We start from the raw sequence: 131,176 nt of genomic DNA on the forward strand, positions 1-131,176 counted from the left end.
ACGGCCTTCGTCCGAGAGCTTTTTCTTCTCTACACTTAGAGCAAGATAGCCCGGGCTAGTCGATTTTGCAGAGAGTTGAGTTAGCGCTGCAGCCGCTGGAGACGCACCTATAGTCGTTGGTTTGCCGGTCGATCCACCTGAAGGGGCTAAGACCGTAGTACGCTGGTTAGCCTTGAGAGAAAAGCGTTGATTCTGGCGATTATCAAGGCGCGTAATAATCAGGCAGAAATTCTCATAATCGACATTAGGATCGCTGCTTGGGTCATCTAACTGAGTCTGCAAACGGGGTGGTAAACGTTGGTAAAGATTCTCTTTCCATTCCTCTTTCGCAAGCTCTGCCTCAGAGACAATAAGGGTAAAGGTTGAAATGAACTCTGTAAATCTGTCGCTGACTTTCATAGTTAACTGACGTAGCTTGCTCTGAGCGTTAGTCTTGCGGTATGGGTCTTCGTAGATAGAGCGGAGGTGATCCATAATATCTTCAACGTTCTTGTAAGGGTTCAGCGAGTTCCGACGGGAACGTGCAATAATATGTTCCGCTGCTCGTCCTTCCAGGCGACTTTTCACGTAGGTCATTTCCGCTTTAGTAGTTTCAAAGTGATCAGCGTTCGCGTCTAGTTTATCGTAGATTCGGATCTGCCAATCATCGAAGCGGACCTTTTTGCCGTCATCAAGGAGAGGGGGATCGGGCATCTTTGCCGAACGGCGACTAATACCGCCCGTACCGGAGAGGGGAGTCTCGTCACGCTGGTCCCTAGTGCCTGCGGCTGGCTGGTTGCAATCTCTGGCCTGAGCCCTTTCCATGGCAGCAACCTTTGCGTCAAGTTCGACAATCCGGCTCATGTAGCTCTGTTTTTCCTCCACAAGTTGCTCAATCTCGATATCCTTGGTATTGGCTGCCCAGGCTATCTCAGTAGCAACCTTTTCAGCCTGTTCCTTCTCCCGTATAATTCCCGCGGCTCGAACTTTAAACGGGACAAGCTCTTGAATGAGTATCCAGGTTTCGTCAACTGCTGTTTCCAGATGATTGTAAAACTTGCTGTAAAACATTTTGCGATGTTGCTCAGTAAGTTCGCCTTCGGGCCCAGCCCCTGCGGCGAGCTGTGAGATATCCAAGTTATCATCTATACCCATCGAATTAGCCAGGTCGTTGAGCTCGAGATCTTCTTCGGTCTGACGTTGCTCTTCAAGGCGGCAAGCCCTGCGAGCCTGACGAGCTGCTTCATCTCTGGCAGATTTTGCAGATTCTGATACTACCTCTTCCATTTCCGTTCTCGGGAGGTCAAGATTGTCAGATTCGCGTTCAAACTCGCTATCATCAGGGAAGCGGCCAGGGGCATTCTGTCTTTCTCCGTGATCTTCGTCACTGGGTCCTCTCTGGGCTGCAGTGGCTTTGGTCTTCTTCCGGGGGGTAGCTGGTACCATAATTTGTAATCCGCGATCCGTGATCGTCGTTCTTGTTATCGTGATTCGGTAGGTGGAGCGATTCCGTTGGAAGAATTAAGTGGGTACACACGCTAACGTGTGCCGGCAATTTCTCAATGCAACGTTATCGCTAGGAGTAGAAAGGATGAAATAAAAGACGAGCTTAGTTTGATGTAACGAACGGCTACACTGACGATAGGGAATCGTGAGAATGTAGGGTATGTATTTGACGAGGAAACTAAGCTAAGCTATGAAGCTATTCAGGAGCTGGCTGCGATATGTGTGACAGCTCTGACGCTAGTCCCTATCGGGGAGTTAGGTTATAGGGTATCGCGAGGAAGGTCCTCGGAGGCAGGTCACAGTCCGTGACAGCCGCTCCCATGAATATCTGGGTTTGTGCTGTCTTTCGACGGAGAAAGCCCAGAAAAATGTTTGCCATGTTAATGTAGCGCGATAGTACAGCATTTCCTCCTAGAGAAAAGGTCATGGGTATTAGAAGGAAAAATAGCTTCCTTGATTCATCATTTTTATGATGGTAGTACTGGATTTTTTGGGGAGTGTAGCAGGCAAAAGTGAACTAGGAGTGGAGAAACGAGCAAGAAGGAAATCGCTAGTTAGGGTGCAGTTTAGGTATTGAGGTTACTCACTCAGGGCACTCAGTCTTCCGCTCATCCCGTGCTCAGTGATCGTTTCAGGCTGCTCAGGGCGTGCTCAGGTCTACTCAGTGAGCAAAAAGCGGCGAGGGGTGAGCACTAAAACGGAAAGGGAAGGCTGTCGACCTGGCTAGAAAATCAAGTACATATGCACTCTTGCGTGAGGCTACGGCTCCGGTGTTGTGACCGCCGAGTATCCGCGTACGGGATAAAAGGGATATCTTGGAACCTGACCTGGGAAGACACATCTATCTATCTACAATCTATACTTTCGCTTCAGAAAACAACCTGTTCACTTAACTGTGTACACAGTGCCTAGCTGGTGATACCAACACAAAATAAAAACGCCATTTGATCTTGTCAAACGCAATACCTGCCGCAAAACTCAGCCAAATTGCGGTCACAGACTGCGTAAACATTGCGAAGCCGACGCCGGTGGCTCGAAGCTCTAGTGGGAAGATTTCGGATACGATAACCCACATGATGGAGTTGAAGAAAAAGGCCCAGCAAAAGGAGAATAGAAAGATGAAGGCCACGCCTGCGCGACTGCCCGAGAGGTTATAATCATCTGGAAACTCTCTCGACAGCGGTGTCAGAACGGCGAGGCACATAATCATTGAAGCTTCTCCGCAGAGGCTCAAACGTTTTTTCATCCGGAAGTATCATAGGTCCATGGCCTATGCTAGTAGGACAGGTACGTTCTTCATTGAACATTTTTCGGGAAAGGTTCGTACTTGGGACAAGCCATTGACGTCGAGAATGGGCTACGCCTCAGAATCATCCATGACCGGCGCCCTCTCTGTATTGGTTGTTGGCTGTTTTGAATGTTTCTTGGGCAGTGCTGAGAATAAAAGTTGAGAACGAATCCACCAGACCCTTTATTCCGACTGTCACTGTTATTAAATCCTCCGACTGCCCGATTGTCCGCAGGAAGCGAGAGGCGTTATTCCCGAAACACACTGGTGTCCCAACGAAATGCGGCAAGAAACCAACAGCAAAGGTGGTCTTACCGGGGACTGACAGTGTACACCTATTTCTCATCACATATCACTACTTGTCTCCCCAGTGGTCCATCATAATAAAACAACACAAGAAATGGCCGCCATTCCGCCGACAATGCGTGCCTGGGTGGGCATGCGGCGCGGCCCCGTCCGCAGCTCACTCGAGCTGATCCCCGACTTCCCCACACCCGCAGTCCCGGCGGAATCGTCCTCCGACGTACTGATCCGCGTGTCGCACGTGGCGCTGCAAGTCAATAGCGAGTTGTTCTTTAAGGCGCTGCCCAAGCTGTCTCTGACCGGCCCGTTTATCCCGGAGCTCGAGCTGTCCGGTGAGGTGGTGGCGGCCGGGGAGAACGCGCCCGCCGAGGTACGCGACCCGGGAACGCACGTCGTGGCTTTCGAGGTCGCTCCCCTCAAGGTGATTTTGGGTCGTGGCATGCTGGCTGATTATGTGCGGCTGCCCAGTAGTCAAGTCGTGCGAATTGACCCTGCTGTTGACATGGCGTCGGCTTCGGGTCTCAGCTGCTCCGGGTGCGCCGCGCTCAAGATGATCCGCACGGTGGGGGTGCGCGAGGGTCACACAGTGCTGGTCAACGGGGCCAGTGGCTCCGTCGGCTCGCTCCTCGTGCAGCTCTGCAAGCTGCGCGGCGCCAAAGTGGTGGGTGTGGCCAGTGGTGGCAACGAGGCCATGGTGCGCGGCATGGGCGTAGACGAGGTAGGAGAGAGGCCTGCTTGGTATCTTGCTGCTGGACTAACGCCTGCGCAGTTTGTCGACTACCGACAACACGATCCGCTCCCAGCTTTCTTGGCGAATCAGTATGGCGACAAGCCGTTCGACTTTATCCTCGATTGCGTCGGCACGCAAGCCCTCTTCGTACACTCTCCAGGTTATCTCAAGGCCGATGGCGCCCTGGTCAATATTGGTATGCTCGAAAACATGCTTGCGACGACATTCCACATCCTGCTCAATACCCTGTTACCCACCTGGTTGGGTGGCGTGCCCCGTCGCTATATGATGGTCAGTTCGCCTCCGCTGCGCGACGACGTGGTCTACTTGGCCCACCTAGTCGAGGAGGGACACTTACGGATTCCCGTCGACTCGGTCTTCGCCATGGAGGATGCACTGCTCGGCTATGATCGCATCGCTACCAAACGCTCCAAGGGTAAGGTTGTAGTCAATGTGCGTGGCGACTAGGTGGAGAATCAGAGTTTCTGCCTTGTTTATCAGTCTTGGTCAAGTCTGATCTGTATTCGGTGGATGATTTGGATATGAGACTTAATATATGGAATGATAGTACAGTCAACTTATGGGGTTTGTCGTTCTTTCGTGTCATGGTACTATCATCAGCTTTCAATTAATTTTTGGGTTTTGATTCTAGCCTTACGCCCTGGCCGAATATGCCCTGTCAGGATATTTCACCTGGATGTAATATATAGGCAGCAGAGTAGTACGAGCAATCTTCCTGCACCACAAGCATAGTCTAATTTCCGATTTTTTATCAGTAGGGTGGGAAGGACAATCCAGGCAACAGTGAAATGCTTATTACCATTCTATCCTTAACTAATTACAAGTTGTATACTCGACCTGTCAAATCCGCTCGGCCTCGGAATGACGTCATATTTAATCCTGTCCGACGCGGAATAAAAGCTCCTCTCGGAATGGACATCGGAATAAAGACATAAATTATTAATGGTTGTCATTTGGATCCTTCGCCCCTAGTTCAAAGGTACGCGGTACCTTGCGACCGAGAGTCCAATCAGTAAATGTCTCTGAGATCGAATACAACCTGTATAGTGAAAAACCTATCGTGAATTAATCGGATGATTTCCTCGGAGCATCTATTCAGCTAATACAGTACCCGAACTCAAGACACAATATTTTCGATTATTTCTATTAATTCTATTAATTCTATTAATTCGCATTCTATCTTTCCAGGGTAACTCTCTACACCCCATCCTCGTCTTCTTCCCGCCTCTCCCCACGGTCAAAAAGTCCAACCGCCCAAGCTCCCATTCCCGCAATGCTGAAGAATCCCGCCGAAACGTAAAAGTGCATTCCCAACCCAGCCCCTCCGAGTTTTAATCCCAAATTAAACGCTGCCGCAGTAAGAGGTGACCCAATCAGCGTTCCGGCAATCCGGGCGACCGCTAGAAATGAATAGAACGGTGCAATGTCAACAACTCGCACGAGTGATGTCCCGTAAGACTGTATGGATGGGGTGAATCCGGCGGAAAGGGTGAATATCACGAGGGCTGGGTGGGTCAGCTCTCCTACTTTCGAGCATGGGTTGAATGTGAGGCAAACTTACAGATTGTCACGGTTGCTGTGGAAGGGGACAGCCCCAAGAGGATGGCGCCTAGGACTCCAAATATCGAGCTTACTCGCGATGTCCATAGATCTACATCCTTTGGCGAGAAATGGTGGCGGGATGTCAGGGTGCGCGTGATACTCGGGAGAATGAGCAGGAAGAGAACCAAGTTGGCGATGGCTCGGAAGGAGACAAGGTAATTTGCCTGGGGGCTGAGGGTTAGCCGCTCGCTCTAGTATACAGACACGGTGAACCTGACCTCAGCAAGAGTCCATTCGAATTTCTTCGACGCATACTGGACCAGATAATCCAGCGATTCTCCCGCAAGCATCGACGAAAGAAACGATACCCCGATCAAGATAACCCCCATTTGGTCCTTGATAAACCTGGCTAGTGATTCTATGCGCGTTCCAAGACTCTCCGTTTGAGTGGCTTGTCCGTGTTCCGCCTGGTCATCCTCCTCCCCATCGTTACCCTCTTTTGGACACCGCGTTGAGTTCGGAATTCCCCAGGCGACTGCAATAGAAAGGATCTGTAACGGGAAGCTCAGTAGTAAAGGCATATAGACACTTCTCTTCATCAACGCAGAGCCCAGGAGCGGCGCAACCACCTCGGATGCCAACTGCGTTGACATGAGATAGAAAAATGCTTGAGCTCGTCGGTCCTCCGAAACCACGTCAGCGAGAATGGCGTGCACGATTGCCGACACCACCATCACGCCTCCGCCCAGGGAGCGCAATGCTACAGATATAAAGAGTGATTCGAGTGGTACGCTGTCGTGGAAATAGCACACCAGCACTATGCAGATCTCCGCGAGGGTGTGACCAAGGATGCCGAGGATCAGAACAAGCGTGCGGCCTTTCGTATTGGAGAGCTTTCCGAAAGGAATGGCCAATATGAGAGCTGGGCGTTACTGTCAGCGACTCACTTGAAGTACGCTATAGGTGAGAGCTCTACCGATCAAATTCTCGCCCATTTTTAGCCAGGCCTGCAACGATACTAGAGCTTCTTGGACTTCCGGGACTTTACACATGCGATCGGTGATCTCGACCGCCGGTCCAAGGGGACTCTCCGATTTCAGCTTATAATATCGTTCGCAAAGAATCGATTCGTAGAGTTGTGTCTTTGGCGTTGCGCGCATGGTCTCTGCAAAGTTGAGGAGTAGTGCAGCGACGTAGCATAGGATCGGAATTCGCCATGTCTGCCAGACCAAGACTACACGGTCTCGGTATGTCTGGGCTCTTTGACGGGATGATTGCCGAGAAAGTAGCGGCGTGTTTTCATTCATGATGAAATTCAATGGTCAACAAAACCTGGGGTAGACGAGACTTGGGTCTTATATGCGATACGGCGCGATGTTGTCATGCCGATCGGGATAACTGGGTACTATTCCGTATTCCGTGATAAGCACTAATGGTGTCTAGGCTCAAGACCGCAGACTACGTGGCCGAGGGACTGTCATTAAACGTTATCAGTTCATAGTGATGGGCAAATTAGATTGAACGGTCCACTCGAAAAGGATTCGATGGGCCGTGTCGCCATCCAAACTCCGGGTGTTGATGACGATGGTTGTTGGTGTCTGTTGCCTGGCTCCCATCGTTGCGACCGCGGGCGAAAAGGGGGAAAGGTGATGAAAGGTTGGTGGTGCGGCAATCAAAATGAAGGTGGATGGGGTAAGAGATGTGAATGGCGAAGTGAAAAGATAGTTTGGAGATGGTTCGCAAAAAAACACAAGGTGACGGACGGAAGGAAAAGAAAAACGGCCAAAAAAGAAAGATGGTTCCAGAGGGGGTCGAACCCTCGACTTTGGCGTTATTAGCACCACACTCTAACCGACTGAGTTATGGAACCCGTTCTTATAAACATTGCCCTTATTTTGTGAGCTATATATTGTCTTTTCAGTCTCCATCCCTGCCTTCTCTCTATCTTCCTTCTCAAGTTGAATGGCGGGGGGGAATTGAATTAGATGCTAATGCTGAGCGGGTATATCTATCTATCTGCAGGATAATGTCTCTTGGTCACCGCTCCGTCCTTTTTGCTTCGATGCATTTTTATTTTTTTTGTGGCTCATTGTTCCAATACTATTGGTCTCTCAGCAATATATATTCGGGAGCAGTTTGGTCCACCACTACGGGAAGAGTTGTGACTTGACTCAGGTCTAAGGACACAAGACAAATATCGTAGTATTTACAGTTCATCACATAGGTTCCATAGAAAAGTAATTTCCTGTATGATTCAATAATATAGCAACACCTCGCAAATACTTCCTTCGACACAACACAGACGTCCGTCCGGCGTTGTCCTTGACTCCTCCCCAGTTAAACAAAGAACCTAGCCACGTGTCTGTTGTGAGAGCCTACTGTGGGAGCAAAGACCTGATGCTCCACTTATGATATTGTCATAGTCATTATCAGATACAGGTATTACTGTTGTCTGCTTACCTCAACTCAACCTGGCCCTTTCATCGTACTCTGTTGATTATAGGAAATAGTCTACGTCTCCTTGCCGCAGTTCTTTCTGTTTTGTTGTAGAGCCAGAATATCCAAGCAATCATGTCGTCCTCGATTGCCATCTCGGTACCCTTACAGAACACGCTGGGTGTCTTCTGTTCAACTAACAAGGATTCGCCGGTATCGATGGTAAAGCTGGCTTTCGCAATAGTGCTTGATCAATACTTCGATCTTCCCGAGTTTACCTGCGCCGAAGCTCTTCCAAAAGACCATGATGACCAAACGCACTACCTAATAACCAGGAGCTGGCAGGTACAATACGCTCCAGAGCTCGCCTCTACTATCTCCATCCGTGCAGCCTTCGGTCTCAGAGGACCAGACCTGTCGTCTGACGATAGCTTGGCGCCGCTCCTGGTCAATCATACGGTCACTGCAACGCTGAACGGCGGACGGATCGCCAATAGGCCCACGGTAAGCCTCGTCTTCGTCGAAACAGTTCCCACTCTAACAGAGGCATTATTTTCTAGCCTTGCTGCACAGCACGTAAGCGGCCCTAGAATGTCAAGCTACTCATATACGTTTCGCTGATCAGGTCTTCATAGAACGGCCTTGGCCTTGTCGTCTATTTTGACGAAGCATCACTGTCGGCACATGTGCTTTACAACATCGATCAGAACTCTGAGTTTGTGGCCACAGGCTTTGTGGACGCCTTTGCTACCGCTGTTAAATGCATCTCCTCAATCTCACTTGATACGTTTTAATAACGGGGATTATGTGACAGGTCATTTTGTTGACATCCCTTGCGAAGCCCCCACGTGACGGCGTTGGGGGGCTACCCCTCAGTTGGGTTTCTGACGCGCCAGGGCAACTCACCTCACCTTCTCGCACCCCCCGAAGACGATCAAGATCTATTGATTGTTTTCATCTTTTTCTCGTTGGATCGGGAAACAGAGACAGACATTGATAAGTAACACAGAAGATAGCCCATCCTGCGAACCGACAAGATGATTTAAGGTCTGGACATAATATGAATTGACAACTAGCTACTATGGATAAAACTAACTACAGAGAACAGAAGAACAGAAGATTCAATAATCAATCAAAGAAACTCATAAGTCATCATCGCCTTTACCTGATGGTTCCGACGCTCTCGTTTATCCCGATTCCCTCGCACTACAGCCCCCTTGCCGCAAGTACATTCTTCAACGTCTGTTGGAACTTCGGCACGTTCTCCGGCATGATCATCGTATAATGCGCGCCGTCGACCTCGTGGAATTGGAGATCGTTCCGGACAAAGTCTGCCCAATGGTTCAGCTTGGTGTAACGGTACTCATGTCGCGAGCTGGCGACGTCGCGTAGCGGATCACAGAAGAAGACATCGATGTGGGATACAGTGCCGGAAGGATCATATTCCCAGCCAATCTTCTGCAGGGAAAAAGAGACATTCACCCAGGTATGGAGCGAAGCCTGGGAGAGACCCAGCGCTGCGGTTCGCACAGGATCGGCCTCGGCCAACACGCGGGCGATTTGCTCGGATTTCGGCAAGGGCCGTAGCTCAGAAACCATTTCTCGGGAGCGATCCTCACTGATGATGTCGCAGAAGTGTGAGATCTGCGACAGACCCGCAGACCAATCCAGCTGACGCATGCGCTGCTTGATATGGGGAGGCAGGTTGAAGCTGCCTAGGAACTTCACTTCCTCTCCGTCGGCCTCGAGTTTCTTGGCAATTTCAAAAGCCAACACACTGCCGTAGGAGTACCCCGCCATCGCATAGGGACCCTTGGGCTGCTGCTTCCTCAAAGCAGTATAGTACGTTGTCATAAGGTCGTCCAAGTTCTGGAACGGTTCCTCGCCTGGATTGAACCCACGCGGCCGCATAGCATACACGGGCCGATCAGGGAAATGCTGCGCTAGCGCCAGGAAAACCAAGATTTCACCAATACCCGGATGGAAAAGCCATAGCGGTGTCTTAATGCCGTGAGGCTGCAGGGTGACAACGGCCTGATACTCGCCTACTTGTGCGGAGGTCTTAAAATCCTGGAGCGCGGCTGCCAAGGAGCGAATCGTCGTGTTTGTCATGATGGTCATCATGGGAATTTCTGCAATGCCGAAGTTGGTTTCGGCGGCACGCTTGAGTCGGATCAAGTCGACCGAGCTGATACCCGTGTCGAGGATGGGCATGTCGATGCCCATTTCCATGTCCTCTAGCCCAAGAGTTTCCTTGAATACAGCCATCAGCCTATGCTCCATGTCATCACGCGGCGCCGAGAAATGCGCGTCGCGGTAGGACTGGAGGATGCTTTCGTTGAGCTCCTCCTGATCGGCGTATTTGCCTTGGACCATAGCGTTGTGAATCTTCGAACGCGCCAGTTTACCAAGCGTGGTCTTTTCCAGTCGGCCAGGGGGAAGAGGGAGTACGCGCGGTCGAGCGGAAGTGAACAGCAGCACGGTTCGAATGAGAGCATGGAGCGTGGACATGCGGGCTTCGGTATCGTCCGAAGCATACTCATGCTGATACACGACGTAGACCTGTTCAGCACTACCCTCAGTCGGCCGGTGCGAGAAACAAACCACGAACGACGGCGTAACGCCGGGAATGCGCTCTTGGTTGATGGCCCCCTCGATCTCATGAGGCAAGTACTTGACCGAGTTGATGTTGATTAGTTCCTTGAGTCGCCCGGCAAGCTTCAGGTTGCCCTCTTCGTCGATGGTACCAAGATCTCCAGTCTGGAACCACCCATCTTCGGTGAAAGAACCTCGCGTTGCCTCCTCGTTGTTGAAATAGCGCGAGAACACCACGGGTCCACGCACCTCAAGCATACCTGCGTCACTGGCAGCGCTGTTTGATGGATTTGGAGCGGGTTCGTCTTGAGGTGCGCGCGAGATCCGCATCTCAATGCCGGGGATGCATTTACCCAGGGCACCGGCATCGCGTCGTGCCTGGATATCAACCTCGGGGAAAGCCCGGTTATAAATGGCACCGGCGCAAATCTCAGTCATACCGAAGCCAGGGGTGATTAGGTTCTTGGGTACCACTCCCAACTTGCGCAGATATTCCGTCACTCGGATACCGGTGTTGACATTGTTGGGCTCCCCTCCTGAAACCAGATAGAGCAGGTGACTAAGGTCAATGCCAGCCTTGTCTTCTTCCGAAGCCGAGTCTAAAGCAGCCAACAACTTCTTGAGGAAGAAGTCCGGGGAGAAGGTCATGGATACGGCATGCTGAGACAAAAGACGCAAGAACAGCAATGGGTTACTGAGAACCTCAACCGCTTGAATCTGGATTTGGTCTACACCTGCGTACATGGAGAGCAAGTGAGTCTCCATTAGACTGGCGACGTGATCCAGCCCAATCCAGTTCAGGACTGCACTGCCTTCGGTTACTGGCATGGCTGCCAGCTTGCCTCGGATCGAGGCGAATATCTGCTCATGGGAAAGGCAAACGGCCTTGGAGTTGCCGGAACTGCCGGACGTCAACATGAGAACGGCCACCCCGTCGAGCTTGCTGTTGTGTGCGCCGTTGGAGACAGCACTTCCACCGTTGGCAAGGACTTTGCTATTGGTGTGACCGTGGGTATCGCGATTGCTCTCGCGATTGCCTTGTCCATCAGCATATCCTTTGGCATATCCGCTGGCGTACCCGCTGGCATATCCAGCGGCATACCCATCCACACTCTCATTAGTCACTCCATTCGTGTGACTGTTAACTTTGGAATCAGTGACACCGTTTGAGTGGCCGTTTGAAGAACCATTTGAGTGGCCATTCGAAGAGCCATTGGAATGGCCATTAGCATATCCATTGGTGTGGCTGTTGGTCGACTCGTCACTACCGTTGCTATGATGGCCATTTGCGATACCATTCGGAGTATCCACTGTATCCAAAGCGACGCCATTAGACACTGGCTTCTCGGATTCGTCTATCGTGACCACGCGCAGAAGTTCGTTCTCCCCAAAGTCACTGGTTGCCAGTGTCTGGTGAGTCAGAACGAGTGGATCCTCAAGTAATTGGTGTAAATGTTTGAAATGGGCGCGACGTCCCTCGCTGGTGTTGACGAGAGGCGGCGACAGGGCGGGTACACTCCCTGCCAGAATGCTTGCCCAGAACCAAGTGATATTGTCCAAATGAGTCCGAAAGTGGACCAAAGTGACCGCATTGGGGCGAAAACCATCAACACGACGCAGCCACTCTGCCTTGTGCGAGACCCGGTCACGAAGCTGGGCATAGCTCAGGTACGTGGGGGGACACCGATCGCCCTCAGGATAAGCAACGATGCCAGCCGACGACAAGGCCGACTGGTCTAATAGGGAAGTAATATTTGACTGAGGAATGGGAGCCATGGTGACTGCAAAGACCTATGAAAAAGAAGCCAAAATGGCGGAGAACAAGGAAAAGAAAAAGCAATTAAACTGGAGCTCGGATGAACAGGGAAGTCTGCATGGGACATGCATGGATGGACCGCAGGGAAAGAAGCATGATACATGAAGGCTGTGTATTTATTTGCGGGCAATATTAATGCCTCGGGAAGAAAAGTCTCGATTTCCCCTCCTCGTTGTCACGACGTCTGCAGCAGGTCGAAAATGGACGCTTCATCCACTACGGTCGCTGAAGGATTTCCACTCCGCCGATCACGCTGTTAACCTGCTAAACGCGTGGAGACTCGGTGGTTTTTGGCCCATTGGATCCACCTGCGCCGCTGCGGCCGTGGCGCGATTCTTCGATCGGCCAAGAATTGCAACACCTGAGAAATTATTGATTAATTTTTCAAGTATCTGACGATTGTCATATTCCGCGCTGGGGGCTAAACCGTGCATTGGCCGAATGGGCTTGTCAGATGTATAGATCGTTTGGGATTATGAGGCAAACACGCCACAATCGCAGGGGTGTCGTATTGGGGGCTGTCGGGGCTGGACTGGTTTGGCTCCAGATAGACATGGTTTTAATCCCATGAGTGACCAGCATGCACCTCGCTGTTCTAGTACCTGGACTCTACATGCATCCTTCACCATGGCTTCTCCAGAGCAGATTAACCACCGTGCCGTTGTAGCTTCGGCAGCGACTTGGCCGTTTGCAGGTATCAGTACTGTGTTATTCTTCATGCGCCTGTTTGCCCGATGGCGTTTACCGAAGCAGGCGCGAAACTGGGAAGATTTTGTCCTGACGCTGGCATGGCTGTTTGCGATCGTGCAGGCAGCTATCTTCCAAAAGGCCCTTGACAGCGCACGGGAACTAGATCCAAAGGATCTGCCTGGGACGGTACCTCCTGCTGCCTTTTGGGCGATTATGATGAACAACTGGTCATTCCTGAGCATCGAAATCCCCAAGGTCGCTGTGGCAATCCTGATCACCCACTTGTTCCGGCCGTCGCTCTGGATTCGTGTGGTTATCTGGGGTCTCTGCGTGACGATCAATGTGCTGGCAATCGTCGGGTTCGTCATCACCTTCGTTATGTGCGACCCCGTGCCTGGACAGTGGGACCCTTTTCAGTATCCCGAGACAAAATGCTGGCATCGGTCAGTGCAGATTATGTATGCCTGCGTGCTCTGCGGTATTTCTTCGTTCATCAACATCGCCTTCGCCATTTATCCCGCCGTGGTGGTGTGGCAGTTACAGATGCCGCAGTGGAAAAAGATCAGTACCGTGGGCCTGATGGGTCTCGGATTGGTGTACGTTGCAATGACCGACTTAACTCCATACAATTATCGCTGACGGCTTCTGTTTAGGGCATTCGTTTTCTCCGTTATCAAGCTCTACTACATGACATTCCTGCTGGATGACCCGCCTCCACTTGACCTCGTCTGTGAGTTTTAACCAAACATAATGCAGCCCTTTTTCCTCCTGAAGCTGACCACCAAGACCTCTGCGCGCAACTCGGTATTTGGAATCGAATCGAAAATGACTTTGTCTTGATGGCCGGCCTCCTTCCCTTCGTACCACCGTTCGTCAAAGCATGCTCGCAGTTCATGAAAACACATGCTTCCTCAATCAGCAACCGTTTCAACAGCACCAACCAGCTGTCATCCCTCAAATCCTACAAGCAGGGCCAAGGCGACTATCAGGACATTGAGTTGGTTGCCAAGGAGAATAAACGAGACATGGGGGAGACGGCGTCGGAAACGAGCCTGGGTAAGAACTACCGATACAGCGTAACAAAGCCGTCGAGTGTTTGCTAGGGCTACAATGCATAATTTCTTTTGTGCTCTTGGGTTTTGGAGTCCTAGGCAGCCATTTGGTTCAGCGTGAACGGCATGAATTACAGAATGTCTCTGATTTTTCAAACACCACCCTGGTCCCCGTGTCACGGATTGTATTTCCGCGTCCGCCGGATAGAGGGGGCATTAAGGCTTACCACGATGTAACGCCATGCCGTTTCGGTTCACGATGCACATATTCTATTGGACAATTGGATGACAGCCTAGCCGGCAGGGCGAGGGATTTTCACATGGTTTCATGTCAGCTGCAGCCAAGGGCCAGCCACAGCCATCACGGGCCCTGTTCGCAGCGTCCGAACGGCAGCCGACTGGCATCCGGGTTTACAGCCCCCCCCCTTAGCGCTGCAGCACCAGACAAAAGTCTGACCCAGGCCTAATGCAGCGCCTACTCCGTAAGGAGGGGCTTGCATCATTAACTGGATACCGGCCCCAAACCCAGAACAGGCCATCCATGGCGGGGTGTCCCCGGACGGGCCGCAATTGGCCTGTCGCGCGGTGGAGCAGCTGCTATATTAATTATTAACCTTTGGGACACTGATAAGTGATACTAACTGAAATTGTTTGAGGAACGTGGGCTCCACAGGTGGATCGACACCCGCGGCTCAGTTACTCTCAGCAAATGAAATGATGTACGGAGCACGGAGGGCACAGGTAGGGCCTTAGCTGCGTTAGCGCCTAGGCGCGTTGCCTTTAGTTTGCTGCGTGAGGGACCTTAGGATTGCTACCCCTCGTTGGCTTTCGCTGGGGCCGAGGAATCCATGAAAACGAGCATTTCCTTTGTCTGGTCGATGGAATGTTGAACTGGATCGACTAGGAAGAGACCCCTGGATCCTGCCCCTGAAAGTACGCATTTCACCATCATTCTGGTGGCTTAAAGAAGTTGCTTCTCCCTGCACAATTGCGGACGCAAACTTCGATTGTACGATTACGAACCAACCTTTCCATCCCCGCCAGATCATCCCAAATGGACCGCTCCAACCTCGTCGGTCGTGCTTCCGAGATCGCCGATGTCGCTCGCACCCTGGCGGACGAATTGGCTCGTCGCGAGTTGCCCGAACCCTCGTTTGAACACGGCCTGCCCGCCCCCCTCCAGAGCGATGCGCCCGACTCAGACGCGCAGGCAGCACGCGTAAAGCTCTTGGGCCTGTTGGATGAGTTCAATGACCTCTTGACTGAGCCGGCTTTGCTGGGAAGCCCAGAACTGGTATGTCGACTCACTTTGGCCTTATCAAGAATCGCTCTGAACATGTCCGTAGCGCAATCCGTCCATGAGCATGCAGGCGTTGATCCGCCTGGGCATCGTCGAACATTTTCCCTCGGAGGGAAGTACGGTTGAAGACCTGGCAAAAAAGCTTGATCTGAACGAGAACCTCGTTCGAAGGCTCCTCTCCCACGCTGCTACCTACCATGTTTTCTTCCAAGAAAAACGCGACTTTTTCGTACATACGGCTGCTTCGCGCGTGATCACCGAGAACGCTGGAATGCGTTCTTGGATGCTGATCGGTCTCGGCGAGGTCATGCCTGGTACATTCAAAGTAAGCTCTCTTCGATCCATCTGAGTTGAGTATTGCATTTAAACTGAAACCGCAGATCGCGGACGCGCTCTTTCAACATCCCAACTCGGAGGAACCGCAGCACAGTGTAAGTTCCCCGATAGAATTTGGCTGTCCAGAGCTGACAATTACAGGGTTGGAGCGTCCAAAACAACACGGACCTCCCCATTTTCAGAGCCCTCGCCGATGCGCCTAGCCGCGCTAGCGAGTTCGCCAACGCCATGATATACCACGCCCACCTCCCAGGCTACTCTCCCCAATACCTCACCGAATTCTTCCCGTGGGGAACCGGAGAGCTTACAGTTGTCGACGTCGGCGGCGGGGTTGGCCACATCTCGTCAGCTCTGGTCGCTCATAACCCCGCCGTGCAGTGCATCGTGCAGGATCGCGCCGAGGTCGTCGCACAGGGCGAGGAGACGTTACCGGTTGAGCTCAAGGATCGCATTCGTTTCCAGGCGCACGATTTCTTTCAGGAGCAGCCGGTGCACGGAGCGGACGTGTACCTACTGCGCTTGATTCTGCATGATTGGTCGAATAAATACGCCCGCATGATCCTGCAGGCACTGATCCCCGCGTTGAAGCCTGGCGCGAAGGTCGTGCTAAATGATCGTGTCGTTCCGAGCTATGGGGAGGCCGAACTCCTGGCAGAGCGAGAAGCTCGGTATGTCATCTACTGCCCTCTTTCTTTTTCACGTCACTTTTTGTTGGACATTCACTGACGAAGGATCGATCTTAGGGATTATGACATGTACATGCTCGGTCTCCAGAATGGGCAGGAGCGCACGCGAGATGACTGGAACAAGCTGCTGCGCGACACGGACACGCGATTTAAACTTACGAATGTCTCCAAACCACCCAAGTCGTATCTCGCTGTTGTTGAGGTGACGTGGGAGGGATAGGACAGTTAAACTACATCAACACAGTTCAGCGAGCAGGGATGTACATAGATCTAGACGCCAATATACTTGACCTGTATAATGTATTATTCCCTCGTGGTCCCGTCATTGGTTGCGTATCTTTCCGGCGAAGGGATATCAGGGCAGGGTTGCAGGATAGCAGAGACGCGAAGGATTCGGAAGCGGATCCTGTAGCCCGCATTTCTGCATCCTGCATCCTCCTTGTTTAGCATCTTTCTGTCGCCACTCGCACCACGCTGGACTGGATGGGGCGAAGGATGCTCGTCCTACTGAGTACTGAGCACTGGAATGATTCGTGTTTCTCGCTCAGTATCTGATTGCTTCATCGGGCTTCCGGGAATGAGAAGGCTCTACATCTTATGTTCTAGGTTTCACAATTGTGTGACTTAAACAAGCTGAGAACCCGGGCTGTGGTGATCAAAGTCTTTGGTTTCGAATCTGGAGGATGGAAGGCCAAAGTAGAAGAGGGGCATAGAGTCGGAGCAGATCACCGGGTTACATTCTACGCACGGCCACGGACAAGGTCGACGAAGATGGGCGGACCATTCCACGATCCATGCCTCATTCTGGCAGACACTACTCCGTGGGTCAAACACATATCCCGTCAAATAAACTCCTCTAGCGCCGATGGCCTCGCCAATGATTGTGCCTCATCCATTTGTCGCGAACAATACTCCGTACTAGCTGGGTTGTTAGCTTGATGATTTGAATTGCCGCGCTGAGCGCGACCTGCTTCCTTCGGTATTTTGGTTTACAGTTTTTTTAAGGTTAGAAACTAAGTGGCCTGAGATAGACAATGCCAGTGACTGGATTAGGTCATTCTATGTGTACACTAGCAGGCGATCTTCCAAGACCCTGAAGGTTCGCATGGAGGGGCCGGATGCATTCATCAGCACTGCTGAGTACTCCGTACGTTTGATGCGCCCAAGGCCCCATTTCCGTATTTTCTAAGCTAGCTGAGTGTTGGTAGGTCAATTCCCAGTATGATGCTAATGTTTCTTGGTTGGAAACCCATGCTTGCAAGGTTGCATTTATGGATCTTCTGTAGGGCACGGGTATTTGCGGTTGATGGGCTTTGAATGACGATCCCATGGCCACGTCGCTCACTCAATGCTTTGTCGATTCACTTCTGCTACGCAGAATTATCTCTGTGTTCAAGAAGACCTTTTCGATGACCAGCCCTCCAAGAATCGCCGCATTGGAACCTTGGAGTGGTTGAATTTGGAGAATTAAAGCAAACAAACGCTCAACGAGCAGGAATAGTGGTAACTGGGTGTCAGTATATTTCTTTGGGCTCTCAGGTATTTATTCGTTAATGCTAGTAAATCAACGCTCATGATCTTTACCGGTCTAGTACTCAAGAACTCTAGTTGAATGAATTTGTGATCAGGGATCCTCTTGCAAATGGAATCGTTATCTGGTGAGAGGCTGCCACTCACCGCATCGAATGCTCACATCCTCTTGCAACCCTGAGCACTGATTAGATGTTTGCAGAATGTCGAACCCTGAAGAAAGTCCATCAGCTGGCAACGAGAGTGCTTTGCCCTTGGCTACCAGAGACATGGCAAAAATCTGTTGATCAGCCGTAAGGATCGCACCAGGACAGCACAATGCAGAAACCTTTTAGATAGACGCAAATTTATTCCTCATCGACTTGGACCAGGACTCTGCCAAACTGTCAGATTAAAGTTGAATATAAATTACAAATGATTAGCAGAGTCAAAACGCAGTCGTGGCAACAATCGTAATCATCCTATCGACAAGTCTATGCTCCAGGATGTCCGCTTATTCAGAGCCATCGTTGGGTCTTTCTGGGAATTTTCAAACCAAGAACACTATCAACAAACACAAAGAACTCCCAGGTATCAAGAAGTGTAAGCAACAAGAAAAAAGGTACATATAGTCTGGGGTGAGAACTACAAAAGTGTCTGCTCAAAGCGGCTCAAAGCGGCTCAAAGCGGAAGAAGTGCGTCCTGAGGCATCAGTAAATGGTATACCGTAATTTACACCGACCATCCACCCAGCCCGGCGAACTATGGTATCGGAGGCACGGTACGGTACAGCCCCTGAGGGGCGCCTGGCCTTCCCCTCTTTCTCTTTCTCTTTCTCCTTCTCTTTCTCTTCCTCTCGAGCTCTTTCTTTTTCGCTCGCTTCTTTCATCTCCCTCATCAACTGTTTCTCACAGCCACTCATCTTGAGGAACAGAATTGTCCGCCATGTCGGACCCGGAGCCGGACTTTGTGATGGTCGACGCCATGGATGCCGATCCTTGGGACTCGCCCGGAAATTCCCCGAGGAAGATGGCCGATCTCCGAGGCTGGCTGCAGCCAACGCTGTACCTGAATGACTACCCCGACTTCAAAAAACACCTGAACGCCCACGTCCGCTGCCCGACACCCCCGGATATCAACAATGGCACGATTCGACCACCCAAGGCGCGTTGTGGTTGAAAGCCGTCGCCGAGGCCGGCAAAAGCGTCTTGGCCGCCCATCTTATCTCCGAGCTGCAGGCACAGCAGGACTAAACGCCCGTCCTGTTCTTCTTCTTTCGTCGCATCGTCACGGCCAACCATGGGTGTCAGTCCCTGGTCCGAGACTGGTTGCATCAACTGCTGGATTTCGCACTAGAGCTGCGGAAGGAACTTGAGGTGGTTAAAGAGCAAAATCCCGACGTGGAACATGTCGCCTTTTCCGTGCTGTGGCAGAGTCTCCTGGTCGCCCTTGAGACTGAAAAAGGTTTACCGTACCTTATCACCTGACGAGCGGCTCCACCTGACGACCGAAAACTCGAGCTTGACCGACTTTTTCAACATTTTCAAAGAGCCATATCTCTACCAATATGGCTCCAATTGATGAAGCAATTGCAGAGTTGAAATCCCTGAAGCCTGAAGAACAACCGAATTTTACTTTTATAGCGAAAAAGCACGGTGTTAATCGAACAACTTTAACAAGACGATTTCGCGGCGTCCAACATTCAAAAGATGAGCAATATGAAGACCAACGACTTCTTAATGACCGTCAAGCTAAAGTGCTTATTTCGAATATCAATAGATTAAGCGAAAAAGGCCTTTATATCTCATCTGAAATGCTTCAAAATCTCGCTCGCGAAATAAGCGGAAAGCAACCCGGAAAACTGTGGCCAGGCCGATTTTTAAAGCGACATAATGAGGAGCTTATTTCTTGCTATACTACTGGAATTGATTCATCTCGAAAAAGGGCCGATTCAGCGTGGAAATATGCATTATATTTTGAACTCTTGACTCGCAAGATACAAGAATATGATATTCGGCAGGAAGATATCTACAATATGGATGAGAAAGGCATTATGATCGGAGTGCTTCGCAAGGCAAAGAGGATCTTCTCTAAGCAATCGTTTGAAAAGGGCTTAAAGCAGCGGCTTCAAGACGGGAATCGCGAATGGATTACTACAATCGCCTGCATTTGCGCAGACGGGACCTCACTATCTCCAGGGCTTATATATCAAGCTGTCTCTTCGAAGCTTCAAGATACGTGGCTTCAGGACTTCAATCCTGACCTACATACTTGTTTTTTTGCATCTTCGCCTTCCGGATGGACGAATGACGAGCTAGGATACGCCTGGCTACGAGATGTATTTGATCGTGAGACAAAAGAGAAGGCGAGGAGGCGTTGGAGACTTCTCATCCTTGATAGTCACGGATCTCACGTCAATATGAAGTTTTTCGAATACTGTGAAGCGAATAAGATCCTCTTAATGACCTATCCGCCTCATTCCACGCATTCGCTGCAGCCGCTTGACGTCGGAATCTTTGGACCTCTATCTACAGCGTACAGTACGGAGTTAGAGCGATTTCTTAATCAATCTCAAGGCCTTTGTCATATCACGAAAAGAGACTTTTTTCACCTCTTCTGGCCTTCATGGGAAAGCGCTTTATCACCTCAAAATGTCGAGTCTTCATGGAAAACGGCAGGCGTTTGGCCATTGAATCCTGAAATCGTTCTATCGCGATTCAATCGAAAAGATAATAGTCGACCTTCATCTAGTGGCTCATCTCGCTCAGCGCTAGGTGCAGAGGATTGGAGAAAGATTGAGAGGCTTCTTAAGCACGCTGTCACTGATTTATACGATCAAAAGGCTGAAAAGTTGAATTCTACGATGCACGCTCTCTCTACAGAGAATATTATCTTGAAGCTACGCTGCCAAGGCCTCGAAGCGGCCCTTCTTCAAGAGAAGAAGAAGCGCAAGCGAGGGAAGCCTCTCTTATTCGAATTACAAGCCCCTGAGGATGGTTACGCGGTATTTTACTCTCCTAATAAGATTCAGCAAGCTCGTGATCTTCAAGCAGAAAAGGATGAGGCTATACAGCTTGCTAAAGCTTCAGAAGAGGAAAGGCTTCGTAAGCAGCGAGAGAAACAAGATAAGAGGCTTTTAATTGAAGAACGCAAGCGAATCCGCGCTTCAAATCGTGAAATACGGCTCCGTGAGGCAGGGGTAAAAAAGCAGAAAAAGCAGGATGATCAGCTCGCTAAGCAAGCCGATATACAAATTCAAAATGACTTCAATCTCGCTCAAAAAGGCAAGAATAAGGTCCCGGCAACTCCAAAGGCAAAGAAATCGGACGATAGAGTTGCTATAGACCCTGAGGTCGTTAATGAGGCCCCCCCTGCACTAAATCGTAGAGGCAGGCAGATCCGCCTCCCACAGCGCTTTCGCGATTAAAAAAAGGCCTGTATAGCTTCATTTCAATGTGTATTTTAGTCCGCTCAAAAATTTCTATATAATTTGAATTGTATGTGGTTGTATGGCTTCAATTTCTATATGACTACTGAGGCGGAAAACGCTCGTCAGGTGGGGCCGGTCGTCAGGTGATAAAGTACGGTACTGTGTGGTGGATGCATTAGATGAGCTGATGATTGAGCGCTCTTCTTTGATCCTCGCCATCTGCGGATCCGAACATTCTCTTTCGGAACGTAGCTTTGGGATATTACAGCAATGTCTGGACTTAGCCCTTTCCGTGGGGTGTGATGTGAATGCTCAGGGAAACACGGCAACACTGCCTTGCACTTCTGCACCGAGAGACGCATTCCGGGAGTTGAAAGGCTTCAGCGACATGGAGCAAGGGTAGATACGGGAAATCGTCGAGGAAATCAGCCCTTACATTTGCTTACATTTGTTGGAGCTAAACACTGCCTCGGAAAAACTCTTGAGGCGCTGATTCGATACGGTGCTCGATGAGACGCACTCCGGGAGAGAGATGGGAAGACGGCCCTCCATACTTGCTTGAAAAATTCAAGTGGTAACATTGAATGGATGAAACCATATGTCAAAGACTGGAATGTTCGAGATCTTGATGGGAACACTCCTTTGCATATTGTCAGCGAGCCTGATGAGTCTCTGATCCAACAGTTGGTTGGCATTGGGGCAGACATAAATTCCAGAAATAATAAAGGGGAGACACCATTGCACAAGATAGATATTGACAATTTCGACATCCGCAGTGGAAGGGCCTTGTTAGCTGCAGGCGCTGACATCGAAGCCTGGGATCATAACGGCCGAACATGGTTCCTACGAGCTGCCATGGAGGAGCACTTCTCCATGGAGACCTTGCAGATAATACTTGACCTTGGAGCCGATCGCCACACAGAAGACTATTCAGGGAAAACCGCTTTACATTTAGTCTGCGAACACTCCTGGAAGTCTGATATCCTAATGTTACTTTTGGATGCTGGCCTGGATTCACTGCATCGAAATCACATGGGGACACGCTATATCACGCCTTGGCTAGATATCCTCTTCATACCTCTTTTGAATCAATGGATGAGATCCTCAATGTTCGAGGTACTGCTATTCAGATCCAGGCCAGGAACTACAAATGGGAAACGCTTTTGCATCTGGTGTGTAGTAAGCACTGCAGCCCCGCCATGGCGGAAAGTCTGCCTTCAGTTGATATCGAAGCAATGCTGAAGATGACAGATAATGAAGGGAAGACTCCGCTCCACAATGCGGTAAGTAACTGCGAAGGAATGGCGGAGTGGGCAATAAGCAAGGCGCCTGATTTGACTGCCCGTACCCATCAGGGGCAAAAACTTACTGCACATGGCCGCCGAGGCCAAGAAGAGCAATGTGATTCGTCTCCTGCTGGAAGGCTATTCAGAAGACCAAAGGTACGATGCACTGAATCAGACTGACCGAAATGGACGCACGCCGCTTCATTATGCCTGTCGCTCCGGTCGTCCGGAAAGCGTCCGGCTTCTCTTAGAGGCAGGCGCAGATGTTCGAACAGTGGACAAAGACGGATACACACCTTTACATTCATGCGCACTGTTTGAGCGTTGTTCTAGCATCCCGAATGCCGATATATTCCGCGGTACACATACAGAATCTGATGACAAAACACTGCGTGTCAGCGATATAACCCACCTCCTTTGTCGCTACGGGGCGGACCTACTAGTAGAGACGAGGCTCCGAAGAACACCAATTCAACTCGCTATCGAGAACAACAATAAAGAGATGGTCTGTGAGCTATCTAGAGAGATGGATGAAGGATTTGTCGGATTGCCTTCCCAGGTAGACCTTGACCGGCATTTTCTCGGGCAACTGTATCTGTCAAACCGCCAGATATGCACGGACACTCTTGTAGAATAGCTCACTCGAACAAATTATCCCGAAGGACTTTTTACTCTGCTCATTCGTTCCGCCGCCTACAGGGCACTGGAGGAGCTGGCAGCTCGTGGGACTGTATACACCCTGCAAAACGTTCACTGGAGGAGATTTCTGATACGCTTGGCACGCTTGGGTTATTCTGATCTTCTCGAAAGACTACTGAAGAAAGAGACGAGTATCGATTGGATCAATGAGACCTTATTGTTACCTGAAAGCTGGTCTAAGGCTGAGCATCCATTGCTGTTCTTTGTGGCAGCCCGGGAACTCCCGAGTTTGTCCCTGTTGAGGCTCCTAGTTGAGACCTTCAAGGCAGATGTGAACGTGCGATCATTTGCAGAGGACCGGATTTCTGAGCCGAGTGTCTTACATATACTGGCACGAGGAGAACACTGGTGGCAAACCAAAGCCGTTCGTTATGTCTTCACCCAAGGTGCTGATATGACCATGCAAGACCAGGGTGGATGCACACCCCTCCACATCGCAATGAGTGCCGAGCCTCGACGCATTCATATTGTGAATGCATTGCTACAACATGGTTCCAATCCAAATGTCAAAGACAAACATGGTAATACTCCATTCAATCTCACGACGGGAGATCATAGGTTGTTTCGGCTATTTCTCTAGTATGGCCCAGATGTTACGATGGTGACTGTACCGATGCTATTCAGCGCTATTCAGAATATAGATGTGGCACTGGTTGAGGGAATTCTTGCAGCCGGTGTCAACTGTAATGATCCTTTCAAAAACTCGCCGGCTCATCCCCCCGCCCCCAAAGTGCACAAGAATTACATGGATAAAGAAGCAGTAGAAAAGGACTACAGCCTTTATATTCCTCTAATTGGGGTGGCGGCGAAAATGCAATTTGATAAGCCGGATGAAGCTCCCAAACACATAAAGGTGGTGAGAATCGTGGAGATCTTATTGGAACATGGCGCGAGCCCTTTTGAACCGTTGAACGAGACGACGATTCTGCATGCCTTGATCGACTACGGTGGTACAATAGGTCCTTTGTTAAGCCTTCCCAAGCTGGACCTAGAGCAACGGGACAACAAAGGTGGAACGGTACTGCTGGCAGCCTGTGGAGGTGAAGACCCAAAAGAGGTTCCATTTAATCGATATTTGGGCAGTTATCGAATTGGACTCATCAGCCAGCTATCCGCGATGGGTGCCAATGTTTCTACCACTAACAGCAAGGAACAGAACGTGCTTCATCTATTAATGATAGCCATGAAGAAAGGTGAGGACCAAATTTGAATTGACGGCACTTATCATAAATTTGGCTATTCAGCAGCCAGAGCTTCTTGGGAAATACAATGAGGAAGGATACACTCCGCTCCTCGCTGCCGCCAGAAAACGTGTTCCGACAGCCGTCGCCCTCGCCGAAGCCGGAGCCAACCTCCAAGAACGCGATTCCGATGGTAATACTCTATTGCACCACTTGGCTAGTCATCTTTGCAGGCTGTGGGGCAAAGATGGCCGTTGCGCCTATAGGTTAATGAACCTTGGGCTGGATTTCAACGTTAGGAATCATCACGGTGACACGCCGCTCTCTAAATACATTCTGTCCTTCAATGACCAACCGGTGAAATTTTTCGGTGACCACTATGTTGACCAGCTGAAAAGATTTCAGAAATATAGGGCTGACTTCCAGAACGTAAATGCGGCCGGCGAGACACTCTTGCACCTGGCCGCTAGGATGTCCTGGCATGCAAATGCCGACTGTTATGAGCAGCATTTAGATTTTAGTGTAGAGGCCTTTAAATGCTTGATGGACATGAGATTGGACCCCTTCCAGGAGGACTACCATAAGAGGACGCCTCTGGTGTCTGTTTTGATTGTGTTATATGCCTGTTAGGACATTGTTTACTGACAAGTCTTTTCCAGGATGTGGCTGCCGCCTATGGGAAGGATGAGATCGTTGCACTTTTCCAGAAGAAGTAGAGATAGGCCCTTCTCTTTTGATATAACTCGCTATTTCCGTACATGGGACGAGAATGCCTTATCTTGACACGTTCGCATCTCTGGGGGTCATGTAAATGTTGATACCTTGCACACAAAAGATATACTCCAAGACTCTTAAGCAAGCCTGGTCCACAGTGGATCAGTCAAGCCCCAACCCTCTTTCATACTCTCTCCATCCTTCCCCAATCGGCTGAATGAGCGTATAGCTCGCCGAGGTATTGAACTCCTGCACGCCATTGATCAGATACAACGGGACCATCTCCCCATCTGTGCTAAAATACAGCTTTGGTCGTTCCCTCCGATAATAATCGGTGCTCGCCCCATCCGTAAACTCCACCGTTGTGTTATAAGCCAGAGTGATATTGTTATAGTGCCAGGGCCCTTCCCAGCTCTTTGCAAAGACATGGGCTCCCACGCGAGGCCCCTTCTTCCCCAGTGCGATATCTACCATGTGATGAACGAGGAAGTGCCAGTGACCGCGCTTGTCACGCCAGAGGAAGGGATCCTCGCTACGGAGCGACGGGTCGATTTCGATGTTTCCCGGCTCTACGCGCAGGGTGTAGGGACCGGTGTAATTGGCTGCATGGTATATATTGTTCTTCTCGGTTGCTAGAAGCATCTCTGACGTTTTATTGTCGGGGGTCCAAAGAGACCAGGCGGCTGGGTTCGTGACGTTGATGAGTAGCTCTGTCGGGGTGTCCCAGGTTCGCAGATCTGGGGAGCTGGACACGGATATAGTGTTGTTTCGTTTGATCGAGCGACACGTGTCGGGAGCTTCCCAGTCGTAGCCAATAAAATGCATCAGATACTTCTGGTCTGATGGACTCCAGATCGTTGTTGGGTTATGGTGAAATGTACTGAAGAGTTCCTGGGCCCACGTGTAGGGCCCACGGGGTCCGGTTCGCGACTCTGCTCTGATCACGGTACTAAATGGTCGCCATCCCGAAAGGCCACATCCGTGATCCATTTGCGAAATTACGAGATGGAAGAGTCGCTTATCCTCGTGGTCTTGAATGATGTGACCTCCCCAGGAGGAGTTCCCTGCTCCTTCGCGATAGAAGTCAGGTAGGGTGATGTTGGTATGATTATATCCTGTCCATCGCTCTACTGGCCGAAGATCCAGCTCGCTGCAGTCGGCAGCGCGCCAGCCTGGATCACAGATACAGGTCTTAGTGCCAGAGCAAACGCCATTGAGGCTGCAGTCTTCGGATTTCTCGCATTCCTGTCCATACACCCCAGCAATCGCCGAAAGGAGAGAGAAGGGGAGGATGTGAGATAATAATCGCATGTTGGGCCCCAATGACGACCCTAGTGCTTATGTCAAGAAACGACGATGGATAGCGAAGGTTACTGTTTCTGAGATTCCGGAACGACATCGCAAATGATCGAAGCCAAAGCGGGGTTGTGATCCTGCAGGGTTCGATGGAGCATCAGCCAACGGAGAAATTATGCAACTTGCCCCGTCGGCCACTTTTCTACCGAGACTCAAAGCCCTTGGCGAGGTGCAAGGAGTCATTTAGCTTAAGTCCTGCAGCCGCATTTCTTAGCGAAGTTTATTTATAGGATCAACTGTTCATTCAGCAGTCATCATTCAGTTTCATGTGTACAAAAATGGGCCTCTAGGCCTGTTGAGAAACCGAATCAAGTGAGATAATACGCCATATCGCCTCCTTCTTCGCGCTCCAAGGCCAGTTCTCCATTGGCCAGGTATAGAAACTGGTTCGAGTTGTTGTACCGAATGTCGAAGTGCTCGCCCCGGATGGTCTTCATATACTCTGCAACACGTCATCAGCCGCCTTATCCTATTTTCAGAATTCTCACCATAGGACTTACCTTTGAAGTGGAGGACGCTGCCTGGGTACATCGCCGTGACCGTGTTGGGTCCCTCGGCATTCTTCTTGCTGTACCAGGCATTGCATCCCTTGGACCACACGCACCGCTTCAAGCTTTCTTGCGCGTAGGCGTTATATTCCCGTACGACAGTATCTTTGACCACAATGGATCTAAATTGATCAGCACTTGGGCTGCAGTTCCAGGGAAAGGGGAATGCAAGCTACCTGATGTCTTCCGCCGCCATCTTCTCAATCCAGTTCAACATATAATCTGCAGTCCATGCAAGCATTTGGGGAACAGACCCATGGCCGATCGGGCAGTTTGGACCGCCAAACATGAAGTAATTTGGCACACCACCTGCGCACGTGGAGAAGTAAGCAGAAGGCGTTTCTCTCCACTCGTCTGCCAGGCGCCGGCCATCGCGACCAACGAGATCCCAGGAAGGGACAAAACTAGTATCGAAACCCGTGGCGCAAACAATCAGATCAAACTCTTCTTCGCCTTCTTCGCTCTCAATGCCGGTTGGTGTAATTTTTTTAATGTGACTGAAGGTGAGTCGTGCACTACTAGCTTGGATTGCCTCAAGATACCCATTGCCGGGGCTCAGACGGCGACATCCAAGCTCGTACTTGGGAATGAGCTTCTCGATAAGTTCCGGGTTATTTTTCAGCTTCTCTCGCATCGTTGCATCGACCAAGTCGAAGATCATCTTGTTCTCTGCAGATCCCGAAATCATCAACCGATATACGCTGTTCACACTGCATAACGTATTCAAGTTAGCAAGACTCCAACGTGCAGGCAATGAAGACTGACGATGTCTCAACCACCTTCCGATACTCGAGGAATTTTTCTGGATTCGTTCGGAACTCCTCCTTCTCCTCTTCGGTGTATGCGAAGTTCGTTGAGTTTGCATCCCTGAGCAAGTTGCCACACAAGGGCGTTGAAACCCACGTGGCGTGACGCGCGTAGTTAACTATCTTTGCAGCTTTGCGCTGAAGAGGTGGAACAATCTGCAATCCTGACGACCCGTTTCCAATAACTGCAATTCGCTTGCCTTCCCACTGGTACTCGGTGTCCCTGCGAAGGCGTTAACATCGCGCAACGTCCAGATGTCAAGGGTGAGCTGACCATTTCGCACTATGCACAATCTTTCCTTTGAAATGATCGAGTCCCTTAACATCCGGCCATTTCCACTTGCTATTTTCCGTATTAGTGGGACATTTGATATCACCTCCCCGAATAGGATCTTACTTGACGATGCCACTCCCGTCAATCAAAATGTCCGCCTCATCTTCGATTATGAATTCCCCTCGTTCCAGCTGGAGCTTCCATTTGGCGTGTTCCTCGTCCCATATCGCTCGGACGAGCTTGGTATTAAACGTCACTTTCTCTTTCAGCCCGTACTTTTCTGTCGTCCGCAGTATGTAGTCTTCAATCTCTTTGCCTCCAACGTAGAACTTTGACCAGTCGGGACTCGGCTCGAATGGAAATTGGTAGCTGTCTAGGGGACGTAAACACAGGGGTGACGTTAAAAATTGGATCCTCTACTTACGAACGGGAATATCGCTATGGAGAAGGACCTAGTCAGCTCGAATTTTCCCCTGTCACTTTACGAGAGCATACTCACCAACCTACCCCAGGATAAACATTCTCCCACCAAGCACCCCCTACTTCCGGGTTCTTTTCATAAATTCTAAAGTCCACAAAGCCAAGAGGTCTCTCATGCTTCAATTTGTGTGCTAGGTTGAGACCAGAGAAGCCGGCACCGATGCAGACGACGCGAATCTTCCGGGGAGTGAAGGCAAACCGGGTCTCGTCAATCCGAATATTATTTGCCTCGGAATGGCTGGATACTGCGTATGATTCATTCGACGGCATATTTAGATTACATCAACTCCACGCGTCAAAGAGATGTGAGAGATAAACAGGCAGGGTCAAGGTTAATCAAGAATGATAAAGGTGACGAACCCACCCTCGGAGCATCACCCCCTTTAATGTTGGCCCAGCGAAAGCACCGTCTTCGTGAGTGATTGCCTATCAGGTGGTGGAGTGGTCTAAATTACAAATGTCTTGCCATTAGTAGTTAGTATTCCTGTTATATTAATTCCGGCGGCGGTTCACTCTCCGCGGGGGACTCGGAGGCACACGGTCCAGGAACTATTCCCAGAATGAGAGCAGGCGATACCACGGAAGGATGGCCATGAGGTGTCCAGTCCGTCCGTGACAGGGGATCGCATCCTGCTGCTGCGGTGCCGTGCGCAAGTGGATTTGTGACAGGCGCCGGATCGCCCCACCGTTTCCACTAATCCAAATGAGTTGTGCTCCGAGATAATCTTGTCCTCGGGGCCTACCTGATTGGGTCGGTTACTGATGCCATCCGGTCAGAATCCATGTTAAAAGGATTCTGGCCGGTGCTCTCGCCAGGGGCCCAGCGAACTAGCGGCCGGGGGACTTTGTTAGGGCGGCTGGTCTGAGTGACATTGGCTCCGTGCGCCCTTTGTGGAGACCGTTCACTATCGAAATGAATAAATCTATGAGGCATAAATCGGCCTCCAATCGGAAGGACGACGCATTGACCGTCATCGATCCTTGACCCAGAACTCCAATATAACAGGGATATTGTCTATCACCGTTATGGGTAAACAAAGAATCACAACCTGGCTTGACATGGATCATACGAGGCACCCAGAACCAGGGATTTGGATCAACTGTTGCTTTCCCCTTTAACGGTGATGGAGTTGGTAATAGAACAAAGCAACCCGTAGAAAAGAATAAAACTCCCCCTTTGTCGTAAATGCCTCTTCAACAGACGTGTACTTCCCTGCCGTACCTGAAGCAAACCGAGATGCCGAGTCCCTTTGGCGAACCCCCGATAGGCGTCAATCTGGGCGAGAACCACACCCCTCGAAACAATGCCACTGTGGTCTGTATGTTCGGGCTTGCAGCGGTGGCAGTTGCTCTGCGAGTGATTGCGAGAATCAGGGTTCAGCATTCCCCAACTGCAGCTGACGATTGGTTTATTTTCGCAGCAATGGTACGTTTGTTCCTTGGCTTTGCGTTGGACCGGTCGTTTTGACTGACATAGGAAAAGCTTTCCGTCATGGCAACCCTGACCTGCACCATCCTGGGTGAGTTTTGAATTCGATCGGTGATTGTATTCGCGATTCTGAGACCAAGTAGGGGGCACTTATGGCCTGGGAAAGCATGTCTGGGTCGTTCCTCTTGAAAATGTGATTGTCGTCATGCAGGTCAGTCAAAGCATCTAACTCGTGAAATCATGCTCAATTGTTCCCTACTTACATATATGAGTATAGGCACTCTTCGCATATGTTTTTATCTATCCCTTCACCATTCCCCTGATCAAAATGTCAATCATATTCTTTTGTCAACGCATATTCGGTATGAACGGGACCATATGGTTCTGTACTTTCCTCACTTTGGGCTACTGCGTTGCCTGCACGATCGCATTCCTATCCTGCTGTCGCCCGCTTTCATACTACTGGACCCAATACCGAGACCCGACTGGAGGCAAATGCATCTTCGACCTATATCCCTTTTATATCGGGAACGCGGTGGCCAACGTGGTCACCGACGTCATCATCTTGCTTGTTCCGATTCCGTTGATCTGGAAACTCCAGATGCGGAAGACATTGAAGGTGATGATCTCGTCGATATTCATCCTCGGGGGATTGTAAGTTACTATATGCCTTCCCTTGGTCTTTGGGCGATAGACTGACGGAGCTTAGTGTCTGCATCGTAAGCCTCGTCCGAATCTACTTTATGACGTTCCTCACGTCTTCCGTTGATATCACCTGGATTATGGCCGACGTGTTCATCTGGTCCAGCGTCGAGCCTTGCGTGGGAGTTCTCTGTGCCTGTCTTCCGACCATCAGACCTCTGCTGCGGTCAGCTTTCCGGCGTCTTTTGGGATCACTGAAAGCTGAGCGAACGTTCGGACCAAGCAGCTCCAATGAGGATGTTAATGAGCTACACCGTCGCCAGTATTTTCAACGACCAGTATATATCGGACCCTGTTCCCCTCTAGAGGCTACCGTACGTTCTAAAGATAAGGAGATGGTGCTCCTCAAATCCGTTACTAATGTTAAGATAATCGGGTCATTTCACGATGAGACTTCTCACGAGGATTGCGACCATGATCCGCTTTCTATCAAAGTAAGAAAGGAATTTCAATGGAAGGTGGAGCACCAATGAACCGACCATACAATTTCAATTTCTTTCCAGGGAGGAATAGTGTTTTCGCATAATTTCAGCGCTGGGCCAGGTTATCTGTTTTCTCGTCAGCATCATGGAGGCTTGTTGTTTTATTATATCTTGTGTCTGCAATAGAACGGTTGTATGAGTGTCTGGATGGTAATTTGATTTGATTCGTTTTGTTGGTACAGATAATTATTCCCCAGTTATCCATCGTTATTTCGTTCTGTTGAACAGTCCGACCACATCCATCTCGGCCAGCAGAGCACATGCTGCCACAACCCTAAAGCTGTTCATGTCTCTGTAATAATGACTGCGGCGCGTGATCACGAGCTCCATGCCTTCATGAACGCAAGCCAAGCAAAACTCGAGTCCGTCGGAGACGAAAGATTCTCCGTTTTCATAGCCTAGACCTTGTCGACGCATGTGGTTGGTGACCCATTCGCAGATTCGTGCGTATTCATCATTCAGTTTTATGGATTGATCTCTTTGTCTGCGACTCAACATTCCAGTCCCGCTTACCAGACAACCTGTCACGACTTCCATCTCGGTGATAGGAGTTGTCGGGTGATCGGAATAGCCGTTCATCGCGGCGATAACCGCATCTTCGTACCTGTTCCTCGAAAAATTGGGTAGTTAGCGAACTGGACTCATGCTGGAGAAGAGGACTTACGCTGCTCGGAGACGGCTTGCTTCGCCTGCAAGTTGCTTGCAGCCGCCTCGTCCCACAGAATTGCACCGCGATGTACAGTCCGCAATGAACGCGTTCCAGAATGGACCCTCATCCAGCTTGCATTTCGAGATGATATCTCCGTACCAAATATGTCCTTCGTCCACCGCCCGATATAACCTTCCTAGAATTTTGTCCGATCGGTAATACATTCGACGCTCTTCCATGTCATCATCGTCATTGAACGCCGGATGGGAGACAAGCTCGTCGAAATTGATCCGTGTTCTTCCTTGGAGACTGACTCGAGGACCCGGTGCTAAGCTGTTTCATTCTAGTGTTAGCGAAATCGATTTCCATCAAGCGATAAGGACAAACATACAAATCCGGACGGTAATTGTTCATTCGAGGAATGTCTTTCATATTCACAGGTATTCCCGATTTTGAGAAATCCACGGCGGTAGAGTGCATCTCTGCTAGCTTTCGACAGAGAGCGTCGCTGGTTCCAAGAGGCTGTTGATCGGCCACAACCATGTGCTTCGTGGCGATAACTCCCAGATGGTCGGTCTTCATGAAGTCAATGAAGAAATTGGCCATGTCTCCAACGGTCACAGCTCGCCTAATATCCACCGCTTCCACCCGCGGATAGTCGGCGGGCTTGAAGGACTGAAGCTTAGAAATAAGAGCTTTATCCCAGATGACATGATAGAGATCACCGTCCAGATCACCTCCACTCAACTGGCTAGGCAAGTCTCTCTGTCCCTTTTGGCTGAAAACAACGCAGTTTCTCAGCGCTCGAAGCGGATGGCGTGAGGGTGGAACTGTATTGATACCAAACTGAACGTCTCCGTCGTGGAGCGCAGGTGAGCGCGTCACTAGAACTTTCCCCGGAGGAGGAGGCAAAGCAAGTTTACCTTCCAAAGTATCATATGTCACGTAAACCTCACCCTCCTTCAGGAACCCTGTCTCATCCATGATTCCGTACAATGTCATTCCCTTTGGGACCGGGATACGTGCCTTGTGCTTCAGGACGCGCAGTTCCCGTAGCACGACATGTTCAACCAGAGAGCGGAGAAAGCCGTCCTTTTTGTAATCCAGACTCAGCCAGTAGCATTGTCGAAAAAGGCGATGCAGCTTGATGGTGTCTGCAATACCCTTGTCGCGCAGGAAGGTGGCAGTCTTGTCGGTGCTGGTTGTAACAGAGCGAATCTGATGCAACGCCTCTCCTTGTAGGTCCATAAACCATGCCTCAGGCGCGCCCATATCCTCGAGAATTTTTATCAATTGCCGGTTGAGGACCAGACCGTGTGGCTCTGATGACATCTTGCAGATCTCCAGATTGTCCATGTCTCTGCTATCGAACTTGATCATGGATGGCCGCATCTCGACCACGCAGCCGGGAAGATCGCTGTCCAGGGCAAGCAGGCCTTTGGCTCCACCCATGCGAATCTGAAAACATGTCGGGGTTCCCTTGTTCTCCGGTAATGTTACCCATATCAACTCCATAGCTTCACGGGAGATCCTCCCGACTCCGTCGCTGAACACTCGCGATCCATCTGCTGACTTGACATCAGGAATGTTACGGAGCTGGATGCCATTTTCGGGAAGCGAAATGGCAAACGGGGTCTCGGAGAATGCCTGGCCGATTCTGGCGGCACATTTGGCTGGGGAGGTTATTGCCGAGAAATTTCCGAGGCCATTGATGATGTTGAAGTATGTTTGGAGACGGTCGTTGTGATCGATGAAAGGGGATGCAAACTGTTCGACAATGGTGTTAGCGGTCACAAGCTTAGACTATTGAACACGAAAAAAGGATTTCCACTTACCCAGACGGAATGAGAACGCAACGAAGAGTGCGAGAATCCTAGGAACGTGAACGTGCGCCCAGCTACCTGAATCCCATGGGTGACCACTTCTTTGAATCGTATGAACACATTGTCGTAATTGACATTCGAATTAAAGAATAGATCCTGGCCATTTTCATCGCTGAATTGGACGCGGATAAAATACTCGTGGTGATCAGGGAACCTTCTTAGAATTCTGTTCATCGGCTCGATTTCGGGTCCACTCAGCGTGATACGAGTAGGAGTCACCGTCACTCGATTGATGCGTGCCAGGTTAGGGGTCGGATTGAAGAGTCCGTATCTGTACGACATATTCATTTGAATCTGCATCTGGCTGGTCCTTAGATGTTCTATCAGGGTGCTAACTTCGAAGTTCTTCGGGTTCTCGTGGGGAAAGGGCCAACCGATCATTTCCATGAGCTTCTTCATTGCGTCGACGGACACCGATGCTCTTCCGGTCGTCTTGTCATTCCTAGTCATCGCAATGATTGCTCTGGTGAGCTCAATCACTGTAGCCGGGTGGAGGTAGCCGTTGTACGCTAGCGCTTGAAGCTGGAATAGAATGCCGAAGGGGAGGGAGGCGAATCTTGTATAGTTACCTAGCACTGTTCGCAAAGCCTGAATCTGGCTGGAAAGTTTTGCTTCTTTCTCCGTCGGGACAGGCGCCGTGACAATGCGACTCCGTACCATTGTGATATCCCACTCCTTGAGTTGTTCGGTCTTTTCGTCGAACCCTTCCCGCGAGACATGGAATTGGTACACTAGGCACTGCCCGACGATTTTGGCGTGTTCCTCGCTGAGAGCACAGGCACGAAGTCGTCTTCTCTCATTAACAGGAGGTGGTTGGTCATTTAGGCTCAGCGCAATGAAATCGAAATCATGGACGCCTCTATTCGTTTCGACCTCGAAGAAGAATGGCACATCAGAAAGAGTGATCGTCAACACGCCGTTTTCCGAACACACCATGCCCACCACGGTGATCAACGGCATTCTGATGACTCGCGACTCCGTCTTGACCACAATGTCTCGTTTTCTGAATCGTATGACACCTTCTGTCGTCCAGGACTCTTCGGGGGTGTATACCAGTTCGCGATCGGCAAAATCGCAGCGTCCACAGCTCAACGTCGTCATGTGGAAGGAAATAATTGTCTCCGGCTTTATTCCCAGGCGCTTCCTCCTCTGCTCTGCTTGGTGCTCTAGGGCTCGAATAACCAAAGGGTTTGGATGGCGGTCGCCTAGCTTGCAAAAGATATCCACTCCCATAATCGATAGCCTTGGCCTGACTCGCGGTCGTCCAAGAAGCGGAGTCGGGGTCTCTTCCTGACCGTGTGCCGCAAGGAACCTGTTTCCGTCATCCTCACGAAGAAAGGTTATGAAGCCAAAGTACCTTGCTTTGGGTTTATCGCACATGAAGTCCATAATCTGCAAGCGCTCCATGATCGGATCAAATTCCCGCTTGAATCCATCTCGACTCAGCTGCATAGGGATTCCACGGACAAAAACTTCCATCTTGACGTTGTGAAATTGGCAGGGCCTAACCTGTTGTATAATGTGGAAGAAAAGAGGTCGAATCAAGGGCAGAAGGAAAGAAGACCAACAAATTCAAGAAAGACTATGGAAGAGGGACTTAAATGTAAGGCTCGGTTGCTTCTGTTGGCTCACTAGTCCCAGGGAAGTCCAGGTTTATTGCTGGAATCTTTCACTATCTCGCTTGTATAGACCCGGTTTGCCGGAGATAGTTGTTCCGGTTGTGAGAGGCGTTTGCACGTCCCGGTTCATTCACTATGCGATGCTTCTTCCTAGAGATAATTATGCCTCTAGAGTGATTATTCGCTTTGGACCTTGATTCTACGAGAGCCATTATAGGCATCTGACTTTTAAATAGAATGTTGCCTTTATTGTTGGTAACCCTTGTTCTTGCACTTGGCTTCATCTACAACACTCACGATATATCTTCGTTCAAGGAAATAGCAATACTCTCGCTACTACTGTAAGCACACAAAGGAAAAGAGGAAATAGATTCTCTTGCAAACAGAAGCTGTTATGATTAGTGAACTAGCAACTTCTGTTATTAGTTGCTCGGGAATTCACGGTTTTCTTGCACACTTGCCTTTATCCTCTCCTCCGACGGTCGCCTCCGAGAAAATACCATCCGGATAAGGCACGCATTTTCGGCCTGCCGATCCTCCGCCAGGCACCACTCTTGGCATTCACATGAGGAACTACTCCGTACTCCGTACTCGCCCTGGGGATCCACCCCCGATGCAACCCTGTCGCTGCTATTTTTACAGTTGGAAACTCTGAAACGCACCCAGAGTCAGAATTTGTCACGGGTTCCTGACAGCCGAAGGGTCTGCGATCACATGCAGGGCTGGATATGCCTTTTCGACCGTTCAGTGGCATCGAACTGACTGGTTGCACCCGACATTAATATAGCAAAAGATAAGAAATCTCTTTTTCCGGGACTAGGCCACTATGTTAGTCCTCAGACCCAGTTAAAGCAATTAAATTACTACCCCATGCAGTTCGTCCGCACGATCTACTCCAGCCTTATCTACCTCACGGTAGATCCCTCGATGAATTTACCTAATCGGCTCGTATTCAGGTCTCAGTCTCAAACAACCTCAACTCAACTGCTCGGTTAGCCGATTAGACTTTGCCGGCCTGGTTTCACGGGATAATCGGATGTCAAGAAGACCATCGATAAACTACTGCCAAACAGCGAGAACTCTAGCCAGACACGGGTTTTCCTACACTGGTACGCTAAAAATTCTCTGATCAAACAGAAAGGATCGACCTTCAGAACAGCATCAGGGGGAAATGCATGTGTCAATGAAAAGCCGTGAGATTTGGGACGTGAACCTTGCAGGCCAGGCCGAATGGAGCATATAAAGGGAGCCAGGGGCTCCTTGAACAACATCCTACGAGCAGAGCAATCCATTCACTTTCTTCTTTCAAGCCCTCCTAATATCGAATACCTTTTACAATGCTTGCCGGAAACTATTTGTTCATCGCTGGGCTCTTGGTAAGCCAGGCCGTTGGACATGGCCTGATTACTCGCATCCAGGGCGCGAATGGGGTCGCCATGCCTGGGTTGACTGGTTGGTCATCTTTTTTTAAGCATTTATCTCTGCCATAGAAAGAATACTAACAGAACTCAGTGGTGGATGGAATGCCCCGGGACTGTCCATCCGCCGCATGCGGTGGGCAAAAGGACACTGCTGTCATTCGTGATCAGGAGATGGGGAGTATCAAAGCCTCTGCTCTGGGTAGAACCATGGGAGGAGGTCCAGTCGATGCTGCTCGCGTCATTGATAAGTTTATGGGAACCCCCAAAGGCAGACGTGGCCACCCTACTTCTGCTGACCGACGTCCGTTCCTCCTTTGCCTGTCTCTCCTTAACGAACTAACGCTCTAGAAGGTCGACAATTGATCAACGATGCTGCAAGTGTTGTCACCAATGCTGGGGGTACAATTTTGAATGGTACGTACTGACTTCGTAATTCAATGACATGAGCCATGGACTAAAGTACATCTAGGCGTGCAGGATATCGCAGATAAGACCCCCTTTGGCGGAACGATTAAGAGTAAGATAACTTTCCCTCCGGTGGAGAATGCACATTAAAAAGCCACATCTAGGTGCGCAATCTGCGGTCGACGATGTCCTGAGTATTCTCCCTGGTCTCAAATCGGGCGCAGTCACCGCAACAGGTACGAAAGAGAACGGAATTCAGCTATACAGCGGAAAGGGATCCGCCCATGGTCTTCCGACCGCATCTCAAGATGGCATCGTGACGATGGTCTACCATCAGGTAAGCTCCTATTGCAGCGCAAATTGTCAAAGGAATTTGACACTGACATTTTTCAGGTGAACCAAGACGGGGCGGGCCCTCTAACAGCCGACATTGACCCTTCCAGTGGCGGAACGGACCCGAAGGCGTTTGTCCGAGCCAAGGTCACCCAGAACATACCCGGGGTTGCAGGATTTTCTACATCAAGCACCATGGACTATGAGGTCAAGATCAAGGTCCCGTCAGGTGTCAAGTGCCGAGGAACTGTCGGTTCGGCGAAGAATGTCTGCATTGTGCGGGTTCGCAACACGGCCATCTCAGGCCCATTCGGTGGGTCGGCTGCCTTCACACAATAACAGGAAATGGTCGAAAGGGGAGAATGGTGACGGCGTCTAGATATTTGTTAAATATCTGTCTCACTTTAGAAGTTTCTCATTCTTCACTCGTCGTGTGGTGCAGACGAAGGTCAAATGGTTCGTCGACAGATTGATGGTTAGGTATCATATAATTATTAATTTCGCAATGACAATGTTCAAAACCTGATCTGAACATCCTGGACTTTCCTTCGTGAGTACTGAACAACATGAAAGGTTCTTGGACCGGGGTTTTAAGATACGTAGTAACCCACCAAGGTGGCGGAAAGCGAAGGAAAAAGCATTGGCAATACACCAAATACAGGTCCATCGTGAGTAGGTATTCATCTAGACAGAGGAACCAAGAAATTCCCTCCTCAATATGCGACCGTTACCCAACTCATCGATCATAAGGCCTGTAATAGTAGTCAAACTACAGCAGAGATTCAGCCCGACTTTCACCCTGACGCTGCTTGGCTGCTTCCGCTTGCGCTTTCGAAGCCATGAGCCACGTATGGTCTACCCCTCTCCGAGTTCCAATGGAATATTCGTCACCCCAGACTCTTTTGTACTCCTCCTCTTCGAAGAACAAGGCGTTTCCTTCATGAAACCGTGCCAGGATCACGGAAGGGGGATGTCCTTGGCAGCAAAGACAGCCTTGCATGTTCTCTGGCCGGTGACGAGTGACCATGCCTGCCTTGACGCCATCTCGAAGAGCATCTTCACTGCTACAGTAGAGATCATAGATATTTTGCTCTAGTGACAGGTGCGCAAGCCGAGTGTCGAATGAGGCGTGTTCGGTGGTGCAGCGTTCCGCAGCGGATAGGTAGAAACCCCCAATGGTATCGAGATCGCCCAGACCCTCGTAGTTAGGATGACTGACTAGTCGTCTCCCTTGCGGGGAGATCGAGGTGGTTAGACCAGGCACCAGCTCCACCAGAGCCTGTATGGACGCGTCGAGGTTCATTATGGAGATGTCGTCAATGTGCCGCTGGAGGGCTGTTTCAAAGTGGGGAAAATGCATGCTGATTTTGTCTCCACGTTAGATAATCGATCTGTTAGATCTGGGGATGTGAGGAGATAAAAAAAAAAGAAAAAAAAAAAAAAAAGAGAAAGACTCCCAGGACTACCAGGGATGATAAATACAGTCTGTCATGTTAGGTAGGACCTTGGGCAGCGACTTTACAACCTTAGGCAGCCAACAACAACAGTTCAGCAACTCTAGACCTAATCGGGACTAGGGGCGATGATGGGTATCGTTTTGCCTCCTTCCTTCTTCCTTCAACAATCAACAGGAAGATACCGTCATGTTGAACTACAATCGAGGTGAGTGGGCCCATTCAACAATTATCAGGACTCTATGATAAGGCTCATCTTTAGAAGTGTACACGGGAATGCAATTGCAGTGATCTGTACAGACGTCCGCTAATCATCTCACTCCCTTGCCTCACCTAATTCTTTCGACACATACCATCCCTAGGTCCTTCCGGAGCTCCACATTTACGAGGAAGTGTCGGCGGGGTCCAAAGCACGGACGACCATGCTCAGGGACTTGTAAACACCAGAGATGTCGGCTTTCAGGGAAGCCAGACATTCAGGCAGGGCGACCTTGGCGACGTGGATGAAGAAACTCTGTTTCAAATCGTAATGTTAGTCATGATATATACCACGCCAGGGATTGATTATGGCTGAGTGCGTCAGTGGGCATAACTTACGCCCGTCTCGTCGTTGACCTTGGTGAACGCCTCCTGCAGAGTGTTTCGCTGGTCCTTATTGAAAAGATCCGCGTTGTCGGTGAAAGCGTTGTTCAGCTCGATGCCGTTCAGAGTGAGCTGGATAGTTGTTAGATCGGATCTCGTTGTTCCTGGCCGTATGGGCACCCCCAAGAGAAGCCTACCGTGTGGAAAGTCTCGCAGAGAACAAGCTGGATGGCATCGGGGAAGGCAGCGGTGGGCTGCTTCATATTCAGGTTGTTGTCTTCGGCGTGAGCGGTCTGGTTGTACGTGGAGACGACGTCCTATTGAACAAGTTCGTTAATGATGGTTCTTTTTAAACAAAAATTATTGACACTTACATCGGCAGTGACAGACTCGGTCTTCGCGGCAACGTGACCGATGAGAGTGGTTGTGTACTTGTAGCCGAGGTCGAGCTCATGGAAACGCTGCTGGATCGCAGCGGCGGCAGAGGTGCTGTTGTAAGAGCTGGCAGCGGCCGAAAGCGCCAAAGAAGAAGCGAGAAGGAGGTTCTTGAACAACATTATGAATGGCGTGGTGGTGATACGATCTGCTGGACTGAGGGCTGGTATGTGATGATTCAGTCTGGGAACTTCGTCGAGGGCTAGGAGCCCTTATATAGCGAACCATCTGCCTCCGCCTATTGCCCTCGAACCATGGTTGGGTCAGCAGTTGACGTTGAGTCCCCGTCTAGATCTACATTGGAAACTCTTCTCCTGGCCACAGGGCAAAACCAACCCGAGCATCCCCCGTTCAACAACCAGCGATTGATGTGATGGACCTGCAGATCGAGCGCAATCAAACTACACATCACGGAGTAGATCGAATCAACAATTTGTCAATAACCACGGGCCGATATCATCGAGTCAGTTCAGAGACCGAACAAAGATTGCAATGATGGTCGATCGATGAGGGTTGATCTTGGTAGAATTTGGGATTTTCTATTTCCAGTTAGCAGATCTCGCCCGAATACCGAGCCCACAGACCCTCTGAGTGGTATCGAGAAATTTTTATTGGCCAAGGATCGAAATGGGCATGCTGCAACTGCAGGAACTCCCGACGATCTCCTACATTGGGATCATCGCTGTCTCCACCGTGAAGACTTTCCCGCCAGGTCCACTAGTACCCGGTAGTGCCTTGCTGAAAAACAGGGCAGAAGACCCCTGAGCGTCAAGGGCATAAGTCACTCAAGTCAAGTTCAAGTTCATTGAGATTCCAAATTGTCGTTGTAAATGTGGATATGAGATGTGCCAACCAATGCACCGTGCTGTCGGACCATCGCGGGTTGTGGGTTCCATCTCCCGCGTGAACTACTCAGCTTAGACACGGCCATTGAGGGCTTTTCTGCGTGTGGGTGAGTAGAAACATGCCTCGAGAAGGAAAAAAAATAAAAATAAAAATAAAAAAATAAATTACGACAGACAGATTAATCCAGCCATCAAGTCGGTAGTTACCAAGGCGTGGGAGTTACTCCGTAGTTGAATTGCTCGTCTTTGTGGTCTCGAATTATCCAAGATAGTTTCGTTAATCGACCAAGAATCTTTCCCACGGCCAAGATGAAAGGCCCACTATTTGAATGCGCTGATTTGGCCTTAACTTTGTGGCAGGAAGGAAGACTAACTATTACATTGTGAATGGAATGATTAAACAGGAAAATCCACGGACATCGATTTGATCATGGCTCATGATACATTGCTAACTAGTTTTGCTATTGTCTATAGGTGTTTTGAATCAAAGCTGAAAGGAATTCTCTCGGTCGTAAATGGGCTATTTGTCCAGGAGAATTCTAGCTTAGATGTGAATCGCCGTGCCGTTCTCTTTCCGAACGAAGTCCAGGAAGACGTCCAACTCGGGGCTCTTCGCATGGTTGACAATAAACACCGCGGGCTTTCCATACGGGGCAGCCACTTGGACAGTCTGTCCGGCGCGATACGTCTGGCCCGACCAGACGTGAGTGTAGGTTCGCTTGGGGTCGGTTCCCGGGAGGTACACTTCCACCGACTTGCGTCCGGCATCGAGGACAGGCGCCACGTAGAGGTCCGATCCGAGATAGAAACTCTGGTAGCTGATTTCACGTGCCCGGCGATCGTCCGAGTGGTAAAGCACGGGCATACGCAGCAAAGGCCATCCTCGGACCTTGCTGTCGGTGTCCAACACGCGGCGGCGATAGGGGCCCAGACTACGGAACAAGCGGGCGTTGTACGCATAGTACGAGTAGGTCGTGGAGTTGGTGTAGAACTGAGCGTTCACTTCGGGCACGTTGCCCTCGTGCGAGCGGAAGACAGCGCTAGAAACCGCGGCCAGCTCGCCCCAACGTCCGAGCAGCTCAGCCGAGCGCGCGATGGCCCCGGAGGAGCTGTTGCTGGTCGGCGGCGCAAAGGCAGTGGTGTAGCCGCCAATGTCGGAATGACTGTGAGCGTAACCGGACATTCCCATCTGGCCCATGATGGTGACCGCCGACTTGATGCCGTCGTTGGTCGACCACACGGTGGTCTGATCTCCCACCCAGAAGAGGTTCATGTGTCGGTTTGCTCCGAGGGACGCAGAGCGGTGGAACGTCACCATTTCCGAAGCAAGGGGCATTTTCTGGGCCACCGAGCGCTGGAAGATAGCCCAGTCGCGGGGGTATTGGTTGTGGTAGAAGAAAGCGTCCGACGAAACGTTCTCGAGCTTCGTGTCGGCTGAGATAGGGGTATACTCTCCAAAGTCCCACATGCAACCGGAGACGTTAGCATTCCAGACTTGCGTGCGGAGGACGTCGGCAAACCAAGCGCGAGCGTGCTCGTTTGTGAGATCCAAAATTCCGGCATCGATTCCCTTTCCGCTGGAGATGATCGAGGTGGAGTTGGTGGTGGCATTTTGCACCATGTAGCCGCCTCGAGACGCTTCAAGGAACAGGTTGCGACGATATCCATCACCCTTCAAGCTCACGTTGGCGAGGAAGGGGTTGATATAGTGCAGCGTTCGCACGTTGTGCTCCTCGCGCAGACTCTGGACGAACTCGGTCCAGTTGGGATACAGCGCGGAGTCGGACTCCCAGTTCCACCACAGGCGGGAGATGTTGACCTTGCCATAGGGGGCTTCTTGAAGGTGGGTTCCGGACCTGGCACGGGTTAGCATCTTATCTCAAAGGGCTTCGCAAGGGCGCTTATACCAGTCTTGAAGCCACACTCCAGCCACCGGGCAGTCCTGCTCGAGGCCTTGGTTGACGATCTTCTTGACTTTGTCCTGGCCACCCTGAATACCCAGAATGGCACCGTGATCCACCCACTCGGGCAAGGCAGGCATGCGACCAACGTAGTCCGTCAGCATCGTGATTGCCGCCAGCATGCTCTTGGCTTGCATAAAGTGACCGCTGACCGTCCGGGCGTCGTAGCGAACAGTCACGGCGGCGGGCTTGCGGAAGTCGAAGGTAGCATAGGCCGTGTCCTCCTCTCCCAGGTAGAACACGCGACCAAAAGTACTGATATACTGAGGGATGGCGGTATAGGTCGTGAATTGGTTACCTCCGCTGAAGAAGCTCTGGGCATTCTCAATGGACGTGACGGGCTCGTCACCTCGTCCGACTCCTTGTTCGCGAGAGAAGATAGGGACGGTCTGGTTCTTCATGGAAGCAAAGGAGCCCTGGGCACCGAGACCATAAAAGTCTTCCGATGCATCGGATCCGAGGGTCAGGTAGATTCTTTCGATAGGTGCTGCAGCCTCTCGCTCCGAATCCACGGTCAGGTCAAAGGCAATACGATCCGGAAGATGCCTCGGAACATAAAAGTCGATCGCATAGCTCACGGTTCCGTTACCGCAGTCAAGCAAGAATCCCTTCATCGAGACGGCTTGGCTGTGCAAGCCCTTGTCGTGAGAGACGTGCGAGACCCGGGTCACGTTCTGACCCTGACAGCGGTTGCGGTCCACGTTGGAGATTTTGAAGTTGCCGTTCGCATCGACAATGTTGTCCTTGCCTGCGCTCGCACTGAGGAACGGTTGACCCGGGACGGTGGTCAGAATCGTCTGGTTGTTCCGATCAAAGGCGAGTTGTGACGCGTTGCCCTGCCAGTTGAGCTGGAAGCCATTGCCCAAGGGCCAGCTGGGTTGCGCCTGTCCCAGGGTGGACGTGGCGAGCACACCCAGGGTCGCCAGGTGGGAAGAGGGTCGCATCGTAGCAGAAATCCGGAGAATCGAGGATGATGGACCTTTGCAATGCGGTAGGGAAGAATCCTGCGCTCGCTGGTCTTCTTATACTCGCCTTGTTCGTCGACCCAACCGCGGATCGGTCATAGTCTTTTCTGGCGATGACCTCGTTGTGGAGCGCCTCATGGCCAACTTTTCTTTTTTCCATGGTTGTATATCCACCAGCGAGCACCCCGATTTCTTCGTTTCCTCGTCAACAGTACCGTTCTGAGCACCAATCGTTCGGTAAGCGAGCCATTGACTCGGTCGCTTCGGGTCACTTGCAGTTTGCTGCCCCGGATTCCCATTATTCACGATGACAGCGTCGGGTGGAACCCGTCGGCAACAATCTGGCCATGAATCTGCCCATTCTCGACTCCGACCAGTGCCCTTCTCCACCGAAGGAGGGACGATCCGGAGAGTCGCCGACGGCCGTACGAAGTCTGGAGTGCGCTGTACGTAGGGCGCTGGCAGGTGAACCGATTCAACCATCGTTACGGAAAGTCAATGACACCCTCCTACTCGATCTGATGTCGCTCTCGGACTAAATGTCAACAGAACCTCCACGGACTATGTGCCTCTCTATTTTGACGCCTCGAGGGACTCCGATCGACACAGTCCGGGGGTGGCTCTCATGACGTCATGAACCATCGTGCCGACCGCGTGGAGAGTGAAAATTCTCATTCCCCGACCGAAAGTCCCTCAAATTTCTTTGCTCGGGGCCTGGGGAACCAGTCTTGGTCCATGGTAGGCTCATGATTGGGCTCGTTGCTGATTGCACGCACTAGAAACAAGGTAGTGCAGCGCACTAACCAAGCATTTCCTCCACACTCTTCACCACGATATGCTGCCTCTAGGCGAGCCCCCACATGGTGTCTGCCAAGCGCCATGAATGTCGGAAATATCTTTTAACGGTCTGAATGCTGAACGGTCCATGATGTCAAGGCAGGGCATGTGAAGGTGCAAAGTTTAAAGAGTTGTTAGTGCTAAATGACACGAGTCAGATGTTCTGGAGAGGGCCCTAAGAAGCCAGGAAAATCAACACACGGACTAACTTGGCTCGTCCTCAATATGCAAGCATTCTTTGAAAATGATCTTTTACGTATATGAAACGAATATGAGCCTACCCTCTCGATTGCTTTACTCCCCACGACCGGTATTGTAGGCGTTTGGATGTCTGAGGCAAGAAGCGAAGCATCTCCTCCAAGACCCCTTTTATATAGGCAATCAATCAATTTAGTATTGATCAAGGCATCCGCTCATTGATTTCATCTTTTGACTACTACGGTGCACCTGGTCCCTGTAGAACGCCTACAGAAGCTACATCAGATAAAGATACTGTAACTGCTTCCAAAATGTGGACCATGTTCGACATATTTGTATAAAGTATAGCCAACTGCTCATTATTGAAGGAGAATGTAGTTATAGCAGCAATCCACTGCGCATAAAACCGGAACGAATTTCACAAAGTCCTAGGTGGTTTGATATAAATCATGCCGCAGCCCATGGGGTTTGGCGCTAGCGTTAGAGGTTTTATTATCGGACAGGCTCAGGAGGGATAACTGAGTATTTACCGAGCACCCTCCTTTATTCCAGCTAACTAGTTGGCACTGGAGACCGCTGAGCATTCATCGGCATCGTTACCAAAGGCACCGATATCATCCGACTTGAGTCAGCACCATGGGTCGCCCTTGTTCTATTGCTCAGTGACTGGCTCTGAAGTTTTGGGATCACATTTGCTCCAACATACGCCCTGGACACTGTCCATAAGAGCGCATCCACCGTGTTCCCAATCGCTTGGCTGACACTCAAGTTCGGATGGACAATCACCCACTTCGTTACAAAGGCTCCCGTGTCGCCGGACTTAAGCCAGCACCACGGGTCACCCTCAGACCATTCATCACTCACGGGTTTGGGGTCCCATTTGTTCCAACGGCAGATTGCCTCAGGCATCCAAACGCCAACAACTCTCTGCGAACTCCACTATTAGTGCTTCAGCTGCTCCGTACTTGCTGCAGAATACGAAGCGTGCAACTTGGCGATTATTTGCTACGCACAAACAATTCAACAGGAACCATAAATACTCTGGAAAACACTATTCAAAGGAGTCAAAAGCATTGATTACCATAAAAAGAAAAGACAACAAAAAAAAAATTCAATAAATCCCCGGGTCAAAGCCTGCCATCTCCGAATCCCCCAGCCCTGCCGAGTCCAGGGTTTGCTCATACAAATCTTGTACAGTCAGGGGAGCAAGACCTCCTACCTTGGACGGCAGGCGAACTACATGCACTTGATTCGATGCCCCAGTCTCCCGCCAGCATGAATAGATACACCAGAAGTCTAGTGGCATCACCGTGGGGTAGAAATTGAGGGTCGGCTTAATTTGCGCTCGCTGGATATCAAGCTGTTTCAATGGGACCTCTTGCTTCATCGTGTCAACATACCGAAACGCCTCCTCTGCTACAGATGCGTTGAGCCAGGTCGTCCAGTCCCTAACGGGGCGTAGGGTAGAATGTGCAGGTACGTTTAACTCCAAGTATTTTGAGGCCCGATAGACGCGCTATAGCTCGGAGGGAATCTTCAGGCTTTGTTTTGGTTAGACAAATTAGCACTTTTTGATCTGTGAAAGTTCTGATTCTCTCGGTATATTACTGTAGGCTAACTTGGCTAACCATCTTCTCCCCCATCATAAGATCAATCCCTAGTCTTTCGATTAATGGGAGCTCGGCGGATAAAGCTTCTATCTCTTCGGGTGAGAATAAGCCATCCATTTCAGCACGGCCGAGACGTCTGAAAGTCTCCATGTGACTTGTTGAAAAGCGAAGTTGACGCAGGTGATCCCCTTGATGGCGAACCACAGAGTGCAGGACCTCCTTGGGGATATCACATAACGTGCAGGCTTGCAGCTTGATGAATTCCTGTAGGAATCTATCCAAAATCAAAACCAACCAAGGTTTGATAAGGGTGAGTCCATCGAAAACTCGTATCAGAAGTGATTCTAAGTGCGAGAGACAGCCAGAGGAGAGCGCGTGGATCAACTCAGATAATCGGTCGTGCCGTCCAGGCTTAGATGCCGTAAGTTCCGATGTCGGAGATACTGTGCCCATGCGGCAGCCTGCTTGGAATCAAAATCAAAATTCGTAAAAGCGAGAAATCGAAGAGCAGGTAGCGTGCTGCCGGAGGGTAAAAGAAGAACTGGCATTGGCCGATAGCCTCTAACGTAAGGGTTGGCATGATGCTTGAGTATCAGCCGCTCCAAGTTGGGAAGAGAAAGAATGACTTTTCCCAGTTCTCGGTTCACATCGGTGTGATCAGTTAGTATACACGTATAAGTAATGTCAAGCGATCTGATATAAGGTGCGCCCATTAGTAGGTCATGGCTAACGAGCTTTTCTGGCGCGCCTTCGAAAAAGAAGCGAGCTGGCGGTCTATCATTAAGAATCTTGAATAGCCGCGGAGGGAAAGAGATGCTACGCCATCTAGCCGTATTAACTTTAGGGATTAGCTCGAATGACAATTAATAGAATGTTTCGCACCTGATGATATTGATATTGGGCAAATTCTCCAGCAGCCTGTTGACTAACTCGTCGTAGGCATGCTTGTCGTAGGACGTTCCGTATGAGAGGATAAGGATGCGAACGTAGGGAAATATTCCCACACCTATAGTCCCCTCAAGAAGAGAAGATAGTTTCGTAGTTACCTCCCTGTATCTTCTAAACATCCCTACTAGGTGAGCTATAGGGGTGGGAGGAAAAGGAAGTGAAGTTCTCCATTCCGGACTGCGGTTATCATGAGGGAAGCGGACGTGGATAGTCCTAAATAGGACGGGTGATACGAGATGGTAGAAATCACGGCAGGCCAGATTCAACGACAGCAGGCTGGACCAAGAATCCCAGCGAAGCTTTGAAGTTGATGACATTGAAGGTTAGTACTGACTGCGTGTCGCGATGAACTGGCAAGACTGTGACTCACAAAAGTAAGTGCTAGAGCCCATAACTCGCGAGGAAGAAGTTCGTAAAGGATTTTGTACTTGTCCGGACACATAGCTTGATAGATTGATGTGCAGGAGTGCTGAATTGACGATTTGGAGATAGTCGTAGATTGGAGTTCACTGTTGATGTACTGTGCTGGTGCTAGTAGCAACTTGCCACAACCTGAAGTCGACGCTGGGAAGTCACTCGGGGGGTAAATTACGCCTGCTGGTATCGTATGTAAAGGCTGTAAACTCACGGTATAGCTAGTATCTGGCTAATGTAGCTAGAGGTTAGTGGAATAGAGGACCCTTGACTGACCTGGTAGAGTTACATCGCCGGAGGCTCGATCTAATGCATCAAGTGAACTTGGCTGGGTGGGATACTACGTTTGTGTGGGCCTGTAGTGCGATAGGCGCTTAGATATGATGGACAGACACCTAGGGGCATGGACTAGCCTTGGGAGTTTATTTCCTATGATCACCAGAGATATAGTGTTTATCATAGTTAGAACGATATCACGACAATGTCATTCTGCTCTAGGGCGATTTTTCAAAGCGTCCATACAAGTTGAAAATATGTCAGAGGGTCGAATGTTTTGGCCGAGCCTTCTCGGCCTTTTGCTCAGTGCCCAGATAAAGCACTGGATCATATCGACTCCCTGTTTATTTACATTCTCTTGCCTCTACCAACGATCGCTAACGGCGTATTGCTTGGGGCATGTTCAAATCAACGAGGCGAAGCCAGAAGATTTGAAATGACACATCTGGCTGTTTTCTACTCGCGCAACGCAGTCCAAGGGCATTGAAAACGCGCCCGGTCGAGAAAGCTATCACAGTTGATGATCTACCTCGGGGATCGCCGTTGGGGAGGCTGAGAATTGCGACGAGATGACAGACTGACAGCAGTTACAGCAGTCATCCTCGTATTGATTTTCTGATCCATTGGTTCTCGTTGGCCGCGGAGTGAAAGTGGCGACCGATCGACAGGGACGTCCCCAAAAAGGTGCCCGACGAGGCAGCACAATTCCTGAGTCACCGTGACTCAGGAAGAGTCAGGGCGGTCCCTTGAGGTCCTTCAAAAAGAACGGGCGATCCAGGAGGCAGCAGGGCTGATCCACGTCGCCAAGCGCTCCTCAACGATGTTCGCCGATCTCCCCGTCCGCCTCTCGGTCGTATCTCTGGCTTGGACGGCCGCCCTGTCCGTCCCTCATGTCTTCCAGTTGATCCAGCGATCCTACGCACACCAATATCGTCTACTAGACGATTCTTCTGACGACGATAAAAATCAGGCTTCGGGGAAATCGCCCGAATCCCTCGTCCAACGCGTCGTGCTAGCGGTCGCGGCAGCCGTCGGCGCTCTAGCCGCGTTTCTACCCCTTTGTCGCGATGATGCTACCGGCGCCTCGTCGCGGATCGCGACAATCCTGCAGCTGGCGACCTGGGTAGGGCGACCGATCTACTCTCTATCTATGACGCTAATTGATACGCGCAGATCCTTCTTCTTGGCCAGGAATTGGTCCTCATCACGCGCCCCCGATCTCAAGACCGATACGCGCTCGGCTGCTTCAGTGCCGGGGCATCCCTGGCCTTGGGCGTCACAGTTGGCGGCCTCAAAGCGGTGGCCTGGCATGACACGGAGGTGCGCATGGCCGTGAGTCGCGACGTTGCGACCGTTGCGGTTCAGGTTCTCGCCGCCGCCATCCTCACCATCACAAACCTGTCCATCCCCCGAGGACCCACGACGTATCGCAATGGCAAAGAGGTGGACCGGCGCGACGCTGTTTCGTTTCTCAGCCGGTACAGCTACGACTGGGCGCGCTCGACCCTGGCTGTGGCCGTCAAGAATGGACGCCTCAACGCCGAGGACATGCCCGTCGTGGCCGACTGGGTGCGCGCGCGAACGCTGGCGGAACGGTTTGCCGCCGTCAGCTCCATCGGCACGCTGTGGAAACGATGTCTCGCCATCTACTGGCCCACCTTGATCTTCCAGGTGATTGTCCAGCTTCTCTCCGCGACATGCCGGTTCCTGCCGCAGCTGGCTCTCTTCACGCTCCTGCGGGAATTCGAGAAACGCGACGCCGGGGCCGACAATCAGACGCGGCTATGGCTGACGGCCGCCGGGCTCGGGGGCGTCTTGATGCTGTCCTCTTGGTTTACCTCCCTCATCGACTGGATTGTGGACATGCATCTGGCCGTGCCCATCCGGGAGCAGCTCTTTGCCGTCATTACGAGCAAGGCAATGCGTTTGAAAGATATTGCGGCGTCTGCCAAGGACAAGAAGGACGACTCTCTCGAGGCCGCCGACGACGTCGACGCAAGCGATTCGGAGGACGAGGATGAGGATGCGCCCCCCCGAACCAAGCACTCTATCCTCAACCTCCTGGGAGTCGACGTCGATAACATCTCCGACTTCGCGTCGTACAACCACTTGGCCTTGGACTGTACGCTTGATCTTATCATTTCGCTCATCTTCCTGACGAAGATCATGGGATGGAAGCCCACAGTGTTAGGCTGCGGCATACCCGTCCTGCTGACTCCCGTGTATTACCTTCTCACCAAGCGATACAGTGCCAGTGAAGAGGCGCTAATGGAGCATCGCGATCGCAAGTCGTCGGTCTTGAACGAGGCGGTCCGAGGCATCCGTCAAATCAAGTTCGATGCGCTGGAGAATGACTGGCACGGGAAAATCATGAAATTGCGCCAAAAAGAACTGGACCTTCAACTGTCGGTCTACAGGCTGGATCTCGCCTTGGTAGCCATCTGGTCCTTCGGGCCCATTTGCATGAGTATCATCTCGTTGGCCGTCTTTGTCTATCTAAACAACACTATCTCGGCCTCCATTGCCTTCACGGCCATGGCAATCTTTGAGAGCATGGAGTCTACACTGGCTATTCTGCCCGAGATGGTAACCGATCTCTTGGATGCCAATGTGAGTGCGCGCCGAATCGATCGCTTTTTGAACCTGGAAGAGCGCCAGGATGATCGACAATCTGGAGACAAGATTTGTTTCCGACAGGCTACCGTTACTTGGCCGTCCGACGAATCCCAAGAAGAGCTCACTCGATTCCATTTAACCGATGTCGACTGTGACCTGCCGACTGGAAAGCTCACGGTGATCTCAGGCCGCAGCGGTGCCGGAAAGACACTTTTGTTGCATTCAATCATCGGCGAAGCTGAGGTGGTCACCGGCAGCGTGACCGTCCCCAATATTGACCCTCTCAGCGACCCCGATTCTCCCGAGACGTGGATCACCGAGGGGCGCATGGCCTATGTATCTCAAGATCCCTGGATCGAAAATTCGACGATTCGAGACGCCATCCTCTTCGGCCTCCCGTGGAACGCCAGTCGTTACTACGAGGTGCTCAGCGCGTGCGGGCTCAACCCCGATATCAAGACTTTCGCCGAGGGCGACCGAACGGATATCGGTGCAAACGGTGTTAATCTCAGTGGAGGTCAGAAATGGCGACTGGCTTTTGCCCGAGCCCTTTACAGTCGCGCCCAAATCCTAGTGCTCGATGATATCTTTAGCGCCGTCGACTCGCACGTCGGTCGCCACCTCTATGAGAAGGCACTGACGGGGCCCCTTTGTGACGGCAGAACGAGGATCTTGGCTACTCATCATGACCAACTGTGTCGAGGAGCCACGGCATACTGTATTGTCCTGGGCGATGGGCGAATGTTGAGTGCAGGCACCCCTGAGGATTTGACCGCGGACACTTCGTTCAGCGCCAGTCTGTTAGACCCTGTCTCAGAGCAGTTACACCAAAATGAAAATTCCAACACTTCACACCGAAGGAAATCTATTGAGATTTCTCACGGTAAACGTCGCTTTTCTACCTCGAGTGCCACAGGCCTGACTCGCCGCCTGACTGGCCAGGAGGATCCATCCCATGGGAATGCAGCGCCCGATAAATACTACGAGGAAGAGAAACGCGAGACTGGCGCGGTGAAGTCCCAAGTTTTCAAAACGTATATCCATGCCTGTGGTGGTTACTTCCACTGGGTCCTGATCATCCTTTTCTGTCTTCTAACCTTGGTCGACAACCTAGCCGTTCCTTACTGGATGTCTGTTTGGACCAGGGCCTACGACGATACCCCGGTCTCTCCTGTGCTAACTGTCAATGAGCCATTGAACCGCGTGGCAAGTGCAGACTCTGTGGCGATCTCCGGTTTGCACGTTGACTCCAAATTGGCTTTCTACCTCGGCATCTATGTGGCACTATCGCTTTCATCTTTGTTCCTGGAGATTCTTCGCTCCCTGTTAGTCTTCCAGGGATCCATTCGAGCGTCCAAGGCACTTTTTGAACAGTTCACTAATGCCATTCTCCGGGCGCCCTTACACTTCCTAGACACCACCCCGGTGGGCCGTATTTTGAATCGATTCACCGCCGACTTTGGCGTCGTGGACTCGAGTCTGGCGTCAAATCTGTCATACCTGCTTCATAGCTGTGTCCTGGTACTGGGTGCTATTATCGCCGCCGTCGTGAGCTCCCCGGCAGTTATGGGCGTTGGCGTTCTCTCCCTGCTTGCATCCTGGGGTGTAGCCTACCTTTACATCACTGGTGCTCGGGAATCCAAAAGACTTGAAAGTACCGCACGATCGCCTATATTCGAACAAGTCGGTGCTTTGCTTACGGGACTTGCCACCATTCGGGCATATGGGAGAGAAGCTGACTACGTCGGTCGGATTTATGATCTGATTGATGACCATTGTCAAGCTTTGTGGCACCGGTGGCTTTTCGCGTCGTGGAGATCCTTCTGGCTCAGTATGGTGGGCGCCTGTGTACGTCTTTTCACCCCCCTAATCCTAGACAAATACTAATCTGGCTCTCAGTTCGTTGCCGCGGTCGCCGTCACGTTTGTCGCAATTCGCAATCTGAACGCCCCGATGGCGGGCTTTGCGCTAAGCTTTGCTCTGGAAATGTCACAAAATATCTCGTGGTTGCTGGCGGAGTATGCACAATTGGAGCTCGATTTCAACGCCGCCGAGCGCGTTTTCGAATACACACAACTGGAACAAGAGTCTGCGGACGGAGCTCTGATACCCGCCGCGTGGCCTACCAAAGGCGAAGTCGAAGTTACGGATCTACACGTTAGCTATAGTCCAGATCTTCCGCCAGTTCTCAAAGGACTCAACTTCTCGGTCAACCAAGGCGAGCGCATCGGAATCGTCGGTCGAACGGGGGCTGGCAAATCCTCTTTAGCTTTGGCTCTACTGCGTTTCCTCGAACCCCAGTCCGGTTCAGTTCGGGTTGACGGAGTAGACTTGGGCACCATTCGATTGCACGACGTCCGCTCCAGGATCGGTATTATCCCGCAGGATCCTGTTGTTTTTGCTGGGACGGTTCGCGAGGTGCTGGATCCCTTCAGTCAATACGATGATAGCGAGTTGCGTGAAGCACTCGAGAAGATCGTCGTCGAAGAAAGCGATAGCTCATCCGGAACCTCCAACGATATCTTTTCTCTATCGTCGTCTATCGCCGAAGGCGGCCGCAATCTTTCGCAAGGCCAACGACAACTCCTTTGCTTGGCGCGCGCTATCGTATCGCGGCCCAAAATCTTGATCATGGACGAAGCGACCGCATCGGTAGATATGGAATCGGACGCGCGTATCCAGCGATCGATCAGACAGGATATCCGTGACTGCACGTTGCTCGTTATCGCGCATCGGCTGTCGACCATCGCTGACTTTGACCGTATACTGGTGCTCGATCAGGGGACAGTGGCCGAATTCGATAGTCCGTCGGTGTTGTTAGAGAAGGAAGATGGAATTTTCAGGGCGATGGTGGAGCATAGTGGTGAGAGAGCTGCTATCGAGCAGATGATAAAGCCTGATAGACCTTAGATAATTCTTTTTTAATGTTTTGATCATTTTTCTGGATTAAAAGTATACTCAAGCAGGCCTTCCTTTTTTGTCCAAAATAAATAAATAAATCAAGCAATTTTAAATTTCGAAAAAAACAAATTGAACAAGCAACGAGACAATGCATGCCTGATTTATGCCTGATGAATGCCTGAGAAAGTCCCTCGGCTCAACTGCCCTTCTGGTTCGGGCTCGAATGACGTCATTGCTATCTGCGCTTTACCTGCGACTCAATGGGGATTCCATCGTCACTGTGCGACAGCCAGATGGTCTAGTGCAACCGGATACTCCATTAGCATTGGGTTGATTCGGAGTATGTTCAGACTCAGCAAATACTCAGTCCAGAAACGACAAGACTCGGCATGAACTATAGCGTGACTCTAATTACAACAACTCTTCAAGGCAATTAAGCAGTAAACATAATCATTCCCCTAACCCTACATCCCATTTGCCCCTCGCTAGGCGAATAAAACGTTATTAAGCGCACTATCTATGCGGGTGAACTATTAACATGTTCCTGATATATTGCCCAAGATCTTCTTTCGCTAAGTGACCAATTCGGTACAGAATGTCATTTTTTGTGGAGCCTTTGCCCTTGAAACTCTATGATAGTCTACTCTCGCAATATACCTCTCTCGGCATCTCCCGTCGACTCTTGCAGTTGTTCCCTTTCTTCAACCGTTAAATCACCCCCGGCCTTCCCAACCTTGACAAACATGAGCAAGATGAAAGCGACGCCAGCACACGCAACTCCGAACCAAAACGCAACCTTATAGCTCCCCTTCAGACCAAGATACTCAGTCTGAGCGACCGCGAGATCAGTCACTCCCAGGAAAAAACTGATACCCACGAAGACAATGCTGTTGATTACGGCCCCCGCAACCCCCTGTCGGTGCTTGGGCAAGTTGGTGGTGATGAAAACGTTGCTGACGCTGTAGGTGATGTCGACTCCGACGGTAGCGCCGATCATAGCAGGGAAGATATATGCCCAGTAGCTGGGGTTGTCCGGAATCATGGCGAACAGTAGCACGCATACCAAGTTCCCGGCCGTCCCGATCATCATCAGAAGCTTTCCTGGCAAGAGATGCAAGGTGAAGCCGCTCGTAGTGGCCAGAATGAGACCCCCAGCGGCCATTGGAGCGAACCAGACGGCCGTAGTCAGGGGATTCTCTCCCAGAATGGTTTCGATGCTAGAGTCCAAGTTAGTTAGATTGCCGCCATTCCAAAGGCAGTCATTCAGCCCAACTTACTAGAAGCTAGCGTAGAATAAGTAGATCCCGAAGATGCCATAGGTGAAGAGTAATGACACGAAAAGCGGAGTCATCGACTTGACTTTAAACAAGTCAAACGGCAAAAGGGGGACTGGGGCCACCCAGCCTTCGACATAATATGCGCCACCGAGCAGAGCGATCCCTAGGATGAAGGTAACAATGATATAAGGGCTTTTCCAACCGTTGGGCGCATGGGAACTATCGGTCACCGAGTACACCGCCAGAAGAATTCCTGGCACGATCGTGAGACATCCCCACCAGTCCATCTTGCTATGTTCCGACAGTTTGATGGGTGGTAAAGAGAGCGTCGATACCACGAAGATGATCAACAGCATGATGGCCCCTATCCAAAAATACCACTGCCAGGTGAGGTAATGCCCACTCACGCCACTGACGCAGATCCCTGAGTAGAATCCGATCGGAGAGAATGCTCCATACAGACTGAAGACCATATTCTTCCGCGGGCCAGGGCGGTAGATTGTTCCCAGCAGCATAATACCGGCGGGCAAGTAGGCGGCAGGCCCCAGTCCTTGCAGGGCACGACAGAATATCAACATCATATAGTTTTGGCTCCATCCAGCAACAAGCGACCAGATCATGAACCATAGAATCCCGAAATTGAAGACCAGGTGGGCACCGAACATGTCGGCGAGGCGAGCGAACGGTAGGAGAAAGGCCCCGGTGACCAGGGAGAACACGCTGGCCGGCCATGTCTTTGATTCTGTAGGGATGTTTAACTCCGTTGCCAGGACGGGCAGGATAGAATTAAACCCGCTGATGAAATACTCCTATGCGGTGTTAGTCCCCTGGAGCCAGAAATGCTCGAGCGATTTCCTTACTGCTAACATCATCGAAGCCAACAGCGAGAAGCAAAACCCCAATTCAACCCATCGGTTCGTGAAAATTGCTGGTCTCTCTCGCCCCAGCTGCTCTAGATTGGCTGCATCTCCTGGATACTGTCTGTCCGCTTCAGTTTGACTGGCTATAGTCCGTTCCCTCTTATCATCGGGGTCCATGGAGAAGCTCCCGCTTGACTTGAGAAGATGGTCATAGGACGCTAAGAGGCGTCAATCAGGAAAGCAAGTTAAAGACATTTGAATATATACAGTACTCTGGCAGTCCAGATACTTGGGCACAACGGCGCACAATTTAAGCGCGAAAAACCGTAGTGGGGATTCACAGACACTTGATTGCATTTTCTGCTTTTCTTGATCCACCGCCAACCAAAGACATACTATTAGGCTCTCGCGATGATATAAAATTGAGCGAATGGACTGACATGCTGGTACTTGCTCGCTCATTGTTGAATCTTGGATCGACGCCACTTTTCGCGTGGCTCCACTCGGGCTCCAGCGCGTTAAACCCGACGAGGCAGCCAAGACGCATGATTTGCATTCGCAGGGTTCACGTCTTTTCTCTTCTCCACGTTCTCGACCCTTCGCTCTGATAGCGCGCAAACTAATGTTCAGGTTTCCTGTCACCGCAAAGAATGCTGCGTTTCAACCCCTCCGTAGTCTCTAACCTCCGCCTTTCTCTATCTATGCACATCACTTGTGCTAGGCATATCCAATGCCAACCCCGTCCGTATGGAAAGCCTGCCATAACTGCCGGAGAAACCGACTCAAATGCGACCGTTCTTATCCATCGTGTCAGAAATGTTCGATCGCAGGGGAACAATGCCTCGGGTACGGAAAGCTTTTCCTCTGGAACAAGGGGGTAGCCAGTCGGGGCAAAATGATGGGCAAGTCTTATGCAGCGCCGGTCATCGTTCCAGCCAGTTCAGGTCAAAAGGACACCTTGAGTAATGGCTTAGGAGGGGAGATGACTTCCAATAGCATCTCACGCGGGTATGGAGCTTCGGGAGCATCGTTGCAGATGTGCCTCACCGATCCATTGTTTCAGGACGTGGACAGTTCTTGCAGACGTTATTTAATTCACTGTACGCCACTCGATGAATTCTTGTCGCCTCCACTACTTACTTACGTCTATTCAGTTGCGGATCACCTATCCCGAGATCTGGTAGTGTCCGATACCGTAAATGAGAATCCATTTCGCGGCCTGATTCCGTTGACTGGGGAAATGCCTATCTTGCGGCATATCCTAGTCGCTAACGCAGCTGTGCACATCGCGAGTATAAACAGACGAGTTTGTCATGTCAGCCAAAGACAGTCACAATTGCAAGCCTCAATTCAAGGCTCTCTAGAGCAACCTCGTCTTTCTTCGATTAACACCGATCGTGCCATTGTGGATGCTCTGTCGGCAAAGCACAATGCCATCAACCTGCTGCGCTTTGCATTGCAAAACATTCAAACCATAAACACTGACCTTGTCGTGACCGTTGTGCTCCTTTTTGTCAATTTTGAGCTTCTCGTGTCCGGCAAAAACGAGTGGAGAGTGCATCTTCAAGGCGCGCTTCGACTTCTAGGCTGCTTGAATCTAGTCCAGGGCGACCAATCTTCTCCCCTAGCCCTGATGCGCGACCGAATCACATCGGATTGCTTGACGTACGGTTCCCTTCACACTTTAGAAAGAGCTCTTGGGTTGAACTAATGGGTTTATAAACTAGGTATTATGTCCTCGGCTCGACACTAACCCACTTTGACCCTCTACCAGACCCCCCGGAGTTCAATGCTGGGATTCTAGCAACTCTGAGACGAGGTGAACCTAATAGCTATTTATCTTTTCCAACAACGCTTCTTGATATCCTATTTAGAGCCTGTGAACTAGCAAACAAATTATTCGCTAGTCTTACCAAAGGGACCGATCAGTACAGTTCGCTTGTGGAAGAGGCTTTGTCTCTTCTCGCAAGCATTGACTCCTTCGATATAAACTCCTGGGCACTATCGATCGATAGTATTTACACCCATCGAATGGTACGCCGTATGCACACGGCTTCCGCCCATCAAGATGCGGTTCGAATCTATATTTGTCGGAGTGTTGGGGACCTTGATTTGCTGGGGTTCGATATAGAGCGCCTAGTTGAGAATATCATTCACCACCTGTCTTTCTTGGATGCTGAAGACCCCCTTTTCAAAGCTACGGCTTGGCCGACTTTCATTGCCGGTGCAGAGACTAACAATCATGCCCATAGACAGTGGGCACTAGAACGCTTGGACCAGTTATGGAGTGCAATGCCTTGGGGGTACGTACAAACTGCGAATGAAGTCATGCGAATGGCCTGGGGTCTGAGAGAGAAATCGCCATCGGGCGCGGCATTGCAAGCTGGCTGGATACATCAATTGAAGAGTCTGGGAAATCATTGGTTGATTGCGTAATGGCTTTGGTCTCAGATCTTGCCAACAAGAATGCAGTGAGATACGGAAACAGAATGAGCACTCCCCCCCACCATACGAGAAAACAGAAGTCCAGCTTCGCGCTATCTAAAGAAGAACATCCTCCGAGACTTGTCTCCTTCTCACCAACAGTTGAACGTTCGAATCCGAGCTTAATACCCACCCCATTTTCATCACCGCGGGCGTGGTTCCCTCGGGTAATTTAAAGTCATACTTCATCAGAATATGAACAAGAGCAATTTTGATCTCATTCGCCGCAAAGAATCGTCCAGGACAAGCATGCTTGCCGTGGCCGAACCCGAGATGGTCAGGGCTGGTCGAAACCAGATGGCGGAATTTCTCTTTCTTAGGATCATCCGCCATTTTTACGAATCGGTAGCCGTCAAATTTCTCGGGCTCTGTGTAGGATGACTCGTCAAAATGCATTTGGATTGGAATGCCGATCTGGACGCCCTTTGGGAGGAAGGTTCCGTCGGAGAGAGTGACGTCTTCCAGCAGCAGACGACGCATCAGGACTATGGGCTCATCAGTACCGCGTGCTGGGATTTGACGAGACAAATGAAAGGCATGGAAAACGTACGCATTGCGCCCGGTTTAAAGCGCTGGGTTTCTTTTATTACACTGTCCATGAGTTTCAATTTGAAGAGCCCAGGCTTCGTCATTCCTTCTTCCTTGAGCACTGTTCGGATTTCTTCACGCATCGGCTCTATGTATTCCGGATGCGCGCAGAGATCATAGATGACCTGGCTTAGAAGATCCGTGGTCGTATGGATGGCTGCCAAAGAAAACCCCAGTTGCAGCAGCGCGGGATCGTAGGGTCTCCCCTTGGAAAGCTCAATGGCCCATTGGATGGCGTCGTTGTATGTCTTCTCGGATCCGGCCGCATGCTCGGCCATTCGCTTGTCAACCACCGGTCGGATGATTCGAACGGCTTCCTCAATCTGCGAGCGGACTTTGCTGACCTCGGGCACAAAACGCCAGATCAATGGGCGAATAAATACGGGCCATTTCTTGAGGGCCATGACGCCGAAAAAGACATTGATTGTGTAGTCGATGGTGATTCGGAGCCAGGCAGGGTTCCGGCAAATATCCGGTCCCAGAAACACTCGAGATGAGAGGCGTGCAACGATCTCAAGAAGCGTGGTCTTCAAATGAATTTGATGCCATTCTAGAACCACTTAGCGGGCATATCTATCACTAGACGAGGTCAAATGAACCGACCTGGGTTATCCGTCCACTGGTCCTTGAATGTCAAGGTCCCTTCCTCTGACAGATCCTCGGTGACCAATCCTATCAAAAGATTAGCCTAGGCGCGAGATATAGCAAGATTGAAAGCGCATTCTCACCCAGCGACGGGGTGACCTTCGCCTGAATCACATCATTCGCCATGTCATTCAACCCCTTACTCGGGTTGAAATTGATAAAGGCCGGGATATGTCCCAGGAAGTCCTGTCACCCGTCAACTTCGCTTTGTTCAGTTACTCTCCGCGCAGCGACTTACCTTATGGAGCAAATGAGTGAAGCTGAATCGATCATCCTTACGGATCTCATCGGCATACTTGGGTGACAGTACCAGCACTTCAGCGTTGTCGGTCTCAACACGGAACGCTTTGCTTGCCTACATAATTGTAAAAAACGTCAATGCGACTGCAGGAGAGAGTGAATCATATTCACTCCGTACCTTGGTAAAACCTTCGTCTAGCAACCCCTGTGCGTTCCATAGAAAGGTCTGTTTTGACTGGTTACCCGACTGAAACAGGCCGGGGTCATTGATTAACGGGAGGCTTCGCAGCCGAAACTGGAACAAGAGTTTCTGAGCAAATGGGCGAATAAGAGTAATTACTGCGATTGGCAGGACAAGATTCAGAACCAGGACAGTGCTCAGCTGACCCGGAAACTCGCTCAGCAGATTGCTCAACATGTTGTGTAGCACTCAACCCCAGCCGGCGCACATTAAACCCAGCAAGGAATTGTGTAATTGGACGACCGGGAAAACCACATTTTTAAACTGGAGAAAGTTTATATGAGGGACCTTCAGCTGCCCGAGGATTTCAAATCCCAATCGGACCAGCTGAAGGTGCTGTATTCGAGTCGGCCTCGCCATAACATTCCCAGTTCATCTGCCACGATAACTCAGGCTCACGAAGGCAAAGGGGTAAGCCGTAGCTCGGCTATTGTTTTACCTTCTGGCCAGCTCCCGTGGGGGTATTTCCCATCCAGCAGCAGAGAATGTCAACCTCGGTAGTTTTACGGTACTACTCCGGTGTACGTAGTGTGGAGCATCGCAACCTTCAAGCCAGCGTGAATCGTATAAATCGCGAGCGGCGAGCCTATAGAATTCTGGACCGCGCCGCCCTGTGCATCCAATGGTTTTAGTTGCCACGAAATGGCAGGGTCCGGGGTCAAGGCTCCATTAGCGCCAGAAAACGCCAATCGGATCCCACAGGGTGAATCCATCCGGACATTCGGAGTCTCGAGTCGTCCTGCCGTCCCTTTGCCGTGACCTGGGATGGACCTACCGCCGTTCTTTATTCATTCTAACCAATCAGGGGGGTTGTGGATGGCAGGATGTCTTGGTGACGTGCCTGGAACGTCCGGGATATCGTATCACACACCACCTTCACAGCCCAGTCCGCAGGGATTGCCAGTAGAATGGAAAGTTTCTATCGTGTATAACGCAATCCCCTCGCGGTCACATTTGATTAGGAAGCCCTGACAAATGGCCTTCTGCATTCCAGTGGCGTTTATTTAATTTCCAGGTTGATGCAGGTCAGCTCGTCGTAGACTTAATTACTACTGCGCCCTCCCACATCTGATCGATCATCCTGTCAGATAAGATCATTGAATCCAGTCCAGGCTTAGCCGATTCGCAATCCAACCAGATTCTTCTTCATTCCTTTCTGCGCTTCACTTCAGAGCCTTCCCACACGCAAACATGGCCAGGATCGCTCTCATCCGGGCCAGCACCCGAACCCCCGCCGTGGGCAAGGACGTCGCCAAATGGGTCGGTGAGATCCTTCAGACCCGACCGACCGATGACCTCGAGGTTGAGCCCATTGCTATCGCCGACTTCAATCTCCCCATCTACGACGAGCCCGTCATGCCGGCCATGGTGCCTGCCCTGAAGCAGTTCACCAAGGAGCACTCGATCAAGTGGAGTAACACCATCGCCTCGTATCAGGGATACGTCTTCGTCATTCCCGAGTACAACTACGGTCTGTCGGGGGCCACCAAGAATGCTATCGACTACCTGTACAACGAATGGCCCGGCAAGCCCGTTGCCATTATCAGCTACGGTACCCAGGGCGGCAGTCGGGCCAATGCGCAGCTGAGTGACAGTCTGGAACTGGTCATGAAGCTGAAGGTCGCGCCGACAAAGGTGCTGCTGCCGTTCGCCCCCGGGGCGGATATCATGACGGCCGTGAATGAGGGTCTTCTGGGCGAGGAGACCCTGAAGTCCTGGGAGGAGACAGGAAAGAAAGCGGAGGTTCTCAAGGCGTTCTCGGAGGTCAAGGACCTTCTCGCGAAGACAGAATAAATTATTGATGCAAGGATTGGCTCTGTATGAATGTACATACTTTCTTTCAATCTCAACCGATGATCAGCTTAGCCCTTCTAGAGCGTAGTCTCTTTGACCTCCGTTCAATATTCGGCTTTTCTCTTTTCTTCATCTCTACTTAGCTCGCAAATTCAATTAGACCAGAGGGACACACGAGCTTGAGGGTTGTAGGTTTTTCGTATTCCACTCGATAGCATCTAAATAGAGTATGCTATGTATATAACAGGGTCAATCGAATTCTTCGGCCTCTGCCTTTGGCATTCTAGCTCTCACGGCCTTGAACTGCTGTAGAATCTGATCCCCTTCATGATCATGATACCCATCGTTTTCAATGAGACTTTGTGCCAGAGAGTCCATTATCTTCAAGGCACTCATGATGTAATCACATGATTTGATGGACCGCGAAATCCCCTTGAGAACAGCCATCGTAACTTTGGTATTGCTCCTGGTAAAGCCTTAGTTTATCGTGCCGTATCGTGTTAGGTAAAAGAAGTCTTACACCATATTTGCCAGCTGTGGAGAGCAAAGCAGCAAAATACTAGGACCCAGCTCGGATTGGAACACCGACCACCGCTTCCCGTATCGTTTCCGCTCGTGAAACAGGGCTCGCAACTGAGCTCTTTTCTTCGTATCGAGCTGTTTCCAATTGGGAGTCGTCTGCTCCAGGATGCTGTCGATCATGAGTGTCCGATCCCCCCGCCCGACGCCCATGAGACATCGGCGTTTGCTCTCTTCTTGGGACTTCCAATCTCGATAGCTTGCCAGATATTGGGTATGTAAAAGAACAAGTGCAATTCGCTTTCTAATTTGATCATATTCGATGCGAGTGTCCAGTTGAGAGACGCAAGAGTAGATGTTCTCAAGAAATTGATAGCTCGAGTTGTTTCGGTGGAGACCGGTGGACGTGGACGGCATCCAAAGACCGTCTTTGATCCAGGCCGAGACATTGGTCGTGAGGAAATCAAAGTAGTCCTTCCTAATGCAACAACGAAACATAAGAGCTGCTTTGTGTGAATTGCTCCTTGAAGCAGCGGATGTCCCACTCTGCGCACTAAGCGCCGCAATGCGCCGAGGAAGGTTTTTTGCCCACACGAGCGAGGAAATTGGCTTGAAGTCCTCATCATATTGACTGAGGTCGCATTCAACTTGTACTGTGCTGTGTGGAGAATTCCGATGTTCCATTCCTGGCTCAAATTGAAGTACATCGAAGCTACTGTTGTTCTCTTTTGCGTCGAAGTCTGACTGGGGTGGCGTTGGTAGTGTCGCTACTGTTAATCTATGAGCCTGATCGCTTGGTGCAGGCGGCTATCACCACACTTACATGGATTTGAATTGTACGTAGGAGATGACCAAATGTCTGTGATGTCATCTGTGTTCAGATCTTCCAATATTGTATCTGGAAGCCCTGACTGTTTCATGTACCGGTCAGTCTTTACGCGATACGCTTCTTGTTGCCTATCGCAACCCGCAACCCGCCCGACCACAATATCAACTCTTCGCAGCTTACCTGATTTTGGCTGAAGAGAACATTGGAGTCCATGAGATGATCACTGACATCCGCGAAGTCGAAGAGGCCTTGAGGAACGGGCTCAAGCTCGACTATTTCGCTTGGAGACGTCATCCCAAAATCGAAATATGCTTCCCCCGGAGGAGTCACTGTATTGGTATTGAGGCACAAAGATGGAGGGATTTGATCACTTGGAGGCAATCCAATTGTTTGAGTCGGAGCTCGTCCATCGAGGACCAACATCGGTATCGACACCGCCCCATCAGGTCTTTGAACTTGCAATGGTTGGATTCGATATGGCTTAAGACGAAGGGCTAGACTTTCCAGCTCCAGCGAATTGGCAGTATCCAGAAACAGTTTAAGAGCATCTATAAATTGATTATTTGAAGTCATGGTGACATCTGGGATATCATTGGGAAAGAGAGACTAAAGGACATTATCTGAAGGCTCGCGACGACACCAACGGATATACTCGAGAATCAGGCGTAGCTGAGCGAGGTCATACAGGTTAAGACGAGGAAGCGGACAATCTACCCGAGCATCGTCCAATATGACAGGCCGACCCGAGCCCCCATTTGCTTACTCATGTCATCCAGCGAATATTCCGAGCGAACATGAACCTAAAGAGAAAGAGTAACAGAATGGGAGCTTGATTGCAAATCTTTCCTGTGCAGGATTTTGATTCCGTCATGCCGCAATGAGATCCGACAGAACATTCTGCGCCACTTTTGCAGCATCCCACACCCAAAATGAGTGCTGCATCTTCACCACATCACTGTTTTGATTACTTTCCGAGGCTGCTTTTCTTTCCCGGTCTCGAGCTTCCTGGGCTTCCTTGTCTTTAAGATGTAGTTGCTCCCTTGCCTTGTAGGTTGCCGCTTGGATCGGCTCCACGCGTTCTTTTCGAGACTGCTCGTATGCACGTAGGGCCAGTGGCAGCTGCGCCTGACTCTCAATCATTGAGAGCACGGTAGCAATGGCCGTGGCATCTTCCACGGACTGGGCCACTCCTTGACCTAAATACGGGCTGATAACGTTAGCATGTCATTTGATGTCTACCGGGACCGTTCACCGTTCACTCACAGCATGGCATGACATGCGTCTCCAAGTAGAACCGTGGAGCCCTTCACCCATACCGGTGACGGGGGATATAAGAACATGCGGAAATTTGGCACCGCAGCCGGTGCCAGGTCGATCAGCTTGCGAAGTGTTGGATTCCAGCCCTGAAAGTCCGAAATTACGTTACTCTTCTCGGCCACGGATGTCCATGATTCTTCGGCTTGTCCGTCGTCTGGATGGATGAGAACGACGTTGAGCAGCTGGTGATCTCGCACGGGATACGCAACGACGTGTCGCGAAGGTCCGTCCCATCGCGTCGCCCAGGATCGTTCAACCAACTTCCGTAATTCTTCGTCCGAATCGAGCAGGTCTCGAGAAAGGGTAAATCGATACGCGGCTTCGCCAGTAGGCTGAGCTTTGGCTGCCTCTGGCGGGCATACTTTCGCTTTCAGCGTAGACTTGATTCCGTCCGCCGCTACGATCACATCTCCCACGACGCGCTCTCCCGTGGCAAGAAGGACCGCATTTTCTTCGATATCCACATCTGTCACGCGTGCTCCCAGCCTGATTTTGATATTCTCCAGTTGTCGGCATCGATCCAGAAGTGCCAGCTGAAGATCTCCATGATGTATCGCATTCTGCTTTCCTACCGGGTTGGCAGCTGTTCGAGTAACCAAGTCGCCTGTATCCCATTGCGTGAGTTCGATTCCATCCAACGGTACACATGCTGAATCCTCAAGTCGAAGCACTCCTTCCACTGCCGATGTTCTTTTAGCCCCTCGGTGTCATCAAAACGGTTGTATAGTCAGACTCACATTCATACCAGCGTCTCGTCGTTGGCGGCAACGCGACGCCTGCTCCGACGTGGAGAAGCTGGTTTATTCAGCTGGCTGCATAAAGATACCAGATTTAATTCGTACCTGAGAAGTTGATTCCAGCACCAGCACACTATGCCCTCGACTCGCAAGGGCGACCGCCGCAGATAAGCCTCCAATACCTGCGTTCAGAGGGTTAAAAGAGCACTCTCGTCATCGATTGGCTTTCTCCTACCGGCTCTGTCAAAAGGTTAACACATCTGGCCAATTTCTTTACGTACAATCCAACGTACCCTACCACAATTACGTGGAATGAAACCACACATTTCGAGTACCCAGACGACATATTGAGAGCTGACGTCGTCCTAGGTTCTGAAGGAAAACGCCGGTGGGCTGTGCTTTTCTTTCTTTTAATTTACGTCAAGAGCACACGGAGTGGCACGGCCGATATCACGGTAGCATAGGTCTGATGTCGCACAGTAGATTATATCGATACAAGTGGCAGTATGTGACGGCAAGTGATTACCAAGATAGACTTTCTATGATTCTATTAGTAGTGTATCCCGCACATCAGCACTTGGCCAAAGAAGCCTTAGTGGATATTTGATTGAGGGCCCTCTACAAAATGCTCTTCTGCTCTGGACATTTACAACCAGCATGGCTTTCGTAGGGTACTGACGCACCTAATGGGCCTTTCGCTAAGGTTATTCGCCTAAACTGCTTTCGCTCAAAAATGCGTTCCGAATATGTCCATGTCATACGATCGCGAGTCATCCAGTCGCCATTGTGCATTCTCGGGTCTTTTGGTTTGCTCCGTCCCAAACTCTGTCCGATCTCGGGCTGTTTTCTTGTTATTTAGCTGTTCAAGCTACTCATATTCATATTTCCTCTGACTTTCCGTGTGGTTCAATTTACATCCCGACCATGGCAGTCAGAAAAGGCCAGGATCGCTTTCGCGTGGTGATTGTTGGTGGATCGATCGCCGGGTTGACGCTGGCACACAGTTTACATCACGCCGGCATTGACTACGTGGTGCTTGAGGCTCGAGATCGTATCGATCCCCAGGTCGGCGCATCCATAGGGATCTTCTCTAATGGTGCCCGCATTCTCGATCAGCTTGGGGTTTACGACGAGATTGAACGATACACAGAGCGACCGGTATGGCATGAGATGATCACAGGGGAAGGGAAGCTTATCCAGAAGGTGGACTCACTACAATTAATTGAGGCACGGTAAGCTCCCGGGTCACAGTTATTGAAAAGAATGCTTCAATTGATGGGTTTAAAAGACGGTTATCTAACATTAACATTAAATAGCACGGGTTATCCGGTCTCTTTCCTGGAGCGACAGCGAGTTTTGAAGATTCTCTACGATCGCTTTCCGGATAAAACCAAAATTCATACCATCAAAAAAGTGACTTCGGTCGATCAGCTGCCCGATGGAGTACGAGTACACTGCGAAGATGGTTCTCGATTCGCGGGCGAAATCGTCGCCGGCGCGGATGGTGTTCATAGCAAGATTCGTCGTGAAATGTGGCTGCAGGCTGAGCGCAACAACGGTCTGAAAAATCTGGCTGCAGACAAGAAGAGTAGGTTGAGGTTATTTCGGTGACAATAAACCACTTCGACTGACAGATTACAGCTTTATCGGCAGAATACAGATGTCTGTTCGGTATGTCATCTCCAGTACCAGGGCTGGATTCACAATGCCAGTATCGCGCATTCAACAAGGACTGGTCATTCTTGGTCGTGGTTGGCAAAGGTAGGCAGGTCTTTTGGTTTGCATTCGAGAAACTCGACAAGATTTACCGTCCGCCAAATATGCCTCGGTACACCGAAGCCGACCAGACGGAATTTGTAAAACCGTTCATGAAGCGATATGTCTCGCAAACCGTTACCTTCGACGCGGTATGGAAAAGAAAAACAGCGTCTTCTCTCACCGTCTTGGAGGAAGCAATGTATCAACATTGGACTTACGGCCGTTTTGTTTGCCTGGGAGATTCTGTTCACAAGATGACACCGAACATGTGAGATACCTCGCGCCTTTGTTGCTAGCAAGATCATTAACGATCATCTAAAGCGGCCAAGGAGGAAATTGGGCGATCGAGAGTGCCGCCACTCTCGCAAACAACCTCCATGCCCTTGCTGCTAAAACCAAGCGTCCGAGTATTGAGCGCCTGCAAGCGACCCTTAGAGACTACGAGCAAACTCGGCGAGCACGCACCAAAGAGGTCTGTGAAACCGCGGGCTATGCCACTCGACTCGAGGCTTTCGCCACCATCACACACAAGATATTCTCCTTGTACGTGGTGCCAAACACCGGGGACTTGCTCGTGGACGTACACTGTCAAGCCGTGGCGCAGGCCCCCAGATTGGACTTCTTTCCCATCCCCGAGAAGTCCCTGCGTGGGCTGATGCCATTTGGCTCTGCACACAATGACAACCAGCGGGATCATCTCGCTTGGCGGGTGTTGCGTGCGCTCCCTCTTTTAGGCTTTTTTTACGCTGCACTCCTGGTCCTGGGAGTTCCGGAGGCGAACGCAAAGTTTGAAGGGTTCTTACCTTCGCTTGAACGTTTCAGCCCGGCAGAAAAGCTTGAACTGATTGGGTTCCTGGGTGATCTTGCTCCCTTTCTAACCATCGTCACTACCGAAAGCATCCGAAGAGGAAACAACTTCACCGTTGCCTCCCTTTGGCCTCTTTTCGGCCTTTTCGGCCAGTGGAAAGGGCTGGGGCTTACGGTCCCGATATACCTCTTCTTTCATTATATTCAGTCCTCATTGGAGAGATACGCCGCTCCTGACAACCGTCTCGTGCCTACGAATTATGCGAAAACGCTTGTCGCCGCCATCGCCATCGGCTACATTGTCCCAACAATACTTCTTTTCTCCGGTGTCGCAGTCGCACCTGTCAGTACTGCTTGGCAGTTTTTTCCTTTGACGTTGATGGTCTCGCATCGTGCGTTATCGGTGTCGGTTTCCGATACTACCGCGCAGGACCGGATCACCAATCCTTGGACAGATATAAAATATCTTCGTCGAGCACATGCCATTGGCGGCATTCTGAGCGGACTTACCTACCTTGGACTTTGGTCTACCACACCAGAGTACATGATTCACAAACACAATCTGTCTAATATGCTGACTTGGAGGGGTTGGAGTGAACCTACGAAGTCAGGCCTTGGGGAGCTTGTCAAGTATAATCATTTAATAACTCTTGGGAGCGGTCTCTTTTGGCAGTTGCTCCATTTCAGGGATCTTAAGAGTGCGAAAAAGCTGGATGCAAGTTGGCTAAAAATAATTGGCTTTTTGGGTGGCACGGCTGCCATGCTCGGACCGGGTGCTGCGATGGCTGTGGGATGGGCATGGAGAGAAAGCGTGCTGGCAAGGGGTTAGGCAAAGGCCCTGGGGATTAATTGAACTTATAAGAGATACAGTTCGCGAAGATAGTACAGTTAAAACGCATAGAGTTGAGCCTTTATTCTCTCGCGATTTATATAGTAGAATGTGTACCGTAAAGAACCAAATTAGAAGAATTGAAAACATTAGAAGTAGGACAGAGTCTTTGCCATTTGTTTGAATAGCTCATGGTTTGTTTACAATTTGGTTATCAGAACTCTTCGTTTCCATACTTTCGAGCGTATTGGCCAAATGCTCGTATAGGCCAATATAACTTGTAGTTCGAATAAGAAATCACTCTAGATTCAAATCAGCATTGTGTCACTGAATAGGTTTCAAACTAGAGAGTGAACATACCCATCTCCCACACCTCCTTCGAAGGCTTCTTGAAGCCACTGCCCTTTGGATTGCTGCCGAGACAGGATCAATCTCAATCCCCTTTTAATCGGTTCTTTGTCCGGGTAATTTGCGTCCATCAAGCCCAAACAGACCCATGCTGTCTGCACAACCTGGGAGGCTTCATGCTCAATATAGGTTTGTTCTTTGAAGCTGAGATAAGACTCTCCCCATCCTCCGTCTTCCTTCTGCTTTGACAAGAGGTACTCACAGCCTTTGCGAGAATACTCGCTTGTCTTGTATGTTTCTCCAGCCAAGGCAAGAGCCTCGAGCGCGAACATCCCAGCATACGTAAAACAGATTCCCCAGGCACCGTGCCATCCGCCATCCGGTTTTTGAGAGCTCTTAATGAAGTTTAGCCCTCTAGTTTTCGCGTCTTCGACTTCCTGGGCGCGATATTCCGGGAAGTACTTGGTGAACAATGCCAGGGCTGAGACCACAGCCGTGGTACATTCCACATAGTCGTAGCTGACCATCGTCTTTCCAGCGAACTCGCCAGACTCTAACCACTCCAGATTGTGTGACCCCTGTCTCTGTTCGTACACAGAGAAGCCACCGGTGTCGTTTTGCATTTTCAGCAGACAATCCACTGAGTCCTGTAGTCTTTCAGTCGAAATGCGATTAGGGACCTGAAGTCGCATGATCTCCTGCAGCTGAAGAACCGATCTCATTCCTTCTCCGGTGCACTCGCTAATCATATAGCCTTGGTATTTGGTACTAAATGGCCAGCCTCCCTTGCGATGCCATCGGTAACAATTAGCCTGGTCAGGTATGTTCTCCCTGAGCTGGTGATTGTCCAAGAATGCATGAGACCTGAGGAAGGTTTGCTGATAGCTAGGGTCGTCTGCCAGTCCGGCTGCTGCTATAGCCTGCACCGCCAATGCGGTATCCCATAGCTGAATACCATCTGATAAGTTGCAAGTCATGCCTTCGTCTTTCATCCAGAAATACTGCGAGATTGTTTCTCTGTGTGCTCGCACAGATTCACTGTCATTGCCTTCATGGATATAGCACGCAATCAAATTGATCGCTTTGCTGATAGGTGACAGTCCAATGTACTCTGTGTTCCTGTCTTCAGCCCGTATCAGCTCCCACACTTGCTTTTGCGCGCTTTCTACTGTAGTCGCCTTTCGGAAGAAAGGGATATACACGGCAACGGTCAACCAGTTCATCAGATTGACAATCCATGATTTGGGGTGGTTGTTATCTACCTCAGAAAGTGAGGTGCGATGCGCAGCAAAGTTGATCGTGGCGTAGGGCTGCGTGTAGATTTCGGCGCGGAGTTGTTCGGTGATCTCGTCTCCCGGGTATCTCCATGCCTTGGACCAGACGTAGGACAGAGACATGAAATTGGTCCGCGTGTGGACGTACCATTTCCTAGGAGCTATGGGATCCGAGTCCGCTGCCAGCCTAACTGGCAGTTAGCATTTCCCGTCCGTCCTCGGGGAAGAAAGGGACTTCATACCAGACTTCGGGTAGGAAGGGATTGACGCATTCCCATTCCATCACCCCAAGAACGCAGAGCCAGAATTTAGCTATACCCGGCGCGTACAGCCCGCCACCGAGGCTGTGAAGGAACCCTCGAGCCTTAATCATGCGAGGGTCTTCTTCGCTGGTCCCCAGCAGACGCAAAGCGACGTAGTTCAAGACCGTTCCCAGGTTCGAACTGCGCCCTAGCACATGCCATCCCCAGCCCCCATCGGTCCGATTCTGTCGAGCAAAGAGATGTCGCTTGATCTCGATCGCGTATGCCGGGGGAATCGGGGTCTCGGTGACGTACCATGCGATGAGCACGAACGGCAGGATGAACATCGGGCCGCTGCATTCACTGGCCCACTGTCCGGAGGGCAGCTGCAATTGACTGAAAAACGAGGCCCCATTCCGTGCGGCCTCCAACGGGGTTGAGGGCTTGGGCAGATCTGGCAAACCCTAAGCCGATCATCAGCGCGGATTCATGCATTTGGCGGGAACGAGGGTCATGGACGGACCGTGTCCAGTCCAAGGAAGTACTTCTCGTAGACTGTTTGAGGCCATTTATCGTTCTCGACGTCGGACTCGAGATAGTGCCATGATTGACGGCCTTGTTTGTCCACCAGCCTCCACCTTGTGTAGTCTGTTTGCTCGTCCCCATTTGCATCCCGCGACAGGTGGCCCTCGGCCGACGTCGTCCATTTGGCAATGTGATTCTCCATTTCTCTATGAGATTCTACGTAGGTCTCAAGATTCGTACGTTGACAAATCATTGATTATTACCTGTTCATCATTCTTGTTTTATTGTTCTCCCATCATCTCCTTCCTAGGGCCGTAGTCTAAGCCATCAAGTCCAGCGGTCCATCATGGTACGCCGACACGCCGCCAGGTTAACAACACGGACCGGATGTTAGGTGCACGACGCTGGGCCAAGGAACATGGGTCCTGTATTCCTGTCAGATAAGAAATTGAGATTGCCCCGGCTCGGCTCCATTTGCCTTTCAAGAAATGCGAACATCGCCAGGATGCAGTCAGCAATGGCTCGGCTCGCCCTGCCCTCGCTGGCCTCTCGCTGGCTGCCTGACGGGTCGGGCGGCTGGTTTGTTTGTTTGCTCTGTTTGTTTGCCATGTGGTCATGTGATCCTGTGTTCTTGTGCTGTGCATTGCTAACAATGCAGAGAGTGACTCAGCACTGCGCAGTTATACGCACATGACAGCCCGGACAACGGCAGATCGAGGGTTCGACTCTCGTCGCTGTCGACGTTCCAGTAGTTTTCTTTTTTTTGCGTAATCTCTCAGATTGAGATATGCAATATACTTTTCTTTTCCTCATTGTCGGAGGTGTCAGCTATGAGAATATACGGACTAGACTATATAGTTCTTCGCTCGACGTAAAGTGGGGGAAGTATATGCTTCTGCCAAAAACTTCGGTTAGATCTGAATATATATCTCCCCAACTTTTCCAACAAGAAGAAGCAGAGTGAACTCGGTCTTGATAAAATGGGACCGAACTTGATACATTCTGAAAAAAAAAAAAATAGCCACCAGTCTTTTTTGATCAAGTACTGTAACAATCGATCGTCTGAAGAAGATAGATGGCCCAGTACTCGATGGAGACGCCAGCTCTGTTTGCATTGTTTGCCCAGGCCGTTCTGCCGCCTTCTTCCGATCACCGCTTTTCCTCTGTTTTCGCTCTTCAGCATCACTTCGTGTTTCCTACGGAGTTGCAGGCAGACAAGCAGAGTGACTTGACATCAGACGTGTATTATGCAATTTGCTCATAGATCTTGACACTAATAGACCAGTCTATACAATCTCCAATCTTTCTCATTACATCTTCGCTGCAGGATTACTAACCACTCAAGCCATCCAGCATTCGCGACCTTGCCAGCTTTCCGAGCTCAATGATCGAGTCACTTGTCGTCAATTCCAGAATTGTTACGTGCGCCGCAAAGTTTTGGATCCACCAGGTCTGCAGCTCGATAGCGATCAGCGAATCAACACCGAGTTCGGCGAGTCCCAGATTGAGGTCCAGGTTGGAGTTATCGCTAAAAATCAGCAGCGTCTTGAGGCACTCGGCCACGTGCGAAGCGAAGAACTCGGCCACGGCCGCTTCGTCGTCTAGGGCGCTGGGATCCCGCTTTGCACTCTCTACGAACCGCCGCAGCGTGTCTCCGTCGTCTCCGGGCGCGTCCTGCGCATGCTCACCCCCTTGACTGACTACTTCGGTCTTCAGGCCCAGGCCACGCGCATCGGGAGGATGTTGGCCCAATCCGACGACGAATTGAGCGGGATTGACATAAGTGGAGGAGAGCGACGGCGGCGCGGGCGGAGCCTCGGACGAAGCTCGGATGGCCAACTGCAAGGATCCAAGGAAGTCATTCTCCCGGATCAGTCGGGCCCCGGCGCGTCGCAGATTCTCGAGGATGGTCGGGTGCTGGCTGACGAACCCGATGTCCTCCATCACGCCGAGGTCGATGACCGAAGCTGGGAGGCCTTGCCGCTGTCGGAATTGGACGAAGGAGTCGAGGAAGGTGCTGGCAGCGGCGTAATTGGCTTGCTTTGGGTTTCCTTGTACGCCGTAGATGGAACTGAGAAGGACAAAGAATTCTAGCGGCTGGTCCTTTAAGGCGTGGTGCAGATTCCAGGTACCCTGCACCTTGGCCTCCGTCGCGGCGGTCCAGCTGTCGAAAGACATCTCTAAGAGAGGTTCGTCCTGTCGAGCGGTTAGAGAACAAGAATGCGCTGAAAAAGAAAGGTAAACAAAAAGAGATAAGGTACCTTCAACACAAGCGCCAGGTGCAGCACGCCGGCAATCGGCTTTGCCGTATTCGTGACCAGAAAATCGACCGTCGTGGCATCTGTCACGCTCCCGGGGAAGATTTGCACCTGGCATCCAAGTTCATTTAGCTCTCGCGTCAACTTCTCGCTTTCGGCACTAGGAGAGGCCGATCGAGACATGAACACGATCGAACCGGCACCGCGTTCGGCCAGCCATACGGCGGTGGATCTTCCCAAACCTCCCAGGCCGCCGATAAGGACGTAGGAGCGATCCTTGCGGAAGCGAGCCTGGCCCGCGTTGGTCTCATAGGGAAGCGCCTGCGGTTTATCTGGGAATTCGACGCATACGGCACCGATCGGTCGATTGCCTTGGAACTGATGAAATGCGAGTTTGATTTCGCCGGGACTGAACCGATTGACAGGAGACACTGGTTTGATTAAACCGTCTGCGTACAACTTGAAAGTAGCCTCCAAAAGCCTAGGGTGATCCGTCAGCCAGGTTCGCTTCCGATGTGAATGCAACGATACAACTTACCGGCGACCCAGCGTAGGCTTCAGAGAGAGCAGAGCAGCTGTATCGATACCGTGAAAGCCTCTGTTCCCCTCGAACATGGCCATGTCGAGCTTTCCATGACCCGCCATGTCCCTTCCACCCAAGTCGATCATATTACCGCCCTCAGCGACGCATTTCCAGCTCTGGTGGAGCAGCTCGCCCGACAGAGAATTGACCACGACATCTACACCGCGAGATTCTGTGTTTTGCATGATGTCTGTGACAAAGGAGCTGTCCTGAGAAGAGAAGATATTCGATTCTGGAACTCCGTGTTCAGTCGTTAGGAACTGTTTCTCTTCCTCGGTTGCAGCGGTCGCGTAAATCTGCCATACTTGATTAGCCAATACGTGAAAGGAGTCAAGCATCTTCGTGTCTTACTTGGGCTCCTCTGGTATGAGCAACCTGAATTGCAGCGATTCCCATCGCGTCCGCAGCCGAGTGAACCAAGACTGTATCGCCGGAAGCCAAACCACCAATTTCCACAAGGCCGCGAATCATCGTGGCGTGCGTGCTGGGCAGGGCGACTGCCTCTTCAAACGATAGGCCGTTTGGGATCTTGATGCACCGTTTCGCATCAGCCCGCACGTGGGTTGCCAAAGAACCTGGAGACCAGCAGAGCACGCGGTCGCCCACTTGGAAATCTTGTTTATCCACCAGTTCTCCGACGCTGGTTATGAGGCCTGCGCTTTCTAGCCCCAACCCGCGGTTGCTGTGTACCGCGCCGGTTGCGATAAGGACATCCTGGGGGTCTCAGCGGTGATGAAAACTGCATATATTCAGAATGAGATGAACCTACCTGATAATTGACTGAAGAAGCTCGCACTGCAATTTCCACTTCCGCCCCTTGCAACGGCAAATCTCGGGAGTCTCGTAACCACTGGAGGCTGCTGAGAAGCCCTGGCTTGGCAAGACCCAGCTTCCAAGACGATTTGTCGACAGGCAGGGAAAGTACATCATCGCTCTTCTTGGTAATGAACCGCGGCACTTGGACGGTGCCACCCAGCAGAGCGTACTCGCAGTCCAGCGTTTGCCTTGGCTGGCTTTGGATCTTGTTAAACACTTGCACAACCGACGCCCACGGAGACGATTCGCCAATGCTTTCGATTTCTAAAGTAGCAAAGAGAGTTCCCAGTTCTAGTCGAAGGGACCTTGCAAAACCCAAAACCATCGCGAAGTAGGGGTTATCGACAGCCAATTGAGCCAGTCCCGTCACCCAAAGAATCTTATTGCTGTGAGAATGGGTAATGAAGCGAATGAGAGCGCGAAAGTCCTTTTCCGACAGACTTTAGAAGAATGGTTCAGGTCCATCGACATCGAGTAGCGACACGACATCCACGGGGGGTGTGGGCAAATCCCACAGAGAACAAAGGGAGACCTCGTACCCTTCAGCGTGAAACTGCGACGTCAACTCCTTCACCGCTCCTGTCACTGTGGTCGGATCGGTTACAAGGAGGCTCAGCGGTTTGTACGAAGAGACCTCTTCTTCAATGGCTTGGGCCATGATAATATTGTCGAGTTGGAAAGGAGCTGCTTGGTCCATTACAGAGGATACGCCATTGAAACCAGCCTTCTGCAAGATGCCGTTCCATTGAGAAGCTTGAATATACGGCTCGTCGGGACGGCCGTCGCCCTCTCCCAGCCACCAGCCAGAAAGCGTGCCCTGAATCAATGGGTTAGTCTATCACAATTGCCTATACACCGAGGCATGGTGTGAGTTCTTACCATTATATAATTCACCCATTTAGCCTCTGAGGAAATGGTTAGAACACCACCGAAAGGTCCCGGGCAGAAGGTGCTTACCCGAGCATAGTTCAAGCATGAAGATGCGGCCGCCCGGTCGGAGAAGAGATCGGCAGTTCTTCATGGTCTGTAAGAGATCTGGAGTAGCATGAAGCACCTAGAGCATATACTTAGTACAGATCTTTCCGAAAGTCATGCATTGGACTCACGTTTGCAGCAACAACAAGATCATAGCTGTGAAGCTCCAGGCCCTGCGTCGCGGGATCTTGACTGATATCGAGGACAACGTATTCAATCCCTGGGTGCTCGCCGAAACGCTCCTTGGCGGCCTTGAAGAAGCCAGATGAGATGTCCGTATATGTGTAAGTGCCGAAGGAACATCCACCGCCAGACATAGTCAGAGCCGGAACGATCGTTGAGGTGAAACCTCCGGTACCAGCTCCGATCTCAAGAATGCGCAGAGCCTTGTTGCTATGGCCCAGCAATTCGAAAAATTTCTGGTGGTCTAGCATGTTGAAGAAGTTGTAGATTTCTATGAGCAGGTTGTCTTTAAGGAGGATTGCAAGAGGCTCTGCAGCACCGGTGAAGATATTCTCAACATCATCATAAATTCTCGTGACTGCGAGTGCAATGTCGCGTGCCGGCGTCTCCAGGGCGGCTGCTTTAAGCTCCTCAATTGAGGATTCACACTCTTGTGAGCTAAGGTGGAAGAGTCGGTCGGTATCTCGCACCACCTTGCTGCCCTCTCGCTGAATGTTGGCTACATACTGCTCATTCCATTCCTTGAAACGTTGGAAGTGATGCAACGATGAATCTAGAGACTTCAACTTTCTCGTAGTCTCTAACACACAGAGAATGTTCAAGCGTTCGACAAGCTCGAGACAGCTACTCAAGTCCGTGGTTTGGTGGACCACTTGATCGAGATCAACAAGATCAACATCTGGTCGCCACTGAAGTAGTCTTAGCTCCTGCAAAGCATCGTCGGTAACGTGGTTATCGAGAACACGGAACTCGACTCCTTTGGCCTGCATAATCTGGGATCCATCCGCAGCCTGAAAGTGCCCAATGGCCGATACCATGTCAGCGCCGGAAGACACGGTCTGTGTCTCACATTGGAGATCTTCCAAATGACCGCCATGTCCAATGTAAATCTCCTCGATGTGAACCGGGAGGACGAGCTTGTTCATGAGCCGCAGGTGACCATGGACCGAGCCGAGAATGCAGCATTGCAGAAATTGATCCACCGTAGTGGGGTGAAATGTGAAGGGTGACTTCTGAGATGGTTGGACAGTAGCCGATACTTTATTCTGTGCGATGCTGTAAGAGATGTTCTGCAGTCCCTGAAATGCAGGTCCATACTCCAAACCGGCCGTCTTGGCCGCATGATACCATTTGGTGGCATCCACCTCGCGGGTACCATTCGTCGCTAAAGACGTGCACTCTCTAGGGAAAGATGTTGAGGCCTTTCCGGCGTGGACTTCGCCGTTGCAGTGTCTCGTCCACTTGCTCCCGTCATACGACAGGACTGTAAAGTCAAACCAAGAAGAATCTTGGTTCGTAGTAAGTCTATGGGGCTGCAGCCGGGTAATGATCTCAGTTGATCGAGAACTCTGGAGAAGCAGGGCGGACCCGATGGAGAGCGAGCGAAGCGTGAAATCAGTCGAGCCCGAGAGCTGTCTGATAGCTTCACCGGCCATGGCCACATACCCGGCGGCAGGGAACACTACGTCGTCAGCCACAACATGGTCAGAAAGCCAGGGTACATCTTTGAGTTGCAGGAGTTTTCTCCAGCTCGGCTCCAGGTCATTCCCTCCAACGGTCCGAGCGCCTAATAGGTCATGTTCGGGAAACTCCCTGGTGCGCAATTCACGAGAGATCCGGCTCTCGTTCCAGTAGGATGCATCGTGGGTCCAGGGATATGGGGGAAGATTCGATAATGTGGTCCCCTCGGGATTCATCGCTGCGAAGTCCAGTGACAGTCCATGGCAATACAGTTGCCCGGCAGCCGTGAGAATGGTATGCGTGCCTTCTGTTCCTCTGCTTAGACAGCTGGTATAGGAGATGGTTTGATCCAGCTCTTTGCAGATCTGGCGGAACGGCCCGGATAAAGCGGCATGAGGGCCAATCTCCAAAGCCATACTGAATCGCTGCTCTACTTGGAGCGCACTCTCCACGGCAGCCAGGAACAAAACCGGATTTTCCATGTTTGCCCTCCAGTACGATGGACCGAGCAGGTCAGCCTCATAGGTGGTTTCACCGGTGACGCTGGAGAAGAAAGGAATAGAAAGAGTTTCCGGGGAGGTTTTGATCGATGCAATCAAGCCTTCATAGCAAGACCCAACAGTTTGCATATGATCTGTGAAGAGTCAGTATCTTTGTGCTCCATTTAATATTTGATGGATTCATATATCCTACCCGAGTGATAGGCCCTGTCGACACGCAGTTTCCTAGCCAAGGCTTCAGGTCTATGAGAGCGTACCCTCTCTAGGGTCTCTTCTACAGCAGCGAGATCACCCGAGATGGTTACACTGGAGCGGCTATTCTCACAGGCAATAGTCGTGCCCTTAGAGAGTATGTCGGTGACTTCATGTCGACCCAAACCAACGGCTGCCATAGCGCCCGGTCGACGTTGATGCATGCTGGCCACGCCGCGATAGAACGCCACGAGAATAGCATCCCTCATGTCAATTGCGCCGGCAGCATACGCCGCGGCAATTTCGCCACTCGAGTGGCCCACCACTCCCGCTGGATGTACATCCCATCTACGGAGTAAATTGACCAGAGCAACCTGGATGGCAGTACATAGGGGCTGCGCATATTCAGCCGAATGGATATCCTGGGCGTTGAGCAGCACGTCTAAGAAATTTCCGAGTTAGATTTAGCACCTCATTGCTGCTATTAAGAGCCTCATACCTTCAATCTTCCACGATGGCGCTTCTACTATCTTTGAAAGCCATCGATCCATTTGTTGAATGTCTTCTTTGAATGAAGGGAAGTCTTTAATAAGCTCCCGACCCATCCCAGGCCATTGTGCTCCTTGGCCCGTAAACACAAAAAGGAGGCCTTTGGACCCAGAAACTCGGACTGCCGGCACGGGCTCGAGCGCCTGGCCGTCGGACACGCAAAACGTCCTCATCGTCTGGTGATGGCGTCTTGCGCCCAGGGTGTATGCCAGATCGGGAATGCGAACAGATTCGGACTCCAAAAAGCCCTGATAATTAGATAGCATCTGCGTGAGGGATCCCTCACTATGCGCGGAAAAGACAAGTAGCCGCTGGGGCAAGGTCTTGTCTCCATTCACATGGACAGACCCGTTGGTAGGGGAGGCAGAAGGACCAGCTTCGAGAATGACGTGGGCATTTGCTCCCCCGAGACCAAATGAATCAACACTGATTCTCTTACTGCGCCCTTTTGGCCAAGGTGTGGCTTTGACAGGAACGGTCAGTCTTCTTTCGTGGAATGGAACTAGAAGGTGATTAGCTTCGGCTCTGATGCGCGACATAGAAACTGCTCACTTTTGGGATTGGGAGTCTTGAACTTGATGTTTGGTGGGATCATCTGTCGCTCTAGAGCAAGGACGGCCTTAATTAGACTGCTCAAGCCAGCCGCTCCTTCTCCGTGGCCAATGTTGGGTTTAACCTGAATGACCTTGATTAGCCTGGGGCCTTACAAGCATTGGGATGAGTTGATCATACACTGCCAATATATGTCCCCTGGTCACCAAACACCTGTACCACCGCGGCCACTTCGAGGGGATCACCGGTTGCTGTTCCAGTGCCGTGGCATTCTACCATCGGTGTGTCCCCCGGGTTGCTAATGCCCGCCTTATCATATGCTCGTCGAATCAAGCTGGCTTGCGCTTCAGGACTCGGGTTTGTCAAACCAACGGTTTTGCCGTCGGCGTTGACCGCCGTACTGCGAACGACAGCGCGAATAGGGTTTCCGTCTCGCAGTGCGTCGTCCAGCCGTTTCACGTATATCGCATTCACGGCGTCTGCACGCGCATAACCGTTGGCGTGGGCATCGAACGTGTTGGATGAACCGTCGGCGGACAGGGCCCCGAGATTGTCTAACGCTAGGAAGTATTCAGGTGACAAGAGGAGGTTAGATGCGCCCACGAGCGCGCCGGAACAGTCGCCGCGTTGTAACGACTCGCAGGCCAGGTGTAAGGCAATCAAACTGGAAGAGCAGCCCGCTTTGACGGTCATGCTGGGCCCACGAAGGTCGAATTCGTATGATACACGGTTGGCGAGAACGAAGTCATCCATTCCTGTGATGCCGTAGACATTTCCATCTTGCAGGTCTCGGGCCTGCATCTGGAGCCAATCTTGACCGAAGCTGCCTGCATAGACAGCGATGTCGGTCCCCCGCCAGTCGGTCTCGCCCGAGTTCTCGAGCGCTTCATGCATCACCTCGAGAAGTAGTCGTTGCTGGGGGTCGACCCGGGCCACCTCGGCCTGTGACATGCTGAAAAAGGCGGCATCGAAGCGATCCACCGGCTCATCCAGGAAGTAACCATGCTTCATGGACAAGCTCCCGGCCCCCGCAGCATTCTTGTGGAAGCCGTCGGCATTGAAACGCTCCGGAGGGATGGGTTTTCTTGCGTCCCTCTGGTGGACAAGCAAGTCCCAATATGATTCGGCATCGTGACACCCGCCCGGTAATCTCAGTCCGATACCAACAATGGCTATGTCGCCGCTGGGACTGGGGTTCGTTTCGGGTGCAATCATGATGAAGTGTGAAGTTGATAGTTTGTTGTCGAAGATTCAAGGGCAGTATAGCACCCCATCGGCCTGTGATATGGAATTTTAGATGACCTACGGGGATCCCCAATTATGCCTCTATCAGGTTTTCCCTTCTAGATACTGATGATCTGCAGCGACAAGCTGCCAAGCGTGCCCTGGAAGTGAAGGCCGTCACGATTCTCGGCAACGCGGCCCGATTGCAAGGCTGACGCACGGCAATCAAGTCGCTCAAGTGGCGATCTGCGATCCTGACCGGCCTTCGCACGCGATGCAAACTGCTTTCTACTCCGCCTAGAAACCACTGGGCCCCATTTAACGCTAACTATTACGGCTTCAACTTATCGTCTGGGTGACTGCTTGGCTCACTCGGAAGCACCCGGCCCATGGCGATTCGGCATTGTCTTACCAACTAAAACTCGCCATATATGTAGGCCCCATGCGTGCATTCCGTCTCGCCTTGCCTAGCAGGGCCTGGACCAGGATGCAAATACTAATTCAAGTAAGCCGACGAGATCCGCTTTTTAAGAATGGTCCTCACTGGCTGGCTTCCGCGCATAAGCATGCAGTAAGCAATCAAGTGACCTTAATCGATACACTTATCTTGCTTCTCGATGGAGCTTGGATAGGGTCAAATAGAGGCTTTATTATTGTTAAGACCGTTTGATTACACTCTACGTTGCAGCTTCATTCTGTCGATTCATACTGGACGCCGCTGCATTATCTAACATGGCCACACAGCGAATCCTCCTTTTCGGCGACCAGGCGGACGCCCCCATTCCTATGATCCGTCGGGTAGTTGAGAAGTCAAAGCATTCCAAGAATCTCAAATCCTTTCTGCAGTGCGCGATCGACCATGTGCAAGTGGAAGTTGGCAAACTCACACCTGTCGAGCGGGAGACCGTGGGCTCTTTCCAAAGCGTGCAGGACTTGACAACGTCATTGACGACGAAGTCCGACCGTTTTGGAATTGCCCAAATGGTGCTGGTGTTTATTGCGCGAATTGGAGAGCTGATTCTGCAAGTTGTCACCCTTCCTATATTCGACGGATCGTTCGTTAACAATTTGCATTCAGACACGCGGAAAACGACCCATCACTCCTGAGCAATGGTAGCCATTCCATGCCGCTTCTCTCCCTCGGAATCTGTGGGGGATTACTTCCAGCTGCCACAGCGGCAGTGGCAACGAATGTAGGCGAATTGATCGAGGTCGCTAGCTACCTCGCCGGCGTGAATTGCCGGGTCGCGGCGACGATATCGCGGCGTTCGGTGCAGATCGAGGACGATACCGGGAGTTGGGCCTTTTCAGCGCTCGGCAGCGTTGTTTCCCAGCTTCCACAAATCCTTGAGCAGTTCCATAAACATGAAGTAGAAAGTCCCGAGAAAATTTGAACCAGCGAAGATGACTGACTCGAGTAATCAGTCAATTCCCCGGCATCGACAGGCATATATCGCGATTAGCACCCCTACGTGGGCTACCGTCTTCGGACCACCATCAGTGCTAAGAAGGCTCTTGGAGACATCTACCACGTTGAAACGCAGTGAGATAAGCATATTGCCCGCGTTTGGCGCTGTTCATGCCGGACATTTAGCAGCGCCAGATTTCGACGAAATCGTAGCAGAGAGCCCCCTGCTTGACCGGGTAATTAAGCCAAATTTCAAGCTGATCTCTGGAAGCAAATATGAACCTTTCACCAGCTCTACCCTGAGAAAGCTTATGCCGGAAATCTTGATGGATATCTTTCAGAACAGCACAAATCCCGCGCGGCTGTTTGAGGTAGGTGGATCCTACCTGGAAAAGAGTAAAGGGGTTTCACTCTACATGCTTGGCGCCACGAGCTATCTGGTATTGCTTAGACGGTCCTTGCATTTGCAAGGGCTCAAGGTGACATTGTACACCGGTGCCCCCAGTATTCCAACTTCGGAAATACGTGGGGGGTCTGGGGCGGTCGCCATTATTGGCATGTCAGGCCAGTTCCCCGGAGCTGATAGCATTGACGAGCTTTGGGAATCGCTAATGAGGCGTGATGAGCTCCATCGAAAGGTAAGCTGTGCCCAATATTATGCGATCGGTAAAACCCTGACAGAGCCATCCAGATCCCTTCTGAGCGGTTCAATGCCGATGACTACCTAGACGAGACGGGACGAGGAAAGAATGCCATCACCTCAGCCTTGGGCTGCTTTCTCGAACGTCCCGGTCTATTCGACCATAAGATGTTTAACGTCTCACCCCGAGAGGCAATTCAAATGGATCCTGGCCAACGGTTGCTGATGCATGCTGTCTATGAAGCCCTCGAGAATTCTGGTGTTACCAACAATGGCAGCCTTGCCACAGACAGCAAACGCATCGGTACCTACATCGGCGATGGTAGCGATGATTGGAGAGAGCTCCAGCAACCACATGGAGTCGATAAGTACATCCTTCAAGGTACCCAACGTTCATTCACACCCGGACGCTTGAATCACCACTTCAAATGGGAAGGAGCGACATTTTGCGTGGATTCTGCTTGCGGTTCGACCGCGTCAGCCGTGGGATTGGCATACAGAGCACTCATAAACCGGGATTGTGACACAGCCATTGCCGGAGGATCCAATATTATCGCCACTCCGTTCTGGCACTCTGCTCTAAGTAAGGGTGGCTTCTTGTCTCAGACGGGAGGCTGCAAGACCTTTCGAGAGGATGCAGATGGGTATTGCCGAGGAGAAGCGATTGGAGTCGTGGTGATGAAACGGTTGGAAGATGCCATTCAAGACAACGACAATATTGTGTCAGTAATCCGTGGGTACGCCCGGAACCACTCAGCAGACACTGTTTCTATTACACGTCCTCACGTTCCGACCCAAGAACGAGTCTATCGAAGTGTCCTCCACTACGCTGGTTTGGAGCCAAACGATATAGGCTACGTTGAGATGCATGGAACTGGCACGACCGCAGGAGACTCCGCAGAGCTGGAGTCTGTTGTTAATATTCTGGCCCAAAAAGGTGCTCGCGAAAGTCCTCTGGTGGTGGGTGCCATCAAGGCCAATGTGGGACATTCGGAGGCTGTAGGTTCTAACATTGCATGAGGCTGAGCAGTGATCAGATGCTAAGTACCTTTCATAGGCCTCAGGGATTTCGTCTATCATGAAAGCAGCCATAATGTTCCGGAAAGGCATCATTCCGCCTCAGGTTGGAATGCCTGAGAAACTCGGGAAATTTGATTGCCTAGATCAGGGATCTATCCTAATTCCCGGCGCCCCTGTTCAATTCTCGCGTCAGGCAAATGGAAAGACACGCAAAATCCTTGTGAATAACTTCGACGCCGCGGTAAGTACAGTTGAACCAGCAAATTACAGGTCCGTCAACTTATTCATATGGATAGGGAGGGAACAGTTGCTTCATTTTGGAAGAACCGCCCATTCCGGCAATTAAAGACTCCGATCCTCGCTCTCACCACGTTGTTGCATGCTCGGCACATTGCCCTGCATCCTTTGAGCAGAACAAGCGACGGCTACTTGATTTCTTGACAGAAAACCCAGATACCAACCTCGCGGACTTGGCGTACACAAGTACCGCTCGCCGGATGCATCATTCCCTGCGATCAGCATATTGGGGAGGCAGTACTCAAGACATCATTGACGGTCTGAATAGAGACCTCACCCGAGGGACTCAAGCGGATAAAGGAACCCCACCTGTTGTATTTGTGTTTACGGGACAGGGAGCGCATTACGCTGGAATGGGTGCAGACCTCTTCAGGACATCGCCGCAGTTCCGGGCCACAGTGTCAAGCCTTCAACGAGTATCTACCGCCCATGGATTTCCACCATTTGTTCATTTGATTTCAAACCCTGATGTGGAAATGGCAAGCGCTAGTATTGTTCAGATTCACCAGGCATTGATTGCCCTGGAGATTGCCCTGGTTGAACTTTGGAAGACCTGGGGAATTGTCCCGGACCTGGTGATCGGCCACAGCATTGGCGAGTACGCCGCGCTTTTCGCCGCCGGTGTCTTGTCGGCAACTGATGTCATGTATCTAGTGGGCAAGCGGGCCACACTGGTTCATAAAAGTTGCACAGAGGGCACTCATGGCATGCTCTCAATCTCGGGGACTGCTGAAGAGATTCTTGCTCTCACTTCAGACGAGAACGTGGTGTCTAACTGCGAAGTTGCATGCTTCAACAGTCCTGGAATGATTGTTCTAAGTGGAGAACGCTCGCAGCTGCAGCTGATCGAAGACCAGCTGAAGGAGCGTAATATCAAGAGCAGGTTTCTGGACGTGCCCTTTGCTATGCATTCGTGTCAAATGAATTCTATCGAGCACGAACTTCGGGATGTAGCTAATGGTTTGCGTTTCGGCATCCCAAGGGTCAAAGTTATCTCGACTCTATTGGGCAAAGAGCTCACGGAGTTCAATGGCGATTATCTGGTGCGACACACTAGAGAGCCTGTCAAGTTTGACCAGGCAATTGCGCACTCACTTGCCGAACACCTCAGTGAGTTAACACCACTTTGGCTGGAGATTGGGCCGCATCCCATCTGCCTTGGACTTGTGCGGGCCAATACTAGTGTGTCACCTGATCGTTCCCTCCCGAGTCTCAAGAAAGGCGAGAAGAACTGGAAAACCATCTCTACTATTTTGGCGGCGTCTTATAAGGCCGGAAAGTCTCTTCGCTGGCGAGAATACCATCAGGATTTCTCAAACTCATTGTCTCTGATCTCGTTGCCAAAATACGCATTCGAGACAAGGAACTATTGGCTCTCATACGAGCCAGGGGTGAGCCAGGCCGATGTGCAACCGATTTCTTCCTGCGTGCATCATCTGGTGAAACGGGAGAACAATGGTGAAGAGCAAACAGCCCAGTTCAAATCAGTGATCTCGCAGCCATGTTTATTGAATATGATCGAGGGCCATAAGCTGTCTGGCATCACTGTGTGCCCAGCAGGGGTGTTTAGCGAAATGGCTCTCACAGCTGCACGATATATCCTGACTGATGGAAATCCTAATGCGCCATTCCCGGCGTTTTCAGTATTCGATACACAAATTGATCATCCGATTGTGCCCGATGCCGATTCTAATCAGGTTGTTCAAGTGAATGTCAGTCAACGGAAGTCATCATTGAATGAGCTCGCAGTGTCGATAGCAGATCAAGCTAAACCGTCCATCGTTAACTCAAAGTGTATTATTCGTCTGAGAGACGAACAGGGTTTCAAGGCCGAGCGACAGGCTTTGACTTCACTGGTGCAACCTAAAATCTCCAAGCTGGTGAAGGCTGCGACTGCTGGCCTGGCGAATCGCTTCCAAGGGAAATTATTCTATCGGCTCTTTGGGAACCTCATGGGCTATACGGAACATTACGAAGGGGTCAAGGAGGCTATTGTCAGCGAAGACTTCACCGAAGCTCTCGCAACCATTCAACTTCCTAAACTCCACGGCTCCGATCAGTCAGTCACGTTGTCCCCCTACTGGATCGACGCACTTACACATCTGGCTGGGTTCCTGTTTAACGGGAACCCAATGAGCTCCGCGGATCAGGTTTACATCGGCACACACATGGAGCGCATGGAAATCGTCGCTAGCGAGTTGTCACCTGACGTTCGATACCAGAGCTATGCATACATCGAGCATCCTGAAGGATCGGATACGTACAGTGGACATGTGTACATTCTTAATGGTGACTCGATCGTTGGGTTTCTTGAAGGTGCCCGCTTTCGAAAAATGCCGCGACACACACTTCATCGAATCTTAGGCAAGGTCGATCCCCCGAGGTCCGCTAAACAGTCTCCTGGATCATCTCCTCCAGTGGCATCCCCGAACACATTAGCCAATGGTATACAGACCAATGGACATGTAGAGGCAGACACCCCCTCCAACGGAGCAAATAGTCATACGGCGACTCTTTATTCCTCTTTGATAGAGAGGCTGCTTGAGGAGACCGGAATGTTAGAGGACGAGTTGACACCGTCCACTTTCTTTGCTGAGATTGGAGTCGACTCGTTGATGAGTATTTCTATTCTGGCCGCGGTCAAGGCAGACACTGGTGTGGAGTTGGGTGCGTCATTCCTCATGGACCATCCCACCCTCGATGATGCCCAGAGGGAATTGCGCAAAGTCGAAAAGCCAGGCGCCGGCCCCATGGCACCGCAGACAAATGGCGATTCCAATGGCGGAGCAAATGGTGTCTCTCGCAAATGCAACGTTGTACTCATGCAAGGGCCTTCGAGCTCTTCACGCCACCCACTGTTTCTAATTGCCGACGGGGCTGGCTCTGCGGCGGCTTACATCCACCTGCCCAAACTGGGCCAGGATCTGCCCGTTTTGGCAGTCGAGTCACCGTGGGTACACGACCCGGAGAACTTTACATCTAACTTCAGCGACACCGCGGATATATATATCGCAGCGATTCGCGCAAAACAGCCTCGGGGACCGTACTTGCTAGGAGGTTGGTCCGCTGGCGGAGTGTTTGCATACGAGGTTGCACGACGCCTACTGAATGACGGCGAACAAGTCCTCGGACTGATCATCATCGACATTACGGGCCCTAAACATGAAGACATGAGCAAGGTTACGGCTCCAACCATGGAAATTATTGACCAGATTGGTATGCTGAGTGGAATTGAACGCAGCTACGACGACTCTTCGGCGCAGTCACGCCGGCTGAGGCAACACATGCTGAGCACTGTGACGTGTTTTAGCAGGATGAAGCCAACCTCGATGGCACCTGACCGGCGACCAGACGCGACGTTCATCATCTGGGCCACGAAGGATATTATGCCCAAAGACAAGGCAGACCACGCGGCCGAGTTGGGTCTTCATGCTTGGTTCTACCCATCACCTCATGAGTTTGGGCCCAATGGGTGGGATGCCCTTGTCGGAAACAAAACGGAGTTCTTCCAGATAGAAGGCGATCACTTCTCAATCATGGGTCATCCCGAGGTATATAGGACCCAGTCTACTACGACATATTTCTGTGCTAACGTTGCTTTTAGGTTGGAAAGCTCGGCGAAATCATACGGGAAGCTGTTGCTAAGTGTAGTTAAGATAGATTATGCAAGCTGCCAGTCTGTAATAGAATGTGATCAAAGTTCTATTTTCCTGTCGCCTAGTGTCTGTCTGGAAACCGTATAGAAATCGAGAACATGAATACATGCTATGGCGTGGTCCGGGCAGTTCCTGCAAAAATCCTGGAATGTCATCACAAACCGAAGACCGACAAAGCTAACAGGTAAGCGCTGGGGTAATCCTCTAGTGAACGGTGGTGCTCATCGGGGCAAGTGGAAACGAGGTAGACTATCTGCCTCATTAGTCAGTCAGAAATTGGTAGAAATTTCTCCACGAAATGTCTACCAATGCCGACCAGAAGTTATGTGAATGGTGCTTTGGATCGTTTGAGAGGAGACAGAAGACCTTGTATATAATCACGGACCTAAGACAATCTGCCCCCAGGTCAGTCCAGCATATTCGCAAGATAAAACACAATGTCCGCTGGAACGAAACAAATTTCTGGCCAGAATGCGACGCAGCATGACCTGGTCCGCGGTATTTGGCAACTCTGCCGTCTACACACTTTCGAGGGACTATCAACCGCCAGCATTGGATGTAGGTCAACAGAACAAGGAAAATGATTGTAGCTGATCCATAATCCAGGGCTTGCATTGTTCTTCTACGCAATTGACCAGAAGCTGGCCTTGTCATCTTTGACAACGCCCTTTTCTGGGATCTTCGCCAGTTATTTGGTCACCCACGGTGTGTTTTGTATGTGGAAGTAAGTTCATAGCCTTCCGAATTCCAGGCGGTTGAATCCCGAATCTGGGCGCTGACTGCGGATCCTCACTGCCCAAAGTGATATCTGTGACCGAAATGTGGACGGTAAAGTGGCACGGACAAAGAATCGCCCTCTTCCTTCGGGCATGGTGACTTACCCAGAGGCCATGATGGCCTTTGTCGTTGGATGTCTGGTTTCTGTGGGGATCACCTATGCGACTCTGGGCGAAAGAGTCACCGCAGCAATGGGCCCAATTTGGGGCCTGTCTTTCATCTATCCCTTAGCGAAACGCGCAATCTGGGCCCCCCAGATTGTCCTGGGCTTGACTATGGCTTCGTGTGTTCTTCCTCCGTGGGTAGCGTTGGGGAATACAGAGCCGAACGATTTAATTCTACCCGGAAGCCTTTTTGGCGCGATTTTCTCCTGGCTAGTTTATCTGGATTTAATCTACGCCTCCCAGGTTAGTTTTCCCTGACTGAGCGCCGAATGCAGGCACTCCATCCAGCACTTCTAGCTAACTGTTTGATTCAGGATCGTCCCGATGACACCAAAGCCGGGGTGAAATCGTTGGCGGTATTCCTCGGCGATAATTTGAAGATTGGCTTAGTTGTCTTGGGCCTTCTTCAGATTGTCTTTTTTGCGACGGCGGCTTTTCAGGCGCAGGCATCAATATTCCTGTGGATCTTTGGTATTGCAGTTTGGACAATTTCAATCCCGTGGAGCATTTTATCATTGAATCCCCGCGACCGTCACTCTGGAGGCAAGGTTTTCCTGGCAAATGCGGTCCTCGTTATCTACCTGGTTGGAATTGCGGGCGTGGAGGTATGGACTGCTGCATAGTGATGCACGTCAGTTTTCCTCCAGAAGAGAGACTTGGTGGGAGTTTGGGTCATTATATGGGGACAAGGGCGCTGGGTGTCGTTATCGCAATGAACACGAATATATGGACAGCAAGGACACTTCATGCTACATGAAAGCTCTTTTATATTTCGACAGCAATCTAGGCTTAATACTGGGCTACCCTGCTTACGAAGAGGAATTAACAGATCGATTACTAGTGCCTTTTAACTTGATGTTCATCGCATGTCGAAACTTGCCGTTGCCCCATGGTGTGCTTCGCGTGATTTTGTCGAAGACTTGCAGAGCTTCGTGTTTGATCTTGGTGTCCATCAAGCTGTCCGCTGCGATAGAAAGACAGTGCATGGCTAGATTGGTGACCTCCCTGTTGTATGAATATAGTTAGTGCATGTTGACTGTCTGATTAGGAGTCATGCAGATAGTAGGGACGTACTTATCCTCCGCCTGCGAAGCAATCCCACATATGTCAAGCGCATGGCGCGTCTGCATGCGTTGGAAAAAGCCTTTCGATGAGTGCTCTCTTGGATGGATCTTTGCAAGAAGGAGACACGAGGTATGATAAAGGAGCCGTGCCACCGTTGCACAAGTTTGAACGAGTAAGATGTGCGGGAAAGACGTGCTTTGGCCGACCTCCTGCGAAGGAATATAACAAAGCGGCATCATGGACCGTGGCACGTTATGGGCCCAGTCATCACACCAGTTCTTATACTTTTCCCACTCTTCACAAAATGGCTCCCGGGGGCTGCTCTGGACGCCATGCAATAAACCACCGCGAAGAACGGCAATCTTGGCGCAAATATAGATTATTCGATGCGTCCATTTCTCTTCGTCCCCTGAGAAAGCTCCAGCAGATGGAGGGATAGAGTCGATATTCACTCCCAGAATTTCCGGGTCCCATGGAAAAGGCATGTTTTGATAAAGACAGCTCATCAAGCACATTGTTGCGTTAGACCAAAAGCAAGCACCGGCGAGTCCTGCGTTACTACAGTCGAAGTTTGCTTTCCACAGCAGGGCCGAGGTTTTGGCAATACGTGCTTGCTCTATGTTATCGCCCATGATGTTGTATGCATCTAACAGAATTGCCGTTACAATGCAGACGGTGTGGTCAAGCTTGTTGGTATTTAATTGAGGTAGGAGAGCTTTCAATGCCTTCTCGTAATAGAGCGACGCGTCTGGAAACAGTAGGTATTTACCGCCACATGCCATGATGGCATCGAAAAGCATGGGCTCGTCCAGAGCGTAAAATGGCAGGATGGTGGTGAACTGATCAATATAAGAATTGTAGCCTTACGGTGCGAACATGGGCGCACTCACAGGTTTACCCGCGTCCAGACAGTCCATCCAAGGACCGATCTTTTCCACAAAGACTTCCATCAGGAGCCCTTCATCCATGGCGGTGATGAGTCGCGACGAGGGCACTAGGGACTTGGACAGGTGTTCCGCAGAGTCTGAGCGCCCAGGCACGTTAGGGCTAACGGGCGCCGACAAACCTGGCTTGCCATTCTCTGCGCCCACGCTGTACCCCGATGCAATGTTGCGCGACTCGTCCTGGAATACGATCTGCGTGCCCGGAGCCAGGCTTGTGAGCGGCTGCGAGGCGCTTGTCTGGATGTCGATAAAGTTTAGACGGATTCCCCTCTCGCACGTTCGATCCGACTTGGAGCAGTTTCGACACCGGGGTACGGCCTCGTCGCACTTGATGTGTCTATCGCGGCAAGTCAGACACCCCGTGCGGGCCCGATGTTGCTTCGGCGGGGCCATGGGAGTGGTCATTGCCATGTTGGTGCGGAAGTGCAGGTGAATGTCATTTTTCACATTATTGGCATTGTTATAAAGCCAAGTTCCAGAGATTCCATGCAGAAGTGTGGGCCTCCACCACGGGAGGTAATCCACTCCATGGAGGACCTACCGTATGTACCCCGTAGGTTGTGGAATCTAGCCCTGGCCATGAGGTGGCACTAGGAATGGGCAGTGCAGCAGCCTGCATTGCCGGTTAATTTCGCCAGGGGGCACAGATGTCAGGTCGTCCCGCAAAGTTCGGAAATTTAAAGCGAACCTGGTCTTCGTGTCGACTTGCCCATTTTCTCGGTCTCCGCGTCCCCTTGATTTGTATTTCCCCCCTGTTAAAGTTGAGTTTCTGACTTGTCGTTTTTCTATTACAGATTATTCTACCTATTGATTAATTTGATTAATCATTAAGCGACTACTCTATTTGGCCGTAGTAAATAGATTGCACACTATTGACAACGGGGATAGAGGGGAGACGAGAGGTGAAGAAATCCAAGTCTATCCTCCTCTACCTCCTAAGCAAGCGAGAATAGAGCCGAATAAAAAGGAAGACCGCACGAGGGGCAGAAAGACCAGACCAAAATACGAAGAAGGATCATAAGAGTGCAAAAATAAATGTAAAGATTGAGTGTCGTAAGAATAAATAGTGGTCATTAAAGCACATGGCCCAGGCCGAAGCATTGAGCTGCTTCGTTTCCAACACTCAATGTTGGCATATTTCACCGATTAAATAAATCCTAACAATTGTAGCATATATCGCATCTAATATTAAACACCTGCTAAGAATAAAAAACAAAAACAAAATACAGTCATGATCCATTAGGCAATCAAAACATCCCCGGACTTGGACGTCCGGAAGAGAGAAAATTCGAAGTTGTCAGCCACAACTTCACCACATTCACGCAGCTTCCAACACTTTTCTAGATGATTAAAGATCCCATAGAGGCTCTCCGACCGAGGCACTTGCGAGGATGAGAGCAAACGCCGGAAAAAGTCATACTGGTCGGCCTCAGTCACACACCCGACCACAAATAAGGGCCAGCACAACACCTCCAGTAGGTCGGGATCGTCGACGTACGCGAAAGACTCGACGGAACGTCCCACTTTCTGCTTGATCTCCGGCATCTGCGGGTACGCTCCAGACACGATCACCTCCAGCAAGACCGAGACTGAGCAGGCAAATGCGTGAGTGACGACGCAGATGTGATATTTCGAGTACCGCGATTGCATGTTATCGTCGTGCCGCACCTCTAGATCCTGCTTGAACTGGTTCATGAGAATCAAGTTACCGGTAATCCTTCGTTCTAGGTCGGTTTTGATTGCGTTTGCCCGAGCCGTTAACTCCCAGAGACTAAGAAGCCCGGCGGCTCTCGTGGTCTTCTTCCAATCTCGAAGTAAATACACGTCCAGCAGGAGATCAAATACCCAGTTCTGGCACCCACAGACGGTCTCGAGCTTGATAATGGGGTGTCCTGATTTGAGCAAGTTTCTATACTTGTCGCACAAGCCTGGAGTGGCATCCTTGGTGATGGCCGAAAGAATGTCGAAGCGGACAATGGAGCCGATGAAGAAGTCTCGCGAAGACTCTTCGGGCGTTTTGGGCACCCCTTGCTTCGTCTCGACCTGCTGGCTAATCCAGGGGGCAATAATCGATGTGCCCGCCTGCAGATGCATATTCCAATCAATTTTGCCCGCATGAAGAAACTGCTGGATATGTAAGCACTTAGTCTTCAGGAACGGGTTTCACGCATCCACGTACGCTCGAACAAATGAACGAAACAATACAAGCCAGCATAGACACGTCGTCCGTTGATTTGTGCTCTTTCAAGTTACGCTGAAGTTCCTCTGTCGCCAGGTCGTATCGTTCCATATGTTCTTCGAACTTTTGGTGGGCGGGGGACTCGTCTACGCTCTTCTGCAGGCCTCTATAGGAGCTGCTTAGAGCCAAAGACGCTAAATATAGCGGCCGGGATTTAGACATGAGCCAGATGAAGTATCCCTGGTTAAATTCACTCAGGGACAACGAGCAGAATCGAAATTGCCAGGGGAAGACTTGGTTCAGGTAGTGCGCCAACAAAATGGCGTCGTCCACGTTAGTGATCGATAGCATCGAAGTGGCACCAGATGGTGAGAGGCCTAGATTGGACTGAAACTTGGGTACTGAATAGCTATCCCGGAGGCCCTCAGGGGCGCATAGTATCGGTGGATTAATCGGTAGACGTATGTCGTCCGTGGCGATGGTATCGATTTCGGGCAGGTCGAAGTTCGAATCCGATAGGAAGGTCATCTCGTCAAGAGAAGCCTGAAACCCGGCAGTAGTATGATCAATCATGGGCAGGTGGTCCATGACAGTGGCCATGTCATCTCTCGCATAGGACGTGGGCTCAAACGGATCGGCGAAGGGCTGCTGCTGCACGACGGGCTCGGACACCGGAATGCACGCCTGGGTGCTGGTGCTGTTGGCGACAGGCTTGTTTTGCAGGAACTTCGCTGACGATTCGTGCTGCTCTCGGAACTGGTTCACTCTGCGGTTTCTGGTGGCCTGGGCCACTTTCTGCTTCATTTTGGCCGCTTGTGCCTTTTGCCGGGCACCTCGGTCCATCCAGGCTGGTTTCTCACCAAAACCATGGCACTCAAGGCCCACGCACATGCATTCCGTGCAGATCGGTCGCTTCTCGTCGCACTTCTTCTTCCTCAAACGACATGTCCAGCATCCGTCGTGACTGCGCGTCTCAGTGGCCATCGTCAATGTTGTCCCTCCTTCCTCGCTCGTTCAGAGAAATGCGTATATGTATCGGGGTGGGTAGGAATGAACAAACTTGGGCGGCCTGAAACCGATAGATGCCCTCTGGAGAATGAGTGATAGCCTTCATAGATAGCAATAAATGTAGTCAGCCCCAAATCTACAGCTTCACTATACCGGGTTCATACTAAATAATGCTCCTTTGGCCTACCACCCCCCACCCACCGGCACCAGAATTTCCTAGCTCGTACCAATCACTAGGGCTTACGGGAGGGGTCAGTGGCGCTGATATGAAGATTATAGCGTTAGGAAGCGATCTTATTTGCAGAACTGCTGTCCGGTATCCAATCACTCGTCGCTCGTTGGAACTGAGTCCAGTCGGGTACCACCTCGGCGCCACTTGGCAATGTTTTTAGTGCAGCCTCCGGGTACTTTTTCAACCACCCCCCGGTCAGTGAGAATGATTCAGGGTCCGACTGGGGTATGACACTGCGAGTAACAGCAACAGAATCCTGCTGGATGGTCTGTAGGTAAAATAGTTAAAACTTGCGCCAAGCGGGTGTCCGAGCGTGTGCTGACCATAAGCCCTAATAGAATCGTGCAGTTGAGAGTCCCAACTAGGTGGGGTAGGTTGAACGACCCACAGATTCAGGATCACTATCTGATTAATACATTATCTAGGACATGAAGTAAGGGGGGAGGTGGGGACAGAGCCCCCGTGCTGAATCGGGATGGAATGGGACCCTGGCAGCTGTAGGATTACGACCGACTCAGCACTTTGTGCGCCGTACGGCCATACAATTGGCGGAAGCTATAATATACATCTAGTACACGCATTAACTCGTCATAGCCCCGCGCTCGCAAGCAAATAGGAAACAAGAACGCAAAAGATGCAAATGAGGAATGATATCGGGTTAACGCATCACCGAGCGGGCTATTACTAGTTGCTACGCTTCTGGATGGGAAGAGATACCTAATTGGACGACGAAGACTTTGACTTCCAATACACCAAATTGTCGCTATATTGACTCGGCCTAGAAAGGTAGCCAGCCGGGGCAACGGACGAATAGATCGTCCGATTAGCGGGGGTTGAAGGGATAATTGGAGGTGGGGGAGAACGACAGGAAAGCCTCCGAAGATTGAAGTCTACTGGAGATGGCGAGCACGCACGCAAGTCGGCACACACCAGAAGTGCCACTAACGCGATAGGAAAGATCAACTACTCCTCCGGAGGTACTGTAGATAGGGAACTGAAAATAGGCGTGATCTTTAGGCTGGCAATAATGGCGCCGGCGAAGGATAAGGGTCACCGATAACGTATTGCAATTTTATCATTAGCCTCAAATCGAGTCCCGACAATAGGCAAAGAAATCCCATGACGCTTCTGCAGGGTGAAGGGTGTATATCCTGTTGAATCTTTTGTGAGAATGACGCGCGTTCCGCCCTTCGAATCCGACAGCATGACCGGAAGGAGAGCGACGATGAGTCGACAGCGAAGGCAACATCCTTAGGGACCTTGAAGCGGTGATATGATCCAGAGTTAGGTATGCATGTGGCAAGAGGAATCAACCTAGTTCGACGGCGAGCCAAGCAGCAAACAGCATCTCGCAGAGAGGTGCATACGAGGCGCATTGGCTAGACCGTTCCTCGACGACAATAAACTGGAAGATAGCTCGCCGAGGTCAGCTTATCGGGGCCACCAAGAACCCGGCTGCTTCCCGGTAGGCTATTCCCCAACTCCCCCAGAGGGGTATGCCTGGTTCTTCCAAGCGACAACATCATCGAAGGATTGGGGCTCCAAGGAATGACGTGACTATGGTGTACACACTACGGACGGGAACTACAGTACGATGGCCTCATGGAACGCTGGAGAAGAGGGACAGCGATCAGCAGTAGTAGGGCATTTGAGGAAATCTAGTAAAACGTGGCGTCGGCAGCGAAGGGGAGAATGGGCCTCCAAGGGGTCGATCCGCTATGGGACCGCAATAGAATGAATGCAGCCCGCAAAGCCAAGATCCCAGCTGGAGGATACACTTGGAGAATACATTGTCTGTATAGACCTGGCGAGGGTCGACCAGGTCAAGTGGAGGGCAATCGCTGTTCCATTGAAATTCCAGTGGGTATCACGAAATATGCTGCCGATGGCACTGCAGATGACACTGCAGCTGCGGCAGCCCTTCCAATATTTGTCAAACCTGCAGCAATTTGCTTTTCCGAGGGACCCCTGGAAAGCTACCTGAAGCCAGCCAAACCAGAACTCTTGATTCTCTTGAATTTTGTTTCTGTTCGTCCACGTCACCTATCGTTGTTATTTCATTTGGGTCGACTTCCTCAAGGTGGGACGTGGACTCGGATTCTGCAGGTCGATTACGTCGGATTGAGTAACCGAAGACCTGTCGTACCGACCTAACGATGGTGATAGATGAAGAGAATCGGTACATAACCAGTTACACATATAGGATAGGTACCATGGTAAGCCATCTGCTCGGCAGATCCTTTGCAGGATCAACCCAAGAATCCTCCGTCCGGATAATTTGTTCCGCAGGGGCGCCCCCAGTAACAGGTTGAAAGACCAAGCCTTTTTGCTCATCCGCAGCACGAGCCAAGAGCCGAAAGGGATTGACGAAGATAAGGATCAGAGTCGATTCTCCTCGAGCTGCACAGGCGTATCGGATCGGATTCCGCCAGCCAGCAGCGAGCAGAAGGCGCCGACCGACCGGCATTCAGATTGGCGCTGCGGTGAGATTCACACGCACTAAAATATCACCTTTGTCATGACTGCATTACGAATCGTTCCGGTCGCTGGTGAGCTGCTCTGATTGAGTCCCTTTCCACTGCCCCAAGGAAACACCCGGTTTCACTCTCCTTGCGGCAGATATTCTCATCTCATCCTCGCCTATACCGGAGGCAATCAGGGCCTCCTGCAGCAGGCGATCGGCCGGTAAGCCCGTCCCAACAGATGACCAAGCAATTACAAACCCCGCAGGACGACGAGGCATTTACTGCTTCGAGGCAATTCTGGAGCGCATTTTTTTCCTTAGGAGAACGGAGTAGGAATTTCTTGCGAATGCGCCTGGGGGGAGTGAGACAGTCGGAATCACGACACTCAGCAACCTTTTGTTGAAGATCGCGTTCTCCACCTTTCTGGATGGAATACGAGCCGCGCCCAGTCCCCTAGCACTAACGGCTCCGGATCCTGTACTCAGTACTCCATCACGTTGGGAGCTGGCGATAGCGAATAGAGTAACAACGAGACGAGTCTGCAATGTCGCATGGAGACGATCGTCCCTTCCGCCAGATGACAGCGGGAATCTCTTGGTCCCTCGGCCTCGTCGCGTGTAGCGCTGGAATTAACGACTTGCGTGGTGGCAATACGACACAGCGGCTGTGATCAGATTGGAAGGTGTACCCTAACGAGGTAGTTCGACACCGGTCCAACCACGCGCTCTGGTGTAGATACCCCATGGGAGCGTAGGAACTTCAAATATGCACGGAGTCCTGCAATCCCCGGTCAGGGTCACCGGATGCTCTACGACAAACATCCCGATCTCAATTGTTGGTTGGTCAGGATGACTGCTCCGTTCAAGGTTTTGATCATCGGCGGCGGCATCGCGGGACTGGCGCTGGCCATCATGCTCGAAGCATACGGTTTCGACTACGAGCTGCTCGAAAAGCATTCAGACGTCGCGCCCAAGTTAGGGGCTGGCGTAGGGTTGACCCCCAATGGGGCGCGCATCCTCGACCAAATCGGCGTTTGGGATTCGATGACGCAGCATGGATCGCCGGTCAACGCAGGAGCGGCGCTGTCCCCGGACGGTGGCACGGTGATCTTCAATCCTAACATGGGCGAGTGGCTGGAGAAATTGTGCGTCTGAATCCCTGTAGTCCGGCCAGATGCTAATCTTTTGCCCCGCAGGTTTGGATACAAGATCCATTTTCTGTCGCGCCATGACTGTCTGAGGATTCTGTTCAATAAAATTCAACGGAAATCTAATATCCACCTGTTGAAAGAAGTGGTCCGTGTTGAACTCGTGGACGGCAAAGCGCATGTTCAGACGACGGATGGCGCCGTCTTCACCGGCGACCTCGTTGTGGGAGCGGACGGCGTTCGGAGCAACGTCCGGCGAGAGTTATGGCGTATCGCAGATGCACAGAAGCCCGGCTATATCCCCAAGCATGACCGATCAAGTGAGTCTGTCCCTGGACGTGCACATGCATGAATGCGTCTCTGATGTTTGCTTGCCCAGGTATCATATCGATCTACACGGCCGTCGTAGGGATCGCTCACAATTCCGGCCTGCCGCAGGGCGGCTCGCTCCGTGCCTACAACGAGCAACGATCCTACTTCTTCCAAGAGGGACGCGAGGGCTCAGGAGAGCTCTACTGGTGGCTCTGTGCCAAGAATCCGAAGACGGAAACTGGCATCATTCCTAAGCTTGGATCCGAGGTAAAGCAATCTTTGGTGGAGAAGTATGCGACAGATCAGATCGGCCCCGACCTGACTCTGGGGGATCTGTACAGGCGGTCTATCTACTCGGCAGCCATCCCGTTACAGGAGTTTGTTCTTGAAAAATGCCACTTCAAGAACATTCTGTTGATCGGAGACTCATTTCGCAAGCTTCACCCAGTCGCCGGCCAGGGCGCAAACTCGGCAATCGAGGAGAGCGCGTTCATTGCCGACCTTCTGTGGGAGCTACGAAGGCAGGGTGCTTTACAGGATCCAGCGCGTGTCGAAAAGGCTCTGGCGGAGTTTGAACGCGAAAGATTCGTCCGACTGACAGCCCTGCGCGAGGAAGCGAATCTCGTCCAACGGATGGAGTCGTTCGATAATCCCGTTCTTAAGTTCATGGCCCTGCATGTCATCCCCCGACTCAACTTCGTGGTGGCTTTCCTGCCGCAGCTGGGATCTTCTTTTACCCCTGGTCGCAGTCTCAAAGGTCTACCTGCTCCTAAGGCAGGATATTGTCCCTTCCTGCCAGATATCCAAGCCCGACCTCGGCCTCGTCCACTTTTCGCCACCCTCGCATGGATCTCTCTCCTGGCCTTCGTGGCCTCTCTGTCCTGGTGGATGTCCAGACTGTTTCCGTCTAACCTCCTCGATGGAGGGATGAATCAGAGTATCGGAGGAGCTCCCGGTGTCATACAAATTTACACCTCTCTGATCGCCGTCTCAATTAGCGGGCTGTGGGTCATCGAATCCTACAAAGCCCCATTTCTGATCTCACCTCTCACCAGGTATGTGGTACTAACACCCCGACTATTATCATTGATTTGCAATCTGACCATTCGTCCCAAGTGCCGTGCCGTGGATTCTGGCCTCGAACCACTGGGGCTGGGAGATAATCCTCCCCATCTACATCGCCCTGCACATCGGGTTAAGTCGGACGGTCGCCTACTACCACATGCCCCAGACGATGACTGATCTTGCCGCTGCAAAGGCCTTAGTGCTCTCACTGATTCTTGTATACTCAATCCCAATGGCCCTGTCGGTGACAAGCACCCATAACAACGTCCTAGACTCGTGGAAGATAGCACATCTCTGCCTTCCCCTTGTCACCTTCCTTACCAGTAAGCTTCTGCGGGCAATTTCCTCAATTCCCAATGGCATAGAGGCTGTTTTTAGCACCGGGGATCTTCCTCATCAGAGAACATTTTTCGTTACCATTAGGTTTATCGCCAGCGCCGCTCATCTCGCTCTCGCACTCAAATTTGGAGCTAGAATTTTTGCACAAGGAACAGGGCTGCTCTCGCTCCCTATAGTTCACGTCCTGCTTCCACTGACCGCGGCCACAACTTCGTGGTGCCTGTACTACACATGGGATCTCGCCAGGATAAAGGCTCTGGATACGCCGGTTTCCCACACCTTGGGGTATATTCTAGTGAGCACCGTGTTGTGTGGCCCGGCAGCGACTCTGGCTAGTACCTACTCATGGGGTTCGATCCAGTTGGCTAAGGCAACCTCATTTTCAAAACGCGATGACTCGACAGCCAAAAGAATCAGGAAGAGGTCGCTCACCAATATTACAAGATTAAATGAGTGAGCTTCTATGATTTGGTGTTGTTCCCCAACTGATCAGATGCGAAGTTGGCGAGGACCCCCTTAGGCCCAAGACTTGGTCTATCAGTTCTGGATATATCATTGTAAATTGGAAAAACATCTTGTTATTTATCGCTATCAAGAATATTTCATTAGAATATGGTGAGGCGTGTCATAAACTCCAAAATAGACTTATATGAGTTTCCTTCTACCTGCGTCCGGATCTTCCTATGTCACTGTTGTGAAATATATCAGACGGGAGACCGATAAATCCAAGCCGAAAGAAAAGGGAAAAGGAAAGAACAGTTCAAAGGCAAAAAGGAAAAAAGCGTAACAGAAGAACAGCAAATGACAATAAGGTCCGGTCGTTAGGATATGATTGCCATTGAAACCTAGTGTTCTATGTTTTTATTCAGGAAATGAGCGTATGTCATCCGGGGTGGCCCTCGTTTCTGAACGTTATTATGTGTGGATGATACGATACTTTTTTCTTCTGGTTGCACTGACTTTACAGGACGTTTTTAACAAGGAACCTGTTTCAATTTGGTCATTGTACTGTGAAAAATGAGTTGCGATCATAGCCAATTTTCATCGCCGTGGTGGGACAAGGCCAGGCCGCTCTGCTCGGCTGTCAATTTATTGATCACCTCGAGCTGCTGCTGGACGGACTCCTCCGTTGTGAGCAGTCTCGTTATATTCGGATTTAACTTTTGGAACGCCTGCAGGGCCAATTGAAGGTATTCCTCCGTTGGGGCCATGTCGCGGGCTGACGTGACGGGGTAAAAATCAGCCCACCGGACCAAATCATTGCTTTGCACGGCAAGGGAGGGGGACTTACTTCCGTCCGTATCGACCCAGCCGGGGCTTAGAGCCAGGGTTTTGATTCCTTCGCCCGCCAGCTCGGCGGCGTACTTTGCGATCATGAGGTTCATCCCCGCTTTACTGATGCTGTACCCCAGGGTCACAGTCACACTGCAGGCACGGGTGAATTTTGCATCCCCGGATGGGGACGTGATATAGACAATCTTCTTCTCTTGCCCATTACGAATCAACGGCAGAAAGCTGTTGATGGTGTAGATGGCACCGAGGAGGTTGACATGGACCTGGGAAAGAGTGAGCTTCACGGCTGAAGAGGCGCAGAAGTTGAGAGGACGGAAACAGACACACGCATCGAGTTCTTTCTTCAATTCATCTGGCTTATCGGTGCTGATTGGAAGATGATCAGTAAGGTGAACAGGCTGCTCCCAGCTCCCTCGGTTCTTTGCTCACAATGCCGTTGCCGGATAGAAGCGGAACTCAAGTCCTGTCGAGCAGGCGTTATGGATGAGAACATCTAATTTGTTTCCAGTCCGCGCTGCGACCTCCTGGGCGGCGCGGGAGAGACTGCTGGCGTCGGACACATCCGCCTGAATGATATGGAGGTTATTTCTGCTGGAGGCCAGCTCGGACAGCTCGGGGTTTGGGGCACTGCGAATGATGCCAAAAACCTCATTCGCCGAGTTGGCCGACTACCAGAGATGCTCTCGTCAGCGTGGCATTCTGTAGCCGGTGTCAGACTTGATCAAACTTACCAGTTGATTGACGAACTCCAGCTAGTCTCCCCTATTTTAGCTGCCAAGCGTGAATCCTGACTAAACGAGGAATGGAACGTACCCCGATCCCGCGAGACGCTCCAGCAATCACCCACGATGGCATTGCTAAGAAAAAGAGGTAAGTACTGTAGTGTAGTAATCTGATAATGGGCCTAACGATTTTAGGTGAGTTCCTCGGATGAAAACCGGTCTGACTATATACCAGGAGCAACCGGAACCCTTGCCAGCTGCCAGCGAAGGCGCCGTTTGCCCCCAGAGGCGTAGCAGCCTGTTCTCACCGTAAGGGCAAGGCGACCCGAGGAGCGGATGTTAGTGTCCGATCCACGTCCATCGCGTGATAAAGACTAGGTTAAGACAAAGGCATCAGGCAATTGATGTCGTACAGACTACCTGGTCGTGGGAATTTCTTGTCTGTTAAACTTTGCATTTTGTTTGTTGTCTGCGAGTATTCCCTGTGGCTGGTAGATGGTCACCGTTACCCCTTCAGCATGGCAGACGATTCCGGAAAGACCTTGCTCAAGGTGACTTTTCTGTTTGCCCTGCAGATTTTGCTGCCGGCAGTTCTGGTCGTCCTGACTCCGAGATGCTCTGTATTGCGTTTTGCGGGAATTCCTTTGATGTCGTTCTTCGCATACCACATCTATTTCCTTTCTCCCCAACTGTCGAATAGTGTCTTCCACAACAGCTTCCTGGCGTGCGAGGGCATCATCGCGGTCACGCACTGTATTAATCTCCTGCTGCTTCATTCGGGTGTCACTTGGGATGATCTGGTACGTCATGGAGCCGGGTCGCGCTCGGCGGGATTCATCGCCAAAGTACTCGGGGCTGCCCGGCTCGTGGTCAGTCTTCGAGGAGTCAACACCGGCTGGGAGGTAAAGAATCTCCCCTCGCACCCTTCCTTTCTGACCCGCGAGCGGAAATCTGTCAGTACCAGCTCGTTCCTTCTTCGACAAGTGGGTATCCTGGCCTGGCAGTACCTCTTCCTGGATCTGCTGCTCGCAGTGACGCTGCAGGAACCCCCAGAGAACACCGATAAATTTTACAGCCCAGGAATGGAGTTTGCATACCTGGATGCGACCGCTGAGCAGTGGTTCATCCGAGCCTTTACTCCATTCGTATCCTGGTACGCTGTCAGTCGTTTACTCCTAGATTCGACCTGGCGTGCCTTGTCCGTCATCTTCGTGGGGGCGGGTCTCGATACGCCGGAAGATTGGCGGCCCTTGTTTGGAAGTATGTGGCAGTCATACACCTTGCGTCATTTTTGGGGGTAAGCGTCATGATCCCGACGGATGCTGATGAGGGAATCGGACTGACGCATCCGCAGAAAATTCTGGCATCAAATACTTCGATGGCCATTTACCTCGTTGACTTCCTTTGTCACACGCGACATCCTGCAGTTGCCTCACCCATCACTTGTGGAGCGGTACACCAATATCTCCTTGGTGTTCTTGATGTCGGGCATCCTGCATGGTGTGTCTGCCAATATCATGGGTCTCAGTGCGATGGGGTCTGGTGCTCTCTCCTTTTTCCCTTCATTTGCGTTGGGGATCATCATTGAAGACACTATCCAGGCGGCCTGGACTCGAATAACAAGCCCAAGACCGCAGGCAACGACCCCGATTTGGCAAAAGCTGGTCGGGTTTATTTGGGTCCAGTTCTGGATGTCAGTGACGGCCCCTTGGTACATGTACCCTTCGCGCCGCATTCTAGCCAACCAAGCGGCATGGGCGATGCCATATAATGTTACGGCAAAGCTCGGCATTCCTTCGGTCTTGGGTTTGCTGGGGATTTATGGCGTGTTTGTGAAATTCGTATTTGAGACCTCGCTATGATCGACCACCGGATCCGAGTGAACGAATTTGAAAGTTTCATGGTTGGGTTTTGGGGGTGGGCATGAATGGCGACTCAGCCTTGAGGTGAGCTGAAAAGATTGCAGCTCGTTATGGGCAAGGGAATTGAAATGAATGCGCATGGGATGTGATTTGAAAACGCCCTCTTAATGTAACCTTAATGCTATCCCGTCGCACTGGCACCGACATTTGGTGCAAACTACGGATTTTACTTAGTAGGTTCTCCTGGAATGCGAAAGGACCCACAATTATTAGTGCTTCCAACTGGTCTAGTTTCTGGATCGACGGACGCGACGCGGTCGCGGCCGTGTCTTCGTCCATTCCCTTGTTTCACTCTCTCCCTGGTCTGGATCGGGTCACATCATAGAGCAACGCTCGTATCGTGGAAATGCACCTCCCTGGCGAGCGAGTCACTCGCTCCAGTGAGCCTTTCTCCCAATTTGTTTGTTCGATGTGCCATGGAATGAAGCAGGCCAGATATATTTTTAGTGCCCGGAAGTTTGGTTTCAATCTAGGCACTAATCCAAAGAAGATTCAATATTTCTCATTCTGACTGCGGCTGAACCGGAAATCTTTATCTATTGTATCAGTGCTGACTCCTGCACATAGGTACCGAGGATTGGAGTCAATTGAAGCTAAAGTGCCGAGTCTCGCATAAACAAACTTTCTAATTGATTTCTACTCTGGGCTCCATTAGAGCCGGATTCAAGATCCAACAGTCTTTCGCAGCCGTGGATCGAGCGGAAAGACCTGTTCATCTGCAAGCACATCCTTGTACACATTGTCCCAGCGAGCGCGAAGGGGCCCGGGTGTCTGCCATGCGTGTTCGGGGTCACGCAGCCACAACCTCATCAGGTGTCGCCTAGGATTCAACAGTGAGCGTAAATACCAAGTACTACCATTATAAGGTCCACATACTCGTTTCCTGGCTCGTCCGTGAATCCATTACGAGCGTGAAAGATGCTCAAATTATTAACGTATTGGATGTCGCCCTTTTGAAAGTCCAAGGATGCTCGATTCTCCTCTGCCAGGAAATGCAAGGCATCCAGCGCCTCTGCCTGCGCCTCGGTGATGGGTGGAATATCGGAGGACCGAGGCTGCGAGAGAAAGCCCGTGAAATAACGTCGTGCATATTGAATCAAGATCCGCTCGGGAGCGGACGACGTCGCAGGTTGGTGATAGAGTAGTGGCCGATTAGTATAGGGCTTCTGGCCATTGCCAAAACTAATTTCTTCGTCAGCTCATCCATCAGTTGCATATTAAAATTTTGCTTCTGGTTGTTCTCACTCACCCATCGACAGGCCAATCTTGAGATAGCGTATGGATCAAGTCCGGTCTGGTTCGTGCCAGAATGTTATACACCTGCCAGCTGCTCGAAATATAGCTCTCCCCTCCTTCGATGGCAGGATTCAAGCAAAGAAGTGAGATGATATCTCCGGCATCCGTGTGAAATACCTGCTTATCGGCCGTGTTCGATGGTGCGCCTATATTGCCACTGTCGACCGTTTTGGACAGATCTTTAATGTGCGACAGAACAAGAGAGGTTCCGTTTGAGAAGCGCGTGTCTTCCTGCCGCCCACGGATATTGCCAATATGCGATGACACGCCCGCATAGATGATAATGTTCTCCTCGCGGGTATATCTATCAACGCGCAATCCACGGAGCACAAAAAAGCCGCGACCAAGATGCAAGACTTTGGACAAAGCACGCAGGACAGGTCGCACGGTAGGCAGCGGAAACGTCTCGTTGTTGATGTACCCGAGAGGCTTTTTAAGAGCTAGCCAGAGGGTCAGTCAGGATTAGTTCGGCAGAACCGTTAGATTTACTCACCTTCGAAAGTTCGCAGGGCCGAATCAATCTCTTCCAACTGATCCTCACTTAGCGAATAGATCCAATCGTCGCTCTTTTCAATATCCTTTCCATGCCACACTAGGGGCGAGGATAGTTCCGCCGGGAACCCCTTGGGCAAGCTGGTGGTTAGCGATTCATGCTCTTGTCGGCGTTGGGTGCGTGCTTTATATTTGGTATAATCCGGATGATACTGGATATCGGGCTGCACACGTTGTGTCTCGACCATGGTGCCGGGTGCTCGCACGACTCTGCTATTCGTGACCGGATCTTCCTCTATCCCTTCTTAAAATTTTTTTTTTCGGAGAGTACAAATCACTGCCGTGAACGATGGATGGTTGCACGGCGAATTAAATAACTCGGAAATTCAGCCACCGAGCAACCAAACCCAAGGTTCCACCGTCAGAACGCGGGCGATTACGGAGACAGAGAATGCTATTCCGAGTTGAACTCTCTCGGTGAACCTCCGCATGCAATCTGGATCCCGTCAGTGCGACCTTGATGGTAAGCTGCCAGTTTTGCAGCAATTGCCTAACAGGGATACGATACAAGTCGATGGTTGATGCTTCGTTCCACGAACTTCAAAGCAGGATAGCAGCCCCTCAATATGAAAGAGTATTGCAGACATATGCCGCTGTACCGTCATCTATCTTGCGACCGAGACCATGTTGTCGTATGGAGTACATACGACAAGCGGGGGAACAGGATTTGCTAGCGGTTAGCATCACTGTGGGTCTATAAGGTGTCATCGGAAGCCAAACGGTGTCGGACCCTCGGTGCCCTTATCGTTCCACCCCCTGTATCTTCTGGGTACTGCGTACATGCTCTTGCACCTCTTGGCATTTATGGAGATGGCAATTTCGATGTGTCATTAGGGATGCAGGGATACGAAATATCTCGTCCTCAGTGCATGTCGTGATATCAGGTATTCGTCACGCAAGCCAAAAACATCAAGTATTGGGCTATAAAGCACCATGGGGGTCTATCCGACATGATCTGATAAAAAAGCATCAGAAAGCCATGGCACCCGGCAATATGCAGATATGTGAGTATTATCCTTGCCGTCTTGTACGCCAATAACTGATTGTATAGCAACATCGGAGGAGGTTGGAACGGCAGACACGGATTTCAAGCCTCAAGGTTCCCTTCGGGTCGAGGAATCCCACGTGTTGCAAGACCGAAATATCGGGGTCTTCGGGGCCATTTCGTTAGTAGTGAACAAGATTGTCGGGGCTGGGTACGTGGATCCGTTGCATTCAAAGAAGCTGAACTGACCCGATCCAATGTCAGGATATTTTCAACGCCCGCTACAATCTTCAAACTGAGCGGCAGTGTGGGGATGGCCTTGATTATCTGGGTCATTGCCGGTCTCATATCAACATGCGGGGCCCTGGTGATGTTAGAATTGGGTACTCGGATGCCACGATCCGGTGGAATGAAGGTGTATCTGGAGGCTGCATTTGCACCAAAGCTCCTAGTCACCTGTATATATTTGTTCTACTGCGTCTTCTTGCAGGTCTCCGCAAGTAACGCCATCACCACTTCTAGCTACCTGCTTCAAGCCGCTGGCGTGGACGCCACCACCTGGCGATTGCGAGGACTAGCCATCGCGGCCTCGGCATTCGCGGTGGGCATTCACACAGTGTGGCCTCGAGGCGGCAAGGCTCTGCAGGACCTACTGAGCCTGGTGAAACTGGTTATCTTGCTTTTTATTGTTTGTACCGGGTTCGCCGCTCTGGCTGGCCACGTGCCCAACACACACAATTTCGATCTGTCGACTTCGTTTCGCGGAACATCAAATGATGGTTATAGTATCGGAACAGCATTGCTAAATGCCATATTCGCATTCCACGGTTATGATAATGTTAACACAGTTCTTTCGGAAGTTCGCAACCCCCACAAAACCCTTCGCATCGCCCTCCCCGCGGCCATGGGCATAATAACGGTGCTGTACATTCTTGCCAACATTGCATACGTGAGGCTGTATCCTATCCCGTTTTCGTGGATCTTATCTGATACGTTTCGCCTTAGTTTGCCGCAGTACCAAGGGAAGAGTTTCTTCACAGTGAGGTCACAATCGCCGCCAATTTGTTTTCAAATGTATTTGGTCAGTCTGCGGCGGTCAAAGCACTTCCAGCTTTGGTGGCCATATCTGCCTTGGGGCACCTTCTAGGAATTGCCTTCACCGTTCGTGAGTAGCTCCGAGTCTTTGATACCTACCCAATTTACGATCCGTTTCGATTCTAACGTAGCTTGCCAGCCCGTGTCATCCAAGAGCTGGGCAAGGATGGCATTGCCCCCTTTCCAACACTCGTTATGCAAAACCGACCATTTCGAACACCGATCATGGCACTCATGATCCATCTCCTGGTTACGATTCTATTCACATGCGCGCCTCCAGCCGGTGATGCTTTCAACTTCGTTGTGAAACTATCATCGTATCCCACGACTGTGCTATTAACTGCCACGACCATTGGCCTAATCAAGCTACGGTGCTCGAGAGATCCTGAGGAGGACCGGCCTGTGTTCAAGGCCCCATGGGCAATTATTGTGTTCTACTTGGCCGGTAGCATGTTCCTGATTGTAATGCCCTTCATACCTCCTCATGGAGATAGTGAGACTTCAGGCCTTCCATATTGGCTCTCACCGGTTGTGGCACTTGGCATCCTTAGTTTGGGCTTTATTTATTACCTCGTGCCTTTCGTCCTGCTGCCGTCGCTGTTTGGATACCGATTACGCCCAACCGCAGTCGAGCTGAGCGATGGTTCGCATGTCACACGGTATAGACGGAAGACAGACTCAAAAGGATGGCTGGCCTACTTGCCTTTTCTTTCGACTTGAAATCTTACTCAACCCATGTGTCAGCTACACTTTCTACCCCGTACTTATTTATAGATAATACTTCTTACGTGGAACCAAATGTCCTCTGGGACCTAGAAATCATTGTTGAATTCAAGTAGGTTCAACGAAGCGGAATAATAATGGGTGAGTACTTACCGAATGTAACTGTGCTTCATAAAGGAGCTAAATGAATCATGTTAGTAACCTATTCAGCTGAGACAGCTCTGGCCTTGCAGACACCCACTTTAAACTGGACAGTTTTCCTACGCACCTGCCATCACAGGCTATTGAAAGTTGTATTTGAAAATAGGGCAAGTGAACGGCATGCTGTTTCATTAGTGTCGGTTGACTTGGTCATTGCCCTAAGCAGATATCCTATCGATTCAACGGAATGTAGGTATATGCTCGGTGGGTAAAAGTGAAGTGTCATTTCTAAACTGCAATCTGCCTAGCCATTTATAGTTCCACTTGTTTACACCTATGCATTCCTGATCCATTGGTATGTCATTTGGAATGGTAGGCCAAATCTAGGCCAAGCAAGGTGCTGTGCGGTATGTGGATTAGGTCAGGATACTCCACCTCTCTGGTCTGGTTGACAATATTATTCCAACAATTAGGTATTATGAGGTTAAACTATTTATTTCATTTGATTACAAGTCGTATTGATATCCTACTTCTGCGTTGCATAGGACGTCCGAACACTTTCTTGTGTCTTTTGCTACAGATCTGCAAGAACCGGAAGCTTGTAAGTGCGGCCACATGCAGCCCTGGGCGCTTGAACCCCACACAATATTATATAGAACAGAGCTTCGCCATACATGCCTACATTTCTAATTAGAAGCTGAATGGGCTGGAATAGATTGGACCCGAACTGAAAGTGGCCCAACCCCCAGAGTATATCAGGAAGATGATTTTGTGCGGGCTACCACGTTTACCAGATTCGGATGAAGGGACTCTTATCATTCCATTAGGATGGCCCTTATCCAAAGTACCACTGGAATTCTTCACTTGGATTTATTTTTTTGATTTCAATCTGTTTCGCAAGTGTTTCAGCGTTTAGATTCTGAATCTTTAACTCTTCCTCCAGTTTCTGCAGCTCAGTATTCTGGGATTGGTCGCGAAAATTAGCAGTAGCAACTCTTTGAAGACTGACTTGGGAGGTACTAGGGAAGTAAGTATTAAGCAATTAATAAATGATTTTCAGGTACTTAATAGGAATCGTACCTTGATCTTGCTCGGGAGTTTCTTCGCTGGCTTTGACTACCTCTTCGACTGCCTCTTTGACTTGAAGTTCTTTGTAATGGCCTGCCACTGCTAGAAGATAGAAAGAATATTTGGTCTTCATCTTGAATATTTAATTCAGAAGATTTAGATTCTTTTTCTTGCTGAGCTAGCTCTATAGAATACCTTAGAATAAGTACTTTTAAAGTATTTGGTAAGTGCTTTACAAGTATTCCAGACAAAGACATACCAGATCGAGCCATATGATTAAGATGACTAGCTTTAAGAGTTCGAGTTGCATACTGATGTCGAATACCATAAGAGCTATATGCTCGATTTTGCTGGATGTCTTGTAGATCTAACTTCCATGACCTATATGTATTTAGTAAGTAATTAGCAAGTATCTTTGAAGTACTTCATAAGTACTTGGTACTTACTCTAAAATTGCTTGCAATGGTATTAATTGCTTTCCACAACAATTGGACTTGTTATGTATTTGCTCAACTGCATTTGTACTCTTCTGAACTAAATCAAAAATATAATATGGAATAAGAGAGCAATTCTTGTTAAAGCCTGCTGCAATAACTGCACTCTTTTTATGTCGAGCCCAGTTCTGAACTGCCGGATGCTCATATTCTAAAAATAATTGATCAGCAAGTACTTGAGGGGTACTTAAGAACCAGTTAGAAAGTACTTATGAATCAAACAATTATACTATTTTAAGTAGTCTTCCTCAGATGTGCATTCTAGAAGTGCTGCCATTTGTGCCCCAATATGCTGATTCAAAGAGTTTTTGTAAATAGTTTTACGAATTCCTCGAAGAAAATGCACCCGACATAGAATAAGAATATTTTTTAGGAGCCAGAGTCGTGAATGATGTTCTGGGTCAATCTCTATTAGAAACTGAGATAGTCCTATGTTGGACGATTAATTACTGCTTCGCAAGTACTTGAGAAATAGTTAGGAAATACCTTCAATTTGTTTGTTATCAATATCCATCACTAGAGCATGCAGGCCGGTGCCATGTATAGCACGAAAGGTAAGCTTTTTACCTGTTAACTTATGCGCGATATTATAAACCCTTATGAATATAATATAATAGCCTTCCGTGGTATCCTCAGTTGTAAAGACACGGCAAAGCGTAATAGCTATTCTCAAGTAATTAGTAAGTACTTAGCGAGCAGTAAAAGTAGTTCTGCATACTTTTCTTCTGCTTATTCATGTATGCAGCAAATACCAACTCCTTTTGCTCTTTAGATTGAATACGCTTATATGATATATCAATCTCAACTGAAGGTTAAGTATGGAGGAGTTCAGCCTGGTCTTTCAGAACACAGATAATAAAAATCTGATTATTATTCTGATAGATCTCCTGCACATACTCCTAAGTAACATAATTAGATATCAAGCAGTTATAAATTGGCTACAAATTACTTACCTGGAGATCCATATAGTAGGTCTGTGGAACGGTTACCGACTGAGCTACTAAAAAGACCAGAATACCAAGTCAACGACTTGGTACGCGCATCGCTCTATATAGTGGTTCTTGGTCAGTTCGTCACAATACCCCGCCGTTCAAATGGCTGAGTCCCATCAGCCATCCCCTCTGGACCCCTTGGGCTAAACGGGTTTCGTGGGCGTATTGGATCATATAGAGCTGGCCCCCAAGGGGCTCCCTTGTCAGCCGCATGTCCGATTTTGCAACATAAGGCTGTCCTGCCTAGACCTGATCTGACCGTATCAGGAATCGAACGCGCGACCGGTTGACTTCTAGTCGTACTTGAGAGTGTTCTAATTATACACCTTTTACTATAGCAAATTACCAAATAGATTACCAGCCACTAAACATATTGCAAGCCAAAAGATAAATTTGTGTAAACGGAAGCTGGTACACCTTCTTGCATCGATCGTTCGTGAATTCGATTTAGTTGTCTCTAAGCTTTTTGATGCTGTATAAAGTGCAGCAATCTAATTCGATTTCTTATATTTTTAGGTAATTACTACTATGTTGGGGGTAGTATAATTTCATAAAAATATTGGCGTCAGAGGGTGAAAAAGAAATTGAAGCCGACATCTAATCTGCGGGGGATGGCATTTCACGAATATCTAAGGTAAATGGGCCGGCCCATGCTTACCCTCCTTGGCACCCTCCACCCGCCGAGGGTGAGCAACTTTGGACTCTCCACCTTCCGAGGTTCACCCGTGGGTCGATTTTGACCCTCCACCCGCGGGTGAGGGCGAGGCCTAGTCCTGGTTGTAAATTCGATTGGAATCTTGATTCAAAGTTGAGTTAGATTACTTGAAATGGCTCAGTATGAATTTATGATGCACGATTGCGGCGGGTCATACCGAGGACCAATGGATGCTCTTTGAGCCATCGTGAGTCATGTTGATTAACTTGCGCTAATCCCAAAGCGGGTCCGCTTTCGGGGTGTGCATCAACTATATAGTCCCCTTAATATATAAATTGCTGTCTTCATTTGTTCATGTTTCGAATTCAACCCTATCGTCATCATAACTGCCACAGCAGATGGCTGAGAAAAATTCCATTGGGGACCTACGAGCCTCAGAGGCAAACAGCGTGTCGACTGGCGACAGCGGCTCTCGAGCAGACGATGCGAACAACTACGAGTTGACTGGAATTCCACTAGTCCTGGTCATCACTGGACTTGGTCTTTCGATTTTTCTCATGTCACTGGACTCGTCCATCATTGCCACGGCCATTCCCAGAATCACCTCACAATTCAACAGCACCAGTGATATTGGCTGGTATGGAAGTGCATACTCCTTTGCGATGTGCGCCTTGCAGCCTATCGCAGGCAAACTGTTCGCGAGCTTTGCAATGAAAGTGAGATTATCCAAAATTTCCAGTTGGAGGTAAAAATTCCATTAACACATTTAGGGCATGTTCCTCGGATGTCTTGCCGTCTTTGAGCTTGGCTCATTGCTGTGCGCCCTTGCTGTTAATAGTCCTATGCTCATCGTCGGACGTGCTATCGCCGGAATTGGGGCAGCAGGATGCTTTACCGGGGCATTCTGTATTGTCGCAGTTTCCATCCCGCTGGTCAAGCGACCATTCTACATTGGAATTCTTCAGTCCACATTTGGCATCGCCACCATCATCGGACCCGTATTAGGTGGTGCATTCACTGAGCATGCGACGTGGCGGTGGTGTTTTTGGATCAATCTCCCTATCGGCGCTGTTACCATCTTTACACTGGTCTTCTTCTTCAGACCGCCTCCGCGCGACACGAAGAACTCTCCGTCGGTCCTTCGCAGACTGGAAAGCCTGGACTTGCTGGGCGCTTTTCTTTTCGCTCCGGCCATCATCATGATCTTCTTGGCTCTTCAATGGGGAGGGACCGAACACTCTTGGAAGAGTGCTACCATAATTGGTCTCTTCATTGGAGGTGCGGGTCTCGGTCTTATCTTTGCTCTCTGGCAAATACGAAGGGGTGACAATGCCATGATTCCACCGCGTCTGATCACTGAGCGTACGATGCTCTTCTCTTGTTTTAGCGAGTTTTTCGCCATGGGTGCCGTTTACATTTCAATCTACTACCTTCCAGAATGGTTCCAGGTAATCAAAAATGCCTCGCCCACGAAATCTGGAGTCATGTACCTCCCTTTAGCGCTGTCTGATGTCCTCTCTGCAACACTGACAGGCGCCTCACTTAAGTATCTCGGATACCCAAATCCCTACATGCTCCTTGGAACGGGCCTGATGAGCATAGCAACGGGACTCTTCTCTACCTTCTCCGAAAGCACTCCCCACCAGCAGTGGATCCCATTCCAAGTCCTCCAAGGTCTTGGTGTCGGAATGACCCTCTCAATGCCCTATGTTGCGACACAAACAGTCCTCAAGCCCGAGGATATTCCTGTCGGTACCTCATTACTGCAATGCTTTCAATTCTTCGGGGCTTCCGTGAACCTCGCCATCGCGGAGGCTATCTTTGAGAACAAACTTGTCTCGCGACTGGACAGTTGGGGATTTGACGGCCACGAGATAGAGAACATTCTCAGTGCAGGGTCCGCTGAAGTGAGGAACGTGGTTTCTGCGGCGCACCTTCGAGGCGTGCTAGATGCATACAACTACGCGATCACCAGGACGTTCTACGTCGCAACCAGTGTTGCTGCCGTTGCATTCCTCCTTTCACTCGGGATCCGCTGGAGGAGTGTCAAGCCGAAACCCCAGGCTGTTTCTGATGTGGAGGCTAGGTCGTGAAGTTAGTAGGATTCAGTGTCCCTGATTGGTTCAAGCAAACATTGAGGACGAATAATTCTGGAATGTGAGCCCTAAGGGTTTCGCACACCATCACGTCTTGCAGCGCGAATTACTATTTAGAAGTTTTGGAATAATGATGCATAGCTAGCCATTTTTTAACACAAAATATGAAGCGTCCTTCATTACACGCTCTGGGCCTCTTTATCTGACTAGGACTAGATACATGTGGTGTTTTACCTCGAGCCAGTTACCTGGAAGGCGAGTTAGTTCGTGTCATAAGAGATATTACCGAGGCAATGCAGATGTTGCGGGTTTATCGGACGCAAGGGGGGGGAAGCCAAAAAATGGAGATAGACAGGATGGCCCTGTTGACAACATAGATAGCACGGTGCTAGAAACACCGCCGGTTTCGATACGTGTCGACGCGTCTTGGCCTCACATTGCGGTTGGTGCTGTGGGCGGGCGTGTTGCACATATGTATAAGAGCTATTTGGTGATGAGTGTCATGTTGTATAGCGCGACGTAGGGGTCGGCACGAATAGCGAATATATTCGCATTCGTAATGCAAAATGTTGAGTATCACGGTGGCTGAACATTATGCCAGGGATTGGGGACGGCTATATATAATAAAAATAATAATAATATTGCTACTCCGTTGGGCCCATGGCCATCCGGTCTATCTCGCTATCTAGGGGGGAAAACCGTGTAGGGGGGAGGCCCTATCGGGTAAAAAACTCCTCCGCCTCGGTGGTACATCCCTCGCTCTTCGTACATGCCCCTGGTACCTGTTTGCTAGCACCAGCCTCGTTAACCCTCGATCAACCTATTCGCTAGCTGGAATTGGTCAATCATTCCTTCACTGATTTGTTTTTTCAATTCGACTCGGTAAGCATTCTCGACTGCTCGGTATGCCTTTTGTTTGTAGGTTCGGTAGTTGCCTCTTTCGTAGGCTCGGTGGGCGCTATCTCTAGTAGAACCTCTGATACTAGCTCTCGAATTGCTATCAGACTCGGATTCTTCGTCTGCCGTACGAGCTTTGCCTCTCTGGCGGCCTTTATATCTTCCTCGGCCCTTATCTCTGCCAGGTCTTCTGAGGTCTTGTCGCGAATCTCTGCCATATCGATCCCTTCGGCTGTTCCTTTCCTCTAGCTCCCTCTCCTTCTTAGGGGCTCTGCAGTCTCTCGCAAAATGGTCTATCTTGCCACAATTGGAACATTCCCGACTGTGCTTTATCCGATTTGCAGATTCCTCAGCTTCTTCAGTGATACTGATTCTCAGCTGTGACTCCTTCTGCTGCAATCTTGATAGGATCAATCCTCGTTCAAGCGTGATATTGCTGAATAGGGAGTCTCTCATTGTCCCATACTCCTCGGGCAGTCCGTTCAGAAACGTAATGAGTATAATCAACTCTTCGAACTTATATTTCTGGTCTCTAACCTTTAGGGTTACATTAGGATCAAAGCTAATCTTCTTCAGGAACTGACTGATCTTACGGTTTTACAAGTTTGCGGACTGCCGTAGATCATACAATGACTTTTTCAGCTCCAAAACCATACCTTAGCCGGCCTCGGGGTCAAAGTCTTGCAGACTCTGCGGGATCTCTATGCAATTTGGATCTGATCTGACGAAAGCATTAGATGCGTCAAGCAGGTAAGCAATATAGCTTTCCTTAGCTGCCATTGCTGCTAAAATCCGGAGACTGTCTTACTGGAACACCGGTGCAAAGGTCTCCTCGAAGTCATCTTATACATACATATATATATATATTTCTAAGGTATTCCATAGCGAGCTCAATATGCTGCTTTGTTTGCAAGAGAAAGCCCTAATTCTGTAGGTTGAGGTCCACGAAGCTCCGCAGGTCTTTAACGTTGCAGGCTTTCCAGTTCCTTCGTCGTTGTGCTTCGGAGGTCTTAGTGCTGATATCAAAAAGGATTCGTATTGGATAGTGGTCCAAACCTGCGTGAATTCGCTCGTTGACCTCGCAGGTAACGAGCCTAGGGGTCAGGTCCTGCGAGCCGAGGACCAGATCGATAGTGGTCTTGCTTCCGTTGCGCTCCCACGTGGTAGTACCTGGCTCCAGCCACAGGTCCAGGCACCTCGTATCCATCAGTTCCAGTAACTGGTCGGACGAGGAGTCTCTTTTAGAACGTTCTCCTCCCCACGCCGGGTGGTAGAGATTGAAGTCGCCTAGCAGGAGCAAACGTAGATTAGTAGAGCTGTTAGTAGAGCCGGTAAGGGTAATTAGAGAGGTAACAAGATCGAGAGTAGTGCTATCTACCTGGTCAGGTCGAATTGAAGATGGGCACTTGTTGGCCGTCAGCATCAGTGAGCTCGAGCTCCTGGACGTCCTTCGAATGCGCTTTATGTTTCCAGGTGCTGGAATCGATTTGGCGTATTATATCGGGCCCGCTCGTCCCCTATCGCGGTCGAATCCGGGTATAGGAGCTGGTGGGAGCCATTGGCAGGATAGTAAGTGGTATCTTGGTAAGGGTTCTCCCAAGGTTCTTGAACAAAGATGAGGTCAGCCTCTAGGACCGCAGGATCCCGGAGGAACTGTGCTATCACCTTGTCTTTAGATCGATTCGTATTATATTGGAGGACGTGAAGGGGCTTGATCATGATCGGTCGGCCCTAGTGCGTTTCTGTGATACTGAGCGGGTTCTCGTGATAGGAACCGTAGTAGGTACAGTAGTTGGTACCGGGGTCTTCGGGAGAGAAACAGTAGGGGTCTCACTGGCCGAGGTCGATCGTTCTCGGTATGCTACTCTACCGCGGGATCGTTTCGTGGGTAGTATATCGCCGGTTGGTAAGTCAACTGGTATGATAGCTAGGTGTAAGACTTCCTGCCGTATTGCGGACTGGGCACGGTAACGTTTTGCAAGCCACTCCTTCGTCCACGGCGACATCTAGACATCGGGGTCACTGGGGTAGGTATCTCCGACTCGCTCTGCTGACTGGCTTTCTCCCGGTTAGGCTGCGGAGGCGTACCCACCCGGTCTGCAGCAAAATCTATCCTATCTTCGGAGAGTTCACTAGCTGTAGGAATCATTTCCTGCGAGCCAGCGTGCGGCAGCGTAGACCCCGGTTGAAATCAGATCGTTGAGCGGTTACGTACGTTTACAGGCCTACTAACGGACCTTGTGCGCCTCTCTAAGAGGCTCGTGTACGGCTGACTGCATCCCTCGTTGTTAGACGAGCTAGAGGCCTCCGTACCGCTACATACGGAGAACCGAAAGTCCTGCAGATAGGGACCCGGTACCAGGCTTATCGGTATACTACTGCAGCTTGAACCCGGTCCATCTCTGCTACATACCTCGAATATCCCTTGTGCCAGGCAGCGTGTGCTTCTCTACACCCTGCACAGCATCGCTCCTGGCTGTTAGTGGACTTGTGAAAACGGTTCCAGGTCTCGTAGCCGCCCCTACAGAGCCCGCAACTTGTCTTGTTCGAACAGATAATTCCTGTGATCATATTGTTGCCAGTTAAAGTACCGTTGGATACGAGCAATCCAATTATATAATACTGTCTTATAAATAACGCTATCCTAAATGGTATCTCGTGCGATCGCCTCGTTAGCGTAGTGGGAGGCTAAAAATTCTACGATCAGAGCAAACAATTTCTGGTTCTTATAGTTAGATGGGTAAGTGAGCCACGCTGTACGCGTAATTCGGGGACTTTTACCCTGCGCAAAAAGAATAAGCACCTCTTAGAGATCTTTCTAGCACACAGCAAAGACATGCCACTTTGGATTCAAGATTGTTTCCGGAGTTTCCTGCTAGAAGAGAAGGTTATTCCTTCCCATTCTGACCAGGAAGGTGCGATGCATGAGAAGAAGGCCCTTGAGTCAATATACTGGTAAACGAAAGGTGGTCAAATATCGCTAGGAACGTGAGGGCACGAACGAGGACTTGTTGAGCTTTAGACCCCTGTTGAATTCTCTGCAGATTACCATAGAAGAAAAATTTTGTACTGTATTGTATCCTTAGTCGTGGAGGGCCATTCTGATAGCGCGAGGGAAAATCTTGACTCATGTTTCTGATGATGGTGAAAGGCCAATGGCATGGTTCTAAAGCTCTAAGATGTCACTTCAGTGAGGCATTTTAGCTGTGGAAAACCAAAGGTGTTGACAGTAGGCAACGAAATAGCCTTTTGAGGTGGAAAGCTCATGTCGAGGCGATTCTCTCTTTGTCCCGTAATGAATTGCTGTCGAGGAAAGTGGAGCAGTTACAGCTGCCTCCTATTGGTTTCCTTCGTCCTCCGCCTTTTCTTTGTGTCTTGTATGTAAAATAAGGGGTTCCGAGACAACACCTCAGGTCACTCTCGAGTATCCCATGGGTCCTCTAAGACACGCAGGAATTGGTCCCATCCACATATCAACTATGGACCAACTCTGCAGATGTGTATATAACATACCCTCTGCCTGCCACTCATTTTATCTACAATCAATCAATTCATCGCGTTTTAGTTGGTTCCACTTGATCCCCATTCGTCAGAGTGCATACTAGCAGATAGTCGAAGTGTAACCTGTTGAACTGGATGTTACCTCCTGAAGCCAGGGAGCTTTCCTGTACGGAGGAACGTTCCGGAGGAACGTTCCGGTTAGTTAGTATGGGATCAAGGGATCCTCCGCGGTAGGCATCCAGGAACATTCCTAGGTATCCTGCAGGCATTCCTGCCTGGGGCTTTGCCTCAGGCAGTATATATAGAGTCCCTAGATCCTCCCTCCTAGATAGCCTTTCCTCCCCATGGGAAAATTCTGTGACTACGAGTCATAAACAAACTTGTCTTTTACTAAGCTCCTTAGGAGACCGTCACAGTGGGTCCGCTTCGGGTCTTGTCATTGGGCCACTGGTGCTCCAGCCACTCCCACCCCACCAAGCCACTAAGAGTGGCTGGCCAGAAGAACAAATCCCCTTTGCACAACACAATTCCACCGCACCTTTGGCAAGGTAATTATTGATTGGCTATTACCGCAACAAACCTCAGACTGTGACCTTACCCCACTCTCTCGACCTTTCTCTTCACTCCGACCATCACTTGGCCAAGCGACTTACCTCAGCACAAACGTACAGAACAATAGACAGACAGAAAACAGACATCCACAATGCCTCGCGGCTGGTACCTCGCTCAAGGCCTGATCCCACTCGACTACAGCAGCAGCGACGACGACGAAGGCCCATGTGAGCTGCCAAACGGTCGTCTTGTCTGTGGACCTCACGGATTAGTGCAATGTGGTAGATGTTGCAGCGACTACACCTTTATGGACGATGTCCTTGGTGAACATCGCGAAGAACTCGAGGATGACGGGAGCGACGAGGAGGACCACGATTCGGCTCCCGTCGGCACGCCATCCACCATAGGTGTCCCTTCCCTAGGACCTGATATGATTCGGGGCACTGGTTCGGTGTTGCCCTCCAAGTTTGGGCCTTGCGTTAGCCCCCTGCAACCGATGGAGTTGTTTCGCGGCAGGGCTCGGTTTATGAATATAGTTAGGTAAGACGCTTTTTCTTCGTCGCGTGCTTTCTCGTGCTCATCTAAGCCACAATCCATGGTCTCAGGTGCACCTACCCGAACGACAACTCTATGCTCCTCATCATGACCGACGGGGCATGTCTCAACAACGGCCAAGCCAATCCCAAGGCGGGTTGGGCTTTTTTCCAGGGGCTGAATATTGAGGGCCAACCGCTCGTTGTCTCGGGCCGTCTGGAAAAGCAGGGTCCTTGGGGCGATGACGGCATCCAGAGCAGCAACCGGGCCGAGCTGCGGGCCGTCATCGCCGCCCTGCGGTTCCGACACTGGCCGGGCGAAGGCTTCAGGACAGTCGTCATCGCCACCGACTCGGAGTACGTCGTGGAGGGCTCGACACAGTGGGCGAAGACTTGGGTGCAGAACAATTGGAGGAGGAAAGGCAGGAAGGGAAATGACTACGTCAACGTCAAGAACAAGGACTTGTGGGAGATGCTCCTGGGGGAGTGCGAGAATGCCCACCGCCAAGGCCTGGCCATCCAATTCTGGAAGATCCCACGTGAATGGAACACTCTCGCCGATGAAGGTGCGAAGAAGGCTGCCACCGCGGAAGAAACGCCTGTTGAGTGGCTGGATTGCCACGGCCTCGCATTATAAGGGTGAAGGCGACATAGTGCTCTTTTTCATGTGAGTACCAGGCTAGCTGCCAGCCTACTGATGGCGGAAATATGCCCAAAGAGGAGGGATCTGGGCTTACCGCACATGGCCTTCACAGACGGGCCAGGCGCAACGGATCACAACACGTTCACATATTTTCAACCTTGTGTTATTTCTTATTTTTTTTCTTTGGGTTTCAAGCCCGTATGACTTCCGCTAAACGATAGAAGTCATTCACCAGATGATCCAACCGATAGATGGTGGCAGACGTTCGTTACGAGCAGCACCGCGACACGAAGAACCGTGTGCCCAAAGATCTTGATATAATGTCTCTATTTCAGTTGGTTGGCTTCAAGCCCTGGCACATGGGCCTCGTTTGTAACGACTTTATCAAGTGAGCAGCTTTTTAACAATAACGAGTTCTCGCCCTTCTCGCCCTTCTCGCCCTCTACTGCGCTTGACCTGACATCTGCCTCGCCTATGTCAGCCAGATATCGACACGGTAAGACTAACTCGGGAGGATTGATGTGAAGCACCCCCGACAATAGCTTCAAGCCTGCCAATCTTGACATATTTGTTTTTGTTTTCAAGCGGGTTATGACATCATCTGGCGTTTATGGTGATTTGGGCATAGTTATATTGCCGCTCTGCCATGTCTGTAGAGGTAGCGAAAAGAAGTGGTAAAAGTTTGGAAGCACTGCGCAGCGAGCTGCTCTACGCATGCATCTTAGAACTTTGCTGCGGGTTGCCACTGACCGCGGTAAAGATATTGATCGCGATAGTGTTATCTCTCTCGCCAGGCCTTTTTGCAAGGAAACCGCTTTTTTTTCTAATCTAATCTACTCTTTCCAAGCGAACAGAAGACGAGCGAACTGCACCATGGCCAGGCTTTGAAGAATAAAAGAAAGTTCCTAGCGATATCACATAATGCAGGTTGTAAAGTTGAGGTCGAGTGGTCGTGATGCGAGATTTGCCAGTTGCTGTACCGGTTTTGATATCTTGGATTTTGATGGATTTCTTCAACGGTGCACCCGTCTGGGTGATCCCGCAGCAGCTTCGAGTCCCCAGGTCGACCCCGATACCCATCTCAAAAGTAATCAAACGGGCCCACTCTTGGTAAGAGGACATTGCTTGGTGGTATACTAGAAATGAGAAGCGATTAAAATGATTGAGATGATTGAGATGCCAACCAAGGGGCGAAGCCACTCTTTTATACCCCAATTATGGCGTCGTCTGAAATACTACGAATCCACTTCATTGGCAACATCTCTCATACGTAGCTGCCTACCGCTGTGAAGGAATGTGTCTTTCTATAGCTGAGGTCTCCTTGCTTTGGTGGTCATGTATTGAATGAAGGCCACCACCTCTCTAAGCAGCCCTGTGGGATTCTAATAAGTCATGTTCCCGCAACAAGTCACTAGTCATGCTTCTAGAGATTCTTAGGGAGCTCCCAGGGTCTCCAAGGCTCCCTGGAGCTCGCAAGCATGATCCCCGCAACAGTGGCACCGTCGTCAGGAGCGTTCGATGCGTTTCCAGGAGCCATTCAGTGGTGTGCTATTGATGTCGTTGATTGTTATGACCTCGTTGGTAAACTGAGTGAGCTCTTCTTCAAAATTGTCCTGTTCTAGGTCATCCTGTAAGAGGGCGCTCTGTGCAAGCTGGATGTCGAACGAATTCCTGTCATCCGGTTGTTCGTCCATGGTGTCCTCCGGCTCTCCCACGCGGCGCTTTTTAGATATCGCGTTATCTTGTTCGATTCTTTGGTACACAGCCTGGGATCTTGTTGACCGTTGGCTTGCTAGGACCCTCGTAGCGGGTGGTGCTTTCAGGCGACATAGGTACGGTAACGGAGTCTAACCCGAACTTTTTTGACTACAATCATCTCACGCGCAACGTCTTTACTCACTCATACTGTGCAGCGCGTATTCCGTCAGAGTACCAGATCTGCCTCCGGTTTTCCTGGCAGATCCTGTCGTGTTCCTGGATTGCGCAATCCGCTCCCTCGATCACGCAGTTAAGTGGGAGCTCCCACGGAGCGAGCACGTGCGCCTTTCGGGACTCCCACGTAGTCAAACTTCGGCTACCGGTCCATAGGGGCCCCCCTTCCTCTATCTCAGCGCCTCCATGGGGGACTACTCTGATCGTTTATTTCCGCTGAGCTTCTCTTCCTGACTAACCCCCGGGGACAGGCTATAACCGGTCCGGTCTGTATCCGGATCGCGGCCTCAATTATCTGTTACATGTGCAGGCAGACCAGAAGCAGGAACAGTTCTGCCCCTAAGGCTGCAGAAACGGTATTTTTGAATGTTCCACTAATAAGTACTGCTGCCCGCGTCTGGAATCGTTCGAATTCGTTGATAATCTTCTGTCGTTTTGCATACTTAGTGCGCCTGCTGGTAGGGCTATACCATGCAGCAACCCCGTAGAGCATCTGCGGGACTATTACGGCCAGATATATGGTTCGCATGTTCAGCAGGGACGTGCCCTATGTGGACGCAGAGATGCTCCGTAGGGCCTCGAGGCTCCCATTCGTTTTCGCTACCGCTTTGGTGCAGTGGGTAGTAAAGGAAAGAATCTTATCGAGCCAGATCCTGAAGTATTTAGCGTACTCTACTGGCCGAATAACGTAGCCCGTTGCGTGATCCTTTATTGGCAGTTGGTCATGCCCCTGGGGTTCAACGGGAACCTCCCAGGCGCTTTTGTTCTCTCAGTTAACGTTGGTAAGATCCTCTCCCTTCCATAGTTCCGTGTAGTCGCAGGGGGTGTCCCTTTCGGTCCCAGGATCGGGATCCAGCGGATTCCGGAAGTATATCAGTTCGAATTTATCCGGCGCGAACCTAGACGAATGCTACTAGGACCATACAGCAGTCTTATCGAGTGCCCACTCCAGTAGACGCTAATTAGCTGCGTAGGACTCGGAAAGAGCGATCGTATAGGTATCGTCAATCTAGCCGAATGCCAGGGTTTTGCCCGAAAATAGTGGCTGAGTGCGTGTACTCTCAACATTATTAATTCCTAATGCCTAAATAAGGGGCATATTAAAGAGAAGGAAAAAGATCGGAAAGATAGGGGACCCCTAAGGGATCTCCGTCGGGGTAAAAATAAAATCGCTCAAATAGCTAGGTAGTTAAAACCGGGTCTGTCGGTCTGAAAGAAATAACTCTAGCCATCCGGCGAAGTGCCCTAGTCGTACCATCTTCAGGTTATGCAACAGCCGGATATAAAAGACGTTATCGAAGGCTCCTGCTACGTCTAGCAGGAGTATATTTATCTTCTGGCCTCGGCCCCAACCATCAAAGATAGCATCCATCAGTAGTTGAATCAGGTGGTCGACGGAGATACCTTTCCGTTCCCCTAAATGTCTCCGTGGCAGTAGGCTATGTTCTTCCAATGCGTAGGCTATGCGGGTGGCGATAGCTGCCTCTAGAATCTTACTAAGTGTGTTCAAGAGGGCAATAGGCCGGTAGGATTTGATAACTCGATAATCCGTTTGGCGGCCTTACGGAAGACAACCGTTGTAGATTGCTAAAAGTATTCGGGGTTATGCCTGAGCCGGATACAGGCGGGTGGGTCAACAACCCCCACCTCTGCCAATATCACCCCTTAGGTATGTTCTTACACGTACGATCGACGCAGTAGGCGACTTTGGTATCACCATCCTGAGTAAACGTTTTGGAGGCCTTTGTAGAGATTAGGATACCAAGGGAATCAGCAACCGCGCCGGTTTACAGCTGGTATTATTTGGATGATACCGTTTGAAAATAAGTCTTCCAATAAGAAAAGAATCAAGAAATAACATGTTAGATACAATACTAGGCAACCCAAAGGCACGCAATAACAAAAGCAATATACAAATACTCAGCCTTCTAATGCAGGCTCCTATGGCAAATGTTTCTCCCGCATCAGCTCTATAAGTTGTCGCTTCAGTATATCCAGCTCGAGAGTTTCATCAGGTCTATATCCTATGCTCGAAAGTTTCTCGATTATTTTCGACTTGAGGCGGCGCTCGACTGCTTCTATTTTTTTAGAGATTTTGTCTAGGCTCTTGATACGAATCCATGGGATTACGTGATCTAGCGGCTTGGCCCGGGAATTGGTAAGGACGTGTACACAGGTCGCATGAGCCAAGCGGTGAGCTCATGCGGCCTAGACCCCCTGCACGTGACCGCCAAGGCCATTATTAAGCAGACTTGTCCCGCATGAGGTCTTTAAATACTGGTGTTTACACCCGAAATTCAATTTCTGTTTTTAATTCTTTGACAGTTTGACTAGTAAGAATATTAAAGCGATTGTCAACCAGTTACCAACCAGTTATCAACCAGTTACCAACCAGTTACAGCAATGGAGGCTCTGAACACCGAGAACATTTCAATTTCTGATAATTTTATCGAGCCGAGTGCTGATGTCCCGACGGAAATCCAGGTATAACTAGTCAGATATTTAACTGTTTACGAATCAGCTTTGAACTGCTTGCTAACTGATTAATAAAAGGAACCAGACATGTTTATTCCACTTACAAAAGTTAAAGGTTCCTCCGGTCTTACAACATTGAATATTGAATATATCGATGATCTTCCAGAATACCCTACAACTCATATAAATGGCTATACATATGTGGTTGCTTCGAAAGGACGAACACAGGTTGAAATGGAACATCTTCCTGATAGTGTAAGTGCTTATCAAGTACTGAATAACTGATTACTGAGTATTTTTAGATTCAATATGCAAAGCGACAGCCTTTCGGACGAAAACGACCTGTTTACTGCCCATTTCTTGGATGTCAAGTTAAGAAATGGACATGGAAATGCTCTAGGATTTTTGCATGTGAATTCTTGAGCCCATTTCTCCGGTCCTATCATCATTTATCTGTTGATGAAGGTACTTGGCAAGAAATCCAAAAGTCCCAGAAAGATGTCCAGATCTTAGAGTCTGATATCAGAAAACGCAATGCATATAGGTAATATACTTACTTATTAACTGGTTATCAAGTACTTATCTATCTTTAGTTATTATCGGTCAAAGGTTTCTTTCTTTAAAAAAGGCTATGCGTGCGTTAATCAACTTCTAACATGCAAAGCAGTCTTCAAAAGATATAACCAAATGGTATATATCAAGCATTTCTTTTGCAGTTTAGAAGCGGCTAATAAGTATTTAGGATATTCATAGTAAATACGCGCCATTTATTGGCTGTACAAACGGATCCTATGAGGGATTGACAAAACATTATAGGGGCGCAATTCAAGGACATACAGCTATAGACTTGAAGTTCCTTGAGGATCTATTCAATAAAGAGATTTTGCCAGCTACTGAAGAATGTGGTATTTTTGAACCTCTGTTAAGCCGCCGAAAATACTGTAGTAAATACTTCCCAACTACTTTATAACCGGTTATTAAGTAATTATTAGATCGAGATCATCCTCAGGGGTCTGGCCAATTAAAGAAAACTGATTGTGATGTGATCTTCAATGCTCTAGTGCCTGTTAATATAGATCAATGCCCGTATATATTATTTACGTCACATAGGATTCATAAATATCCGCTACTACCACCAAGCAAAGCACCTGAAAGGATTCTAGCAGGAGTGAAAAGAATTATTGAACAGATTCGGGACCCTAATTTAACAACAGGTAAGTACTTATCAATTACTTAAGTTATTTCTAACCAGTTCTATAGTTCAATTTCTTCGAAACCCGCAGCTTGAAGAGTTCTGTCAGCAATATAATGCTTCTACATTAGCAGAGATTCACTCTAGCTTCTGTAATAAGGACCGAATTGCAACAATAATTCAAAAGTAACGTCTAATCTCTTATTCTAATAGACAAGATATTAATGGTCTTATCTTCCTCCAGAACACTGACCAGAACTTGAAAGTAAGTACTTACTAAGTACTAGCTAAGCAGTTAGCAAATACTAATCAAATACTTAGGACTATATCCAGGAATATTATTACGATTCTCAGGGTATCATGGTACTATGTACTTTCAAAGAACAAATTCAACTTCTTTCACGTCTCTCTTCTTTTGAGGTTGATATGTCTTACAAACGAATTCGGTCTAAAGAGATTAATGAGGTACTTTTTGCCACATTTATACCTAACCAATGCAAAAGTAAATATCACTCTTAACTGTTTTACAAGTAATTACTAAATACTTATTTACTAGTTATTACACTGCTTCGAGTTTTTACCAGTATTAATTCTACTGAGGGTTACTATTTGCTTTTCAAGCGGGTTTTTAGCCTGACTTAAAGAGTTTCTCAATAGCCGATTCTTTTTGATCCTATTCATGGGTCTGGAATTCATGGTATCATTGTTGATATGGACTCAAAACAATATACAGGTAAGTACTTATTAATCACTTTTAAAGCACTTACTAACTACCTAGGACTTGGTCGCTATCTTTCTGAGATTAATCCTTAACACCATAATATAACATGGCATTTACAGCATCTTATTGTCTTCTGCAGGATCCATTTTCAAAGATCGATCTTGAAAAGTATTGGAACTAATAATTACGGCTCTTCCCTTTGGAGCCGAATGATAAATCTCTTAGATTGTAAATCAGAGAATGATTATAACTGTTTATTGGATCTTTTAATAAGTATACAATTACTTATTTACTGTTTGATAACTGTTTACTAACTGATTCAGAGTATGAGAGTGTTAATGTCCAGAACTGGACAATCCAAAAGAAAGGTGCAGTGATTAAGGCGGGATTAAATAAAGCATACTCTAAGATTCAGCCTTATTATTTCGACATACTGCGAAATTATACAAATGCTGTTAAGCAGTCCCATCAGAAGTCATATATATCTGGCAAGTATTTAACCTTGGTTCAGGGAGTTAAAAAGTAAGTTTCTGAGTACTTATTATTTGCTTATAAACTGGTTAAGAAGAATACTAATATATTCTAGTTCTGCGAAGCTAGATAGGGATGATATTCTACAGTATAATAATTTCCAGGAGTTTAATATTCATCATTCATATCGAACTTCTAATATGGAAGCTAATTATCTTCGGCATATAAGTCGGGAAAGTACGTATAAGAAAACTGCTCTAGAACTAGAAATGCTTATTAACTATTTGCTAACTACTTACCTTTAGGAAGTCGAAAATGCCAAAGGTCTACCTTATCTTCTTTGACAGAAGGTGAATCAGCTTTACCAATGCAGCAAGGAAATACAAGATCAAGGTCTCAAAACTCCTCAAAAACTGGTGGTAATGAGTAAGTCTGTCTAGTACTTTGCAAGTGATTTTAAAGCAGTTCATAAGTGCTTATCAAGATATTAGGTCAATAAGGTCTGATAATCTTCGATATACTATTTCAACAAATGTCTTAAATGTTGAACAGAGACGTCAAGAGCTTGAGCTAGAGAATCTTGAACTGGAGATTCAACAGAAGAGAGCTAACCTTAAGAAATAAGAGGAGGATATTCGCCTGTAACAACTTCAAAACGAGAAGTTAGAGCTTGATCTTATAGAGAGGAAGATACAGATACAAGAACTTCAGGAACATGAACTAAATAGTTTGTAACTAGTTTGTAAGTGTTTAGAAAGTACTTAGCTAGAACATTTATGCCAAAGACTTCATTATATATATTTCATTCGGGTATATTTTGATCCTCTATAACTGGTACCGTATTGATCTTACAGAGCTACCGGCAATACTATTCCACAAGTAATTAACAGTTGTTAATAAAGCTATCACTTATTAAACGCGAAAGAAGTAATGATCTCGCCTTCAGATAGAGTAACAACAGAGTAACTCTTAGGGTGGCAGTACAGTAGTAAGTTTACAAATAGCTAGTAATTGTTTTGAAAGAGGTTATGCGGGCGGAAAGTTGGTAAAGATCAGGTGTGGATTACATGGCTGCCAAGACTATTAAGTAAGCAGAGTTGTCCCGCACGAGCAAAAAGTTGACCTCAGCTCATCTGCAACCACGGTAAGGACACCCCAACTTTTTAGTAACGGCACCCCATCTGATTATCTAATATCAGTTATTATGTAATCTCACTACGATCATACCCCATTCCATTCCATCTAACTAATTACTGTAGCAACAGTATACACCTAATTATTGTTATTGTCATAATGTTTCTCTTTTAAATCTATCAATCTGTTGACTCATTATTTGAATTAACATCTCTACCCACTCATCTTCTCACTCAATTTTAACTATGGCAACCCCATTTGCTCAAGCTTACGATTCCCGCGAGGAGTTTCACTAGGACAATGGGCCTTCCATGTGCCCACCGAATCGCACGGCTACTAGAGGTAAAGCAGCCTATTCCATTAACAGATATTCATCCCTTTTGGAGACAAGATATAGTACCAGACGATCAATCTGAGTACCTGCCACTACTCGAACCGCGACTGCCTATACCAAAGGCAAAAAGACCAGACAAAAAGGGTAGAAATTCAGATGGATTAGGTGTTGAAAAGGGGACTTCAACTGCAGCTGTAACAGGCAAGAAAAAAGCGCTTTCTAAGTGCTCGAATTGCGGGAAAATTGGGCATACAATCAGGTCATGTAAAGTATAATACATTCAACCAATCTGCATGCCAACACGAGGCATCCTAATCATATAAAAGTTGATCAAAATATCAATTCAATTGCGAGGGTGCGCAGTTGTGGTGAGATTACATAATAACTGATATTAGATAATCAGATGGGGTGCCGTTACTAAAAAGTTGGGGTGTCCTTACCAATTCCCATTAGATAATCAGATGGGGTGCCGTTACTAAAAAGTTGGGGTGTCCTTACCAATTCCCCTTGGCCCGCACACTCGAACCCCTGAGGAACTTACCCCTTTATCTATTGAGAGAGAAGAGATCAATCGCAATGCAAGAGAATTAAGAGCCCTATCATGCAAAAGGCATTCGCTCCTTAGTAGGCTACGTGCGTATAGCTGATACAGTGTCATTCTGCCCTACTTCCCCTGTGCATTTCACAACAGCTCTTTCTTATATAATCAACCTTCAGCGGACCTTTTTCACTGCCAAAATTGCCACCATAGTGGAGATAATTGATTGTCCGAAATTCAAGAAGGTCAAGAAGCTCATCCTTTTGAGGCGAGTGGCAGCTTTTCGAGGCTACTATATTTGTAACCCGGTAACGTTTATATTTTATTGGTTCTCCCTTGGTTTTAGTGACAATGTACCTAACCGTCTTGTCAGTAAAGTATAAAGCCCAGTATAGTTAATTATGACTTACTACATCTTTCACAGAAAGATGTTTTCCCGCCATCCTGAAGCTTTAAGTTGCCTCTGAAAGTTCTTAAGGGATTTGCCTTGATTTTATAGTGGCCTTGCCAGTAATACATGATTTTGAAAGCCATACTCCGTGACTTCCTGAACAGTACCTTTCGTTTTCTCGTGTATTTGTGTCTAAATAAAGCGCATTATATTATGCTCTGCTATTTTAAATATATCTGTACATATCATAGACTAATGCAATGTTGCCCGAAATGAGAAAACGTTAGGAGAAAAAATGAAGTGGTTACAGGATCAGTCATGTGATACCTGGCTCTACTAGGTGATAAGTTAACTACCCTGGCCCCTCCTTTTAATAAGCGGGGTTCTCTTCGTTTTTTGCCACTAATCACCCCACCGCTCCCATTCTGGCCAACATTTACACCCAGCTCGCCCACATTTGATGTGGAAGAAAGACAATAAAAATAGAGCAATGTCCGAAGAAAATCCCAACCGGCTTTTCTCCTATATCAAAACCGATGATAAATTCAAAGAGACTGTAAAGAAAGCTTTAACAGAGATCAACCCTCAACATGCGCGTCGAAAAGAGAACTCGAAAATCCTCGCTATCATTCCAACACCATCTTCCTGTGTGTTAGTTGCACAGCTATTCGACAAAACCTATCTTCCATATGTAAGAGAGCTTAATAAACACTTTTATATTCCTATCTAATTTAAAAAGATTTTAGAAACTGGTCTAAATCAACATTTCCTACCCGCCGATTCACCTTCTCGTGTCAAACTGCTGCACATAACCGCTGTTATGCTTGAAGACGGCAATTTTATGCTTGATAGCTGCTTTTTTGCTGTTCTCATACCGTTAACAAGGCTGGACCAGAATACACGTATTGAGGTCAGAAAGAAAAATGGCGCTCGTGAAAATTCCGCGCTCATTGAGAACTGGAGGGAAGGTGAAATCATCGTGATACCTGGAGATAATATGCTCTCCTATATTGGAGACGTTGAAAAGAGATGCTGCTTTCTCTTCCTTCCTTACGTAACTATTGAATGAACAGTTTTGGTATGGTATCACGTATACATTAATATCGAATATGGTGGGGTTAGGGGGGGGGGGGGTGCTAAAGACGGTTATATCGCTAAACAACAATTTAACATTTTACGTATCTGTTGGAACGATATTGTCAACCAGACTAGGGAGGTGGAGGATCCTGGCCTAACCTACATACCATACAGCACCTTGCTTGGCCTAGGCTTGGCCTATCATTCCAAATGGCATACCAAGGGATCAGGAATGCCTAGGTGTAAACAAAGGGAACTATAAATAGCTAGGCAGATTGTAGTTTAGAATGACACTTTACCTTTACCCACCGAGCATATACCTATATTCAGTTGAATCGATAGGATATCTGCTTAGGGCAATGACCAAGTCAACCGACAGTATCTTAATAACATAAACAACCAAGATAAAGGATTAAGAAACGAATTTATCTTGAATGGTTTACGGTTCCTTTTCAGGAACAGTTTATACTTCAGCGCGAAAGAACATTCGCGAGGCCTCTATCAAGGCACTGCCTTCAGGGATCGAGTCAAGCTGTAAGGGAGTACTATAAAGACGCTCAAGTGTTGTAGTTAAGAACTCAGGATTGTTTTCAGCAGTAAGCGCTTCTTGCTCAGACGAGAGATTGGGGATTTGGGGCAAGTATCTGGTAGGAATCCTATAGTATTGGTAATAAACTCGGGGTCGTCGGTATTAGACAGAGCGTCTCGCAGAGGGTTACTCTAAAGCTGTAGAGAGGTCTCGTGTAAGGCTATTAATGTAGGAACTATTGACTCGGTATGACTTCTGTTTTGATGAAAATTATTACTGACGTTCTCACAAGCGCTTGTGTTGAAAGTAGCTGTTTGAAATACCCCGGTATTCGGTTGACTTATCGAAGGGATTCGAAGTGGAGGTTGTTCATTTGTTGGCTGGACCAGTTCGTTTCTCACGTTCGAGTGAGGCTCTATATCCAAGCATTGCCGTTTCCTAGAAGTTCTTTGCCGATATCTTTTTCTTTTTCGGTCCCCAGGATTGTCGATTAGGGGTATTTCAAGAATTTTGCTGATTCCAGTAGGGATTGGCCATTGATTACTCGGTTGAGTGCCCGTTGGCTGCAACTCTTGTAGTTATAATCTTAACATCAGCTAATTGGTAATTTTTCAGTATAGAAATTTCATACCTTGAGCGTTTATAGGAACTAATAAACAATATGAAGCCTGTACACACTGTTGGTAACTACCACGATAGAACGTAACGATAGATTCCCAGGTCCTTTCGAGGTCATCAAGGATGCCAACTTGAGGCAATGTTTGCACATAGGTATTTATTGCATGGATTTTCTAAGATCTTCCAAGTCCTCAGCTCATATCTCTATTACATCAGCTGTTTGGATCCGAAATATATTGCATGAAAAAATGTCCTTTTGATGTTAGCATTTAATAATGATAATACTAAAGCAACATTTTTTAGCAGGCTCTACCGCCATCCACACAGTGAGTCTAAAGATATCTGGGCTATCTTGGCGCGTTTCTGCTGTCCACTGATACCAGGATAAAGATTTTGGCACAGCTTTTAGACAGCAGCCTTATGATGAGGTGCTCGCTGAGATTTGAGGTCTTTATCTCTTTGGCTGTGCGTTCTGTTAGGGCAAGTGCAAACGCGCTCCTGTTCAAGACTGACGTCTTCGGAAAGCAATACAAGAAGTACCTTCCTTTTAGATGAGTCTGTTCGTCGTATATGCTCCAGATCTTCAATGCAGCGCCTGGTCGCATTACTATCGGGGGGGGGGGGGGGGGGGGGGCATGCCAAAAAAACCCGGGTTTTTTTTGCAAAAGCGGGGCAAAAGCGCTTTGTAAATGGAGTGGGTTATTAACTATTTTCCAAACATTTGGGAGGGGGCCCAACAATGAAAAACCCA

The 131,176-nt window shown here is 49.9% G+C and overlaps 40 protein-coding genes across 40 annotated transcripts; 19 read left to right on the top strand and 21 right to left on the bottom strand.

Annotated features, from left to right (window-relative positions):
• On the bottom strand, window positions 1-1,425 carry KD926_000079 (uncharacterized protein; the record flags this gene model as incomplete). The annotated part of the gene is made up of 1 exon (XM_053104000.1): window positions 108-1,425. A coding segment is annotated over one exon (1,318 nt), but the record flags the coding sequence as incomplete, so codon positions are not given.
• Window positions 1,426-3,173: 1,748 nt separating this feature from the next.
• KD926_000080 (NAD(P)-dependent alcohol dehydrogenase) lies at window positions 3,174-4,274 on the top strand (the record flags this gene model as incomplete). The annotated part of the gene is made up of 1 exon (XM_053104001.1): window positions 3,174-4,274. The coding sequence occupies one exon, from the start codon at window positions 3,174-3,176 to the stop codon at window positions 4,272-4,274; it is 1,101 nt and encodes a 366-aa protein (XP_052952645.1).
• A 750-nt stretch (window positions 4,275-5,024) lies between these two features.
• KD926_000081 (MFS transporter) lies at window positions 5,025-6,676 on the bottom strand (the record flags this gene model as incomplete). Its single annotated transcript, XM_053104002.1, has 4 exons — window positions 5,025-5,332; window positions 5,389-5,593; window positions 5,648-6,291; window positions 6,346-6,676. 4 exons carry the CDS (start codon window positions 6,674-6,676, stop codon window positions 5,025-5,027), a joined length of 1,488 nt encoding a protein of 495 aa, XP_052952646.1.
• A 1,264-nt stretch (window positions 6,677-7,940) lies between these two features.
• On the top strand, window positions 7,941-8,599 carry KD926_000082 (uncharacterized protein; the record flags this gene model as incomplete). Its single annotated transcript, XM_053104003.1, has 2 exons — window positions 7,941-8,381; window positions 8,441-8,599. The coding sequence occupies 2 exons, from the start codon at window positions 7,941-7,943 to the stop codon at window positions 8,597-8,599; spliced, it is 600 nt and encodes a 199-aa protein (XP_052952647.1).
• Window positions 8,600-9,011: 412 nt separating this feature from the next.
• On the bottom strand, window positions 9,012-12,176 carry KD926_000083 (non-ribosomal peptide synthetase; the record flags this gene model as incomplete). The annotated part of the gene is made up of 1 exon (XM_053104004.1): window positions 9,012-12,176. The coding sequence occupies one exon, from the start codon at window positions 12,174-12,176 to the stop codon at window positions 9,012-9,014; it is 3,165 nt and encodes a 1,054-aa protein (XP_052952648.1).
• A 667-nt stretch (window positions 12,177-12,843) lies between these two features.
• On the top strand, window positions 12,844-14,009 carry KD926_000084 (uncharacterized protein; the record flags this gene model as incomplete). Its single annotated transcript, XM_053104006.1, has 3 exons — window positions 12,844-13,502; window positions 13,560-13,636; window positions 13,693-14,009. 3 exons carry the CDS (start codon window positions 12,844-12,846, stop codon window positions 14,007-14,009), a joined length of 1,053 nt encoding a protein of 350 aa, XP_052952649.1.
• A 1,003-nt stretch (window positions 14,010-15,012) lies between these two features.
• Window positions 15,013-16,500, top strand: KD926_000085 (S-adenosyl-L-methionine-dependent methyltransferase; the record flags this gene model as incomplete). Its single annotated transcript, XM_053104007.1, has 5 exons — window positions 15,013-15,252; window positions 15,305-15,583; window positions 15,639-15,689; window positions 15,736-16,262; window positions 16,338-16,500. 5 exons carry the CDS (start codon window positions 15,013-15,015, stop codon window positions 16,498-16,500), a joined length of 1,260 nt encoding a protein of 419 aa, XP_052952650.1.
• A 1,950-nt stretch (window positions 16,501-18,450) lies between these two features.
• KD926_000086 (ankyrin) lies at window positions 18,451-19,123 on the bottom strand (the record flags this gene model as incomplete). The annotated part of the gene is made up of 2 exons (XM_053104008.1): window positions 18,451-18,839; window positions 18,886-19,123. 2 exons carry the CDS (start codon window positions 19,121-19,123, stop codon window positions 18,451-18,453), a joined length of 627 nt encoding a protein of 208 aa, XP_052952651.1.
• A 233-nt stretch (window positions 19,124-19,356) lies between these two features.
• On the top strand, window positions 19,357-21,216 carry KD926_000087 (uncharacterized protein; the record flags this gene model as incomplete). The annotated part of the gene is made up of 1 exon (XM_053104009.1): window positions 19,357-21,216. The coding sequence occupies one exon, from the start codon at window positions 19,357-19,359 to the stop codon at window positions 21,214-21,216; it is 1,860 nt and encodes a 619-aa protein (XP_052952652.1).
• A 1,094-nt stretch (window positions 21,217-22,310) lies between these two features.
• KD926_000088 (ankyrin) lies at window positions 22,311-25,101 on the top strand (the record flags this gene model as incomplete). Its single annotated transcript, XM_053104010.1, has 7 exons — window positions 22,311-22,391; window positions 22,471-22,502; window positions 22,575-23,064; window positions 23,143-23,725; window positions 23,795-24,397; window positions 24,456-24,982; window positions 25,045-25,101. 7 exons carry the CDS (start codon window positions 22,311-22,313, stop codon window positions 25,099-25,101), a joined length of 2,373 nt encoding a protein of 790 aa, XP_052952653.1.
• A 160-nt stretch (window positions 25,102-25,261) lies between these two features.
• Window positions 25,262-26,410, bottom strand: KD926_000089 (uncharacterized protein; the record flags this gene model as incomplete). Its single annotated transcript, XM_053104011.1, has 1 exon — window positions 25,262-26,410. One exon carries the CDS (start codon window positions 26,408-26,410, stop codon window positions 25,262-25,264), a length of 1,149 nt encoding a protein of 382 aa, XP_052952654.1.
• A 353-nt stretch (window positions 26,411-26,763) lies between these two features.
• KD926_000090 (flavin-containing monooxygenase) lies at window positions 26,764-28,833 on the bottom strand (the record flags this gene model as incomplete). The annotated part of the gene is made up of 8 exons (XM_053104012.1): window positions 26,764-26,897; window positions 26,956-27,125; window positions 27,180-27,713; window positions 27,769-28,032; window positions 28,084-28,152; window positions 28,207-28,456; window positions 28,508-28,521; window positions 28,583-28,833. The coding sequence occupies 8 exons, from the start codon at window positions 28,831-28,833 to the stop codon at window positions 26,764-26,766; spliced, it is 1,686 nt and encodes a 561-aa protein (XP_052952655.1).
• A 916-nt stretch (window positions 28,834-29,749) lies between these two features.
• Window positions 29,750-31,167, top strand: KD926_000091 (putative integral membrane protein Pth11-like; the record flags this gene model as incomplete). Its single annotated transcript, XM_053104013.1, has 5 exons — window positions 29,750-29,989; window positions 30,041-30,083; window positions 30,136-30,203; window positions 30,270-30,646; window positions 30,702-31,167. The coding sequence occupies 5 exons, from the start codon at window positions 29,750-29,752 to the stop codon at window positions 31,165-31,167; spliced, it is 1,194 nt and encodes a 397-aa protein (XP_052952656.1).
• A 216-nt stretch (window positions 31,168-31,383) lies between these two features.
• KD926_000092 (RNA-directed RNA polymerase QDE-1) lies at window positions 31,384-35,187 on the bottom strand (the record flags this gene model as incomplete). The annotated part of the gene is made up of 4 exons (XM_053104014.1): window positions 31,384-31,780; window positions 31,841-32,158; window positions 32,217-33,592; window positions 33,661-35,187. 4 exons carry the CDS (start codon window positions 35,185-35,187, stop codon window positions 31,384-31,386), a joined length of 3,618 nt encoding a protein of 1,205 aa, XP_052952657.1.
• Window positions 35,188-36,664: 1,477 nt separating this feature from the next.
• KD926_000093 (DUF3129 domain-containing protein) lies at window positions 36,665-37,825 on the top strand (the record flags this gene model as incomplete). Its single annotated transcript, XM_053104015.1, has 6 exons — window positions 36,665-36,779; window positions 36,840-37,049; window positions 37,097-37,162; window positions 37,218-37,265; window positions 37,318-37,490; window positions 37,547-37,825. The coding sequence occupies 6 exons, from the start codon at window positions 36,665-36,667 to the stop codon at window positions 37,823-37,825; spliced, it is 891 nt and encodes a 296-aa protein (XP_052952658.1).
• A 430-nt stretch (window positions 37,826-38,255) lies between these two features.
• Window positions 38,256-38,789, bottom strand: KD926_000094 (uncharacterized protein; the record flags this gene model as incomplete). Its single annotated transcript, XM_053104016.1, has 1 exon — window positions 38,256-38,789. One exon carries the CDS (start codon window positions 38,787-38,789, stop codon window positions 38,256-38,258), a length of 534 nt encoding a protein of 177 aa, XP_052952659.1.
• Window positions 38,790-39,322: 533 nt separating this feature from the next.
• On the bottom strand, window positions 39,323-40,079 carry KD926_000095 (uncharacterized protein; the record flags this gene model as incomplete). The annotated part of the gene is made up of 4 exons (XM_053104017.1): window positions 39,323-39,454; window positions 39,538-39,654; window positions 39,720-39,839; window positions 39,897-40,079. 4 exons carry the CDS (start codon window positions 40,077-40,079, stop codon window positions 39,323-39,325), a joined length of 552 nt encoding a protein of 183 aa, XP_052952660.1.
• Window positions 40,080-41,346: 1,267 nt separating this feature from the next.
• KD926_000096 (putative alpha-glucosidase) lies at window positions 41,347-43,707 on the bottom strand (the record flags this gene model as incomplete). The annotated part of the gene is made up of 2 exons (XM_053104018.1): window positions 41,347-42,658; window positions 42,710-43,707. The coding sequence occupies 2 exons, from the start codon at window positions 43,705-43,707 to the stop codon at window positions 41,347-41,349; spliced, it is 2,310 nt and encodes a 769-aa protein (XP_052952661.1).
• A 2,167-nt stretch (window positions 43,708-45,874) lies between these two features.
• On the bottom strand, window positions 45,875-46,826 carry KD926_000097 (uncharacterized protein; the record flags this gene model as incomplete). The annotated part of the gene is made up of 2 exons (XM_053104019.1): window positions 45,875-46,279; window positions 46,392-46,826. The coding sequence occupies 2 exons, from the start codon at window positions 46,824-46,826 to the stop codon at window positions 45,875-45,877; spliced, it is 840 nt and encodes a 279-aa protein (XP_052952662.1).
• A 2,005-nt stretch (window positions 46,827-48,831) lies between these two features.
• Window positions 48,832-53,537, top strand: KD926_000098 (putative ABC transporter; the record flags this gene model as incomplete). The annotated part of the gene is made up of 3 exons (XM_053104020.1): window positions 48,832-49,134; window positions 49,185-52,475; window positions 52,527-53,537. The coding sequence occupies 3 exons, from the start codon at window positions 48,832-48,834 to the stop codon at window positions 53,535-53,537; spliced, it is 4,605 nt and encodes a 1,534-aa protein (XP_052952663.1).
• A 631-nt stretch (window positions 53,538-54,168) lies between these two features.
• KD926_000099 (putative transporter) lies at window positions 54,169-56,221 on the bottom strand (the record flags this gene model as incomplete). The annotated part of the gene is made up of 4 exons (XM_053104021.1): window positions 54,169-54,745; window positions 54,806-55,614; window positions 55,666-55,883; window positions 56,062-56,221. The coding sequence occupies 4 exons, from the start codon at window positions 56,219-56,221 to the stop codon at window positions 54,169-54,171; spliced, it is 1,764 nt and encodes a 587-aa protein (XP_052952664.1).
• Window positions 56,222-56,560: 339 nt separating this feature from the next.
• On the top strand, window positions 56,561-58,101 carry KD926_000100 (uncharacterized protein; the record flags this gene model as incomplete). Its single annotated transcript, XM_053104022.1, has 3 exons — window positions 56,561-56,765; window positions 56,820-57,330; window positions 57,393-58,101. The coding sequence occupies 3 exons, from the start codon at window positions 56,561-56,563 to the stop codon at window positions 58,099-58,101; spliced, it is 1,425 nt and encodes a 474-aa protein (XP_052952665.1).
• A 105-nt stretch (window positions 58,102-58,206) lies between these two features.
• On the bottom strand, window positions 58,207-60,040 carry KD926_000101 (cytochrome P450; the record flags this gene model as incomplete). Its single annotated transcript, XM_053104023.1, has 6 exons — window positions 58,207-58,634; window positions 58,700-59,287; window positions 59,341-59,409; window positions 59,466-59,568; window positions 59,621-59,737; window positions 59,801-60,040. 6 exons carry the CDS (start codon window positions 60,038-60,040, stop codon window positions 58,207-58,209), a joined length of 1,545 nt encoding a protein of 514 aa, XP_052952666.1.
• Window positions 60,041-61,054: 1,014 nt separating this feature from the next.
• KD926_000102 (NADPH-dependent FMN reductase) lies at window positions 61,055-61,657 on the top strand (the record flags this gene model as incomplete). The annotated part of the gene is made up of 1 exon (XM_053104024.1): window positions 61,055-61,657. The coding sequence occupies one exon, from the start codon at window positions 61,055-61,057 to the stop codon at window positions 61,655-61,657; it is 603 nt and encodes a 200-aa protein (XP_052952667.1).
• A 249-nt stretch (window positions 61,658-61,906) lies between these two features.
• On the bottom strand, window positions 61,907-65,851 carry KD926_000103 (FAD-dependent oxidoreductase; the record flags this gene model as incomplete). The annotated part of the gene is made up of 10 exons (XM_053104025.1): window positions 61,907-62,123; window positions 62,178-62,946; window positions 63,000-63,087; window positions 63,186-63,553; window positions 63,769-63,805; window positions 63,900-64,212; window positions 64,269-65,001; window positions 65,060-65,117; window positions 65,165-65,241; window positions 65,743-65,851. 10 exons carry the CDS (start codon window positions 65,849-65,851, stop codon window positions 61,907-61,909), a joined length of 2,769 nt encoding a protein of 922 aa, XP_052952668.1.
• A 132-nt stretch (window positions 65,852-65,983) lies between these two features.
• KD926_000104 (FAD-dependent oxidoreductase) lies at window positions 65,984-68,453 on the top strand (the record flags this gene model as incomplete). The annotated part of the gene is made up of 4 exons (XM_053104027.1): window positions 65,984-66,291; window positions 66,376-66,647; window positions 66,701-67,085; window positions 67,139-68,453. The coding sequence occupies 4 exons, from the start codon at window positions 65,984-65,986 to the stop codon at window positions 68,451-68,453; spliced, it is 2,280 nt and encodes a 759-aa protein (XP_052952669.1).
• A 214-nt stretch (window positions 68,454-68,667) lies between these two features.
• KD926_000105 (terpene cyclase/mutase family protein) lies at window positions 68,668-71,044 on the bottom strand (the record flags this gene model as incomplete). Its single annotated transcript, XM_053104028.1, has 4 exons — window positions 68,668-68,755; window positions 68,814-70,262; window positions 70,318-70,781; window positions 70,841-71,044. The coding sequence occupies 4 exons, from the start codon at window positions 71,042-71,044 to the stop codon at window positions 68,668-68,670; spliced, it is 2,205 nt and encodes a 734-aa protein (XP_052952670.1).
• A 1,130-nt stretch (window positions 71,045-72,174) lies between these two features.
• Window positions 72,175-80,126, bottom strand: KD926_000106 (type I polyketide synthase; the record flags this gene model as incomplete). Its single annotated transcript, XM_053104029.1, has 13 exons — window positions 72,175-73,038; window positions 73,104-73,581; window positions 73,639-73,979; window positions 74,035-74,397; window positions 74,453-74,939; window positions 75,039-75,316; window positions 75,379-75,404; window positions 75,457-75,553; window positions 75,606-77,752; window positions 77,812-78,252; window positions 78,310-78,861; window positions 78,912-79,035; window positions 79,092-80,126. 13 exons carry the CDS (start codon window positions 80,124-80,126, stop codon window positions 72,175-72,177), a joined length of 7,233 nt encoding a protein of 2,410 aa, XP_052952671.1.
• Window positions 80,127-80,867: 741 nt separating this feature from the next.
• On the top strand, window positions 80,868-87,155 carry KD926_000107 (uncharacterized protein; the record flags this gene model as incomplete). The annotated part of the gene is made up of 7 exons (XM_053104030.1): window positions 80,868-81,127; window positions 81,214-81,505; window positions 81,561-82,181; window positions 82,235-83,182; window positions 83,241-83,444; window positions 83,500-87,051; window positions 87,105-87,155. The coding sequence occupies 7 exons, from the start codon at window positions 80,868-80,870 to the stop codon at window positions 87,153-87,155; spliced, it is 5,928 nt and encodes a 1,975-aa protein (XP_052952672.1).
• A 438-nt stretch (window positions 87,156-87,593) lies between these two features.
• Window positions 87,594-88,720, top strand: KD926_000108 (4-hydroxybenzoate octaprenyltransferase; the record flags this gene model as incomplete). Its single annotated transcript, XM_053104031.1, has 4 exons — window positions 87,594-87,714; window positions 87,763-87,880; window positions 87,959-88,340; window positions 88,412-88,720. The coding sequence occupies 4 exons, from the start codon at window positions 87,594-87,596 to the stop codon at window positions 88,718-88,720; spliced, it is 930 nt and encodes a 309-aa protein (XP_052952673.1).
• A 186-nt stretch (window positions 88,721-88,906) lies between these two features.
• Window positions 88,907-90,517, bottom strand: KD926_000109 (Zn(II)2Cys6 transcription factor domain-containing protein; the record flags this gene model as incomplete). The annotated part of the gene is made up of 3 exons (XM_053104032.1): window positions 88,907-89,102; window positions 89,172-90,001; window positions 90,053-90,517. 3 exons carry the CDS (start codon window positions 90,515-90,517, stop codon window positions 88,907-88,909), a joined length of 1,491 nt encoding a protein of 496 aa, XP_052952674.1.
• An 828-nt stretch (window positions 90,518-91,345) lies between these two features.
• Window positions 91,346-93,269, bottom strand: KD926_000110 (Zn(II)2Cys6 transcription factor; the record flags this gene model as incomplete). The annotated part of the gene is made up of 2 exons (XM_053104033.1): window positions 91,346-92,233; window positions 92,286-93,269. 2 exons carry the CDS (start codon window positions 93,267-93,269, stop codon window positions 91,346-91,348), a joined length of 1,872 nt encoding a protein of 623 aa, XP_052952675.1.
• Window positions 93,270-95,217: 1,948 nt separating this feature from the next.
• Window positions 95,218-99,310, top strand: KD926_000111 (FAD-dependent oxidoreductase; the record flags this gene model as incomplete). The annotated part of the gene is made up of 5 exons (XM_053104034.1): window positions 95,218-95,553; window positions 96,692-97,134; window positions 97,186-97,457; window positions 97,517-98,504; window positions 98,566-99,310. The coding sequence occupies 5 exons, from the start codon at window positions 95,218-95,220 to the stop codon at window positions 99,308-99,310; spliced, it is 2,784 nt and encodes a 927-aa protein (XP_052952676.1).
• Window positions 99,311-99,881: 571 nt separating this feature from the next.
• On the bottom strand, window positions 99,882-101,001 carry KD926_000112 (uncharacterized protein; the record flags this gene model as incomplete). The annotated part of the gene is made up of 4 exons (XM_053104035.1): window positions 99,882-100,512; window positions 100,576-100,814; window positions 100,878-100,898; window positions 100,960-101,001. The coding sequence occupies 4 exons, from the start codon at window positions 100,999-101,001 to the stop codon at window positions 99,882-99,884; spliced, it is 933 nt and encodes a 310-aa protein (XP_052952677.1).
• Window positions 101,002-101,386: 385 nt separating this feature from the next.
• Window positions 101,387-102,730, top strand: KD926_000113 (wax synthase family protein; the record flags this gene model as incomplete). The annotated part of the gene is made up of 2 exons (XM_053104036.1): window positions 101,387-102,165; window positions 102,223-102,730. 2 exons carry the CDS (start codon window positions 101,387-101,389, stop codon window positions 102,728-102,730), a joined length of 1,287 nt encoding a protein of 428 aa, XP_052952678.1.
• Window positions 102,731-103,453: 723 nt separating this feature from the next.
• On the bottom strand, window positions 103,454-104,826 carry KD926_000114 (TauD/TfdA family dioxygenase; the record flags this gene model as incomplete). Its single annotated transcript, XM_053104038.1, has 4 exons — window positions 103,454-103,610; window positions 103,667-103,972; window positions 104,040-104,526; window positions 104,580-104,826. The coding sequence occupies 4 exons, from the start codon at window positions 104,824-104,826 to the stop codon at window positions 103,454-103,456; spliced, it is 1,197 nt and encodes a 398-aa protein (XP_052952679.1).
• A 791-nt stretch (window positions 104,827-105,617) lies between these two features.
• On the top strand, window positions 105,618-107,438 carry KD926_000115 (amino acid transporter; the record flags this gene model as incomplete). The annotated part of the gene is made up of 5 exons (XM_053104039.1): window positions 105,618-105,642; window positions 105,690-105,834; window positions 105,888-106,572; window positions 106,629-106,788; window positions 106,858-107,438. 5 exons carry the CDS (start codon window positions 105,618-105,620, stop codon window positions 107,436-107,438), a joined length of 1,596 nt encoding a protein of 531 aa, XP_052952680.1.
• Window positions 107,439-111,189: 3,751 nt separating this feature from the next.
• KD926_000116 (MDR family MFS transporter) lies at window positions 111,190-112,884 on the top strand (the record flags this gene model as incomplete). Its single annotated transcript, XM_053104040.1, has 2 exons — window positions 111,190-111,507; window positions 111,562-112,884. 2 exons carry the CDS (start codon window positions 111,190-111,192, stop codon window positions 112,882-112,884), a joined length of 1,641 nt encoding a protein of 546 aa, XP_052952681.1.
• Window positions 112,885-114,706: 1,822 nt separating this feature from the next.
• On the bottom strand, window positions 114,707-115,207 carry KD926_000117 (exonuclease/endonuclease/phosphatase family protein; the record flags this gene model as incomplete). Its single annotated transcript, XM_053104041.1, has 1 exon — window positions 114,707-115,207. The coding sequence occupies one exon, from the start codon at window positions 115,205-115,207 to the stop codon at window positions 114,707-114,709; it is 501 nt and encodes a 166-aa protein (XP_052952682.1).
• Window positions 115,208-117,988: 2,781 nt separating this feature from the next.
• Window positions 117,989-119,007, top strand: KD926_000118 (ribonuclease H1; the record flags this gene model as incomplete). The annotated part of the gene is made up of 2 exons (XM_053104042.1): window positions 117,989-118,377; window positions 118,443-119,007. The coding sequence occupies 2 exons, from the start codon at window positions 117,989-117,991 to the stop codon at window positions 119,005-119,007; spliced, it is 954 nt and encodes a 317-aa protein (XP_052952683.1).
• Window positions 119,008-131,176: the final 12,169 nt, after the last annotated feature.

This window comes from Aspergillus affinis (assembly GCF_023601865.1).
Source record: "Aspergillus affinis strain CMG 70 chromosome Unknown NODE_102_length_131176_cov_92_109673, whole genome shotgun sequence".
NCBI classification, from domain to species: Eukaryota; Fungi; Ascomycota; class Eurotiomycetes; order Eurotiales; family Aspergillaceae; genus Aspergillus; species Aspergillus affinis.